The following is a 143,479-nucleotide window of genomic DNA, read 5'->3' as shown; positions in this document are numbered from 1 at the left end:
ATAACAAACTATTTTCAAAACATTCTCACACATATTCAATAAATGTCAGCTGTAAAACGAAGAGGCACTGTGCTATGCATTTGTAGCCAGGATGGAAGTGAAGTAAAATCTAATTACTATTACCCCAGAGAGGGCAGTCACACTTACATACTCTCTTTGACTTACCAAGAGGACTGGAAAATGGAAAGATCACAGAGGAGTGCTCAGGAAACCCTCCGGATACAGTGCAGTTGAAACATGTTCTTTTGGCATAGCATTTCAACTGATATTTAATCTATTTTTTATTTACTTATTTATTTTTAAACTGTGAGCAATAAAATGTACAGCTGGGCTCAAAACCAAGGATTAGGAAGAACCTTGGAACAATAATGTGATGATAAATATGGTAGAAATGGCAAACGAATCAGAATGGATTACCAGCAAGAATAATGTTTGGGACCTAGCAATTATCTAATTATGTAAAGTCATTTGCTGTGAAGATATTGCCTTCCGCAGTATTTCTAATTATTGAGTAAGTGGTGAGCTCTGTTGATTCAAGATACGTCTATAATGTCAGGAACTAAAAAAAAAAATAAAAATATGTTTCCATGCTTTGGGAATGTAAATTCGGTTAATGCATTACTAGCAAACATCACTGTGGAATATGGGACAAAGCAGCAAGAACCTTGACAAATGCCAGGGTCAGGGTTACTACAACACTGCTGCATTGTACAATGATGCTGACGAATATGTGGACCCCCTTGTAATTTATTTCCTGTTGTTGCCATATGTTTAGTCTTAGGCTTACTATATTCTTTAGCTGAATGTTTTTCACTTGTTCTCATTCAGGTAGAAATTTTAGAGTGGGATCTCTGCACTCCTATATTTGTTTAACGTTAATGTGTGCTAAACAGATGAGTGTATTCTTGTAAGAAGTTGCAATTAAGCAGTTATTTGTCAAAAGGAAAAAGGATTGGAATGAATTCAAAGCATGATTTACTCTTAACCATGAAAAATATTACAAGTTACATGGTTGTGTGAGAGTATTCACTAGGAGCTCTCAGCGAAGTAAAGCATTAACTTTGTCTTCTTGCTCATTTTACTGTTCTGTGGTCTACTTTAGGCATTGTGGGCATTCAGAAATATTATGCATTTTCAAGGAGTTATGGCAATAGTGTGAAAAGTATTTTCAGAATTTGCCTTCGGTAATAAAAATTACTGTGGAAACCCACATAGCAAGATACAGAAGCAAAGTCCACATATCTGAGTTGAGCTTCTAGTGCAATGCTGACTGACTCACAGACTGTCAAAAAGAAAGAAAGAAAGAAAGAAAGAAAGAAAGAAAGAAAGAAAGAAAGAAAGAAAGAAAGAAAGAAAGAAAGAAAGAAAGGAAGGAAGGAAGGAAGGAAGGAAGGAAGGAAGGAAGGAAGGAAGGAAGGAAGGAAGGAAGGAAGGAAGGAAGGAAGGAAGGAAGGAAGGAAGGAAGGAAGGAAGGAAGGAAGGAAGGAAGGAAGGAAGGAAGGAAGGAAGGAAGGAAGGAAGGAAGGAAGGAAAATATTTGATGCACTCACCTGGCTTGCTGTTCTTCCTTTCACTACTGTAGCGATTGGAAACCTGTATGAGGAGAATTCGCAGGCATTCTGCTAGATGCAGCAAGACTTGCCTGAAGTCTGGGTCTGCCATTGAGACGGCTATCACTATTATGGCTCTGGTAGGGGTGTAGGGAAATACTATAACTGAAAAACGTAATGAGGCTAGGAACTTTGAAATTTTGGAGGTTATTTTGGACAAAAATAGTACTTTTTTGGTGCAACTCATTTTGTTTGGAGAACTGGTAGCAGCTATGCTAACAAGATAGCTCTTTGATTAATACCTTGCTTACAAGAAGGGGCACTTGCCTAGTCTAGACAAAGTAACAGTATTAGCTCAGCAAGCTTTTTTACAAGCAGAAGACAAAGAGAGGCCTAAAATACATGAGGCATGGAGGATCGCCTTGGAGCTGGGCCTGTGAGGTAGGACTGCAGACAATTTACCTTGATTCTCTTCAAAATTAACCACAACAGCTGAATTCACCCATCATTGGGCTTCCTCTCCTTTTGTCCCAGCTCTTTGGCAACCAAGGCACAGTGGTATCAGGCCAGCCTGGGATCCTGCTGAAGAAGAATATTTCTAGCAAAAATCAGCAGCTTGAAGCTGCTTGGCATTTGTCATTAATACCAGGTCATTGCACTGTAACCTGGTCCAGCGCCCACTTTGCAGGCTTCAGGGAAAGACCGAAGCTGAGGCTGGGGAACTTTATGGTGATGACAGGGATGAGCTGCAAGGTTCATGGTAAAGGGACTGTCAAGCAAAGAAGCAGGCTGTAAAGCTTGGGTGTCCTCACCCTTTACGAAGCAGGTACACTGGTGGACACATACCGTGCCCTGACATAGGAGCTAGGCACCTAGAGGGATGTTACTGGGGTTTTATGTGGGCCCTCAAAGGCATGAATTTGACCCATCCAGAATGCATGGGATCCATACTCTTGTTTTGATCCATATAGCAGAAGACACTCTGGATGTACATTTCAGTTGCTGGTACCAGAAATCAGCAGCTGGGAAGGGCTGAAGGAGAAAGCAAATTGGTAAGGCTTTCTAATAAAAATGTTATTGTACCCATCTGTTGCAGCACTTCGAGCGCTTGAAAAGTCCAAGCCATTAAAAAATTGCACAAACAAACAGAAGATAAAACCCACACTGGGAAATGAAGTTAAATCACTGTGCCAAGGCAAAAGCCTCTGCAAATACGGACTTCTGAGAGGATTTATTCAGCTTCAGAAAGCTGGAAGTGGTAGGGAGGTTCTCATGGAAAATACAGCTCAAATTCAACTGCAGCTCTCTTGTTGCTTGGAAGCCCTGGGGCCTAGCGAGTCAACCTTTAAACTACATCCCACATCAAAACTGCTCATTTTAAAACCCGAGTGCGCTGTGGCTTAGCAAGGTATGGACTGCAACTTACCTCTGCGTTAACCTCTGCCTCTGATTTCTGCAGGGAACCCACTGCTCTGTATAGGATGGCTTCTAAAGGATTCTCTTCCCACAGCTTTGAAATGGAGCACAGGGAGATGGGAAGGGGAAAGCAGAGAGAAACATGATAGAAGCGTGCTCGACTGTACTTGCAGAGCTAGAAGCTAACAGAGCCGCTGGCAACAGAGCATTGCGAAGCTGCAGCTGCGTTGAGATATTGCCTATGGGGTGAAACCACGTACAGCCAAGTTCCTGAGAAAGCTGGCCAGCAGGCACTGAGTAAGACTACGTCACTGTTAATGCCTGCAGTTGGCTGTATAGCTGGAGCTCTTCAGAGCTTGGGCACCAAAGAGAACAGGTAAAACATCTCAACTGTAGACCAGATCTATGCACGGGCAAAGGAAACGGATTGAAGTTAGTCCTAAAGATACTGTGGACTTACACAAGGATAATGAAAATTATCTTGCCAGTATAGTTGAGTAGGGAAACTGGAAACACTAATGAAATAGCACTTTTGATAATTTAAGCGGCATCTTCACTAATTTTTCCCAGAGAAACTAAGGATTGTTGTTCACAAAGGTCTTACATTGTGGTTTTAGAAAAAAAATGCCTGAGGACAGGACATTGTTAAGAAGAAAAATAGTTGGAGTTGAGATGCTGCTGATGGAAGAGAGAAATAAATCAGGCAAGCAAGAGGAGCTAGAAAGGAGCAGATTTCTCATGCGCTCTTTTAGCAACCTCTTCCGAGACGAGCAGACTCCTACTTGAGAAGGAATTTGTGCTCACTCTGAGACTTGTGGTGTTTGATCCTCCATCAGACTTCAGTGCAGCACTTCCCAAGCCTCTCAGGCGTGCTCTGTTGTGTCAGCTTTGATAGAATAAATGGGCCACAGAGCTGAAGCTGGAAACATGATCTTGCTGTGGTTGGAAGTATTTATTAGGGATTTGGACTGGAGATTGGGATTTGGGTGAGAGCCCGCTTATTCCTAGGGTGAGGACCATCTTTATAAAATCTCTAATCTGTTATTCAAAATCCTGTAAACAAAGAAAAGGTAGTTAGAATAGGTAATTTGTATCATTTTTAGCAATATCATTTTAACAAAACATCATATAATTTCTTTCAGGGTTAAAAGAATATTAAAAGACACTTTGGAAGGGCCTATGGGATGGTTAGTGATGGAAAGGAGCATTCTTTTGGGTTAATAAAGAGGAAAAGAGCAAACAAACATCTAGGGCTTCACTGCTGTAGCTAGGGTGCAATTCTGTTTCCAGAAGAGAAAAAACAAAACAAAACAAAACAAAACAAAACAAAAAAAAAAAAAAAAGACCAAAAAGGACAAGCACAGCTGTATGCTCAAGTGCCTTTGAACCCAAGTTCGTTACCAGATGTGCCATCATCTTTTTAGCACCTCTTTGCAGGGAGAGGCAGGAACCTAGCCCCAGGGAATAGTCTGGATGCCAAAGCTGCTTTTCCTTCCAGTCTTGAAAATCCTGCAATAAATATGATTACTTTTTACAAAATGTAGGGGTGTTACTGTCAGGTTGGAAGGATTGGCAGGTTTAGGGTGAAAGGAGGTGCAAACAGGACACTGGAAGGATACCCACTGCCTTCCAGTGCGCACACTCCTCCTCATGGCACCTTCCCCTCCAATTCCTTCATGCATTTGGACTTGCTGCCATTCCCCAGCCCCTCTCTTCACCCCCTTGCCCCACTCTGCAGCTGGGCAGTGCTGGGGGTCCCTGTGCTGCTGGTGCTGGGACGTGCCCCGTGTTGGGAGGAGAGTTTTATGGCCGGGTATGGAAATCTGACATTGTGCTGGTTTGCATGGGAAGGGATGGTTAATTAGCTCACTAAATACTTTCTTATCTCTGGCAGGCAAAATTAGGGAGTCACCTTTACTGGAAGTATTTCAAAGGAAAATAATCTTGGTTCTGTTTTCTCCTTATTTTCCTTTCATGTGAAGGCCAGCATTTTAAAGCACTGATTGTTTGGAGCTGTAAAGCAGCTCGTGTTACTTTTGGTCTATCTTGTGGTTGATCATACCAGTTCTGCCTCAGCATCTTGGAACAAAAATGATTTCCTTCTTTACTCCTCTGCTACTGCATATGCAATCAGGAGTGCATAATCATCATTTTGGTTCCTTTTGGCTATTTTACAAAACAAAAGGTCTTACCCGTGCAATGCAACCAATTCAGTTTGAACAATTAAAACAAAACCAAACCAAACCTTAAATGAAACCACTGCTATAATTTTAAGACTTTTATTCCAAGTAACCTTTTCTGGGAAAATGATGCTGACTGAAGCCAGAAATGATTGGGTATCTTTTCCCCAAAAGGGCAGAAAGCTGCTGAGACAGTAGTGGGCAGGACTGAGCCAAAACTGCTAAAAAGACTTCCCAAAAAAAAGTATGATTAAAAAACTCAGAATATTGTCACCTATAGTGAATTTTTATTGCTTTTGGACATCGTTCAGCACTTAGGGATACATATCATGGGCTCCATAGCACACATTTAAGTGGTTTGTATGTTTTCCTTCATTATTTCATGAACTTGTTTCCTGGTTTTGTTAGTTTAATTAAATCATAGAATCATAGAATCATAGAATCATAGAATATCCTGAGTTGGAAGGGACCCTTAAGGATCATCAAGTCCAACTCTTGACACCGCACAGGTCTACCCAAAAGTTCAGACCATGTGACTAAGTTCACAGTCCAATCTCTTCTTAAATTCAGACAGGCTCGGTGCAGTGACCACTTCCCTGGGGAGCCTGTTCCAGTGTGCGACCACCCTCTCTGTGAAGAACCCCCTCCTGACGTCCAGCCTAAATTTCCCCTGCCTCAGCTTAACCCCGTTCCCGCGGGTCCTGTCACTAGTGTTAATGGAGAAAAGGTCTCCTGCCTCTTGACACCCCCTTACGAGGAAGTTGTAGACTGTGATGAGGTCTCCCCTCAGCCTCCTCTTCTCCAGGCTGAACAGGCCCAGTGACCTCAGCCGTTCCTTGTACGTCTTCCCCTCCAGGCCTTTCACCATCTTCGTAGCCCTCCTCTGGACACTTTCCAACAGTTTCATGTCCTTTTTATACTGTGGTGCCCAGAACTGCACACAGTACTCGAGGTGAGGCCGCACCAGCGCAGAGTAGAGCGGGACAATCACCTCCCTTGACCTACTAGCGATGCCGTGCTTGATGCACCCCAGGATACGATTGGCCCTCCTGGCTGCCAGGGCACACTGCTGGCTCATATTCAACTTGCTGTCTACCACGACCCCCAGATCCCTCTCTTCTAGGCTGCTCTCCAGCGTCTCATCGCCCAGTCTGTACGTGCAGCCAGGGTTTCCCCGTCCCAGGTGCAGGACCCGGCACTTGCTCTTATTGAACTTCATGCGGTTGGTGATCGCCCAGCTCTCCAACCTATCCAGATCCCTCTGCAAGGCCTTTACGCCCTCATTTGAGTCCACAACTCCTCCAAGTTTGGTGTCATCAGCAAACTTGCTCAAAATACCCTCTATTCCTACATCCAGATCGTTTATAAAAATATTGAAAAGTACCAGCCCTAAAATGGAGCCTTGAGGGACCCCACTGGTGACCGCCCGCCAGCCTGACGCAGCTCCATTTACCATAACCCTTTGGGCCCTGCCCGTTAGCCAATTGCTCACCCAAATCACTTTGTTGGAAAAATTTAAAATAATTTCCAAACAGAATTAGTAGAGTTTTAAGTTCAAATACACTGGATGTTTAAGTTCAAATACTATGGATGAACCCCCAAACCGGTCAGTTTTGCTCCTGAAGATCAGTCCATATATCTTGATGTATAAAAGGAGATACCAGGTCTTTATCTGACAATGGATTATTATTATTATTTTTTTAACTCTAGTGGCTGGGACTTCACATTTTCAGGCCTTCTCAAATGTGAATTTTCTCTAAAATCTTACTGAAAAGCAAAAGTTTAAATTCCTCAAAACCAAATAATTCTTGGAAGCTGAGCTTTAAAGAAAACATTGGACGTTGGAACACATTCTGCAGAATTCAAAAAACACAAAACAAATATCATTGGCTTGAAAGAGTTACTTAGAGCAAAAACCATCTTTATCTACATCTGATCTTTGGGAAAACAATACGGTCCTGGAACTATACCAGACTTCTCAGACAACGCTAACGTTCTTCTAATGCAGTTATTGATCTGGGGGTGTTTCAAAGTCTGGGGGTTGAGAGGTGGCCTTCATCAGATTCTTTGAAGCTGCTCCCCTGCTGTGTTTTGGCTATAAATTGTGATTTATGACTGTGGTATTGCTAACCTCAAAATAGTCATTATCCTCTGTTCTGTTATTTTGGTATCTTATACATAAGCTTCATCGCCAAATTAGACTGAAAAAAGCAGTCCCTTAAATAAAAATAGACTTCTGAGGAGCTCTGTAGGTTTTTATTTGCTCGCTTGTTTGTTTGCTTCAGGGGCAGTCTTCAGCTGGAGCTGCCAAACCCTCTTCTGTTGTAATTAAACGGTACATTTGGAGCAAAAGGAAAATATGTAGTGGTTTGTTTATTCAGGAGGAAATGTTTGATTTAATTTAACAGATTATATTCTTGAAAAAGAACGGGAGCAAAAATAGATCCTGCGCCAAGTTCTGCCTTTTGCTGTATCTGGGAATCTCAAGTGCCTGCAGAGGCTCTGAAACTGGAAGGGGAGTTACAGACCATCGTCGGGCAGCTGGAAAAGCTGCCGTGGGTCTGCACACCCTGCAGCTCCAACCAGCAAGGGACTGGGTCTGGGGTAACGGAGACAGTGGCTGAAACAACTGGTCTGGTAAAATGCACAGTGGATTTTGCTGCCTGAGCTAAGCATGGGAAGGTCAAGCATCCCTTTCCTCAGCGCTGGTTTGAATGCTTAAGGCCTAGCGCTGCTGTTGGAGATACCAGTGTGAACGATGGCCTGAAGTAACAGGATACCTGTTGTCTTGAAATGTAGCCTGTGAGCTCTTGGGTTCTGATTTGGTACAGTAAGGGCCCGTTCTTGCTGGGGTCGGGATGCCTCTGCAGTGCAGACAAGACACCCGAGCTCGCCCTGCAGCCAGGAGCGTGCTGGCAGCTCGCAGGGAGCGCGGCGCTGCTCCACAAAACAAACACGGACAAGCCTTGGAAAGGGCATAAGGTTCATGAAGAGTAATAAAATTTTAAAGACTTGCAGTTAGAGCGATTCTTTTTAAAGAGACAGGCAAAATATCCTGCAAGTGTTGCAAGTGTTACAACATCCTGGCCCTACTTACCTTAGCTCTCAACGCCGGGGCTCAGTGAAGCCAGGGAGGGGTGGGGATGGGGTGTGAGCCGACCACGGGGGTGGACCTTGTTCTCTCTTCCAAGAAACCCAAACCACAATTAAGGAATTTAAACTACAGGGAGTCATAGCTTCATATTTCAGGGATTAGGAAATTTCAGTCAGTCAGGAAATAAAAAAAGGGAAGGAAAATCAAAGAATTCCTAGTGTTTGTAACCTACCGTGTCACCATGCTTCATCTTTTCCCATTTTGGGTGGAATGACATAAGAGGACAGCATTTATTTTTATTCAGACTGGCATCCAACAAGAGAAGCTGATAACACTGGCCAGTACACTGGCAGGTAGCTGCAAAAACTCTCTGGATGCTGTCGGGGAGCAATGGCTGTTGTTGAGGATGCTCATGTTTGTGGTCTGCACTTCTAACATTTTAAAGGTGTCATTTTTTAACCCCCATCTCCATCCCTTCTTTCAGAAAAGTAAACGTGCTTACCAAACAATAGCAGGTACCTTAGATAGAAGGGATGATTTGTACAGAACAGTATTTGATATCTCTTTATACCTTTTTCCTCCAATAACTCCTCTAATCACGCACAGGATGCTCCACAGCTAATGCTGTCTTGTGCTAAGAAGCATTTTCCATGCTGTTATCTGTTGTTAACAGAACAACTGTTCTGCTGTTGTTAAATGTTTTGTTTCATGCCTCTTCATTTTGGTGTTGTACGAGGAGGCTGTTGCCTGTTTTTCTTTGCTACATCAACCGTGATCCTATCAACCTCTGCCATAAGTCCCCTGCACTTTTTTTGTTTGTTTGTTTGTTTGTTTGTTTTGTTTGTGAGGGACATGAACTGAAAGACAGAAAGGTACCAAATCCTTCCAGGTGTGTTTAACAAGACACGGAGTCACAAAGTGTCTTACTCATAAAAGCAAAAGCCAGCGGCTTATTCTGCACCAGAATTTTCTCTATTGAAGGAATGCCTTTGTGCAGGGTAACACGCATATCCGAGCCCTGAAAGCCAGACCTTGACCTTCTGCCAGCCAAGCTGAACCAGCTCTGCAAGCAATGTAAAGCTGGGGCTGGCTCAGAGGCTTTGACCCACCACACACAGCTCTGAACGGCAAGGAGGAGCAAAGCCTTGCTGCTACATTCCTGTGACTCCTCCGGTGGTGGTTTTGAACTTCGGAGAATTAAAATGTTACTTTCAAGGCTTTTACATAAAGAATCTAATTCAGGAAAGTGTTTTTAATACTTGCAGCTGCTGTTTCTCTTCACTGACTCTTCTTTCTTTAGTAGCAATTGTACCGTGTTCCCCACCAAAGCGCAGCTGCCCTCTAGTTTCAGAGGGCTGCGTTCTGCAGCTGTATTTGTTGTGTGCAGGAATGTGAAGGTGTTAGGAGCTTCTGATGCTACCGTGCAATGGCCCCAGTGCTCCACCTGCAGGCCTGGGGCTTATCTTTCCCTGCACTTTGCACCGGGCCAAAGACTTTTTGCATTTTAGAGGAGGAGGCAGGTTCAAACAGTGTGCATGTCTTCACATCTGTGGGACTGAACACCTGGCAAAGGGCTTTTATTGCTGCTCTGTTTGGGAATAATTTTCCATCGGAGAAGGTGAAAACAATTATCCGGCACCCATAAACCACAGTATTCCCTTTGAGTGCGAGTGCTTTCAGGTGTGCTGCCAGCCAAAGCCAGCGCCAGCCGCCCTGGAGAGGGACTTTGGTGTGAGGCAGCAGAGAGGAATCACACTTTATCGCAGACATAGCTGGGAAACTCAAGGACAGAGAGGAGGATGGGGCCAGCTGGGAAACGCTGAACGGATCAGCCTGAACGCCCACACCTCATTCTGCTCAAATGGCCTTGAAACGTGTTTACAGACAGAAGAAGTGTGAGTTGTGCTGGCTGACGGGGCTGGGAGCTGCTGCAGGAAGTCAGCGGAGGAAGTCAGGGTTCATGTGCCATCCTCACGAATCTCAGGAATTTATTTTGCTTTCTGCTGAAAACATATCATGCTAAAAAACAGTCTCAGGTTGCTCCGGGAGGGGTTTAGAAAGGACGTTGGGATGAATTTCTTCACAGAGAGAGTGCTCGAGCATCGGACCAGGCAGCCCAGGGAGGTGGTGGAGGCCCCACGCGGGGATGGATGCGGCACTGAGGGGCATGGGTTAGTGGTGGGACTCACCAGGTCAGGCTGATGGCTGGATTTTATGAAGGTCTTTTCCAAACTAGCTGATTCTACGAAAAAGCTTTTGATAGCAAAGCCTTTCCTATGTTGCATTAAGTTCACTGTGGGCCTTGTTTTGGTAGCAGGTGAAGTACAAGCGAGGAGCACGTCGCAGAGCACAGACACCACAAACCCCTCTGGCTCTGGAGCTCCTTGCAGGATGGGAACCTGATGTTAGCCACAAGGGAGGAGAGGTGGTGTTTCAGATTCAGAGAGGGCTCTGGCAATGTGCAGGCAGGAGGCAGCACCCCACCTCAGAAGTGCCTGCTCCTGGTGGCTGTCGATAAGCACACTTGTCTGTTTGTTACCTGGTTCAGAATATGGTGCCTAATGGGCCAGAAAGCGCTCAGAGCATCAACTTTTAACATCTGCTGGCCTGTCTTCATGAGTAGCTCTCACCCAGAGGATCTCCTAGACCTCCCTGCCTTACCCTGCTAATTACAAAGTCCCATTTGCTCCAGAACTACCACAGCTGCAGCCAGGAAGAACGGCAAGGCAACGCAGCAGGCAGCTCGTGCACGGCCCAGCTTGCACCAGATGCTTGTGCCAGGGCACTTCATGTATCAGTGTACCAAGAAACCTGAGAGAAATATCTGAGCAGGGCTCCCAGCCTCCAGGGCCTTGCAAATCTGTGCAGTGGCCTTGGGACATGGTTTTGCAGAGTGGGATGTGACATGAGTTTTATCATCGTTACCACGGAAACTAAGCAACCTGGAATGAGGCAGCTGTCCTTATCTCCAGACCTCTGCTGCTACAGCCACAAGATCCCTGCACAGTCCCAAAGAGAAAAAGCTGCCCTCAGCAGCTCTGAGACCTCTCCCAAGCATCCATCATCATGGTATAAATCACTTCTGTCCAGTAATTGAAACCTCTCTGTTTCCACAGCTGCGTGTGTCACCAGTGCTTGCACACTTAGTGCTGTCTGCTCTTTTAGGAGGTGAGTTTCAGTGGTACTGAAGTTGCATTTGTTTGTGAACATATTTGTTTGTGAACAATTTGGGCTTCCCATGCAGGATCCACAAAGCTTTTGGAGAGCAGCCCTAGTATGCATGAGCCAGGGGATATATGCATCCTGTATCATGTGTCCCATGTGGATAGTTTTTCACAAGGGGCATCAAAACGTCTGAAAAGCCACTGAGCCTTGATGTCCCTGCTGTGGCAAAGCCCTCTTCTGTGCTTTTCCAGGTGCCGTGCAGAATGCAGCGCACAAATGTGAGGTGAAGCAGGCTTTGCTCTGCTGCCTGCATCTTCCTGTTAACAGCTACCAGGTGCTGCTCGTTTTCCCAGCAACTCTCAGGCTCGGCTTCGGAGAGGACAGGCAAACAAGTTTTGCTCTGTGATGCAGTAGGAGGTGGCACTGTTTGCTGTGGGTGAGGAGAGGGTGCTCAGGGTAAGAGCACGAGGGCTTATTCTTCTCACCTGCATCAGCAGCAGAAGAGGTTATGGGGCTTCGGGCTCCCAGACAAGCAGGGGGATGTGTCAGAGGTTTGCATGGCCCTGTGGCAATGTCGGTACCTCTGGCTGCTGCGTGCTGTTGGTTTTCACTTCCCCCACTGGAGAAAACACCTGACACGTCCTGTGACACAGCCAAAGTCATTTACTGCCCTAGCAGGGTCACAGCATGGGGGCCTGCCTTGTCCACAGCTGCCTGCTGGGGGGAGTGAAAATGTCCCAGAGCAAGATGAAGGAAATAATTTTGAAAGCTGATAGGAATCTGAATAGCATATCTGCCCTCGGTGTCTCCCTGCAGATGTCTTCGTGTCTGACCACTTCGTGGTACTTTGGGGGAGGCACACATGGCAAGAAGGATGGTGAGGTACAATTTCTCTCTCTGGCATTTTGGGCAAGCACAGCTCCGCATGAAAGCTGCAAGATTTCTGCCTTGATGCCCTCTTAGAAAAGGAGAAGGGAAGAGCAAGCGAGGCAGCCCTTGCTGCGGGTTCCCCTCTACCTCAGCTAATGTTTGCACGGGAGCACAAACTTGTTAACAGGGTTTGGAGAACCATTAACCACCAGGTTTTGTGGCCTCGAGGTCACGGAGCAGCAGTGCAAGGCAGTGAGGCTGGCGGTGCTGGGGGACCACGGCAACTTGCTGGGGAAGGACAGAGCTCTGCCTGCAGCCAGGCGCCTGTGGAGCTGCAGCCAGGACTGACTCTTCCTCTCTGATGCTGGAACAGCACAAAGATGTGAACTTTGGGCTTCCTAAAAGCTGTTTCTTTCCCCTGCCTTTTTTTATTTTATTTTATTTTATTTTATTTTATTTTATTTTATTTTATTTTATTTTATTTTATTTTATTTTATTTTATTTTTCTTTTGTTTTCTTTTTTTTTTTTTTTTCTTTCTTTTTCTTTTTTCTTTTTATTTTCTTTTCTTTCCTTTTCCTTCCTAGCTTTGCCACAATTCCAGGGGTAAAAAAATCGACCCTAGATATCTGACTGTGGTTACCATCTGCTAAATTTCAAACATCCTGGTCTAATTGCCTCGTCTTCCTGTTTTCCTGGCTGCCCAGGAAATCTTCCAGTGCAATCCTCAGCGTTCAAGTCTCGCTCTCACCCACTTCTCTCCGCTGGGAAGATGCTGCCCTCGCGCAGATCGTGTAATTAACAGGCTGGCCGCTGGATGCTACTATTGCTCCAAACATCTGCGAGGCAGGCAGGGGGACGCCTGGCAGTGCCACCTTTGCCTTTCTCAGCCCAGCTGAGTCGCAGCTGGAAGCTGTTGTTGGGACATGAGGCGATGCCTGCAACCAGCAGCACGCAAGGGGATTAGTAAATTAACAGCACCAGACTGAGATTTTGAATGAAGCCATTGATTTCTAAACCATTCTGCTAGGGAAGTCTAGCATATTGCTCAGGACAGTCAAACCGTTGTGTAGGTAGCACACTAGCAGTGCACAAAGCCCAGAAACTACATTTTTCGGGTACCTTTGACCATTTATGCTGCAGTCTACTCATTATATTGTAGCCTACTTACCCACCTCCCCCAGAACGATTAGCTAGACTTAGGTGTAAGCATTCTTTATATTCTTATCGTCATCACCAGCATCACCACCATCACCAGATGCAAACATTGATCCTTTTTTCTTTCAAAAGCAATGATTATCACCACAGCCCGACACTAAACAAGCATTGCATCCCGTCACACACCAGCAAAAGCTCTATGAGCCAACTGCATCTATCCTTTAGGAATGGACCAGAGCAATCCCAAACTTAGGTTGTTTTCTCTTATTTTTCTTCTACCAGCAGCCTCCCCTTATTCCTGTGAGAGCCATTCCAGGGGATGCCCCATATCATGCCTGCTTCCCTGTATTTTAATTTTTACTTAGTCCCTGTTATTCTCAGATTTTGTCTCCCTTTTGGAGTACCTCCCAGCTCCATAACCACTGTTGCTCTCTGCTTATCTCCCCCAGCCTCCTTTCTGTACGGACCCCATACACTTTGTGCACGCAGCTTTCACTGATGTACCCTGAAGCAGAATCTTCCTACCAGAGGAGCACGGTTGGTATGACTGAGACATGCCCAGAGCAATTCATCATTTATTGATGGGCACCTCTGCAGAGTATTTCCTTTGTGCATACTGGGTTACAGGAGCTCCCTTTTTCATCTTCCCCAAACAAGGCGGAGAGCCTTGTAGATTTGCAGGGTGATTTCCCCATGGGAAGACAAAATATCTGCTACAAAGCTAACAAATTCAGGAAATTTCTGCTCACCAGTTGTCCACAAAGATGGTTTTGCCAGTTTGAGCTTTTCCTTTGGATTCTTCACACACTGGAGGAAGCGTCCAGGAACTGTTTCCCCAGCAAGGCAGCATTTTGTGATAGCAGCCTCCTGTCTGCAGACCCAGTAACTTATTCACGCACTGCCTCTCCATTCCATGGTTTCAGTAGCTCCAAGCAGCCACATCAAAGAACAATTTTAGCAGTTTTCTGAGACCTCCAAGTGATTTCTGAGCCTGTTTGTCCTGTCTGAAGATCCACCTGGCTTGAAACAAGAGGCAAAGTTCTTGCTTGAGACGTGAGAAGTATGGAGGCTCATAGATATCGCTCTGTCAAACAGGGAGCTGCTCACAGGGAATTCACACAACTGTTTCAGCTGCTTAACATAAATGATTAATGCTTTAATTGTCTCATTTGGCTTTAGACCTAGTTTTGGTCATAAATTAGACCATCAGGCTCTTTGTCAGCGAGAAGAGGCACCGCCATGAGGGAGTGCCAGCAGATCTATGGCAGAAACCTAACTCAGGAGGATTCACAGCTCAGGATGGAGATGCCAGATTCTGCAAATTTGTGTGGAATAGCAAAGGAAAAGCTTCATCACTAGGCTACTGATACAGCATGGAACTGTTCAAATAAAAAGTGAAAAAAGCTTTCTCTTTTTGACCTGATGTTTTTGGTTAAAAAGTGGCCATCCAAATCCTTTCTTTTAATTCTGAACTACTCTTTTAAAATCTCATCCTGAGAAATTTTTGGAGATATGATACTGAACATACATTTCGTTTCAAAACAGTTCATTTATCAAAATTTCCCTCTCTCTGTTTTGCATACAGGACTTTCTGCCTTGTTGCTTAAGGAGTGCTGTTGGGCTGGTGGGACATTTTAACGTAGAAAACGTGGGAGTGTTTTAAACTGATGTGTAAGGGTTTCTTCATATTTAAACCTCTTATTGTAGCTCTGTTTGCTTGCCAGGGCAGAGCAGTCTACACCTTTTGCTATGTGCTTGCCTGCTGTCATGATTTACATGCAGGATTAAAGCGGGGGCAATAAATTAACCAAGTGTAGCTCCATACTGCATAACTCTTGGCACTTTAAATGAAAAGCAGTGTGCTGTGGGCAGAGGAGTGCTTGGTGCAGAGCTTTGCCCTGCAGGCACATTTTTCACCGTCCCCTCTGTGGCCCCAGATGCTAGTGGTAGAAATGCCCATTTTACTCGTTTTTCTTTTAGGGGATCATCCTTTTCCCTTTATTTTATTATTATTATTGTTTTTTTACATTATCTTTCTTGAGACAGTTACCAACTGCACATGAAGTCAAGCATTCAACCCAAGGCACAGAAGCGGAATGCATGCTACAAGCTGGAGCAGCATAAAATATTCAAAGAATGAACACGCACTTATTTAGGTCAAGGAAAATGAGGGATCCCTGCAGTTGCTTCTTTTCTGTGCCCTGAGCACACTGTTACTTGCTGGTATTTATGTGCCCACGATGTCTTCTTTCAGCTCCCTTCAGCCGACGAGCTGGTGGCCTGGCACTGGGTCCCTGGAGCCTTTTCCATGCGATCTGCCTCCATCCCAGCTCAGTCCCCTTTCCACCAGCAGCATCTACAATGGCTTTGCCTATGATAGCTTTGCTTTCCTTCTCCTTTTTGCCTCTCTTCATGACTATTATCTCCTGCCATGGGCTGGAATAGCAGCTGCTCTGGGAAAAGAAAGAAACACAGGACACATATTTTGCTAATTATTTCTCTTTTATTAAACCTCGATCTTCCATTCTGGCATATGCAGGGCCAGCACAGTCTCTGTGAAGAGTATGTGAACGTGCAAAATTTCCTCCACAGACATTTTTGCCTGTTGTCCCTTCACATACTCTCAATGTGAGATTTCATTCATCAAGGTCTTTTTGCCACAAACCAAACTTGCTCAGTGACCAGTATATGGGAATTGAGACGAGAAAAGCTCAAACCGCTCCTTTCCCACAGCAATTTGCCCAGACATGGAATGAAAGCTGTTAGATCAATAAATAGATGTAAGCATTTTCTTTCTTTATATATATTTTTTAAAGTCTGCCCCCAGAAATGCAGGTCTAACTCACTGAATGCCTGAAAGCTGAATGGCTGGCACTCTCCTTGACCATTTCCTGTAACTTTTCAGACATATACTTCTGAAACATGTTGAAGCTGTATTAATTCACAGCTAAAACTTTGCTGTTCCCTCCTACCTCATGTAAAAATCCACTATGGGCCAAATACCCACCCGGACTCTCCCAGCTGTGGGGTGCCTGGGGGATGTGAAGGAGCTGGCCATGGGCGCCCCTTGTCAGGTCTCAGGAATGTGTGGAATGAGAGTAGGAAAAAGCATCCCCCGTTCTCCTTATCTCCAGCATGAGCCATGTCCATCACTACGTGGCTCAGAGAGAGCTCATTTGACCCTTTCAGGTTCAATGCTCTGACAGTGGTTGCCAGAACCTCTCCCGTGGGCAGGCTGCCCCACACACCCCATGGCCCTGCCTGCTGTTCCCTGTAGAAGCCCCCAAATCCCTCCAGGCCACCACAGCTGAGAGTCTGCTCACTACAGGGTCCAGGTCCCCGTAAGTGTCCCTCAGATAAGGGACAGCAGATGCCTTCTGGCTCAGGACGGAGCAGCCGGCCTCCACATCTGGGTGGGCTGCTCCCACTTCTTCCCTGGAAGGAAGCAGGAGGTGGCCCCTCTGCAGCGAGGAGCCCTGCGAAGCATCAGCCCTAACCCCCGGGTCAGCATTTTCCTGGCTGGTTCTGCACACTCCGTAATTTTTCTCCAGAACTAACAGGCTCCATCTCATTTGCAGCACATAACCTCTTCCCTCTGAGTTGCCAGTATTTCAATAATAAGATAAGCACTGGAAAATTAGCATGGTTAGTGCTCTAATTGGGCCATCTGTCCCCTCTCTGGCTCTCCGTGTGTTTGTTGCCTTTTTGATTGCTGTTTCTTATCCCCACCAGAATCCAGCTTTGAAAAACAGGTTTTGGGGCCAGAGAGCATCTTCTTCCCCACCACACACATTTATGCCAGCACACAGCATAAAATGAACAAAATGAAAGCAAGTGTATCAGTTGGAGGTTTTCTACCATTTGTGCAGACAAACAGGGAAGGAGATCCTGCTCCATGTGCATTTCCATCATGACACAATCCAGGCCTGCTCAGGCTGCCCAGAGAAGCTGTGGATGTCCGATCCCTGGAGGTGTCCAAAGCCAGGCTGGATGGGGCTTTGGGCAACCTGCTCTGGTGGGCGGTGTCCCTGTCCATGACAGGGGGTTGGAACCAGGTGGGCTTTATGGTCCCTTCCAACCCAAACCTTTCTGTGATTCTGTGATTTTACAATCCAACCCCAGCATCATTGTGCTCAGCCATTTTTCAACCCCTCCACACAGTCCAGGTAAGGTGACACTGAGTTTAGTAATGGGAGCAATGGAAGCATTAACATTTATTTTTGTGATTTCATTTTTTTTTTTTTTTCCAAGCAGAGACCAGCTTCTCTAAATGGATTTCTTCAATCCATAAGAATAACCCCCTGGGTTTTCACACTCCCTGTAAGGAAGAATGAGCAGTATGTTAAAAAGTTCTTCCTGCTGGTTTATTTCAATCTGTCTTCTCCTAATCCCTCTGTTTTAGTCTGGAAATTAAAATACACTTTCTTTCTCCTTTTATTGCAAACTCACCCAGCAATTAGACTGCTGAAGATTTGGAGAAATTCTAGTTGTACTAATGAGATACAGTTCTCTTTGGAGTAATATCTATCCAATGAGATTAGGAGAAGGTGGCAAAAATAATGTTTCATTTTGGGGGTGGAAAAATGGAGCCGAGGCCAGTTCCCTTGTTAGGAAGCACTGCTGGGAAGCTCACAGCATGCTGGCCCTCACGTGGCCCCCAGCACAGCCCCTCAGCCTTCCCCATCACTCATATGAGCCCAGCCCAAGGCAATGCCTGACCCAGTCGCTGCCGTGGGCCTGATCCTGAGGCTGGCTGCTCAGCATCCTGGCAGTCTCTGCCCTCCATGCAAAGCCTCAGTGAGATGGCATTAGCCTCGTGCAGTCATGGGATGAATCTGGTTCTCCCCGGCTCGTTACTTCCAATGAGTAACAGCAGATTTGCCAATATTTATGCTGCACCCACAGGAAAAGACAGCTTGTTTAAGCTGACGTCAATATAAACCGTGCTATTGACTCTGGCTGAAAAGCTGTCCACGTTTTCTAAACCGTTCAGTCAAGGTAAAAACCTCTGCATCTTTATAACCGTCTTCATATGCATTCATGCTCTGTATTAATATTCCCCATTACAGAGGTCAGAGAGCAGCGAAATGGCGTTGGCACTTTCCTTCAGCACCTCTGACAGCCTTTGACAGCTTCCCGACAGCACCGGGCGTGCTGTGAACAGCAGGGTCAGCAGGCTGAAGACAGGGTTATATTTTTATTAGAAGTACTTTTCAGCTGTGGCACAATGTCACATCCTCAGGAGCGTCTAGTGCACGTATACAAATGTTCTCTGCCTACATGACTGCCTTTGTGGGGCCCTAAGGGTGCAAGGCCAGCAGTGGGGTGAGAACGGGGACCCTGCATTTCAAACCCACCCCTCCACTTCATGGGGATCCATGAGGCACAGAATTTAGGAATTCCCAGTCTGTGTGAGAGTAGTGTTACCCTCCAGGTGGGAATAGCAAGTGCTAAACAAATATTTAGAGCCACCATTTTCACTCCATTTCTCATGTGAAGAAATGCTCTCAGTTTGATCTGCTTTATTGAACCCAGTTCTGCCTGGACTCGGTTGTGTTATTACATGGACATTACCAGGACATGGATGGCAGTGTGCACCTCACAGAAGACAAAGAATGTTCTCTTTTCTGTGAGAGAGCACACGATGCTGGAACCCCTGCCCAAACCCCGCCTCATGTCGGCATACGCAGACTGGTTGAGGGGCTGACGATGTGAAGCTGGGAAGCAGGGGGCTCATGCTGGGCTCCATAATTGTGCTGCCATATCCTGGCCTGACATGGGGCAAGAGGAGCAGCAGCAGAGACATAGAAACACAGAATGGTTTGGGTTGGAAGGGCCCTTAAAGATCACCTGGTTCCAACTCCCTGCCATCCCATGGGATGCCACCCACTGGCACGGATGCCAAGGCCCCATCCAGCCTGGCCTTGAACACCTCCAGGGACAGGGAATCCATAACTAAGAAAAAACTTCTTTTTTTATATATATTTTTTTTCCTTTTTTTTTTTTTTTATTCTTTTTTTCTTTTTCTTTATGGGTTAGAGTCAAACAATTCTGGCTGCAACGTGGATATGATCTAGATGAGGACAGCACAGCGTCATTAAAACTAGCCAGGAGGCAGAGATGGGTCTGAGGACAAGACCAGAGTGTTCCCTTGAGCTTCCTGATCTGAAAATGAAGTGAAAAGAATCAAAATTACATCAAACACCCTTTTTAAATTATTTGCACAATATTGGAGATTTTATCCTGTCTTCAGCAGTGACAACAAGAAGGAGGCTATTTAGGGAGAGCACATGAGGCTGGCCTCTCTGTGCTGTTCTCTTCTCCAGCACATGCAGTTATATTAAGGCTGCAGAAGGGCACATTCTTCCCAATTCCCTTTAGTATTTATAGTTCTGAAGAAGGAAATACAAGATAAGTGTCTTATGAGAAGCCTTGAAAGGGAGGAAGCCTGCTGGAGCTTTGTGGCCTCTGTTTTCTCCCCACCAGAGCCACCTAAGCATGCCCTCCTGGCTGCTGGCCTCAGGACTGCTGACTGCTCTGCTGTCCTCTCCCCCTGCTCTGCTCCACGTCTGGCTCCACGCAGCCTCCAGGGGCACTGGGGGGGGGTGTATTGGGTTTACAGGGAAAGGTTTTGGTAGTGGGGGGCTGCAGGGGTGGCCTCAGTGAGAAGAGTCTAGAAGCTGCCCCATGTTAGATAAGGGCCAGTTTATGCCAGATAAGGGCATCAGAAAAGCCAAGCAATTAGGTGAGTAAAAGCCAAGGGAATCATTCACCTGTAATCACACCTCATAAGCGTGCACACCTCCTGTAGGCAGATGGAGAGTGTAAATAGGTGGAGTATTTATTATTATTATGAGGCAGTTTAAGATTTTTTTTTGGGGGGGGGGGGAGGAGGGAGGGTTGGAAGAAGAGTGGGGTGTGGAGAGAAGTGTGCATGCTGTTTAAATATGAAATAAAAGACCACTTAAGGACAGAGGAAGCTTTGCTAAAAGGTCTGTCTTCCCCTGGCCTTATTTATTATTTAGGTCTTCAGCTGACATATTTAATACTGCCAGGCACTCAGAGACTGCCGTATGAAAGAAACGTGCTGCACAAAACCAAGCTTCCTCACAGGAACAGGGAACACATCTTCCAAAGTTAATTGCTCTTTCACAATTAAATAAACCTCTTTATTGCTGCTCTGTTTGGTACAGAGAACAACTGTGCAGCATGCCTTCAATTTCTGCAAGGCACATGTTATATGGGCAGCTTGATCCTCCTCCCTTTTCTGTTTTGATAGCAGTGAAAGCTTCACACCAGTCAGTTGACTCTGACTTTATCTTGGCATAGACAAGAGGAGAATTATTTGTGTTATCTGTGATATTTTTTCTTAATGCTGAAATTGGCTAGAGACACAGAGACACACACTGATTTATTTCATAAACGCTGGAGGATAAAGCATAGAAGAGCTGAAAAGAAAACATGGACTTTGTCCCAGGCTGTTTTAAGCCGACAGCAGCAGATAATATATTAAGTGGAAAGCACACTAGAGACACCAGTGTGTGCTGTTACAACAAGGGAAATAAACCCACAGATATCAGAGAGAACAGCTGCAAATATCAGCTCTTCACCATGGTAGGAAGGCAGAGGCCACCACCTGAGCAACAGAGCCGTTCAGATGCTTCTCTCCTCCAGAGCAAACAGAAATATGGTTCATAAAGCTGCTGCAAAGACCTCCCTCGATTAAGTAACCAACGATCCTATGACTAAACCTGACAACCAAAGCTGTCGGGGCTCTGCACAACAGGTGAACATTGCCCCCTGGCAGCAGTCCCTTACCGAGGTGCAAAATGGGCGGCAGGAGGTGCACCGTGGGCCCAGGGCACGATGCAACCACCTGGCAGGGCTCGGCCCAGGGCCTGGTTTCACAGGCAAGCTGTGAAATGTGGCCTAGGTGAATTGGCAGTGGGGTGGGTTAATAACTTCATTAAACTGGATTAAAAAATGGCAGAGCTCTGGGCATTGTGCTCAGTGGTTGAGTCTAGTTGGAGGCCTGTGGCTAGCGGTGTCCCCCAGGGGTCAGTGCTGGGTCCAGTCTTATTTAACTTAATCAGTGATGATGAAACAGAGCAGCCTCGGCCAGTCTGCTGATGACACAAAGCTGGGAGGAGTGGCTGGGACCCCAGCGGGCTGTGCTGCCATTCAGAGGGACCTCGACAGGCTGAGGGTTGGGCTGAGAGGAACCTCTTGAAGTTCAACAAAGGTAAGTGCAGGGTCCCGCACCTAGGGGGGAATAACCCCAAGCACCAGCACAGGCTGGGGGGTGGCCTGCTGGAGAGCAGCTCTGCAGAGAGGGACCTGGGGGTCCTGGTGGACAGCAGGCTGACCACGAGCCAGCAATGTGCCCTGGTGGCCAAGAAGGCTGGGGTGTGTAGGAAGAGTGTTGCCAGCAGGTCAAGGGAGGTGATCCTCCTCTGCTCAGCCCTGGTAAGGCCACAGAGAGGTTGTGGAGTCTCCTTCTCTGGAGATATTCAAAACCCACCTGGATGATCTTCACAGGTCCCTTCCAACCTCGGCCATTCTGTGATTCTGTGGTTTGGGGTGCTGGGTCCTGCCCCTGCACACCTGACCCAGAGATGCTGTCTTTGAGGATGAGGGAAATAAGAAGAACTGTGGGTTGGAGTGATCAAGTATGCTTGTGGCTGCATGGAGGAGAAATTGAAAGGCTGGGACTTGATGCATGTGCAAAAGGGAGGGCAAACGAGAGTTCAGACAGGGCCAAATGCATATGTGAACGGCTGCATTACAGAGGGAAACACATCTTTCAGCACTTCCAATGAGCATCCTGTAGTGTGGGTACACCAGCACGCTGCAATGACTTTCATGCAAACCTGCATAAGTTACCTTACAGACAGTTAACTTCTGCAGCCATGAAAGGAACAGGATCTTTAGTGACATTAAATCTATTAGTTGGATTCATATCAGAGACTTAGATTGTATATTTACTGAAGTAATGGAAACGACAAACAGGTAACACAAAAATACTCTTCCAGGAGAGTAGGGGCATGTTTCAGGCTCTGAGGTTTCTCAGCTATTCCCCCAGTTTGCATTTATTTGTGGAGAGCTGCTGCTGTGGTGAGGACTGATTTTGTAGGGCTCTCAAAGCATGCAGCAAGCTTCACTACTTGCAAGCAGCCTCAGCAATTGCATGGGCAAATAAGAACACCCTCATGTTTGCATTTAACACATGCACTGATGTATAGCTCGGGCGCAAAGTACACAGTCTCTTCAAACACAGCAACTGCAGAGATTTTCTCTTTGATGGGAGAAAAAAAAAGAAAAAAAAGAAAGCCATTCAGGCAGGGGATGCCAGATGGCTCACTTTGCACAACCACACCTGCACCTCGTTTGCTTCTGAACGGGGAGGTGGCTGACCCAGTTCCTGAGGCCTTCTGGTGGAAGTTTGGGTTCACTGAGAAATCAGGTGATCTCCATGCTGGTTTTGAACACACAGATAAATGGTGGGAAAGGAAGGAAGGGAGGAGGTTTGGTTGATCTGCTTTGTTCTTTCTGAAATCAGAAATACAGTCTGTCTACTTTGGGGGAAGTTTCAAGAGTGAAGTTTCAAAATGAGCTTTGTGAGATCAGGTAGGAGCTAGATGGTACTAGTGGGAGATGTAGCATAGTTGCCTTCACTGCAGTCTGAAGGAGAAACTAGCACACGCAAATCACAGCTTTTGTGCATCTTGTGTTGGAAGTGTATTTCTAAGTGAGACTATGGTGGAAGCACCTCCTGACTGGGTGGTGGTGGCAGGAAGTAGACAACACTGCTGGTGAAACATTCGTGAGATGAATGAATCTTTAATTGTGGTGTTTATGGTCTGATTTGTTGCTCATCTTTTCACTTCATGTTGGCTGGCTCAGCGAAGTGTTTTATCAGTGAGAACAGCCATATGCTAAGAATCTCAAAAAATGCCTCTCTTAAAAAGATTGGATGCTATGCTATTGGGGAACTGTAAGGGATGACTTTATTTGCAAAGTAAGGAAGGAAAAAATGTTTAGTGAATGAATGTAAAGGCTGAAGTTCTGTGGCTTACATTATGAAAGTGAGCAGGCTTTTCAAACAGTCTTTTTCTTGTTATAAAAACCTATAAAAAGGAAAAAAAAAACCAAAAAAACCCCCACCACTTCTAGCAGTTCTAGTTAATTAGGTCATCACTCCTTTTTTCCTTCCTTGTAAGCTTTTAACGGTATTCCAGTGTTTGGAACCAAATCTTTTGGTTCTGTTTTCTTGTCTGTTTCTAGCAAATTATAAAGAAGCCTCTGTGTTTTGGTTTTTTGGTTTGCCAGTAATGAAGTGGACCTAGTTATCTCACAGGAGTATGCTGGAAGTTAACTACAGTTTGAAAAGCAACCAGGTCCCCCACTTCTTAATTACCACGTGGTAACTGTACAGCACTGCAGCCTTAAAAATTGCTTAATAATGAGTTACTGAAGATGTGACCTCATTTTATCCCTAGTTTCAATTTTTTGAAGGTGAAAATGTTCCAGTTAGCCCCTGTTCTGCAATGGAATATTTATGACTAATTAGCAGTGGTTAGTTGACACAGATATAATTTAACTGAAGCTTTGGCTACAGTGTATTTAATGCACTAATAAAGATGCTAGTTGCAGATAACAACGTGTGTGGCAAAAAAAAATAGCGTGTTTCCCTGATCAATATACTTGTTGTAACTGGAGATAGCTTGGAGGCTTGAGGACTCAGAATTCCTGGAGCTGCGATTGAACCAACACTACCAGAGGAAGCTGTGCTACCAAAGAAGTGACAAGTTAGAAATGCTTTCCCCTCTTTTCAGGAGGAATTCAAGACTGGGGGTGGGAAGGTTATCCCTAGATGGGATATTCCTAGACAGGCGTGAGGTTTAGTAACTTTGGCAAAGGAAATTAAAAAGTTACGTTAACATCAAACTAATAGTTACAGATCATTCTTTGATGAGGTAAAGCCTGTACCATTCATGTATCTGTGTGTACATCTATGCCGAGTCTTTTGTGTTCAAAATAAGCCTTGTTAGGAGTTTTGGGGTCTTCATTAAGAGAAGCACGCAGGTACCATCCCCTCACCAGGAAATTGCGAAATAACCAGTGGGCAAACTCCGCACCCGCGGGGTGCTCCAACGCTCCCTCTAGCGACTCTGCACCACGGGTACCACAAACTGATTTTAATGTTAATTTTTAATTAGTTTATTTATTTTTTATGAACTCTCCTAATGTCTATTTATCACATGCTTGCTGGCAGCTGTGCAGGGTGGGTGTCACATCCTACTGTGGAGGAGAGGTATGAGTTCTCAGCTAACATCTTGTTGCATGCACCAAGCAGGTTTGGTTAGAAGAAATGAGTTTCATGCGGGTGGGTGTCATGGAGCCTGGTCCTCTGGAAGATTTAGTTCCCAAAAGTGTTTCAGGTTTTGTTCCAGGACAAATAATTGTGCTACACCTAAATGGCCATGCTGCAATGGTGAGGGTGCAATGTAAAGCTTCACTACGGTGGACTTTTGGAGCTCATTGGAGATACCTCCTAACTTTGAGGTCTTCAGCTAAGAGCCCTGTACAAATTGTATCAACACCTGAATGATTAGGACTGCAGGAAAAGTCTCTTATCAAGCATCTGAGCAATTCAGAGTTTAACTCTGAGTTGCAAAAGTGACCTTGGACTTTGAGACACCCAGGTGCTTAGAGGTAAAAGTCACCTGCAGATATTTTCAGCACTCTACAGCTCTTCTGGTGAGATGGGAGCCTATGGCATTACTGAATTCCACTAGGAGCCTGCTTATCTACGCCAATACGTACATAGATGTAATCTTTAAGTTGATCTGTAGACACTGAAAGGTGTGAAAGGTTCATTTTCTCCTGAAGGGTTTCAACAGGACAAGTCAAAAGTACAGATTCTCTTACTTGGTTAGCCAGCTGCTACCTGACTCTGAAAAGGCACTCACATGTAAAATGTCCATTTTTTGACAGCAAATCTAATTGGGAAGGTGGAATTGTGCTTTTGAGGATTTCTAACACTGCCTCAGGTGGGACATACTGCACAGGATTTCTGACCCAATGTATGGCCCTTGTTGGCTGCCAGGGCTTTGATGTAGTAAGTGCTTTCAGGGTATTTCTGATAAACCAGGCCAAAAAAAAAAAAAAAGCCTCTTGCTTGTCTGTTTTTCCTACCCTTCATAACAGGGGATAACCACCTAGAAAGTACAGGTTCATTGAGTATCTAGCTTTGATTTTCCTGTGATCCTGATGGTTCAGTATGCGCTTGTCTCCCCTTCTCAGTTAGGTTAACAAAATCCTGTGGTTTAGGTCATTAAATCCTTCTAGGCATTGCCTTAAAAAGGAGCCAAGCTGACTGTGCTCTTCTGCTGCGTTTGGAAATAAAAACATTGGACGTGTTCCTTAAGACAGATTGCTTCTGGCATATGACTCAAGGCTCTGAATGAACGGAGGGCTCTTCTGGTGCCAAGTGAAGTACATAGCCTTGGAAATAAGAGGCATTCAGGACAGCTCTCTAGCACTTTCTATTGCTTAGGCTAGGTGTCCTGTGTGCTTTTGTGGTTCCCATTTACTGGCACCGAACCCTCAATCTGGCAACCAAAGGTGTCATGTGAACTCTGCAAGCTGCAGCAGATGACTTGCTGTGCTGTGTTGCCCAACTATGTCCACAGGCATAGGTCTAAAATGTGTTAGCCCTCTCAGTAGCCACGGCCAGCTCAGCACTTGGTTGCACAACCATGTCTGTTTATGGCCATACATGAGCACAGCAGCCACCCTCAACGAGTACAGCTCACCACTGGACTCAGCTCTTTGCACGCAGGACGATGGGTTCTTTGGAGGTAATTGCATCTGTGACTACAGCAGAGGAGACAAAGTGCAGAGTGAGTCTGAAAAATAATTGCTTAAGCCTGGGTTCTTCGTGGAAGCATTAATTCTCCAAAACCTTTACCTTTACTTGTGGCTGCTTTGCCTGTTACTTGTACTGTAGCCCCAGTTCTGTGGCAGTGCAATGAAACCCTGACACAGGAACTGCCTCTGGTGCTCTACTTGCGTTCCCATACAAGCAACACTTGCATGGGATGGGCGCCATCCTACCAAGGACAAAATATTCTGAAGTCCTGTATTTACATGGATAGTTCCAGGCCTGCCTTCTATATGTGTGTGTGTTTGGTACTTTTATAACCACCTGGAGGAAGAGAGAAGTCACTGCACAAAGCACAGTAGCTCAGTGCGCTGTTGGTTCCATTGCCTTTCTGTCTTACCCTTTTTCATAAAGACAATGAAGCCTTTAGTGCAGGCCCAGTCGTCTTTTCTGAGTTTGTTTATAATCTGTGATTGTACCTAAGCCTTTAGGCAATAGTCATACTGATTTTTTTTTAAATAGGCACTACTTACAGATGCTTGTTACAACGATTCAGCTTCCTCACTGTGTAAAAAGGAATTTGTCATTGTGTTTGGAGATGGCCTATGGCTTCTGAGTGTCTTTCTTGCAACTAAAACCCTTCTGGAAAAGACAGGAATTTGATTTGGCCAATATGCTAGAGGTAGCTCTATCTTCACTTTGAGTGGCCTGCAGCTGCTAAGGAAGCCAAATTGCAGGGTGAGCTGGAAAGCAGGGATTTGTGAACTTGTAGTTCCTCAAAACTGGTGCAGGACTTCATACATTAGGGCTACACCTAAGCTGCAGATGGTTTTCTTCAGTGTGACAGCCATGGGTGAGACACTGGTGTAGTGCCAGTGACTCCTGCGAGCTGTGCCAAGGGGCACAGAGTCATCTCTCGGGATAGTACTGCTGTCCTCGCTACTAGCTTTTGCACTTTAGGATGTGTTGGCTAAATATTCCTGGCTGCTAAAGCAGCAGAGAAACGCTGACAGCTTCCCTGCTCTGCAGGTTGGCTCCTGGCAGATGCTTCAGTGCTGCCAGAGTAAAGCAGCTGCAAAGTAAAGGGATGCGAATTGTAGTGCTGTTGGTGGTCTTTCACTGGGACTACAGCTCAGGAGGAAACAGCAGCTGATCAGTGGGGAAGCTCGGGGCTTCACGTGGAGTACCATGGAAAAAAATACATATATTTAGGGGAAAAGAATGTTTTCAAGTAACTTTTGTTTGAAATAGTCTTAACTGAGATGCGCAGGATGAGCTTGTTCTGGTGAGAATCATGTGTCTAAATTGCTGTGCTATGAGATAAGGAAACATTCCTGTGTTTTCATTTTGTTTTATCTACTTGCTTGCTTTTATGGCAGCACTGTAAATGCCTCATGCTTCAGCTGTGCATATCCCAGAATTTAAGCCAGTGCTCCTTTACCCAGCAAAAGCTCGTGTCCTCAGAAGCTTTGTAGGCTGAAAAATACCTGGATTTGATGCTGTTGTTTGTTATCCGAAGCAAGGGCACCCCTGAATTGGCACCTCCTGACTCTCTATTGTGCTCTGCCTCGCCATGTGACTGTGCATGCTGCGTGTCAGGGACAAGCTGGCTATTCACAAAGCCACGCCGTGCGTGCCTTGCCGCTCACTTGCTGCACACATCGATCTTTTTGAACAAACACATCCATCGATGGCAAGGCCAGGGGCTTGAAAAGGGTGCAGCGAGAGATGTGTTAGGTAGCTTAATGCTCTTGATGGTCTCTTAAAGCGGTTTGCTTGTGGGACTACATAATGAAAACTCTGTGCTTAATGTTTTATGTTAGGAGGAAGAGCTCAGATTGTAGGCAGGACAGTTGGTGGTCTGTTTTCTCCTCAGCTGTTAAATTCTCTGTAATGTAGCCACGAGGCACTGGCTTGCCTGTTCTTAAGTGCTAGCAAGTCTCATGGGGGAATCTCTGAAGCTAAAACCAAATCACAGCTTAATTTCAGTAACGTGGCGTTATCTGTGAGCGTGCCTGTGCTTTGCTGGCAAATATATAACAAATAGGAGGTGGAAGCACCGAGGACGGCAGCTTCCACAGCAGCGCGAGGCGGTGTGTTCGGTTATCATACCATGAAGCCTGTTCATGCTAATGGTGTTAGAGCAAGTTTTTCTTGCCCTGTTACCCCGTGTGAAGTTATGTCGAGGAACAGAAGTCCTGGTGTTGCATTACACGCATACCAGACAAGGTGTACAGACAGCGAGACACCACACTGGGGAGAAAAATGCTTTATAAGGACTTGGGTGAAGGGAAAAGGGTTGCGGCTGGAGGAACTGGGGCTGGGTTGGACAAGCCAGTAACCCCAGCCTGTGGGCTTCTAATGCTGGATTAAAACTAAGGGATGTGCAGAACTGCCCCTGTGTGTGTTCGCTCTGCAGATCTGAGCCTCCCTGAGGCGTGGCTGAGGTCTTTGAAGCCTTTTTTCAGCTGAAGCCATCGCTCCGCGCGGCTGGGAGCCGGGGGCAGCGGCGGGGCCACAAAATGGCGCCCCCAGCCCCCAGCGGCGGCCCCGGGGCGCGTCCCTCCGGGCACCCCCAGCGCTGGGAGCGGCTCCCGTGCCCCCGACACCTCCGTGCGGCCGCTGCCCGGCCTCGAAACCCCGGGGCCGGGCGCTGATGGCGGCTCCTTCCCCCTCGGGGGCCGCCCTCACCTGCGCGGGGCCGGCCCTGACGCGTCCCGCCCCGCCTGGCAGCGCGGGCGGCGCCTCCGCGGCACCGGCAGCGGGGAGCGGCGGAGCCGGGCCGCCATGGAGCCCCGCCGGGAGCAAGGTAGGGCCGGGCAGGGCAGGGCGCTGCCCTTTGCTCGGTGAAACCCCACCGGGGCAGGGGGGGTGCTTATTTATACGGGGGGGCTGCTGGCCAGACCAGGAACCCGGGGTGGGGTGTGTGGGGGGGGGAGGCGGCTGCCACGTCCCGCTGGCGCCGGCACCCCCCGGGGGCTGCAGGGGGAAGGGGACCGCGGAGCACGGCTGGTGCCTGGCCCCGTGGGTCCATAAATCCTTCCTAATGGTTTTTTCTTTTTTTTTAAAAAAAAAAAAAAAAAAAAAAGCGAGCACCGGCCTCGATGGGTCCGGGCCTGTTGTGATGTTTTCGGGCCGCTGCTGTGGTGCCTGAAGCTTTCTCAGGTTTAGTTGTTGTGCTTACAGAGACTTGGGCAGCTTCTAGTGGGAAAAGCGAGCTATTGAGCTTTCCTCGAGAGCTTTAGAGACAGTGCTGACACTTCCTATGGGCTCGTCCTGTTACTGAACTCATTGTGGCTTGAAATCCAGCCCTGGGTAGGAGGGTGCTGCACCCCAGGCTGTGTAACGAAGCGGTGTATCTGGTGTGACAAACCTGCCATGAAGCATCCATGGTAAAACACCCTCTGCTGCCTCATTTTAGGGGATGAATATGCTATTTCCTCTTTCAGGCGAGGTGAAGACCTGCAGGTACAAGGAGAAAAACCTAAGGAAGGCACCACGCTTGTGCCTGTTCACTTAGTGGCTGGTCGTGCTCTGCTGGCCAGCCCTCAGAGGCTTTATTTCTGGCAAGCTGGAGTGCTTGTGCTGGAAATCCCATCTGGTGATGCAGTGTTACTCACCAATGACATGCATTTTGCTAAGCCCCAGGCTGTCAAGTCCTGGCCCTGGGGTTGGTGTGAACATCCTGGGTTGCTTCTGTTAACCAGAGAAGAGTTAAAAACTGCCTGTGTTTCCCTCCTCCACCCACCATCTGCACGTGTCAAGAAGCAGTCTCTGCTTAGCTTGTGCACTGAGCCCTTATGCTGGAGAAGAGTGGAAAGGAAGGTACTAGCCTGTGACCAGCAGCAGCAGAATCATTGAATGATTTCTTTCTCAGTTGGAGAGGCTTCATTTTCAGCAGAGGGATGTCTGGCATTCCTTTAAACGATGCTCAGTGCACACTCCTTTGCCAATCACTCCAGATAGCTGGGGCTTTGAGTGCTTGGAGTCTCTTGCTGTGTGATTGCAGGCACCAAAGCAGTGCTGCCAGTTCAGGCTGAAGGGACGTAGTGCTCCGAGCCTTCTATTGCTTTCTGTCAAGGTGCCATGAACAAAAATCCTGTTGTTGCGTGGGCTGAGTAGCTGAATGGGCTAACGACTGAAGTTGCATGGTTTCTAATTTCTTTTTTTTAATAAAAAAAATAAATAATGTACCTGGTTTTGCTGCAAAAGAGTATCTGTGTGCCTTGCCTCTGATACTGTTAGCGCAGGTCCCATGCACTACTGGAAAACAAGGATGGAGCAGCCCCCGCAGTACAGAAGCAGCACCTTGCGGTGCTCTGACTGAGGAGACTGCTTCTGAGCAGTCTGGTGACCACACACAGCACAAACCATGGTCTGGTGATACAGAAACTCTGACTTGGTGATAAAAGGTGGCTGTATATTCAGCAGCTTTTCGTTTACGTGAACTGGGGACTTTCAAAATGTACTGTTCTTGGGGGACTTTCAGGACGAGTCCCAAAACACTGCATGGGATCTCTTAAGAGAGCACGTAAGCCCTTCTTTTCCTAGAGCCTTGACTTGCATTTCTGGGGCTGATAAAGTGGACTTTAACGTTCCTTATATGCCGAGGGAACTGGTTGCTGGCAGTGGGACAAAGCTTACCTCATTGTCCGACCGAACAAAGGAGCACCTCTTTCGTCTGCTGTGTTTGCTTTCTCTATCACTGAGTACTTGCAGTACTGGAGGTAAGGTTTTTCTTAACTTGCTGTTGTAAAAGTCAAAGGCTTTGTAAGTAAATAAGACAGCTGGTGTCAGAACCGCGAAGGAGGAATTAGCTCACTGAGCTGAGCATCTCTAGCTGTGTCCTCAGGACGGAGGAGGGAAAAACAGAAGACCTGTTACATCAGCGGGTCCCTTGAACAGGAGCAGAGCTGCCTGAAATCTCTGGGAGGGGAAAGTCTTGTTCTGAGGGTCCTGGGTGTTGTTATGTGGGTTATTTAATGATGTTTCTGTCCTATTTTTCTCCTCAGCGGGTGCCTGGATGAGGTGCTGAGCTGCTGGGGATCAGTGCACGGTGTTGGAGGGGCCCTTCAGCAGCTGACATGTGCAGCTGCCTGTGTTTTGGCACAGCATGGGTGGCTGGAGCAGCGTCAGCTGTTCTTGCTGGGTCAGAGATTTGGGAATCGGAGGGTAACGGGAAGCTGTCACTTGTAATCACCCCCTTTTCAGGAGGAGGAGCAGGTGGGGTGGTGATGAGGCTGGCCCTGCCAGTTCAAAGCAAACTGGGACCATAGGGCTGTGAATGAGGTGAGTGCCTTGCTCTGCTGGATCCGTGTGCCTGGTGGCAGAGTGGTACAGCTGACTGAGGCTGTCGGATGCTCTGTAAGGCCCATAGGGGACAGAGGAAAAAAGCCTTAGTCATGGCTGTCTTCCTTCCTTCCTCCTCTCTTTGCTGCCCTCGCCGTGAGTGCAATCATCAGATGACCTTGCCTCAAGCCTCTGCCAGGTTCCTCTTTTGGCCAGAGCAGTGGTGCGGGGCTGAACTGGGCTCCTTCCTCCTCACCAGCAGGTCTCGGGGCTGTGTCCTCTTCCTCTCACCCCTTGCTCTTTTAACAGGAAGGGGCCCAGGTGATTTTCGTGGGGAAGGAGCCCCCCAGGCAGCACAGAGGAGCCTTGCGTGAAGTCAAGGGATGAGATTCACCACGTAGCATCAGTGAGAGAGTGCTGGACATCCGTGCAGGTGAGGGAGGATGTCAGCTGTACCAAAGAAGTGATGTTTCCATGGCAGCAGGAACAGGGAGTTGTCTTGAAAGCCAAGATCTTGATGACCAGCTTTCAAAAGGAGGGTGAAAAAAAACCCACAACCCCTCCAGTCACTGGTAGGTAGACTGGTGACTACTCCACTCTTAGCTCTGCTGCAGTCCTGGTAACGTGGGCGCTGTGTGTGGAGGCTCTCCCACCAGAGGAGGGGAGGTGTTCACCCTTGTCCTTTTGATGTCCTGCAGTGAGTAAGCAGAAAAATGTCAAACAAAGGATGACCGAAAGGGAAAGCAGCAAGCATTAAGTGAGATTAAGCACTACGTTGAAATGCTGCTGTACAGCCAAAAATGTTCCTCTGTCAGCTTCAATTTACGGCTGCAGAGGGACCACTTATGTTCCTCTTAAAGGCAGCGAGTGTCTTTAGAGTCACTCCTGTCTGGGTTTGGATTAGCAGCAGCCAGGGAGGCTGGGGCCTTTGATCAAAAACCCTGAGGTGCTGCAGGAACCTCTGCCCAGCCGAGCTCCTCTGTGGGAAGGAAGATGCAGAGCTGCAGCCAGCAGCGGGCTCCGAGCTGTCCCCCTGCTTTGAGCCACGTGTGCTGTGCCTAAAACCTCCGTGGGCAAAGAGGAGGCACACTTCAATTGCAGTGACGATTCCTGACGCTCCCATGAAGCTTTAGCTGAAGAATAATTATTAATTAGGATCTAGTTACTGCAGAAAGATTACTTATACACACAGGGTCTTGTTAATAATAAGATAGTGAAAGTTCTTATCTGTACACACAGTTTCTGCACCTTCTGGTGTTGTTCTCACCCTTCGACCGGCTTCTGAGGCTGGTAACGTCACCTTGGCGGTGGCAGGGGTGTTGAGAGCAAGCTGGCAGTGTTGTGACCCCTTTGGTGGCTTCTTCATCGCTTTAGGATCTTTAGGATCCTCTTCATGTGTCTGCTAACATGCCTTTTACCCCTTTGCCTTTTCTCTCATTGGTCTGCAAGCTCCATGTTACACTCAAATTCACTCTATTTAACACCTTTATCTGTCTTAGTTCCGATTTCTGTGCCCTGTTACCTCTGAAATCCAGTTTGCTCCCACTGTAGGTCTCTGACGTCCCCGTAGCTGTGGGGTCTCTAGCTTGGGGCAGTGGCAATACCCCACTGCGGGAATATCCCACAGAGGCCGGGGAGCAGCTTGCAGCTTGCTGTGGGCGGTGGGAGCGGCTGGAGGAGGCAGCCAGGCAGACTTCTTCTCCTGTTTTGCTTTCCCTTCCGTAGCAGCTAGAGGGAGCGGAGCGTTGTCAGAGCCTGCCAAGCTGAGCCACGCACAAAGGGATGTGACCGGGGCTGGGTTCGGTGCCTTGGTCAGATGCTTCTCGGGGATCAGAGCCCACGCTCATCTCACTGCGTGAGGAAAAACCTTGAGGGAGAAACTTCGTAAGTAATGCTCTTGAGGATCACCTGGGACAACCCTGGGAGCCTTGAGCAAGGTGGGGAGAGTTCAGGGCTGGGACTGAGGGGCTCTGAGCTCTGTCACAGCCTGGGGTGCTGCCCCTGCGACACAGCCAGCCCCAACACGGTGACCTGGAGTGAGTTCCTGTCTTCTCTTCGTCCAGGATAGCTTCAGTGCCTGCCTGGCAGGTACCTGTCTGTTCTTGTTCTTCAGGGGTTTGTCCTCTGGCTTATGGCAGCCGACAGTCCTGGCTGGTTCTTCAGGTGCCCCAGGTACTCGTGTCACAGTGTGCCTGTGCAGGCTGACAGCTGGGAGCAGGCCCCTGGAGGGCTGCAGGGAAGGGATGTCATCCAGGGGGACCTGGGCAGGCTCCAGAGGTGGGGCTGTGCGAACCTCACGGAGTGCAACAAGGCCAAGGGCAAGGTCCTGCATCTGCAAAGTCCCAAGCACAAATACAGGCTGGGTGAGAATGGACTGAGAGCAGCCCTGAGGAGAAGGACTTGGGGGTGCTGGTGGATGAGAAGCTCAACATGAGCCAGCAATGTGTGCCTGCAGCCCAGAAAGCCAACCGCATCCTGGGCTGCATCAAAAGCAGCGTGGCCAGCAGGGCGAGGGAGGTGATTGTCCCCCTCTGCTCTGCTCCTGTGAGACCTCACCTGGAGCCCTGAGTTCAGCTCTGGGGCCCCAGCACAAGGACACAAGTATTAGAGTGAGTCCAGAGGAGGGCCACAAGGATGATCAAGGGGCTGGAGCACCTCTCCTATGCAGACAGGCTGAGGGAGCTGGGGGTGTTCAGCCTGGAGAAGAGAAGGCTCTGGGGAGGCCTTACAGCAGCCTGCCAGTGCCTACAGGGGGCCTGCAGGAAAGCTGGGGAGGGACTTTGTGTCAGGGGGTGGAGTGATAGGACGGGGGAATGGCTTTAAACTAAAAGAGGGGAGGCTTAGATTAGATATCAGGGGGAAATTTAAGGAGTTGCGTTATTAACAGTTAGATCTGGAGCACCTTCTGTGCCCATGGCAGAGCTACCAAACCTGGTGTAACACTGATGTGCAGGGTATTTTTAGCTAGACCACTCCTTAAACACAGGTTGAAAGGTTTACCAGACTAATCCATTAAATGACAACTCATTATGTGGACTGGAGCATGACGGTATTTTGGGGGGGGTTAGAATTGATGTGTTTTATGTTTACAGTTGTGAAATGGGGCATGTGATGGGTGAGCTTGTGCAATAGGAAGTGATGATGCTAAATGCAGACCTCCCTGCAAACCCTGAGAGTAAAGCTGTTCACTGCTCCTTGACGCTGAGATCCTGCTCAAATACTGTGAGGCCCCCGTATTTCAGTAAAATAAAGGGTTTAACTTGCTCTACCTACTTCTCTTTTAGAAATGTAAGTAAGGATACTGGAGATCAGCTTAACCAAGTATGTTGGTGTTTAGGAGAACTTGCCTTTAAATGGAGTAGACTGGGACAGAATTATGTCATTCATGAATACATGAATGCAGCTTGGAAATCTTGGCTTGAGATCAATGCTCTTCTTATCTGAAGGAGTTTCCCATTTAGGTTGTGAAAAAGCGAAGATAAATTGCCTGCAATGTCACCCCGAGCCAGAAAGCGGTGTCCTGCCCAAAGCCAGATCTGATGGAGGCGGCGGATGCTCGAGTTCCTCCAGGATCTAGAAATCCTTGAAAGCTTTTCCCCCTTGGCAGGAAATCATCTCTGGACAAGGTTTCTCGACCCTTTTCTTCACCTTCTCCTGCTGCTGGAGTGCTTAGTGCTTTATGGCTGGCCGGTGATTCATGTGACAGCGATATCTGCGGGCCAACCATTGCATTTAATTTACTGGCCTGCTCTGACTTGGAGGAAGAGCAAACGTCTCTTAACAGGATTTACTCAGCTCAGGCAGCATTAAAAGTCATTCAAGGACGTATCAATCAGATCAAGTCTCAGCGTACTTATTAATATAATGGGAACCTCGGTGGTGGTATTACTCTAAAGGTAGGTGCACGAGCTGCATTATGTTTAACACAACCCCCTGCACTGGCTGCCTGTTGTTAGCAAATCGCTCCTGGCTTGTTGCACACACAGCTGCAGGGCTCTGTCTCGGCTCTTCAATGAGATGAAGAGCAGTGCAAAAACATTTGAGCCCACGACTTACTCTGTGCTCTCAGAGAGGTGCCCAGGACCGGGGAGCTGCTGTGCGAAAGCATGGAGGTGGTGCTGGCACGTGGTGCTGGTGCGCCTGGGCGAGCGCCTATTTCCTCAAGTTTGTGTGGGCTCACCAAAACTCTGCACTGGGTGAGAGAGGTAGGTGAATAATGAGCTTGTAGACATCAAACTGGAAGTGTCGTGCAATAATAGCAACCAGATTTCACTCGTTTGACAACATGAAATCTTAAGTTTGGTTAGTCAAGGCCTGGGAAGAGGAAATAGGGAAGTGTATCAGCTTGGTATTTGCTATCGCATTGGCTGGCTTGGCAAAACCTTTATCTTTGTAGTGGATAACTGAGTAAGGAGACAGTGCAGCAGGAGAGCAGCTTAACCATACAACCAGTAACTTCTGTGGGAAAGTTCTGGCAAAAAATGTACATTTGTACAGCTTTGTGGTCTTCAAGAGCATGGTGTGACTGAAAGGAGCCGTAGGACTTGAGAAATCAGAAAGGTTTGTGCTTCTCAAGAGGAACCACTTGAAAATAACTGATGTCCTAGGAATGTGAGCATATCTTTGGTTTGAGTACAGCAAGGCTTAGATTTGGCTGTAAGCTCTAAAATTCACTTCCACATCTTAATACTTATTTATTAGAGGCATGCTGGGGGCTGAAGCTTGGGCTCTGGGAAGAAAGGATAAGAGAAGCCTGGCTTCTTGTTCACTTCTGTAGCTTCTGGAGGTTCTGGGTTACCCTGGAACATGCACGTGTGGTGTCTTGTTTCTTTGATGTCCTCACAGGAGGCTCTTTAGCCAAGTGTGAAGTCATGGTCTGGCAGAAATGTCCTGTTAGAAGTACCTTCAGTTGAATTCTGTGGCACTGACAGGTAACTTGTCTTCCAGCTTTTCTGTGTTAAAACAGTACATTCTTCCTGCCCAAGAGGTGGACGCTCACTTGTCTTCTGCAGAAAGGGGCTCAGGGAGAAGTGAGTGGCTTTCCAACACGTTTGGCAGGAGCTACTTCTGAGTTAAAGGTCTGAAGTCAGGTATCGTGCCCAACGAGCTGCCTGCTTGTTCATTTTGTGAACAAAATGTAGGCAGTCCTTTTGGTGTAAATACGGAGTATTTGGCGGAGTGCTTCTGAGCCCTGTTTGCGTGCTGCTTGGTTGCAGAGGTGCTTCTGGTACTGCTGCCTGCTGTGCTTCTGTCCCTCGTAGCGCATCTACACCCTTTGCTGTGCCAAATCAGGTGCAAACCCAGTAACTGTTTTTGTGGGGGCCAGTCCATACCTCAAGCACTCGGTGTTTGCTGGCATTGCTGAGCAGCCTTGCTAAATCTACAAATAGTGCTTTTTTTCGGTGCTTTGCCTTTTAAATTTCCTTTCTAAATCTCATAACACATGATTCATGAATCAGTAACTCAGCCTGCTTTGTTTCTATCGCTCCCAGCAGCGTTTTGTGGCGGGACCTGATGCTGTGAGGTTAGCGCTGTGGGTTCCCAGAGCTGCTTTCCAGAGCCAGAAGCGCCGATGTGCAGCTGGAAGAGGCAGGAGGCTGCAGAGCACAGATCAGAGCTGCCTTCTGGGGGAAGCTGCGAGTCGTTCCAATCAAACGCCCTCTAGTAAAGCTTTTAATTAGATTGCAAACTTACATGCTCAAACTTTCAAACAACGCTGTTCCACGCCACAGCCTTCTTTCTCTCTAATCTCTTCCAAGTGCCATCTAGCTGCAGCTCAGCAATATTTTTCTGACATTTTCCCCATTTGTCTCTGAACGCGGGATCAGAGTCTCTAGAGAATGGCAGCGGAGCTGGGATAAGCAGCTGAAATCAAAGAACAAAATACAAATTCCTCTAAAACCTACCTGGCAGGGTTTTGACTCGGTTAATCTTGTTTGGAAGTGTTCCTCTGTGTTCTCGTTTTGGCCTGGCTTTTCCAAAGGTCATGCAGTGCCTACCTGATGGCTCACTCAGCGTCCTTTGGCCTGGGCTCTTGGTGTGGGCTGGAAATGTTTTTCACCCATTACTGCTGGAATCGACAAATGGGATTGTTCTGGCCACTGAGGCACAGCACTTTGCAATGAGGCAGGGAGTTCTCCCTAAGAAAAACCTTAAATGCTAGAGGAGATGGCTTCAAAAGGTAGTGGAGAAGCTGTGTGACTTTTATCTGAGATACACAGGCTGCGAATCTTATGGTATCATCTTGTCTGGCTGCAGAATATGCTGCAGCACGGATCTAATGGGTTTAATCCTTTGCAGCATCTCAGGAAATCAGCCTGTTTGTAATTGGACCGGGAGGAGGAGGGATGAGAACTGCTGCCCATGCTGAGATCTGCCTCAGCAGGCTGAAATGCTGCAGGCTGAGACTGTGGCCTTAAAAAAGGAGCAGCACCAGTAACCTGGAAGTCATGAACCCCAAAGCATCCACATTACAGGACTAACCATCTCACCTGGTCATTCTAACAGATCTGTTCTTTAATGTGGGTGAATGAGGACAGTTCAGTGCTGAGAAAGTGTTGGGGGAGCTGTCTCTGTACAGAGAGCCCTCCTGGGCAGTGCTGTCGTGTGCAGGTTTGGTCCAGAGGAGGTCCTTGGGGGGAGGCTGAAGTGTTGGAGTGAGGATGGTGGTGGTGAATTGGGTGCTGCCAGGAGACAGCAGACACCTAAACCTCCACCTGCAGGTCTGCTGGCTGTCCCTAACAGGGCTGTAGGAGCCCCAATTGTTACTGTTCATCTGTTGCTGTATCTCCACAGCTCCACTATTAACAAATCTTGGGAGCTGAAAGAGCTTCTGTTTTTTAAAGGAAGGGGGAGAGAGCACAGCATGGAAACTAGAGCATAAATGCACCAATTTAAGGCTTGCTGAGTGTCTGGCTTTCTGTCTTATTGCCTCATGGCATCTTTTCCTCTTAGAGCAGTCTTAAGGCCTTGGATCAGGCACCGAAAGGCTTTACATGTCCGTAAGGTGGTGAGGCTTTGAAGATCAACCTGATGCTACAGAGCCTACGCTGGTTTAAGCTGCTTAAGTGGCTCTTTAGCTCTTGTGAACAGCGCTGCTTGATGTAAATTGGTGCTGGCCAGCAGCAGGCTGGGGTGGCAGCTAGAGAGCTGGGGAGCAGAGGGGACCTGAAGAAAGAGCAGCGCCTGGCAGTAAGCAGGCAAATGTCTGGTTAGTGGTGTTTGCTCAACCTTTCTGGCTTTGCTAGCTGTGCTTCTTCCCATATAATTCCCGAGCACAATCTGTGCTACCTGGGAATGCTAAATAGCTACCTGGGAAAGCTTCAAGCACTCAGACCCTAACAGAACTGATGATGGGGTGATTAGTGGTGGGAGATGTGGTAATGCCTTGCTGAGCGCTCTGTGATACTCGCTTGAACTTGTCAGTAATTGGTTCAAGCATCCTTGACAGAAGTAATTTACCTTCGCGTCAGTCTTCTAACATGGTGCAGGTGCCTGAAGGGCCAACCTATTTGTCCTTAGCCAGTCAGGATAACAAAGCAGTACAAGTTCTGGAGCAGCAGAAGCATCCACAGCGAAATCTTCAGTTTAAATCTCAGGGGTCGTGAGCAGAACCCCACTGCTACCTGTCTGTGGAGCAAGTAAGTGCTTTTAGACTTCCCTATCTATTGAGGAGGACAAGGCACATCTAACAGGGCATGGCTTTGCAGCCTCAGCTCAGATTGAGCCAGCTGTGTGGGCCCCAAATTCCTCTGGAGAGTGGGGAGGGAGGCAGGGTGTGCCGTGGTGTGTTTTGGTCATGGGCTGGCCCTTACCAAAGAAGAGAGCTGTTCCCATAGCTTAGGGGAATCCCGATCCCTGCAGCGTTGGGGCTGTGGAGGGCTGGAGGTGACCTGGCTGAGGTGACCGAGGAGGAGCCTCGCTCGGGGGGACGTCATCTCTCAGGCTGCAGTGAGGACGTGTGGCACACGCTTGTGTCTGTGCTGCAGTGGGTGGCCGGGGCGGTAACCTCAGACCAGCAAGCCAGGTGCCAGACGGGATGTGAGAGTGTGAGAGTGCCTTTTGCATAGCAGAGATACAGGAAGAGTCCCAGGTCGAGTTTTGCCACATGCCATCTATTGAAAAAACAGCACGGGGCGTTTCCTGTGAGCGAGGGGGACATCAATGTTGACTCTCATTCATGCCCTAGCCCAGGAAATGGTACTCCTGGTGGCATGAATGGATCACCAGGGATGTTTTTAGCTCTAACAGCACGTCAGGACAGTTGCAAGTAGCTCGCATCGATTCGCTCCCAGTGAGTGATTCTCTGGGGCTGTCAACTTGCCGGTGGTAAACCCCCCTTCGTGCTTTTGTTTCAGGGAGGTGGTGGTGGAAAACATTCAGCTTTCCAGTACGCCTCGTGCTCCGAGCTGCTGCACAGGGCACAGGCTGCCTCTGAGCTGCACGAGGAGAGGCTGCAGGGCACTGCCACCAAAGCTTTGAACTTTTTGGGGTGAACTTGACGATATTTCTGGCCGCTGCTGCAGTCACGTGTCAGAAATGCAGAGGGATGTTGTATTGTCATCTTCTGAGTGGTTTCAGGCAATAGCAGAGCTGTGTTTCGGGCTTGCGTGCGCTCATTGTTAGGAGCCTGCAGGCAGCCTGCGCCAGAAACCAAAGTAGGTCTGCAGCCCAAAGGAGCTGCTCTTTAATTAGCCCAAAGGCCTGCTCCTGCGGTGGAAGTGAGAAGCTAAAAATTTAAGTGGTGCGCTTTCTTCTGGTAGCCCTGGGGAGTTCATGGAGGTGGCTGTGCTGCAGGGCTCCTCCGCTGCTGTGGCTCTGAGCAGAGTGGCCTCCTGTCTCTGCTCCCGTGGCGGAGGAAAAGGAGAACTGCCTTTTGGCTAATTCTGCATGCAGCTCGGAGCCCAGGTGAGGGCGTGGGGTTGGGAGGGCTCCGTTCAGGAAATCACTGCTGATTTCTTCATAGTACACGTGGCAAAACACCAGGATGAGGGCCGTGCCTTACAGCGTTACCAGTTCCTGCCGTAAGGCTGCCTGACGCACCAAGGGCACGGGCAGTGCACCTCAACAGGGGTTTTTTTAAAGAAAAGGGAAGGAAAAAAGCCCCAAACACAGCTTCATATGTAGATACGAAGCCGTCAAATACCGCAGTGCACATCTTCACCTCCGTGGAGCTGGGTGGTGTCTCCAGCACAGCCCTTGAGACGAGGGCTGCTCTGTCACCTCCTGAGCTCGCAGAGCCGGGTTTCTGGCACTCACAGCTGGAGAGACAAGAGTTACACAGGCAGAATTTTCCATTAATCAGAGGAAAAAGTCCTCCCCAGATGGTATATAGGGTAGATTACGGCTACTAATCCTTTTGTGTCCTAGAAGATTAAGGATATCCTGGTGTGGCTGCTGTCAGCTGACCCTTTTTTATTTAAATGATTGAAAATTCTTGGTGCCGTTCTTGCAGTAAGGGCGAAGGTTTCTCCGTTCAGTGCAAGGCTCCCGGGCTTCTGTTTGGCAAAGGCACGGTCTGTTTAAGTCCAGCCCCGGTTATAAATTTACAGGAACTCAATTTAGTGCCATGTAAACAGCAGAAGCTACGGCGTGGTTAAGAAATTTCTCACTGGACGGCTCTATCAAACACGGGAGAGGTGTCGGCTGACTTTTAGGAGGAGTTTTTGTACGGTGAGTGCCAGGTGAGGAAACGAGAGCTGAAGGAAGCCCTGTGGCTGCCGAAAGCCAGGATGCCTCCTTCGGCAGCAGCAGAGGGCGGCTACGTGCTCTGAGCTTTCTGACATGGATCTGGCCGAGGATTACAAGTCGCCCTTCGATTTCAACTCGGGAGTGGACAGAAACTACCTGTACCTCTCACCCGGCATAAACCTTTCTCCGCCTGGGTCGCCGACGCTGACGAAGCCTGGTAACGTCCTGCTCTCTCTTTGTCACAGAGTGGTGTGGGAAGCTTAGTGGCTAGTATCTGTAGAAAGGATCTGCTCGTGTGAGGGATCTGTGGCTGGGCTGAAAGGCCAGCGTAAGTGAAGTACTGCTGTTATCTGTGTGGTCTGCGGGCTCTGGGATCTCATGGAGGTAATATCTCGTGTGCATCTACCACCTTTATCTTACTCATCAACTCTGTAGGAAGGCAGTTTGTGGGGAAACAAAGCAAAAAATTAGGAACAAAAGGGCAACATCTGCAAGATTAATGTAGCCAGGCTAGATTGATTAGATTACTTTGTTTTTTTTTTTGGGGGGGGGGAAAGCGTAGGAATTATATGCTTAGACTGGAGCTCTGAAATTACACTACCTGCTGCTGCCTGAGTGTGTGTGTGTGTGTGTGTGTATATGTGTATATGTGTGTATATATATATATATATATATATTAAAAAAAAAAATCTTAGCTGCTTGACAAAAATGTCCTGTAAATCCTCAGCTCTCCTCACTTAGCATGCTCTGGAGGAAGCAGCTGTTAGGTGCTGTGCTGCAGCAGCAGGTGCCCTGTGCTGGTGCCTAGTGCCTACCCTGAGCAGCTCCCAGCTGGTGACCTCTGTTCCTTGCTGCTGGACAGGATTTTTCAGTGCCCCATTCTCTGGAGTAATGAAAAACAGAAGGCTTAGCCCTCCTTCCAGCGTGACAAAGCAAAGCTAAGTTAGATGTGATGGCTTTTTTTTTTTTTTCTTTGTGGGCTTGTTCTTTAAAGTCTTGCAACCTCTGGGGGTGTGAATGAAACCAAACCTCTGCATGACCCAGATGAGCTGCAGGGCGCTGAGGAGCAGCGGTCAGCTCTAGCTCTGCACCTTGTCCTCCTCTGAAAGGGGAAGCAGCAGCCCTCAGTACTTAGTGGCGATGCATCACAGCATGTGCCAACCTTCTGCTGTTTTCTTCTTCATTCACTTTGAATGGTTTTATGACTGGCCTTTGGGAGAGGCCAAAAGATTCCCTTCCTGAGGCTGAAAAAACGGGACTGGCTTTTTCACTGAAAGGGGAAGCACTTCATATTCAATCTTTCTTATATATTGTGAAATAAATCCCCTCTTTTAGCCACATCATATTATAAATTTAAGATCATTCTGGCAGCTTGTTCTTCTGGGCTCTAACAAGTACCTTTAGCTTTTTCTTTAGCTTTGCCAACTGCATAGTGATCATCAGACACTTGCAATGAGTGTTTTGGCACAGAAGGTCTGTCTAAAGGTAAGGTTTTGTAAAGGCGAACCCTTCCCCACCCAAAAGGTTGCTCATCTGAAGTGACCAGTGCTTCCTGAAATGGCTGGTTTGTGTTGCTAATCTTGCCTTCGAGCCAGGAAGTGGTAGGAACTTCAGGTCAAGATGGGTAACAAACTCGGGTTGAAAACAGCAAAGCACAGACCAAAACCTGAGTGAGAACCGAATGCTTCATCTGCCCCGTAAGAGGAACGTGGGCTTTAAGTCTTATTTCTTTGACTGCTTGTGATCTGCAGAGACCTGACAAACTGAGTTCTTAATGTCTTTATTTGGTTCATTTAACTAGATCTAATCAACTGTTGGGATAATTTCTCAGTCTTAGAAAAGCAGACACCTAAAAACTGACCTTAAAACTAGGTAAGTTTTCCCAATACAGGCTAACTACTTCCAGCTACTGGATTCTCTCTGCAGAATTTCCCCTCTGCTGAAGAGATTTGAAATGCTCACACTAAACTTGGTTACAGCAGGTTATCCAATGACTGAGTTTTAAGTGCTTTGCAACTCTAAAGAGAAGTAAGGCACTGAAATAAGAACAGAGGCCAAGCACTGCCTTGCAGGTGCACCGTGTCCTGCAAGTAGTGACGTGAGAGTGGGAATAATGCCAGGGCAGAGGTGAACAGTAGTGGGGTGAGAGCGCGGGTGTCAGGTGTCTGCATGCTTCAGATGGGACTGAAAGAGGAGTATCATGTGGGAGGGGGACAGAAAGCAAGAAGGGAAGGTGTGACGAGATGAGCTAGGTGAGGTGTGGAGGCATTTGATTAGCAGTGACTTCCTATCTTCCCAAACCATCTGTAAATGGGGAGGCGAGGTGAGATCTTTCCCATGCTGCTTAGTGTTGAACCTCAAGTTCAGCGTTGTGCTGCAAGAAGCAGCAGAAACTGCCTTGAAACACCACTTTTCCAAAGGCAAAGGATATTCCCCAAATGCAAGTTTATGATGTGGGAGGCAATCCAGCCTGTTTTTCTGCCCCTGAGTTCATTTGATCTATTTTTGGTGAGATAATCCAGATGACCCTTCCTAACCAGATTGAGCAGCCTCTCAGCAGGATGTGCTAATGCTCTGTAGGCAGTGTGCTCTTTGGTGCTTGAAAAGCATCTCAAATTTGGGTTTGAAGTGGTGAGGTCTGTAGCCCTTAAAGGGATTGCTAACCTAACTTGAAACCTGCTGTCAGGAAGAGGACAGTTTGCTGAGGATGACAGTGCATCAGGGAAAAGTGCAGTTTGATTTTCTTCCTTCTTTTGGGCATATATAATAGCATAAGTAGCAATTAGACAAAGTTAAGGCATTCCTAATGGCTTGGTGTTACAACAAGGAAATGTGTTGGTGTATAAATAAGTGATCTGGCTGTGGGACATGAGCTGTAATCCTTCCGTATTTTGGGTTGAAGTGCTATGTTTTGTTTGGGCATTAGACTTGAACCCTCTGTGTCCCCCTTTAGATTTCTGCCAGAAAGTAATTGGGAAACCTGTAGGCTCTCTTATGTTTAAGACAGATGTAATTCTCTGGGGAAAATGTGGTGCTGATTTCATAAATGCAGGATTCAGTGTGCTTCCTGATTGCTGTGCTCCACGGCTGACTCGCCACTTACATTCTGGCCATACATTGGTGTGCTTCTACTGTTCTGGGCACAAATAGAGGTGGAAAACATACCGTTAGGGAGAGGATTTGTGGAAATTGAGCTTTGTTTTAGTTTAATAACTTTATCAAGAAGTCATCATCTCTTCTTATAGATTTGACAGCTGCTGGGAGCATATTTTATAGAATTACAGCTTTGCAGAATCTTTTTTTTTTTCCCCAGGCTTTTTCGGTGTGTTGTGATGTAGCTGTTTGATACCAAGCCTCACAAGGAAATTAATAGTGATGTAACATTGCTCGTTAATGAGTTGGTGGATTCTCAAGCCAAACGCTATCACGTAATGCCATCAACAGCTGCTGAAACCAGGGTGGGATTGATCTGGTTAATCACTGTGGTGCCTAGCAAGGGAACGCTAATGTGTCCTCAACTTGTCTGAACGGATGCATGCTTCCAGCCCTGTGAAAGGATAGAGGAGGCAATTGTTCTCCTGGTACCCCTGAAACGCCTCAGTGCCAGGCTGTTGTTAACAGAACAGCTGGCTAATAGCTGGAGAAGATCCACCCATAACTCTGCTTTTCCTGAGTTACTGGGTTTGTCACCCTCCACTATCATTTAAAAAAAAATCTCTATGGTTTAATTTGTTAGGCTCTTCATTTTACTGTATTTTACTATATATACAGCTATTTTACCTTTTGGTGAGTGTTAGTTCTGGGATCCTGTAACCATTCCAGCATACAATCTCTCTGCAAATTGGTTTCTTTGCAAATTAGTACAGGATTCCCTCGTTTTGGTGAACTGTGTTTACATATCAGCTAAAAAGATAGAAAATGGGGAATCTTTTGCTGTTTGTTGCATTACTTGGTTTGCTCAGCCCTGAGCAGAGCAGGCTGAGGGGAGGCCTCATGGCGGCCTGCAGCTCCCTCACGAGGGGAGCGGACGGGCAGGCGCTGAGCTCTGCTCTCTGGGGACAGCGACAGGACCCGAGGGAACGGCATGGAGCTGGGACAGGGGAGGGTCAGGCTGGGGGTTAGGGAAAGGTTCTGCACCCAGAGGGTGGTCGGGCACTGGGACAGGCTGCCCAGGGAGGTGGTCGCAGCACCAAGCCTGCTGGAGTTCAAAATGGAGTTCTTAAAACTGAGCACATCGTGGTGATACAAAGAATGTTGTTCTCCCTCCTCTTCATGAAGGTGTGAAGACAAAGGCTGGGAGGGGTCATAGGGGTGTTTGAGATTCATACAGAGGGGTTCAGCACAGTTCTGGTTTCTGGATTTGGAAGGGGAGGAGTGGAAGAGCTGACTGGCATCCTCCTCAGTCCCTTCTCAGCACTCCACCACCTTGTCTGCAGTGAAGGCCTTTTGGTCTTAAACTTTCTCTGGGCTTCTCATCTGTCTTAAGCTGTTCTTTTGTGGCTGGATTTTACTTCTAGTTCCAGGCTCTCTGTGACTTCCTAGCCATGGCAGTTCCAGTTATGAGGGGCAGAAAGGTCAAGCACTGCATATGGGGAGGAGTTCTCCACTTGTGGTGCTGAACTTGCTTGTGGCCATGACAGTTCCCAGTTTGCTGAGAACAGACATTTTTCTCTGATCCAGAGAGCAGGGAGGGAGGGAGCGAGCCTTCTTTGCTGGTTCCAAACACCTCTAATGTCTCCAGAGTTGGTGCTGCAGGGGCAATTCAGAGCAGTAATCATATGAAGTCCTGGGCGGAGCATGTGTGTGAACTGCTCTGTGGTTGAGATGTGCTCTGAGCCTTGGTTTTCATCAGAGTAGTGGGCAAGGTCGTTCTCAACAAGTTTCCAGTCTCCTCCTACAGCAGAAGTTGAAATTATATTGAGTTTTATTGCAACTTGATAGAATGAAACAGTAAAATGTCTTCTGGTCTCCTGTATGCCGTAGTACTTGGACTGTGTCTCTTGTATCCTGTCATCGGTCTTATTTATACACTGGCATGAAAGGGCTGTATGTCAGCATGTAGTTGTCTGGCAAACGCACAATGATTTGACTCTTAATGGTTTGTTCACCTCTAGGGCTGCTGAGAACTGACTCTATACCTGAGGTTGGAGAGGATGCTGCTGCTACAGTGGGTATGGCAGAAACACTCTCAGAAGAACAGGATGAGCTAAGAAGAGAGCTTGCTAAGGTAAATCTCTTAAATAGTTCTTAAGTTGGTTTTGAGAATTAAAATCCATGTCTCTGAACACACAACTAATGCTATGTGTATTCGTTCTGAGTGAAGCTGGGTACTGCACTCTTCTGTGTTGTGGGGTGTGAGGAGAAAGGGAACATGTCAGGAAGAAACTCCAATTATAAATACGGGGAATTAAGCTAAAAGTGCGTAGTAAACAGAGCTTAAAACAGAATTTATAGATGTCTAACTCTTGTCCACCCCTTTCTCACCTAAGGGTGGGAAAAAAAAGCTGTCAGAGAACATGGTTAGAAGCCAGTACCAAGTGATATCTCTATTGCTATGGTGTGGTTAAAGCTGTTCTCATGAAGGATGCTTTGTAGTAAACTATGTGTACACTACTTTGCTAATTGCTAACTGTGTAACTATTCTTGTCTATTCTTGTCTATACTTGACAGTAGCAGAAGTTTTAAGAGCAACTAAAGTAGCACTTGTTGAGGGACAGTAAAATATTCAAGCCTGGTAAATGCATTTCATAAGTCATCAAAGTCAAGTTTCATTGAGTGGACTTCTTTCCTTTGTAGCTCCCTGTGACTTTATTCCCTTTAGGGTCCTAAAAGAAATTAGTTTAATCTTAAAAGTTAGGCATACCAAGGTTAGCTGTGAAATAAACACACAGCTTTTCAGTCAGGCTTTGTTTTTAGTAGTCCTGAGTATTGTTCCATGTTGAAATGGTCAGTTGAAGGTGGCAGGGGAATCTGGTCTTGCTGAGCTGTCATGCTGATCTTCATACAGGTATCCAAACCCAAGGTGCATTAAGGGTATTGGTATTCCCTCAAAGGGGATTAAATGAGTAGGCAGCCTGATATCCTGAAGTAGGGTGGTCCAGTCTGGATGAAGAAAGTAGGCTTGGATGCCTACCTTTGTACGTGTTGCCTTAGTGCCTCTGTCAAACAGTTCTACAGTGCTATTCTGTAGGCTGTAAGCCTCTGACTATGACCTGGTCCATGTTTCTGAGGGACTTAATTGACTATATGTGTAAATAAGAAAGTACACAGACATTGTAGTTTCTTCTAGTTGTGGAACAGGTTATATTTTTTTTAAACCACTCAGTCTGCCACTATTCCCACCCCTCCAACTCCTTCCCAGCACGCGCTGGGAAGGACACTCCTGTGGCTGAATTCAGCTACAGAAGAATTTTTATGGCCAAGAAAGGAGACAAAACTCATGTGTGGAACAGACATGCTCTGAGCTTCCTCATACTGTCTGTAAGCTAGCATCTCTTCTGATGTGGAAAGAGCATGCAGACTTGGTGGTCCCAGGTTTGACTAATATTCAAGCTCAATGTAGGCCCATGGAGTCTAAAGGTAGTAATATCTAACTATACAGTCTTTCAGAGCTACCCAGTTGCTTATGACTATTATACTAAGAGAGCTAGCTGCAAGTAGGCTTATTTCTGACTAACTGGTTGTTGTTGTAGACTGTTTGATTTCCCCTTCAGTAATTAGAAACAACTGTGAGGCGATGCTAAAAGAAAAAAAAGCTGTTATCCCTTCCATTACTGGTGTCTAGTAGATGTTTTTTCCTATATACGTAGTTAAATGGCTGTGTAGATCACTTGTTGACTTGATTCTCTCATCTCTGCTGCAATAGGTGGAAGAAGAAATCCAGACACTCTCACAAGTGCTAGCTGCCAAAGAGAAGCACCTAGCAGAAATCAAGAGAAAGCTGGGAATTAACTCCTTACAGGAACTAAAGCAGAACATTACCAAAAGTTGGCAAGATGTTACATCAACTGCAGCGTATGTACCTCTTCATGATGGTAGTCTGAGATGAAAACTAAGAAGTTCTTATGTCTAAATCATCTATTTCTGTGAAATACGATGTGTTGATAACACAAAGTTAGGTTGCACTAAGATTTGTGTAAATAATTCATAGACTTATCTCATTGAGGCCACTGCTAGTCATACCACCTCATGCAAAATAAGAATGAACCATAACATGGGAGATTCTAATACATTTGACTAACAGAACTGAGATACCATTACCAAGATATCAAGGTGTACCAAGTCAGAGTATCTTTTTCTACTGTGGAAAACTTTGTAAACTGAGCTCATGCAGGAGGAGTACAAAGTCACAGTTAATATTCTAGCCAAACAAAAACTTCTACTTTAAGGCATAGAGTCAACTTCATTTTCTGCAGTCACTGACTTTCTAGAATGTATGAGGATGTACCTCTTAATACAGAATCTTGTGCTATGAAGTTTATTTACAAAACCATTATGGATAAGACTTCAGACGCTTGGTACCAAAAATAGCATTATTTCTTAATGTGTATTTGTGCTGTTTTCTCTTTTTGAAGCCCTACAGTAGCAGATAGCATCTGTTCTGGGGCTGGAGTAGTAGATATCTGTTGGTGAATCTGATCTGAAATCTGAGGTGGCAGAGATGCTGTAGCCAGAAGAGACAGCAATGATTCAAAATAGTCTCTTAAGTAGCTTATCCATTCTTCCCAAAAGTTGAAGTATGCTTCTGGGTTTGATAAAACTTAACATACATACACTAAAAGTTTCTCATGTGTTCTGTTAAAATAACTGCAGACTTAATTTTATTTGAACACAGATACAAGAAAACATCAGAAACCCTGTCTCAGGCTGGTCAGAAGGCTTCGGCTGCTTTTTCAACTGTTGGTTCAGTCATAACCAAGAAGTTAGAAGATGTCAAGTAGGTTTCTTTAGTTTTTAACAAAAAGTTGCGTTTTTCTATTTAAGCAGATCACTGAAACAAATTTATGCTGTTAACGTACTTGGCACTTCTATAAGTTAATCTACCAAGAACCCTTGGCATGCCTTAGGAGTGCTGAGTGACTTGCTGCAAAATGTGCCTGTATGTCCTCCCTATGTGGAAGAGTTCTGTGGGGTGTGTTTTATATATGCAAGAGACACAACATATGCTATTACCTCTGCTGCCACTCCGATTTTTCTGGTAGGATTGCAGATAGCAGCATCCCTGTCTGCCTCTGTGTGCCCAATGCGAGTAGCATCATCACTTCTGTTCCCTGACTTTCTCAGCTTGTGGAATGCCACACTTGAAAGACAGTTAAAGACTTCTTGTATTTTGTGTGTGTGAATTCCTTTTATGGTGCCTTACTTGTTTGTAAGCTGTTCTACCTCACAGCAGTGGCTTGATTTTATTACCTTTTAGCAGACTATTTTAATTCCTAAACATTGGTATGTAACAGCGTATTTTGACTGTGTGAAGTGACACAGCCCTTTCATACAAATTAGGTAAGTTTGATGGTAACTTCTATCATTACATGTACTGTTAACTGTGTGCAAACTAAGCTCTTCCTGGGTGCAATCTAATCATATGCTTAGAATTCTTTGATTATATCATTTTTACTGCTGGAACATATAAAACTTATCTCCACTTGTAACTTGTTATGAATAGTGGATCAAACTTATTTTTCAATTATTGGACAAGTAAAACACATTCGAACAGAATATTGCTGCATTGGAGAGCAACGTAATAAAATCAACCATTGATTTTTGAAGTGCTGCCATTAACCTCTTTCTTGCTTGTTGAAGTCTAGTGAAAAAAAAACTTTGAGGTGCAGCTTCAGTTACTTATTTTGCTTCAGATTTATCAGAACTTCCTTTCTCTCTTTAATGCTTACTCTGGCATTGTGCAGACTACAGGCATTTTCACATTCCTTTAGGTAAGGTGGGCACAAGAACTGTTTCTGAAACTAAGCATGTAGTCAGACTGTCTCCATTAAAAGCTTTAAATGAGTTGTGTCTGTAAAAGGTAATTTTTTTTTCTCTGCTGTCAGTTGATGTAAAGCTGCAGTTCTTCTAATGTCAGAAGACATTTCGTCAAGTTCATCTGCTAACTGTCCCAGGACATGAAATCTTGATAATATGTAATAGTTTCCCTTTTTTGTGTAAGAAAGGAATCTGTTAAAGTGACTCTGGATTTCTTTTTTAAAGAAGCGGAATATGGTTTTGAGGTCAATGGCATGCGGAACTCCTCCTTTGTCTGTACAGTGTTTGTGCCTTGAGAGAGTAAATTTTTTCCCTTTCTGGTGTCTATTACAGTAGTTGTTCAGCATTGTGACTAATCAAATCACTACAGGTGCAGTGTGAGGTAGTTTGTGCATTCACATGTTCGTGGAAACAGTCCTTATCTTTGACCTGATTACTTCAGCATCTCTGGACGTGGAGTATTTTAATTACCTTTGCTGCACTGCCTTTTATCTGCTTACTCTAAGCAAATATTCACTGTGAAGTTTTCAGTAGATCACTTTCCTGTGTAGCAGCTTCTGTCTATTGCCTCATCCTCTTGTGTGCACCTCTGTCTGGCTTCATCTTCTTTGTGCTCTCTCATTATGTACCCATTTAGATGGTAATAGGATCTCTAGAGATGTAGGGATCTGGCTGCTAGAACACGAGCTAGGAGCTCTAGCCCCTTCTGCTGTGCCTGCAGAGGAGGCAGACAGTGAGCCCAGTTTGCTCAAGGATAAGAGCATCTGCAATATATCTCATCTCTAGCCATCAGCAAGACAGAGGGAGACTGGAAATGCCTTTGGGATGCAGGACTCAGCTGCTTGCTTAACTAACGGGGTTCACCTTCCTTCCATCAGGCTGTGGTGTTCTCATCCTGCTGTTGGAGTGCTCTGTTTGACAGGGATGAGCAGACTCCTAGCTCTCTTCTGGCCTTAAAAACTTAATACCTCAATATCCAACCCAACAAGAGCGTCCTAATCGCTCAAGGTAGAGAGTATTCAACAGCAACCTGGCCATGATCAGAAATGAGGCCGCTGGGAGCAAGAGTGACAGGGCCTGGGGAGTCACACTGTCTGTGTGCTGCTCTGGGGAAATCATGGCAATGGAAATCCGAGGTATGGATATAAACTCAGGAGCAGATGGATTTAAAAGAAAAAAAGGGGGGGGGGGGGAGGGGAATTAGTGCTGTACTAGATCTTAATTGCACTTAGGAGATTAGAAACACTTAATTTTTTGCTTTCATGAGGATCATGTTCAACTGGGATTTCAACTGGGATTCAACCAGTGAATTCAGGTCCTGTGGTTATGTAACCCCTAAAACGGTGTCTACTTTTAAGATGGCACAAGTCTGAATTTCAGGAAGCGTTAGATGTCAAAGTCTTTTCCTAGAACTGCGAATTTATGGGTCTGATACTTGAACAAGTACTGAATATTGGGGTGCATTTTTCTTCAAAGTGGTTTCTTCATTGTGGCTTCCTCTTGTGCTGTCTTAGCTTAGGGATTTTTTAGCTGTAGTGACATGATTGGATTATTTCCATGCCACAAACGTATGCAGGTGTTCATTGTTGCGATGGGACTGGAGACAGTTGTAAAAAGGAATAAGGCAGCTAGCTAATGGAGCTGTGAACTTGAGAAGTATTGAAACAGGGAGGACTGGTATTGCAAAGTCAGGCAGCTGTTGCTTTCTTTATGTGTTTCTTCTGCTTTTTGTTGTGCTGTAAACAAATTCTGTCCCTTCTGAGTTTTTTCTTAATACCTTTATTCTCCTTTATACGAATGTTTTGATTAGCTAGACATCCTCATGTGGGCAACATGAGTACTACGTGCCAAATAGCAGTAGTACCACGATGCAGCTCTCACCAAACTTCCTGAGCTATCATAACTCTGCACTTAGCTCCTCTTGCACTGCGTCCATACCGTGGAGCAGAAATCCTTATCTTTCCTCTATTTTGAGGTTGTAGAATAACTTTTGCTTGCTTTGGAAACGTGATGTGATCATGGACTTCAAAATGTCATCATTTGTCAGCATATCAATTGAAAACCTGACTATTAACAAAAGGCATTAGTGCTTATGAGCTCTTAAGCATATTTTCAGGACAGGGACTCTGTCATGGCTCTGTATTCTCAAAATGTGAGGCAATGTAGTAATTATAAAAATAATAATTTCTAATAGACCAGAAGCCTTTTAATGTAATACAAACTATATGGAAGATTAGGGAGGAACTTACTGTGTTGGTTTTGCTTTCATAGGTAAGCTAGTGTCTTAACTTCTGGGTGTTTTAAAAAAGGGCTTCTCATCTTCAAGCTGCCCTGCTTCTAGGTCTAGCTGAGTGAGTGCTTTGTGGCATTCTGTCAGTTGGGAAAAGAAAAATTGACTCATCTTTGTAAAGCTTCTCAAGACTTCATCTTGCTTCTTAGAACGCACTCGTTGAACAAATGATGTGATGTTTAAGATTACCCAGTGCTCCTGCAAACCAAACCATTCTGTGCCAAACCTATACATTACGGTGACACTTCACAAAACATTCTGAATATGTGCAAGTGGATCACATGAGAAGTAAACTCAAGAATGCAAATGGTTCTTCTATTAAGTGATCTGAGATTAAAGCTCTCTAGGCACCTGTTAGAAGATCTGCAATATACCATACTTGTTGCTTTTCCGTGCAAGCAGGTTTGCAGATTGTAAACATGGGGAAAAACAAAGAAGGTAACTTTCACCCTTTTTAGCTTTAAACTTCCTCAGCTACTGAGGCACTTCTTGCAGGCTAAGGGGAAGTGGCTCAGCGTGACTCTACAAAGAGTTATGTAGCACCAGCCTAGTTCTGTGCTGAAACTTGGCGCAGAGCAGTGAAACCAGAATTACTAGAAATCCACAGCAGAGAAAGGAATATGAAGATGCTTCTGAAGATAGTCATCTTCTGTGTGCTCTGAAAAACTTTGTGGAAGCCAGACCATCAGTGAAGATGAAAAACAGCAGAAAGAGGTTTAGGGTAAAGGAGCAAAGCATGGCCACACGTTACTGACGTGTAGCAGGACAGCAGCTGGCCTTAATGAATCTGACTCCCAGTGCACTGTACCTACAAAATCTTGAGTTCTACATCTGCTTTAAGGGATTCCAACCTTAAGGCAAGTTTTCTTACATGTGTGTTTTTCTTCCTATCGTTGTGTTTGGCCATCGAGCCTCTGAGAACTTCCTATGCAATGACCACTTTTGCTTTTGTGAACGTATATTCTATTGTGCTGAGGTACTAATTTGAGCTTTGGAGGTGCATCAAATGTGAGGGTTTTTTGTTATTCCTCCCCACACCAGCAAGCGTGGAAAGGATTCTCTTGAAAGACATCATCAAACCCTATCAAAAAAACAATATTCCAAACAATTATGAAAAATCGTCACTTTTTTCTAATTTACTGTTGTGGTAGCTGACAAGAAACATTTAACACTAAGGCTAATTTGTATCAAGAGTAAATAAGGATGTCCCAGAGTATGAAACTGATGGTTTTGAAGTTATTTGGGAGCCCCTTAACCTACCTCCAGCCATCTTCTAGGAGTAGGTGTGTTCTCACCAATCAGTACCAGTGTGGCAACGCTGGTAGGTTACAGAAATCCTCCATGAATTTCAGAAGTGTTGAAACGAGGACTTTTTCCCTGCCCCCACCATAAGTCTGAAGTTGGATATAGGTTGATGTAACTGCTCTCTCTAGATAGGATTTATACACTTATCAATATAAATTATACTGAATTGAAGTGGGAGCCCTCTGACCTTTGGACTCCTTCTTTGAGTAGGAAGGTCTGTTGGTTGATAACTCCAGATTGTTTGCTTTCTACTTGATATTGTCAAAACCGTAAATGCAGCATGTCTCACTTGAAAAAACTTACCAGCAGACAGACTTCAGCTAAAAATATGTACTTACTAATGAGCATGGCACTTGGATATTTTTAAAAAGGAAAAAATTGTTGCAGCTTTTGCTCTGTTGTATGTGTATGCGTGCATGGCTAAGCAATTAAAAAAAAAAAAAAAGCAAAACGAAGCAGTTCTTATTTAAGACTGTATAAGACTGGCTGTTTACCCAAGATGGTGTCTGGAAATCAGCTTTCTAAGCCAATTTCTGCTGTCTATCATTTCGACTAACTTCTTGCTTTCTCTTTTCTTAATGCTGGCAACTTAGTATACGCTCCATACAACATTCAATTAGCATGCCTATTATGAGGTAACGTATGCATAATCCAGCTGTTGGGTATATGTATTGTCATGTGTGGGATCAAGTAAAACTGAATTTAACTAACAGATTAAAAAAAAACAAAACAAAACAAAACAAACCCAAGAAAGAACAAGACTTTATATTGGTGCAGGAAATTGACTATGTAGGATATTTTTTTTTTTTATTTCTACTTAATCTACTTAACAGTGATGTTTATCAGACATCTGGAATGAGACTAAGTGCACTTTCCTGATGTTTGGAGAACTGTAACACTTTACCTTCCTGTTAGAAATGTAATTGACAAGTTTGAAAGACAGTAGTTCACCATCTGATTTAGGACTGTCTTTTGGAACTGAATAGAAAACGTGGTTTCCTAAAAAGTCTTTTTGTTGACTTGTAGTGCTTGCTTGCTTTTCTCTTTGCATTCTTTTTTTGGCACTGTGTCCCTCCATCTCCTGAGGGAATCTGGTTTCAAATATAGATGTCACTGTGTGTTTTCCTAAATGAAAGAGTGCTGCTAGGTGTGGATGACTGACACAAACACCAAGCAAAGGGAGGGAAGGAAGCTTAACCTGTTGACAAAAACTTCTTCAATTTTTATGTAACTTATATTTTGTCTGCTATGAATCCTTTAGCCTTGGTCCATGGAGGGCAAGCATTTTCCATTCTGCATAAAGGCAGAAAAGGTGTAAAAGCTACTGCACAAGTTTGCAAGTGTCAGTGACAGGCACTCTTTTGACCCTAGTATTAAAAATACAGTGGCCCTCAGCACTGAACACTGTGAGCTGTCCCGCTCTGCATATGCAGAACGCGCTGTTTGTAATCACAGCTGTCTCCAGCACTTAAAAAAACAAGGGGGAGTCTCTCAAACTTACGTTAGCAGAAAATGTCACTGTGAACTATTTTGTTATCTAAACGCAGCCTGTTAAATTAAAGTTGTTTTTCTCCAACAAGCGAAAAAAAATCTGACAAGCTTTATTCAGCGGTAATACAGTAGGCTATCCAAAAGGGATGACAAAGCTTTTCTGAACAAACCCTTTAAGCCAGAAACCTGTTTGAAATCACTGTGTGTGGAGGGGTGGGGGAGTGTGGGGAAATGGCTAGTGCTCTCTTCCATCTTCTAATGAAGGATCCTATAGCTGAGACTGGCAATGGCTAATTGACGTGAATAAGTTGCAGCTTGAGTGTTCTTCAGTTTTATAAATAGAGATCCAGATGTAAACTCTTTTAAGCTGCAATTAAAAACAAAGGAAAAGCCCCAAATAAACAAAATGCATGTTGACATTGGAAAAAGCAACTGCTTGCTTGTTTTCTGATATTTATATGCTAACTAGATACATTTTTAATTCTGTGGTTCCTTTTTGTCCCTAGAAATTCTCCTACATTCAAATCTTTTGAGGAAAAAGTTGAGAACTTAAAGGTAAGCATTACTAAGAAGTCCTGGTGACTGTGGAGCTGTGTATATGGAGAAGACTTAAGTGGGCTCTGGGTAACCTGTGTGTTTTTTTTTTTTTTGTTGCTGGTAAGTTGTTGAAGGTGCTTAGATGACGTCTTTAGAAATACTGTGTAAATGGTTTCTCTGCCTAATGATTTCAGAATAAAAACAGGAGGATGCTCATAACTAGATGGATCAACAGCTATCTTACCTGTACAAGTGGATAGTATGACACACCTAGTATTATATCAAAAACAGTCTAGGCTTTTACTTCTGTGCCTTCCTAAGGACAAGTATCATATGTAGGAGTACAGATTGGGTTGCTTCTTTTTAAACTATGTAAGGTCTTTGTACTTTAGTTCTGCAGAAAGTATTTGTAAAAATAAATTTACTCATAAAAGCCTTAATACTATTAGTAGGTTCTTTCCTACTCCTCCCCCCTAAAAATACAAAACCAAACAAAAACACCTAAAACAACACCAACTTCAAAAATAACTAAAACATGTAACTAGATCCAGACTCCAATGTTCTCAGGGGCACACTGGGCTTGATGAGAAGCATACAAGCATTAGACAATCATTAGATTTCTGCAAGCTCATTGTCACTAATGGCCACGCCATACCACAAAATAACTTCTGTAGAGAGAAGTGAAAAGGTGAACAGACTGCCTGGAGAAAGTAGCATAGCTGCAAGGCTCCATGAAAGAACTCAAGATCTGCTCGTGAGACTGAAAGCCATTCAAGGCTCCTAACTGAACAACACAGCAGCTAGTTTTAACTCTGAATCTTTCAAAGCCTAACTGGCTTAAAAGGCGGCATACCTGTACTGTTCGTAACTGAGGGTGTGTGTGTGTGTCAGCCTTCACACTCCCCAGAATTAGGTCTGCTTCATTCTTTTTCATTCTTTGTGTCTCGAAGTCACAGGGAAGCTGGTGTGTCCGTGATATTTAAATATTTTCTAAGTAATATAAAGTGTCGTGGGGGTAGCTCAGTCCTGGAAAAGCTGCTCTGCTGAGAAGAGTTGTTAAGCTTCTTTGTGCAGAGGTACTGGTTTTATGTAGATACCTTTATGTTGAGGCTCTCTTTATGTTCTAGTTTAAAGTTGGAGGAAACAAACCTGCTGGGGGAGACTTTGGAGAAGTTTTGAACTCTGCTGCCAATGCCAGTGCCACAGAAACAATTGCAGAACAGACACAGGAGGAGACCCACTGAGATTCCTGCCTCTGTCCTGCTACCCACTGCCAGATGCTGCAAGCAAGACCTAAGCACACTTCTAACATTCTTTGCGCTCTTTCCACCAGATGTGCTTTTATTTAGCACGTAGCTATTTTACCAGGTTAACTGATACCAAGCTTGTTTGTGGGTTCAAATTATTTTTGAAACTAAAATGCATTGTTTGGGGTTTTGTGTGGGAAGGGGAATTTTTATGCCTTTCAAACATTTAAAGGACTTATCTCTAATTTGAAGGCAACCTTTAAAATACAGCAATGAAAACTCTTCTGAGAAGTTAATTATACTGTACATACACTGTGGATACATAATTGCTTCTGAATCTGTAACTACTGTTCAACTCGATCATTTTGAATCTACTTTTGCTGCCAAACTTTACTCCCTTGTGATTATTTCAGTTAAGTGTTGCCTGCATGGGAACCAGACTAGGAGGATCACTCCCAGCTAAAGAAAGGACTTGTACTTCAACAGACTTTAAACAAGTTACTTGTAGCACAGTTACAGATGTGGTGGAATGTACTGTATTAAGAGCTTGGTTTTTGTACAAAAGATACTGGTAGTATAACACATGACATCTAAAACTTACTGATTTGTCTTTGGCTTATCTAACTAGGAGGACTCTGGAAGCAAGATGCCTATTAATGCTGGTTTAGTTCAGTTACAATAACGTGATCAATATCGCGTTTTGTTCTGAACTTTTGATCAGTTGCGAATCTTAATTCGGATGCAGAGGTGTCAGACACTAACAGAGCAGGGATGGTAAGAATAGGCCTGAGCATGAAAGTGGTTCTTCTATTGGGCAGTGGGAGAGAGCTGCTGTCAAATGCTAATGTTCATTCCCCTGTAGACTGACTGGAAAAGATCTACTACATACTACAATAGCTGTTTTTTTCTGTAGGTCTTGAGGGCCTGAACCCCTTAAGATGTACCACTACTCCCATTTACTCTGCTGCGCAGAGTGTTACATTGCAGCACGGCACTCTGGCAAGGTCTGTTCCTCTACCTGTTGCTTTATCGGATTGTTGTCTTCAAATTGCTTGTCTTTTCTATGTTTCTGGCACCTGGTGTGGGCAAGATTAGAGCTTTGGGCATGTGTTTATCACCACGGTTAGAACTGGAAGCAGATTTGAAACAAGTGCGTGAAGTCTGAAACTTCCCCCTGCTGTGGAGGGGTGTGGAAGAAAAATAAAAGAGTTCCTGACAACTTTATTAGCATGCCAGCTGTCATGTATATATGCTCAGTTCCTTGTGAGAAGCTTAATAAAAAAATAAATTAAAAACCAGAAGTGTGAGGAATGTATTGTTAATATAGAGGATTACACTTAAAAATAAGAGAATAAATTTACTTCCATGTGAAAATAGCGGGGCTCTGTGCTGCTGAGGGACCCAGGCCCCCCTCAGCCCGCCATGGGGCGGTGCCGGGCGCCCCGCAGCGGCCGCTCCCCGCCCTGAGATGGCGGCCTCACCGCCCCCCGCGCGCAGGCGCAGCGCCCCGCCCTGCACGCGGCCCAAGATGGCGGCGCCGGGCTGGCGGCAATGGCGGGCGGCGCGGCGCTGGCTGCTGACGGCGGCCGGGCGGGGAGGCGGCGGCGGCGGCCTCAGGCAGGACGGGCCCCGGCAGGACCCCCCCGGGCAGGGAGCAGCCCCTCGGCAGGAGGCGGGGAGGCGGCCGGGAGGCGCCGTGGCGGCGGCAGGGCGGCAGGTGAGGGCGGGGAGGGGCCGCCCCTGGGCGGCGGGGCGGGACCGGGGCTGCTGGCGGGGGGCGGGTAGAGCCCGGGCGCCTCAGGGGTGGTGGGGTGGGGGTGTGGGGGGTGGGAATGGCCTCAAGTTGTGCCAGGGGAGGTTCAGGTTGGAAATGAGGAGACATTTCTGCTCGAAAAGAGCAGTCAGGCACTGGGACGGGTTGCCCAGGGAGGTGGTGGAGTCACCGTCCCTGGGGGTGTTCAAGGAGAGGTTGAACCTGGTGCTTGGGGACATGGCTTAGTGGTGACATTGGTAGGGGATGGTTGGACCAGATGATCTTGGAGAGCTTCTCCAACCCTAATGAATCTTTGATCTACCTGTTCGCATTTGCCTATCTCACCTCTCATCCCTTCACTTTCTGTAGTGAATATCCTCCAGAAAAGTTGACAGTTCTCGTGCTTTTCGTTAACATACTCCCACAAAAATGTGTCCTGTTTCTGTAGGAAACACATGGGTTTAACATAGGAGGTGCAGGTCTGCAGCAAAGCCACGTGCAGGGTTTTATTAGCTGGCAGAAAGAAGGTGAAAAGTGTGATGAAACGTCAGTGGGTGGGATCAAAGACGTTTGAGGATGGTACTCTAGTGGCTTACAGCAGAAATATTAGGGCAGGATTTAGAGAAATAAGTGGAAAGCACTTACGTGAAAGTACTCGCATGTGAAAGCAGCAGAAGTTGCAATATGGGGGTTAAACAGGTAGTTATGAGGGAGGACAGCCACCGTTCCCTGGGTGCTGGTTCCCTGGTATTGTCACAGTGGTGGCAGGGGGCGGTGATGTTCTAGGCAAGGCCCAGCAGCACAGAGGTTGGATGGAGAGCAGACCCCACGTCCCAACAACAGGAGGGCGATCAGCTGGCATCCCCTTACCCGCCTGGTGTTCTCCTCTTACCCCACCACGAAGCAGAGGTGCTTTAGACAGGCATGGCGAGATCCACGGTGAGCAGCAGCTAAGTCACCCTCTGTGGTTGTTGCAGTGAATTTTGTCACGCTGATTTTCCCCCAGTATCAGCTGTGATAGTGGCCAGTAACAGGCACCTAGTTACAGGAAGAAGCAGTAGATGTGTATTAACATATCACAGAATATCTCCTGCAGGCTGAAAAATCCCAATATCTTTGATTTTTCCTTACGTGGAAGATATTCCGTACTGCTGGTCACCCTCATTGCGCTTCGCTTTGTAATTTTTCCAGTTCTGTGTGGCTGGGATAATGTTAGAGTGTGCCCAATAGGATATGGAGGCTAATGCTGTTTGTTAACATTGCAGGACTGACACAGTACAGGGAATGCAGAAATGCCAGTTACTGGATCCAGGAGCTGATAGCCCAAATTATGTTGTGACATTCTGCTTTCCATTGAATATCCCTAGTAATGAGGCTGGCTGTGCTAGGATGAAGCTGTGAGCTGGCTCAGGTACAGTCCAAGGGAGAAGTCTGCAAAAGATTTTAAGAGTGGATCCAGCTGACCTGGCTGTAGAATATAGCAAACTTTGCTTCAGGGGTTAGATTTTTTTTTTGCCCTGTTAAAGTAACAAGTTAGGAACATAGTTTTTTTTTTTTTTCTGTTTGTATATATTTATAGAAAGTCTTTAAAACGTCTTTACAGAAAGTCTTTCAAGTTTGTGTAGGTATACTGAACTAACTGAAATGTTATGTGGTATTCACAGTGTCATTTCTATGTGTAATCGTGTAGAAATATAAACACCTAATTCAATCTGGACTTCAGCATAGGAATGCAAAATGAAGAGCTGGACCACGGCTCCGGATTTTTCTACGCTGTACTGGATTACCCTGACGTGAGGAAGAGGAAGGGCAGTGCCGTGCTGTGTGATGTCACAGGGATGTTAAGAGCGTGACAAGGAGCTGAAGTGAGACTGCCACAAGCCTGCTTCTGTGCTGTTCAGAGCCCAGTTAGCAAAACGCTCAGAGAGCCCCAGTGTGGCCGCTTGTTGTTCACGGCTCTTCTCTTTTAAGAGGATGCAGAAGAAGGAGCATGCTTGATGAGAGTGAGCGAGTATGCAAGGTGGGATACTGGAACAGGAGGAGAACACAAGGGGTCCAACACCCAGTGTTATTTGTTGGCTCTTTCCAGGTTTCTTAGCTCTCTGTCTCACTAACTGTAACCTATTTTGATTGCTAGGAAGTGTGTTTTTGGATAAATAAACTTCCTACAGGTATGAGCAACCTTGATGGTAATACAGCATAAAGTTCTGTGATACTTATGGGAGATACTCAAAGCATTTGAAGTCTTTTTAGGAAAATCCTTTCAAGGGGAGCAACATGCTCCTCTCCTGAGGAAAGCGTGCAGTGGCTCCAGCTGCAGTCCCTTTCCGGGGTGCTGTGCATCCACGGGATCTGCTCTTGCAAGACACAGCAGCTGTAACAGCACAGGGATGTAATTTGGGTCCTCGGTGATTCTGCTTCAATAGAGGAAGAAATACACAGATTCAATGGCATTTCTGCACTGGTTTCATGTATAGGGTTTTTTTCTTCTCACTTTTGAAGCTGCACAGGTGCCACGGTGTTTGGGATGCTGTGGTGTTTTGCAGGCAAAGGTTTATTTTATATGGATGGCAGAAAACTTGGCAAATGGACATGCTGATTTGCAGTTGTTTTAGGTAACTAAAAAAGCATGATGGTATTTTCCCTGGGTAGCTTCTTAACTTTTCAGGGCACAGCAGCAAATGCGTGATGCCGACCTTGCTTCCTAGCTGCCCGCTGTTGTTCCCTGCTGGCTGGTAATGTATCAGAGTAACATGTTTTATTTTTCAGGTAGGGATATCTATGGAGCAGGTGCTTAGATGTTGCTTTAAGTCGTTAAAAGTTAGCAGCACGGTAAGCAAAATATTCTGGGAACCCTGCGTGCCGGTTAACCTTGCCTACAGCGGGCGGCTTACCTCTCACTGCTTTCTCCTTCTGCATTTTCGTGATGATGTAGTGCCGAGCCTAGAACACCAAACCAAAAGACAAGCCTGGAGCTCTCCTCCTCTGCGTGGAGCCCCGTAAGGAAATCTGTCAGAAGTGGGGGAGATGCTTTGGGTGCTACCCGCGCATCCAGGTAGGGAGCCCCTTTTTTGGGAAGGACGGAGGGGCGCTGAGAGGGTCTGGGCCCCCTGCCCCTGCCTCTCCTGCGGCGGCCGGCAGGGGGGGGTCGCGTCGCGCACAGGCAGCTCCAGGGGAGGCGCAGGGTCAGAGCAAACCTCGCTCTTTTTTATGGCTATTTTTTTAAAGTTGGCCTTACGGGGACAGGCTCCGTGCAGAAGCTGGCCTGCGTCTGAACTGGGCGGCGCTGAGAGTGTCACCTTGCAGCGTTCAGGCTTTATTTCCATATTTTCACCTTGGCAGAGGCGTACAGATTTCATGTTGCTTCTCCTCGGTGCCACAGCTCTCACACACAAAGTTTAGCATGTGCATCGTGCCTTCTCTGTCTGTTTGAATTCTTACACGTTATGCGTATGGAAATGCTGAAGAGAGCCAATTGTATCCTTGTGGATGTGTTTCAATTTAAATTTCACTTATGGGATCACAGTCCTCATTTTGCAACCTTAGGCAATAGTGTATACTAACGTGTATGCCTAAACACAAGGATCACTGAGAGAAAAGTAATTAGTTTAATCTGCAGGCTGCAGATTGAACTCTGTAGCAGTTTTTGATCTCTGCAAAAGAAAAGCATCAGAAATCTACAAAACGGTGACTTTTCAGGGCATTGGTATCAGTACATAATCATAACTCATTTCTGAAATAGATTAGGAATTATTCCATCAAAAATGTTTGTATTTTTTTTTTTTTGGTCCAGTCAGATGTTCTTTTCCAAAAAGATTTGGGAATTTGAGGGCATCCACATGTTTAAATTTCTGGTTGCTATTTTCAAAAGTAAGATATCCATGGTCATAAAGAGAAGACAAGTGTTGTAACAGATGATATAAAGAGCTGTCTTAGCTATTTATATTTAAGGCGAGAGACTAAAAACTGAGACACAAAAGCAATAGTTTTAAATGAATGTACTGCCCTGTTATAAATGGTAGGTGGATGTTCTTTACAAAGGACACGTACCTGCCCTACTTATGCAGTGTCTTCTCAACCTCAGTTTGGAATAATGCCTAACACGGGACGTTTTGGAAAAAAAATAACAGAATTACTTATAGTGCAATTGCTGGTGGGAAATAGTTTTCTTAATCTATCTTTTCACCTAGGATATTGTCTAGAAGATGGTTTTACTGAAGTTGCAGTTATTTGAGAACAAAAATAGTTACTCTGGGCATTTTTCACTTTAGCATAATGTTTCTTAGTGCCCCTATAAACTGTGGGTGGAGTGCACTTTCAGTCTTAACAAAAAACTTAAAAACGTTTTTGTTTTGATTGCAAATGTAATAGCACTGTACAGAAAATACAGAGGTGACTCTTTCAGGCAGATTACCTTCTGGCCAGCGTTCAAGTACTCGACGCTGCTGACTAGCAGAGAGCAGAACTTGCCCCTCATGGAATTTATGGGACCTGGAACGAGTTTGCTTTACCTGTGAGTTTCTCCTGGCTTGTGCTGGCTGTGTGTGCGTTTGAGAGCCTTGGGTTATGCCTGCTCCTGCTGCACGGTGAACGCTTCCTGAGGCTGAATGCAGGACAAGGGCTACAGCACAAACTTCTCAGCATCCTCTCAGCTGTGTCTGCTCTAAAGGCTGATTTGCATTACAGTCCTTGGCAGAACACAGAGGTGTGGTGCTTGCTGCCCCTTTGTGCAGGGACTCGGGAGCACAGACTTGTGTGGCAAGGCCCTTAACACCGTGCAGAGCTCCCTCCTCAGCAAGAAGACCACAGCACTTAGGGAACGGGTTGCAGTTTTCTTCTGGAACTTCTTTAGATAGCTCTGAGACTGCTATCTAAGTGGTGACTGAAGCAGCCTAGCTGCACGTGCTGGGCTCAGGCACCACAAGTTTCTCTTAGCACTGCGCGTGCTGCTCTGGTACGACTCTTTGTGATGTGACCCATGGAGCGGGCTCACCCTGGCTTAGACATTTCCCTTCTTCGGAGATGAGAATTTCAGTTCTTTTCAGAAGTGAACTGAAGAGTTGGATGTTTTGGGTGCGCTCAGCATGTGCGCAGGGAGGAATGTTGCTCTTGAGAGTGGATCCTAGCTCATGTAGGAGCGGGTGCAGGCACGAGGGAGGAGTATATGTGAGCTGGGGGAGAGCTGGGAGGAATGTGAAGAGCTGTGGACACGCATGGTCAGGGCCTTATAGGAATCACCTCCTAGTTCTTACGTTTTCTTCCCATCTCTTCCCATATATAACAAAATGCAGTAAAAATATTTAGATAACTATAAGTGGTTTGAGTTGGCTTCTTTTCCTATTACTGGTGAAGATACTGCATTGAGACTCATCTCTCCTTTTGCAGAACATCAGTGAACTTTCATCTCTGCTATGATCTTCACCTCTTTTGACCTATTTGTTTGTTCTCCGAGGGCTTCATATTTTAACCTTATATTGACACAATCACAATGTTATAAAATTGCTATAAAATAATCCTTGAAGAAAAATATAGATATACTTTGTTTAAATTGCATACAGATATTATTTACATCCAAAAAAACCAGGCAGGTTTATTGCAAACAAATTATATATAATTTTATGTTATCAAATACATTCTTCACTCAGCACTCCTAGTACGTGATCCTTCCAGCTACTAACCAGTATATTTTTAAGCTGCATTTGAAACCCTTTATGGAAGTCTTGTGTTCCAGTTTCTGCACTGTGTACCTAATGAAAATGTGAAGATAACTGGAGAACCTTCTTCTTACAACACAGTTGCTGTGGAGTCAGCCAGTGCAGCAGATTTATATGTACATTTATAAGATTTGGGGAGTAAACCTTGGAGGTTTCGGTAGCGTTACAGTGTGTTAGCAATGTGTCTTTGCTGCTTTCTGGTATTATAAATGGGCAGTTGTTTTGCCTCACAAGAAGTTTCAAAAAAGGGACTAAAAGCAGCTGTAGATGCTTAATTTCCTTGTGAAATAGAGCTGTGATGGCTTTCCTCTCACCAAATGTACTCTGTTGTTTTATGCTGTTCCTCCTCAACACAGTTGCTTAAAGTCACAGAAAACAAGTATAAATACAATTCTTAGTCATGTACATCTCTGTATACTAAAAAAATCCAGATTTAAGCAAAACAGACCATACCATCGGCACTTTTGGAAAGGGGCAGGTGTAGCCATAATGGAGTCAGAAGGCTCCAGTTTTTTTACTCACTGTGCTAGTGCATGCAGCATTTCTTACAAGACTTACAAGGGTAGTTTGAATTAGAACATTTAAATTTCTTTTATGAACAGAGCTACTACATTTGATTTAGCAGCACAGAGTAAGACATCAGTAATGAGTCATTTCACAAAAGAAATAATTAGTGTGTTTCGTGAGTTTACAGAACTGTTCTCATGCTACATCTAGATGATAAGTCTAAGAAATACCCATCGTCAGACAGATAAAAGCTTCAGAAAGCAATGTAAAGAGCTTACCAGACAACAGAGAAGTTTTGATTTTTAAAGTCCAGCTCAGGAAAACCTCTTGCATATTATGCACAGTGTACAAATCATATTCCTGTGATCTTTTTTTTTTTTTGATGTCTGCATGATCCTACTTGAAAAGTGTAATTATGAGAGACAGAAGGGTAGTGTTCACCATGGTATTTTCCTGGTTAAGTGCTACATGTATTTGGTTAATTGTTATTTGCATCTCTTTTAAAAATTTGCTTAGTTCACAATATTACATTGTTCGTTATTACGAGGACAATATATATACAAATATATTTTGACATACAAATGTAATGCCTCTTCTCTGCGCAGTTGAAAAGCTTTTAATTAGAAGTTATTCTGTATGCAAAAATAAGATTATATTTTTCAGTCAGCGTTGCAGTGAGTACCAAAATGCGGAGCTTGATGGAAAGATAAGCAGAAGGTAAAGACTGAACATTAAACACCAACATCAACTGCTTTCAAATAGTGTGTGCTGAATCTTTCATTATTTTAAAAATACAAGTGTAGTCCTTTCCCAATCGCCAATCAAAATGCAATTTTAAAACATTTTTTTTCCCAAATGTAATTTCAGTATGTGGGATTTGGCTTAAAATTGTGTGTGCAGTGAATTGCAAAGCAAAACCTAGAGAGCTTTGCCAAGTATGACAGCAAATAACTTGTAACTTCCTATGACCGTGTTTGGTCCCTTTTGGATAACGCTACAAAATGTGACTGTACTATTAGTATAATTGATGCTTGATGCTTTTGGTATTCTTTTTTCTTTTGGGGTTGAAAAAGGTTGGCAAGTAGAAACTGTAACGTGCACAAAGTGAAGGTATTCTTCAGTGGAAATCAGTCATTTCCTCATAGCATGCATTTCAAATTAGCTTTGTGCATGTTTTTGTGTATTAGCCTGTCACAACTCTTAGAGGTGGGAGTCAGTGAAGCAGCTGCAGCTCTTGCAGATCTTATTTGGGGCTATACACCACGAGATCTTGCTGCTTGCATGAGAGATTGGAAAAATGGTACCTGCATTGTTGAAAGTATATTCAGTTTAATCTTAACTGACGATTAAACAAATTTTTTTTTTAGGCTAGAAAAGATCACTGTGAGCATCTAGTCTAACTCTGACATAGAGCACTGGAGTTTCAGCCAGACACTCTTGGACTTTTATATATATAAAAAAAAAAAAAAGTCTCAGCCATAATACTTGCACGTAAGAACACAACCTCAGTTTGTTCCAGTATTTCTTGCAGTTTTTTGTGCCTTATGAAGGCAGCTTGGATATCCACATAAAGTAGTCTTCCAAATGGCATTACCTAGAGGCTTTTTTCTCAGTATTGTTACGGTTTACTTAAGACTAGATTGAGAAATAAAATAAGGCATACTTCATTTCCAGGACTTACAGCTCAGCCAGTTTCAAGTGGATAGGTGAGAGCAGTTCTGAGTTCTCCAGCTTACAGCTGAGCTGTAAAATATTGCCAGAATGTTTTGCCCATGCTGCTCACAAACCTTACCAAGCAGGTGATGCTTTCTCAGTAGTTCCTTGGGGGCTTGAGGGTCTTCTCAGAGATTTCAGCTCGTGTGTGCTCCCAGCGCACACAGGGGGCTCTGAGACTCTTCCTTGCACGTGGTGTGCGGCAAGATCACTGCCAGGTTTTACTGTCAGGTTAGTGGTGAATATGGAGATACCCCGGCTTCCATAGCTGTGTTGCCTAAAGCCTCATCCTGCAGTATTAAAAATAATAAAAACAAAAAAGTTAGGGTTTTAATGAAGAGTTCCTTACAAAATAGTATTAGACTTGCACACTGTATTAGTTGCCAAATATCCTAGTATATTCAGCAAAATTTAAATGACTCTTTGCCAAAACACTTAGTCACCACTTCTCACCAAGGGATGCTTAAATGTCTAATTTCAGCTTTTTACTTCCAGGCTTCTTGGCTGAAGAGGTTTGTTTGTTTTGCTTTCTGAAATAAAACCACATTTTTTTTTCTTTACTGAGGAAAATGTATGGATATTCCTCTTTTGGTTGGAACAACTGAAGGTTTGCTCTTTGGTGGTTCCTTAGGGATGCTTGTAGCTTCAAGTTTGTGATGGGAAGTACCTCTGGACAATTAAAGCCCTAAATATGTGAGTTTTTGAAAGTTAATAAAGATTTAATAAAGATAAGAATGAAAACATAGCAGTCAATTTCCTTTATCCTGTTCTAGGCAAAAAAAAAACACAAAAACAAACAAACAAAAAAAAACAACCTGTTTTCCTTTGCCCTTTTTGGTTTTTGGTCATAAAATCTGAGATGTATTTCCTCTGAATTGTAAAGTTTTGGAGGAAAAGCCTTCAGCAGTCACTGCTCTCGTCTTGAATACCAGTTTTGTAGTTCCATATTTTATTGAAAAATGATTGTGTTTTCTTCTCTCTCCTGTTTTCTTCAACCAACTTGCCTTTAAAAAACGGGCACAGACACTCTGTGTGTTTATTCTAAAACTAATCGGGGTTTTGCTACTATTGAGGGTGAACTCAAGTCATCGCGCAGGCATGGACAGAGCGTGGTGGATGTGGTGTCTGCAGGAATTGCTCGGCTTTCTGAACTGCTGCTGTTCCCTTATCTGCAAGTCCCCGTGTCTCCAGAGCGTATTTCCATGTTCAGAAGAACAAAGGAGACTTTTAAGCTGGAATGAAGAATGTTTGGCATCTAATCTGTTGTGATCCCAGATAGAGCTTTTTAGTTACACTGATATGTCTTGAGCTTGCCTGCAGATTTGAAATGATGAACACTGGAATATATTAAAATCCTTACAGCTAAAACACTTCCCCTAAAGAACTCAGGTTGTCATAGCATAAGCTGATGGGCAAGTATTTTTGTAAATTGGACATTGAAACAGTCTTTGCAACACAAGCGAATCATGTGAAGCTTTTTATTAGGATCTTTTTGCTTTCAAGCAAAGAAGTTTCCAGTTTTCTCCTCGATTGCTTTCAGAGCTGTCCTTTGTGACTTCGCAGTCATTAATCTTGGATTTTTACCTGAATCACTGCTTTTATTTCTGCTTTGAATCATGGGCCCTTCTTTTCTGCTTGGCACTGTTTGCCTTCAGCGGCTTTATTAAATAACACAAATCTTGCTTTTGTTTGTTTTCTACAGTTGTTGCTAATAAAGGGGTTTGAGAATCAAGAGCTATGTGCTAGCTGCTCGCCGTTATCTCTTTTCACAGAATAAAATGGAAAAATCTATTGTTTTGAGGAAACTGAAGAGATCTTCCACGTCTTCGCGGTTGCCCAGTTTGGGTTGTGAGTCGAATCTGTTGGCAAACAGCATGAACTTAAGTTGTTCTGTTTGTGTGATTGTTTTAAACAGGACAAAACCTCTGACCACGAACAGGAGAGGACATCCAGATATGTTACAATGGGGAAAAAATGCAAAACAGACGGTGGAGCTTAAAAGAGCAACCTCTTGAATTTGTGCTGGCTTTGGTAATGCTGTCAGGGAGACTTCGAGCTTTGAGTCCCGCTCAACTGCTCGTAAACTTTACCAGGTGAATTTTGCTGGCAGTTGTGTTTAATTACTTGCATATTAGCTAAAACTTGTGACCTAGTTTGCTGTATGAAGAATAATCGTACTGTTTTTTTTTGTGTGTGTGTAGTTTCATGGTTTAGCAGGTGAGGTTGGTAGTAGGGTGATGGACCAGATGATCTGGAGGTCTTTTCCAGCCTTAATGATGCTGTAAATCTATGCCTGCCGTATCCATGACGTGTTTTGTTAATAATAGCTGATATTTTAATACTTATCTTGTTGAATGTTGCAGAATTAAACATCAGGTTTCAAAACAGGCTATAAACAGTAGTCAGATGTGTTGGTGGAGCATCAGGCTGATGGGTATGGTGTGTGTTCTCCGTGCGTGAGTACTGCAGAGTAGCTGGCAGTATGCAAAACGTCTTCCTTAATACTACTTGAAACTAATGCTGTTTGGAGCAAGAGGATAGCAACTAACTTGGTATTTTTTTTTTTCAAATGGCATACTGGAGATGGCAAAGATGCATGTTACGCTGGGGGATAATTCCTGACTTTGCATTGCTGTTCACGAAAAAGCTGGAGTGATGCTCTGGAGTCAGGTTTGTGATTTCTTCCAGTGACGCAAAATAGGAGCGAGTCATCTACTGCATACAACAAGCATAAGTATTTTTAAGATTTTGCTCCTACTTTCTGATAATGTAGGTGCTGATAATAAGCCTGTGAACCCCTGGTATGCAGGGCTATAGCTCGTGCCATGTAAAAAAGGGAAAGTAGGCACCAGTCTCCCTTGAGGGAGTGGGATGTGTAATAATTCAGGGACTGCTCTATATTGAGGCGATTACTGGTGGTGTTTTCTGTACCTCAAGAGGTGTTTTGCCAAGTGCTGAGCTACTTCGGAGCAGGAGACAAAAAGGCTGGGGAGGGAGGAGGCTGGGAGGACCCTGCAGGCTGCGTGGGGGTGCTGTCAGGGTGGCAGATAGCTCTGCGGTGGCATCAGCCTGGAAGTGCAAGACCGAGTTGGTGTTTAAGAAATCTACATTGGGCACTTACTTATTTTAAAGGAAAGAGACAGTAAGTATTAGTGACAGCTTCGACTCTTAAAATATGTTTTATCTAAGCTTTTCTTTCTGCTAATGCAAGTAGCGGAGCTTTTGCTTTAGAAAGCTCTAAAATCACCGCCTACTGCTGGGCACAATGTGGCGAACATGCTCGGGGTCGGAGGTATAGAAGGTACTTGAACTATTTGGTTGAGAGGAGACGGAGCTGCACGCCTTTGTTTTGACATGAGTGAAAGGCATGGGGCCAAAAGCCTGGAGGATTATATTCTGGGGCCAGAATAAAAAGCATTGAGCTTCTCAGTAATGAACCGTAAGCATTCGGCCCAAATAGTTTAATGTATAAAAAGAAGGCGACAGCCAGAGAAATGGGCTGTACAACTTTGAGCTGCGATTGCTTGTGTGTTGAGCGTTCAGTCGCTGTCACCATACGGCAGCCCTCGCAGTGCTCCTCTCGAGGCTTTACCCTCATTTCTCAGAAAAGCTTCAGCGTGTAGGGAAAAAGTGGTGGTGAAAACAAAGCGTGTTCTTTGATGGGTTCAGGAGAACTCTTGAGTTTTGCTTGTTAATGCTACTTATCTATTTCTGGGTGGAAGGCCATTAGCTGCTTGATGTAAGCGTTGGCAGCATGGTGTCGGTGTGAGTTAGTCCTGGTGGCTTCGGGGTGATATTTTTGTGCAAAATGAAGTTTTGACTTAGTGTCCAAGCCAGAAGTCTTGTGTGACTGTAGGCTGCAATTACTGCTCGTATTGTCTGAATACTTTAACAACTGCAGACTGGTGATTTTTGAATGAATATCTCGTTGTGCCTTGTTTACTGGGCAAAGTGGATTTCAAAGGGATGACACTTTGGCAAAAAATAGAAATAGTTATTCATTTGATTTAAAAAATAGTAAAAAAAACACTGGAGAGGAATTCAGTAAATTAACTGTGAAGCACTGTGATCTGTTGCCCCAGTAATCCCTTCAAAAACTGTTAAACAATTCCTGGGATTTAGGCTTATGGCTAATTAAGGCAGCACACTCGTAGCAGTTACTGTGTAGGGAAAAGCAAAGTTTGCTGGGCTAGTAGATAGCAGTGGGTTTGTTTAGGTTGCTGGTTGAAATACGTGCCTTGTCAATAGATACCTGATCAGAGGGAAGCTTAATACATTTTAATATTCTTTATAACAGGATCTCAGTCTGGTTCTTGAATAAAATAATGTGTGTTGAAAGAGATCTCAGGAGGCTGTCTGTTCAGACCCCTAGCTCCAAGCAGCACAGACTTGGGGCAGATGACTCAGGGCCTTTCCCAGTCAAGTTTGGGTATCTCCAAGCTGTTGTGCCTTTAGCTATTGTGGCATCACGCTAGCTCCCTGTTCCAAATTATTATTTCCATTTTCTTGTTTTGTGTAACTAACATTGGGCAGAAAAACCTTGCAGGCTGTGGGTGACAGTGCTGCGGGGACAACCTTGATGGTTGTGGAGGGTTGCATTCCTTGCATGCTGCTGGATGCTCGTCTGTCATTCACCCTCTAATTGTAGCCCTCTGATTACCAATCTCCCATCTCCCTCCTTCATGTCGCATCCGTATCTCTCACATTCCAACATGTGTGCTACTTGTCTTTGCAAGCAAACTTAAAACATACAGCGAGGGTTTTAAAGATGTCTTGCTCAGTGGGTGGGACAGGACCACCCTGCTTGTATGGTTCATAGGCTTTCCTCCATTGGAGTTGCTTCTTTCAGTTGGATCTTATTGGGGCTTAAATCCATGATGGCTTTTCCAACTTGCAGAATATTCTGTTATTTAAAGAGCTACATTTTTCTATTATTATTATTTCCCTATGTCCAGAGAGAGTGGAAGGCATCCAGATATTTGCGAATAACTTTCGACCCTAGAAAATTAGAAGGAAAATCAAACAGGCTGGGCATTTAAGAAAAAAAAAAAAGAAGTCTTTGCACTTGAGGTATTTGAGAAGAATGTTCCCTTTGTGCTTCTGGACTTTTTTAGTGGCCTCCAACTTCTGCTACTAGGTGAGTGATCAATGCATTGCATGTATCACAGCTGTACGGCCAGCACTCATCGAGAATCAAAAACGTACAGAGGGTTTCATAAAGTATGTTGCCCTGTTATCTTAACTGTCCTACTATTTTTCTGCAGGGGCACTGTGAGGAATGCAGTGAGGGAGATTTGGAAATGGTGGAGGAAAGTACTCATTAAATCTCTTTAAAAATCTAGATAAGTTACTTTCATAAGAGAGCTCCTGTGGGTTATGCAAAGGAAAAGATGCTGTGCTTTAGCTCACTCTCTGTTTCTTGGCTGTCCTCAGTCATGTTCTTGATGGCAGTAACCAGTGGAGTCTTTTGAAGATTCCTGTGTACTTGAATTAGATGTTCATGATATTCTTGAGAGGTTTCTCTGCAGGAAGCTGAATGGAAAAAACCTGCAGACTTGCAGACCAGTGATATAATTCAAATAAAATCGTGGTGGCTGCTTGGAAAACTGTCCACAGTGAAGGATGGCCAAGGGGTTCCTGGTACATTAGCATTCGGAGCTCACTGACTTCAATCTCCGTTGCAGTAAGAATTGAGTACATCTGTCGGTGTGGAAAGATAGTGCTCGGGCGTTGTGTACAGAGATTTCTTCCCAAGCAGGCTTTCAGATGGGAGAACTCTGTCTAATTTTTTTCCTGCCAGAAAGATAAAGGAGAGGGATGTTATTAACTAAAATGGGCCATTTGTAGGGGATAAAAACAGGAAATCCGTACAATGTTCATGCACCCGTCTTCACAACGCAGAGATTAAAATGTCACAAGCGACAGCTCTCGGGTAGCTTTAGCTGCTGCCTGTGTCATGGCATGAAAGCAGCAAGAATGAGGTGAATGTGATTGATCAGTGGCACAAAGCAGGGTCAGTGCTGGGTCCAGTCCTGTTAAACTCCTCCATCCGTGACCTCCACGAAGGACCAGAGGGATCCTTCAGCAAGTGTGCAGGTGACACAAAACTGAGGGGAGCGGCAGATACATCAAAGTTGGTGCTGCCATCCAGAGGGGCCTGGACAGGCTGGAGAAATGGGCTGACAGGAACCTCATGGAGCTCAACAAGTGCAAAGTCCTGCATGTGGGCAGGCACCATCCCATTGGAAAAGACCTGATGGGAACCAGTCTTCTGGAAAAAAAAAAAAAACAAAAAACAAAAAACACTTTTGTGGGCACTTTCCCAGACAGGAATTTTGTCTGGGAGGGAGTGGAGAGTGGAGGCAGGGTGACACATGGCAGTGCCACCTTGGTTTAAACCAATTGGTTAACCAATTTATGGAGTGGTATCCTAAATTAATAAGACTGAAAGGAATTTTTGGAGGACCCTAGAGAGATTTTTGTCAGATGTTTGTTCTCAGAGCAGGTGAAGTATTTGGAATGGAAGGATGATCTCCGAAACACCGTGTTCTGAAAAGCCAGCATCTCTGCCACTTCATGGTCCTGCATTTTTCTCTCTGTCTTGAACATCATTTAGTCTGGAGAAGAGGAGGCTCAGGGGAGACCTTATTGCTCTCTACAACTACCTGAGAGGAAGGTGTGGGGAGTTGGGGGTCGGCCTTTTCACAGGTAACTAATGATAGGACTAGAGGGAATGGCCACAAGTTGCACCAGGGGAGGTTCGGGTTGGAAAGGAGGAGATGTTTCTTCTCAGAAAGAGCAGTCATCACTGGGACAGGTTGCCCAGGGAGGCGGTGGAGTCACCGTCCCTGGGGGTGTTCAAGGAAAGGTTGGACGTGGTGCTTGGGGACATGGTTTAGTGGGTGACATTGGTGGTAGGGTGGTGGTTGGACCAGATGATCTTGGAGGGCTTTTCCAACCGTAATGATTCCATGATCCCATTTAAATATTCCTCTTACTGCTTCCAGTGTTTTGCATTTGGTCTTGCAGCACTTAGAAATGCATTCTGTGCAATTAATTTTTGTGTATTTGAATTTAGAGTGCATTATGAATTCCCGTGCTTGAAGCTTTATCTGATATTAGTTCTCCTGTATGAAATCCCACTGCTCTGTTTGTGGTTCTCCATCACCAGCAGCTTTACTTTTGTGAAGCATGCGTGCACGTGCATATGTGTGTGTTAGAAGGCATTTTATTCGGTCCTTGTCCTTGGGATGCTACGTTTAAACTTCCCCAGTTCTGAGGCATCAAATTGACCAGGTGTCAGATCTCTAGCTTTTAATTCCTGAGGTTATGTCATGTCAGAACAACCCATGCTGTTTGTGCATTCCAGCGAATCTGGAATTCAAAACTGTTCCTTGTTTTGACTTCCCTGAGAGTAAAAGTTTCCAAGTGTGCGAAGGGAAAATGATGGCATTATTCCCTGCTGGTACGAAATGCAGACGGCCTTCCAGCATCTGCTTGCAGTAGTCAATGGGGACATGTTTCCCCCCGGTTCTGTCATGTTTGGTAAATAGTTGGTTGGCAGAAATGAGACATCTTTCTTCTGCGGTCTAGGAAAGCATGGTTTTGATACTTTGATTTAAACCATTTGAAATTATGTTATTTAAATCAGGAAGAAAAAAAATATCTTGGTGCTATTTCCACAGTCCTGGTGCAAAATCCACGATGTGATTGCTTCCCACAGTTCTGTTCATCAGTGTCATGGAAAACCAGGGAGGAACAGTCAATGCTAGCCTCTGTTCTGAGGACATGGTAACTATAAAAGGAATCTATCATGTATTATTTACAAAGTTTAGATTCTGGTTGCTTTCTTACAGTTGAGGGCAGTATAGTTTAGTTAAACTTCATGCTGTGAATTCAGCCCCAAGTTCCTGTGTGCCTAGCAGAGCCTTGCAAGGTCACAAACTTGCAAGGTCACAAAATATATAAAATCCAGATATATCCAGATAAAATCTGGATATAAAATCCAGAGTGCCCGTGTATCCTTACCACAATCACATACTGTGCTGAACATCCTTAGTCACTGGATTATTGTAATAGAATAGCAATTCACCGTGAGAATCCTTAGCAATATTACTTCTCTCTTCTTCCAGGCTTTATGGTAAAGTGGAGTGAATTTTCAGAAGAGCTTTTTACTTTGAAGCCAATGTATCTCTAAATCATTAATTACTTCATTGTGTTGTTCTGTTTAGTTCTTATGTCGGCGTGAAAATAGTCTGAAATCTCGCATGAAGTAATTGTTCTCTCCAGTTAATTACCACTAAAGGTGAGGGAAAAATTAATAGGCTCTCATTTTGTGTGTTTGTGCTCTCTTTTTTTGTGAATTTGTTTATCCAGCCATCCAATAAAACACTTGGTTTCACTTTTGGATTTCAGGTACGTATTGCTTCCAAAACGTGTGTCCCCTTTAAAAGGTGACAGTCTTAAAAAGTGGTCAAATTTAGTGTATCAGAGGAAGCACATGAGAATGAGTCTCACTTTGATGTAACTGGGTATGTTTGTCTGAGTTAATGAAACCTTTGCTTTCAGTGTGTAAAATGTTTTGGCTTGGAGAATAGAACAAATGACTCCATAGAAGTACTACTAAAAATGTGTGAAATACATAAACTCTTTACTTGCAATAATCCTTTCTGTATGTTACAGGTTTAATATATTTCCTTCTCCGAATTGTATATTTTGTGAAATGAGTACCTTTATTTATCTTTAGGTTCCTTCAGACAAGTCGGAATCCTTTGCATCCATGCTGAGGCGTTCACCTTTGATTCAGATGGGGCCTGCCAAAGATAAAATTGCCATTGGTCAAATATTCCACATTGTAGAAGACGACCTTTACATAGATTTTGGTGGCAAGTTTCACTGTGTGTGCAAAAGACCAGAAGTAGATGGAAAGTAAGTAATAAAGGTATGGTAAGCAAATAAATAGGGGAATGATGAACTGAAGAGCCTAAGCAATTTGATTTTTTTCAGGGCTGAACTTTCATAGTTTGTGTGAATTGTGTGGTTTAAACTAGGGAAGTTAATATGTTCATTCTGCACAGCATTTTATCACAGACAGATCTGTCTAGCTCAGAAATCATTCTTTTGTATGCAAATTCCTTTGTAAACTTGCTTTATTGATATCTACATTATTCATGAAGACCAAAGGAAGTTACTTTTCTTTGAGATGTAGGTTGTTCACAGAACGCCAGTTACAGTTCTGAAGTAACTTGCTGGCATTTTCTGTTCTGTGTTCATTTGAATATACAAGTTAACAGCATTTTTCTTCTGCTGAAGTGCATGTTGGCAGCAAATTGATAATGGACTGCATAGTTTTGTGATAGGATGACGTTATGTGTGTCTATGATTTCACTTTTGTGTGTTTGATTCAACAAAGCTAACAGGTTCTTCAGTTTGTTCTGTGCAAGTAACTAGATTGTTAGAATTTCAGTTAAAGAAACTTAGTTATAATATTGCTTCAATTACAGATAAGGAGATCTGAGTTTAAGAGGTTATTACTGTAAGAGAAGCATCAGCTTTTCATAGTAAAGGTAGTAAACCTTATCCATCTACCTCTGTAAAATGAGCTTAGTATTTATTCCATGGGAGAAACCTCTGTTCTTTGTGAGAGAGCATAGGATGTGTGAATGGAAAGCAGACTGATCGAGTCTTGCTTTCTTCAGTTCTCAGTTGCTTTGCGGCAGCTGCAGGTGAGAAGGAGCTTGCTTTTTTTTTTTTTTTTTAATTTCCGTAAAGGGAAGCCCTGTCTCTTGTCTCATTTCCACTTGTGCAGTAGGTTTCACCTTCTGACCGGTGGGGCTTTTGTCACTAGGAAAAGGGAAATTGTTATTACCTGAGTTGGTAAAACAAGCATTATTTCTTGAAATACTTGGAAGCTTTGTGAATGTGGAACTTTAGTCCTGTACAGACAGTAAGCCTTCTTGTGCAGGAACTATCTATTCTAAATATACGAACGTGAGGTGACATACTGGGGAGTTTGCACGTTATTTGGCTGATCAGACAGTCCATGGCAGATACCCACCATGGCTCTGTCTTGGTCTTCTCTCTGATTCTCACCTGTAACTCTCAGCTGTCTCTGCCTGTGGGATAGCACAGCTGCATGTGTTCCTGCTGCTCCTTGCTTAGGGTGCAGCTCCCATTATCTTGTCCCAGGTTTGGGGAACAGGCAACTTCTCGTATTGTCTTTAAGTCCCTAGCACAATTTATTTACCTGGTGAGTGCTAAGCCCACCATTCCCTGCTTCCTCCTGTGTGTCTCGCTTTGTCCTGGTGTTCTGTAATAGCGGGGTAATGAGATGAAGTGTGGGAAAGAAAGGTATTTCAATGAAATGTGTCTTGCTGAAAAACCTCACAAGTAGACAGGTGTTTTGGTCTGTCCATGGTTTTCTTTTAACTCCTCTCTTTTTGCTCCTAATGCTGTGTTTCTGCTCTGTCAGCACAGGCTGTGGTGCTGGTGTAGGAAGTGAAGCCCAAGGAAATGTGTAGGAGTGGGTGCTTCAGAGTTCTCTGTTGAACGCTGGGAGCATAAACCTGGCCCTGAGAGCATCTAGGCCAATAAAACTTTTTGGCTGTGTGTCGTAATGATAAAAACAAGTCGATCCCCATAAGGCTTGGTCATGCCTGTCCCCTGCCTTTGAGTGGCAGTAGAGAGAGGGACATAAAGAGTCTGGGCATTTTTAATGAGATAAGATTTGGAGCTAAAGTTGGTAGGTACTTCACCTGATGGCACAGGCAATATCCACAACACCGAGAACGTTGTGGCAGTGTTGGTACTGATGGACCCATGGACCCCCCAGCATTCATTGAGATGTAGGAGATTGATTCAAATCCTGTTTCTCATCAGTTCAGTCTTGGAACCTGAACTTGTTGATGGTCTCTTAAATGTTTAAATGCCATACAGACCTAATCCTCTAAATAAAAATATTTTTATTAGGAAATAAATAATTGAAATAAATCTCACCCTTTTTCCAATTCATTATGTCTCTGTAATTGAAATTCCTAAAATTTATCTGGATTTTTCAAGGAACACAGTTGTGGGCAATCTTTTGTTCTGTTGTTTGTTGTTAGCTTGTCATAAGGTGCTGAGTCATGTAACATATTTGTTCCAGTCCATTTCTAAGGGGATTTATAATGTGAAACTTGCAGATTACTTGTGGAATCAAAAATAAACCCAGCAAACTTCTATCTTAGCTGCATATATCATCGATAGTACTGAGGTGCTGCTGAGTTTGGATCTCATGACTTATTAAAATGTAGTGGGAAGAATATGCAAGCAAATGTCGTTGCTTGTACAATTGCTTTGATCTGTGTACTTAGTAAAGACAGAAGCTCATTGATTCCCTGAGTAAAGTTTGCCTTACAAAAACAAATATAATCTTTTCATATACTGGCTTCTCAGTAAGTGTGAAGGCTTAATGTCTTGTGCATTGCTTGTTAAAGCACCTTGAAATGAGATGTTACTCCCTTTGGAAGGGTATAGCTGTTTTAGATCACCAGAAAAAGGGGCAAAACAGTGCTGCAGTACCTTCTTCCAAAACTTGAAAAGAATTCAGTAGAATTTGCAATGTGTGTTTAGGTCTGTACTTACTTTGGTGACTGCCATAAGACTTTGATACTGTTATTTCTGTGAATTCCCTTGCTGACAGAAGTGACATTATCTCTGTGTCTTACTGGCATGTTATCAGTAGGACTGTTTACTGTTTTGTTCACAAAATATTTATTGTTTGTGCCAAGGAGAAAGAAGTGCACATTAATCTACAGAAAACAGATGATTTCTAGAAGGCCATCAATTCAGGACCAAAGAATCAGATTTAATCTTCAAATATGGAAATACTTCATACAAGTTTTATGCAGTCTGCCTTGTGAGCATGGCTATTCTAGTATCTGTATTCTAACGCTGATCCTTGCTTTTTCTATATTGTCTCTTCAGGCATTCAGTAACTTACCCAAAATGTTAGTTTAGAATTGCTGCGGGGGAAAACCCTTTCTCTTGCCATTTCTGTAAGGAGGCATCTTCATGAGAACATGTGCTGTTGGTACTTTCTTAGTTCTTACGCTTTTTGAGTTCTCACCAGAACTCGACTATTTGCTTTGATACTATAATTTAGTTTGCTTTTTCTTATGTAATGTTCTTTGATCTTTGAAAGTGCTGGAAGTTACTTGAAAAAAACAAAATCCTGCTTGAGGTTCTTCTCCGAAAACCTGGTTCTCTTAACCTGCTAAGTCCTGATCCTGACCGCTGTGATTTTTTGGGACATGCAAATGAAAGACCCTGCAGTTCTACTGCCTCATGGCAATCAGGATTTCATCCTTAACACTGTCTTTGCTGAAGGCGTAACTATAGAAACAGATGTCCTTAGCTTGGCAAAGTTGAAGCAGCTACCTGAATATATTTTTGTGTCAGCTCTTCTAAAGTAATTTTTCAACCTTAAAAACAAAAAAGGTAAGCTAGTAAGTAAAAGAAATCTTAAAACAGTAGTGGTATGGAATTTAAACTGAATGAACATTTGAATTACTTTTTTGCTGCTTGTTTTCTTTCTTCCCACTGTCTCTGCAAAAGCTGTTTCATAGGTTTGCAAAAAGCATATTTTATCAGTATTGATTGTTTTGAGATTGTAAGCATAAATCAGCTTAGAAACCAAAGGTATTGTTGGAGAAACGTCACAGGCATCAGGCAGGGATGTATTTGGTTATAAATATCAACAGCAGGTTGCTGTCTGGGATTTACTTCATGTGACAAAAGTACTTATTACCGTTATGATCTCAGGGTCTTACTTAATATGTGCTGTACTTTTAAAACATAGACTAATTAATAAATACACGTTTCTTGTTATGCTTTGGTTTAAATGCTGTATTAATTTTGAGTTATGACAACATTATACAGAACTCTGTGAAGCATGCAGAGATCGTACGAATGGCAGAAAGGGTCTCTAGGAAAGCCAGGGTAAAGTAACTTTTCAGCTCTAGGAAGAATATGATGTTTTTTCCCCTTTCTTTTAACATGCAGAGGAAATGAAGTGTCATTCTTCGATCTCCAAATGAGCAACACTTTAATCCATGGTGAAAAGTTGCTGTTATAACCTGCTGCTGCCATTATCAGATGGAATTCTTAAGAACCAGAAAATGTGGGAAGGGGTTGTGCTGACACTGCCTGATACATGGTCTGCACCTGTACTGTTAATGACCAATTCCCATTCAAAGCACAAAGGCTTTCAGCAATTTTCTGAAATGCAGGATTGTAGGACCAGCTTCCAGAGAGGATTAAGCTGCACCTTTCCATGCCAGGGTAATGAAGCTTTATTTTCAAAGCCTGCTTTAAAACCCTCCAGCAACTCCAGTATTATCAGGCTATAGGATCAGAAAGACACTTCCTTTAGGTTTGGGTGTGCAGCTGGTGCAGGGATTTCCAGTATGTCCTCTGGCAATTTTACTTGACACCTTTTATACTGTGCATATTTGCCAAACTTAAATAGTAGAGAAGGGAAGAAATCATTTGATGCCGGCTGCGATTTAGATCATGACAGCTTAATGAGCATCCTAAAACATTACCTAATGTTGTTTTGGTAAACTGTATCAAAATGTTCATGCCGTTTGAATGGTTGCCAGAGTGAATTTTATTTGGGAAACATTTTAAATTCTTCTCTTTTTGTTCTATTTTTACAATATTTTACAGATAAGGGCAGAGTGGAATCCGATTAAAAATCCTGTATCTTTTGAGTCTGGGTAAGGAGAGTAAGTCTGGGTGTTTTATAGCAAATTCATTTATTAAGGCTGTCTTAACTTAGACAAAACTTTAACAGCTCTTAAAAATGATTAAAAAAAAAAAGTTCTTCACAAAAAGGTGCACAGAGGAATCTGCGTGGGGGAGGATTTCAATAAGACAACGTTTGGTTTAGTTCCAGTTTGTGTGTTCAGCTTAAGTTACTGTGCATTAAGCTAGGCATGAGTTTGGAGTTAGCTACTCCACTGCCATTCCATGTGAATATGCTTCTTGAGCAATTACTGCCCCTTTCAGCCAGAACCTGACATAAAGCACAGTACAGAGCAATCTGCCTTGCCCCCAGTGTGCACTCACAGAAGGAAAGGTGCCACTGTATAGGAAATTCACCCTTTGCCTGCTGAGCATTTGTTTCCCTGACTGTTGTGTGCAAGATTACTGTGGGAAGGTTCAGAGAGGCAGTGGTAAAGACATCATCTTTCCAACTCTTTTCTTTCAAATTAAATAAAGACCAGACAACTGGCAGGAGTTAGCATTTTCATAGCTGAGTTCTGTTAATGTTTGTAGATACTCCCGTTGACATAATTTCATTAATCTATTTAATACTTTGTGGCTTTTCCTTCATTAGGGGCTTTTTAAAAATTAAAACATTTGCTTTCCTTCTGATCGATGCTAGCTGCTTGAGTCATCGGTTCCCTTATAAAAAAACAGTGTGCATTTAGGCCAAAAAATGAAGAGATTTTTATGAAAGTAAAGATTTGTTTCAGATGTCTGGAGTGCTGCTTTAAACACTGTAAATAAAGCATGGCGATGCTGTCTGTCCTTTTTCAGTGCACCTTTCTTTTGCTCTAAGTGTTCATTTTAACCCTTACAGTACTCGAGAGTAGGCCTTAAGGTGAAAACCTTGGCACAAAAGAGGTGTTGAACACCTGAGCCTTTTCCATGCACCTTGTTTCAAGGTTCCCTGTCTCACTGAGCATGGGTGATGATGTCTTCTCTTCTGCTTCAAAACAGTGATGTTAGACTTCCCTCTTTTTCTGTCTGGAAGGTAAGAATGGTATGGAGAGAGGAAAGGAGAGGGTTCGTACCCCAGGCCTTTGTAAGGGGTGAAGAGAGAGGATGAGATAGGCTTCAACATGAGAAAAGGGGGGCACTTGTTGGAAATCATAAGTGCACGATCACAAAGGTGCTCTATGAACATGTGGATAGGGGAGAGAGAAGCTAGAAACATCCTGGCCGTTGGGAAAAATGAATGGAGAAGAAGAAAAGTAAGGCTGGGGAATCTCCAGTGAAACCTTTGCATAGCTAGCTATGAAGGTGATGCACAGAGGCATGCTCCAGAGGAAAAGGAGGGCAGAGTCAGGTCAGCATCATTTAAAGAGACGCAGGAAATTCATGACCTTCTGGCAGCTTGGCAAATCGTACAGCTTTCACGTCAAACTTGTAATGTTGATGGTACTACTGCTTAAAAAAAAAAAAAAAAAAAAAAAAGAGTAATGTGATGTATAAAGGAAGCAAGTCTTGCTGCAGCAATGCTGATTTTAGTTTTACATGTTTGTTTTTACAGTGGTCTATTTCCTTTTTACTATCTGTCGCCAGCTAAATGCCATCTATGTGTGGTGTGTAATTCTCGAGGGGAAAGAAGGAAATTGCTAACAAGCAGTATGAAGGCTACAATAAGAGTGATGCTTTTGCAAGTACAATTTTCAAATTCCTGCAGATGCAGAAAAAAACAAGTCATTTGAAGGGGACTGAAAACCCATAGAAACGTAGTACTGTTTTTTTCAATCTTAATATATATTGAAGGTACTGAAAAAACGCACGCCTTACTGAATCAATGTGCAAAATTACTTTTTATTTCCATGGTGTAACGTTGGCATAGAAAAGGCTCTAGGACTGCTGAGGAAAATTTTAAACTCCCACCAGTGTTAAGTGAGGAAAATGACAACAGCAACTATGCTAGCAGCATTTTCTCATTCTATTTATGTATTCGATTTATTGCTGATCGGTGTTCATTGGTGTTCATTGGTACCTTCCTCCTTTGCTGCTTCCCTCCTTCAGTTATAGTTTTTTTTCCCAACAGATCGGCCTTTTCCTCACAAGCCTTTTCTAGTAGTAAGCACACTGTAGGAAAATTATAATGAGATGAAGTAAATGTGCAGCCATTCTCTTACATGAACTGAATTATCTTCCGTCCTTCCTTAATTTTTTGATGGCATTTCCTCGTTCATGTGGTCTGATACTGCTATTTGTATTGGTACGTTAAGCTCCTTGCAGTCTTGTTTTCTGTATTCTTTTTTCCAATGCTGATTTCTAATGCATATTATAAATATACAATTCGGTTCATTTATCATTAATTGCAGTTTTATATTATTATATTCAGTATTGTATGTTAATAAGCTTTTTTTTGGTTCACAGATTATTGCTCACCTCTTTACCAGTGAGTTTTCCAAATGAACTGTTAGAATTTGCAGTTTTATTTTGTGCTTTTAAGCAGTTACCATGTTTTAGGGGTGGCTGTATTGTAGCAGTACATGTATTCCTTCCAATGATGCTTCTGTAAAAATTAATAAATCATTTTTGCTCTTTTATATATAATGAAAGCAGAAATTGCATGATTTACTAAAATACGTATTAACATTGCATGTAATCAGCAAGAACTTACCATTCACACAAATTGCTCTATTATTTTGTCATCAGATCAGATTTTTTAAAAACATTTCTTGCCTATTGAAAACAGCGTCAACAAAACCAATAAACCCATAGTGGCGTAAGTAAACAGCCAAGGAGGATTTGGTAAGATTGGATAACTGTGATTTCTTTTGCAACTATAACTTCAAATGGTTTAAGTCCATAAGCCCATCGGTGCCATGTTGCTAGTAAATTTGTAACACCAAGTAACTCCCCAAAGTCAAAAAGTCTTTGTACTTGCCTACTCCACCCTCACCTTCTTCAGCCTCAAAGCTGCGCTACCCATTGAGTAAGCACTTATTTATTGCAGGGACAAATTCCTCTGTACTTTGAAGGGTCTTAGAACATCTTATTTTTGACTTATTGAATAATTGCGACCAGGTCAAACTTGCTGAAGTACAAAATGAAGTTCACACACGCTTTCCTGAATCTTTTCCAAGTTGTATCTTTTATGGAAAACATCATCAGACAGCCAGACTCCACGCTGTGAAAACCAGTCTCTAGCTGTGATTAAAAGTACCAGAATGTCATGTTGAAATTCTCTTAGGACCAAGGTGGTTGGCACCAGTCATCAGCAAACTTGGCTTTTGGCACTCCAGCCAGCCTTCGGTCACAAACTTTGCCCGAATTCCAGGGAGAAATGGTAAGCAGGACTGATCTTGTCGTCCTGTTCCCACATACCACTTCTGCGACTTGAAAAGGAAGCCTTATTGTTTATGTTTAAGACAGCTAAACTCAAGGAGGTGGCACGAACTCCCTTTTCTACAAAGCTTCCATATAGTGCAATTCGCTGTTGCTCCTAGCCCAAACAATGCATGCGGTGCCACTGTGTCTGCTGCTGAACAATTTCAGCTTTCTTTTCAAAAGCATGCTCACAGAGTAGCCATGTGATTGCAAACTCAGGCTGTGTACTTCGGCAAATAACCTCTAACTTATTTATAGCAGTGTGCATTGCTGAAATTATAGCATTTTTATCCCCTATGGACATAGCTTATTATTTGCTTGGTTACTTTACAATTGTGCCTGTTTTTGCCACCCACTGTAGATCGTTCTTCAGTGGTTATTCTCAACCACAAATTGAGGTGTTGGCTTCTTGTGGTTCTGTAATACACAAAGACTCTGCTTCCAGAGTTCCTGGAGCCCAAAGCGTGTAAACATTTTTTGGACTGTAAATTTTTCATCACAGATAGATACTCCGGGGTTTGGTTAATGTAGTAATAGCATGGGACAGGTGTTGGTTATCACACGTACAATTCATCAGCATAGACCCAGGATTACTGCCACAGCAGTGCATGCTGTCCTGCAAATCCCTTTTTTTGTCTCTGTTTTTCATTTCTGTCATCAGTTTGGAGTAGCAGAGGGTTATGAGATTTGATGGCCTTTGGAGGAAACAAACAAACAAGCAAAAAAAAAAAAACACAACACAAAGCAAACCTCAAAAAACTAGCAGCATTTACTGGTGAAAACTTTGTGCCAGCCCTGCCTTCCCAGGGCATCATGATAAATGGAGATGGAATATGCTGTATAAAACATCTTGGGAGAACAAAGCAGTCTATAGGTGGCCTGGGGCTCTTTTGGCAGTGTCAAGGCCTGTAAATACTCGTTAAGCCACACATTTTCTCATATGTGGACGTGCACACACACACGATAGAAAACAAAGCTTGGGAAACTTACTACTGCATTGGAAGGCTTGAGTGCTGTCTGTAGGAGACGAGGTAGGTTAACTCTCTCTTTTGCCCTAATTCAGATACTGGATGTCAAGAACTGTAGAAACTAGAATTATACACTCATTATTAAGGTTGTTTCTAGTATTTTGTTCTGAAACCCATGAGAGTAGGTGACTTAAATCTTTATATGCAATCTGTTTGGAAACTATTTTTTCCACACTACGATAAAGCCTTGCTGTTGGCACGTGGGGAGGCGCTGCCTGACTGAAATACCTGTAGTAATGTCAATTACCTCAACAGCCAGATAAGGCTCTAGGAATGTCAGCCATCCCAGGTGCAGAAGATTGCGATTCCTGGTGCAAGCCCTGGCCCTCCCCATCCCGTTGGACTGAGGGTCTCAGGCTGGCAGCTGGCGAGGTAGCAGCGCGCCAGGTACGTAGCTGTCGTGTACTCCTCGGGGGTGCAGGGAGCTGGGCTGTGCTCCACCACGCAGCAGAGCAAGGTCCAGATGTTCGTGGCTTAATTTCTGCCCACACTGATGCATTCCCGTAGCACAGGCGAGGGCAAACCAGCCCAGGTTGCTGAAGCAGTGTAACTGGTCAGGTGTAACTGAGGCCTCGACCCTCTCCTTAGCATAATGAATTCATCTGCAGTGCTGCCCGGCTGCAGCCTTTGGTTTCAGTTCGGTAGCCAGCTGCGCCTCAACTAGCTCGTGGCGCAGTCCGGTGAGAGGTGCAGACTTGCCCAAATACAGAAGCTGTTGAGTTGCTAGGTTGAGAAATTGAATTAATTACTGTTAGGGCCAAATGTGAATTGCAAGGCTTCGTATAGTATGGATCCCACTCTGCAAAATTAATGCTATCGTATATCTCTAAACCAAAGAGTGGTAATTATTCATCCCTTCGGAACAGAGAGTCTGAGAAGGGGATTAGCACAGCTAGAGGAATGCTCTGCAGCTGATATATGAACCTCAGGGTGTTCAGACAGCATTAGTTAAGCCTTCCACAAATCATGAAATTAAAGTTGGGCTTCTTGTTTTTTTCTCCCAGTTTCTTTTTGGGTTTGTATCACTTTTTTTTTTTCCTTAAACACTGTAGACTAGGAATTTCTAATTAAACCAACATTTTTAAAAAGGCAATAGAGCATCTTTTACCTTTCCTATGCAGACAGGCTGAGGGAGTTGGGGTCATTCAACCTGGAGAAGAGAAGGCTCTGGGGAGACCTTACAGCAGCATGACAGTACCTAAAGGGAGCCTGAAACGGGATCACAGGAAGATCTGTCTGAGCATCAGGAAGCCCTTCTGTGCTGTGAGGATGATGGAGCACTGGCACAGGTTGCCTAGGAGGCTGCTGAGCCTCCTCTGGAGATGTTATAAAGCTGCCTGGATGTGGTGCTAGGCAAGCAGCTGTAGGTGTCCCTGCTTGAGTGGGGGTTGGACCAGAGGTGTCTTCCAACCTAAGCTGTTCTGCAGCTCTAAGATAATAACTTGATAGAAAATCTGCCTGCCAGACCAAAAGCAGGCAGGCCATAGATGCTTTGGTCATACATTTGTATTTGTTGTCAACTGCAATAAGGGGGATGTTTCATCAAAGCGAGCAGTGGGTGTTGACTGCCATTAGGAATAAGCTGAAAAGTCTGATAAAATTAACTTTGTCAGCTACTCCTACGCATGGAATCCCTGAAAGATGCTCGTCATCCACTGACGCATCATGTAGCTCCTTCACAGCCTATTTAGTTGCCATTATCCAGCCTAGACACAAAAGCAGATAAATTCCTAGTGGGACAGGTAAATCTTCTAAGGTTGGGTGTTTTGAAACTGTGTATGGGATTCAGCTTCTTTGCTAATATTAAATAGTTCTGGAAGTCTAAATAGAAAGAGAAAAAAATGTATTTAGAGGCAAAAATAATACATCTGTGTGGGACTAGAATGGGAATGGACTGTAATTTTTTTATCAGATGTTTTCGTAGAAGAAGCAGAGGTAGCAGAAGTACTGAAGCAACACTCAACTTGATGCAATTACCGGGTAAAGAGCTTCTGACAGAGCATTGCTACCACTGCTTTTGCCTACCTGATTTTCCTAAATATTCAAGATGAAATTTAAAGTCTTAGGCAGGTATTGCTGCTGTGCTGGAAGATAAGCAGTGTAAGACTCATTTATTAAAAAGAAAAAAAGTATCTCTAGTCTGTGAGTACTCCATAGCTGTTAAAATCTGTCTTAATACATTTTGGAGTCTGTGTGTGGTCACTGCTGCCGTGGTGCTGTCGGCAGCCTGGGAACGGCAGCAGCCGAGAGGAGTTGTTGCTTTGTGGACTTGCTGAACATGCCTGTGATTTGTGGACACTGAAGTATGATAGTCATGGAACTTTTTTTCCTAACAGAAATGAAGCTTTTTCCCTTGTGATAGTTGTCAAGATGGAATTTATGGAATTTTCCCATTTTCCTTGCTTAGCATTTCACAAGTATTCATTTTTATCAAAAGGACTGAACATCCAGCCTCCCAGCCTGGGTAAGAAATAGTAACTAGTCCCCTACCCCCCAAGCACATACCATGTCCTCTAAGTCCTGAAGGAATTGTTCTGAAAAATCCTGGAGATGTTGTTTAAATGAACTGCGTTGAGACTTGGCAGCCTCTGATACCATGGAGAAGTGCACGTGATTTGGTCACAGTGCGTGGTCATATACCCACTTAACCAAGAAATCGAGATGTGTCTCTGAAGGTGGAGAAAGAACCACTGGATGAAATGAAAAATTGCCTCTCACTTATTAAAGTTTGGTGACTTCTTGTTAGTAGTGTATGTGGAAAAGAGCTTAGGCAATTTTTCCTTTATTAATGATATTACAAGGAGGAGTGAAGGAGGAATGAAGGATTGCTTGTTTGTTCTTTATGAAACCTCTTGCTCTAGTCTTTATTGTCACAGTAATTAGTGGGCTCTTCCAAAGATAATGAGATCTTATTAACCAGTTTCACAGTTGGTATAAATCTATGCAGAGGCTGTCTTTACTGAAATGCATAGTGTACGTGTTTGACACTTCTGAAATCTTCCAGGACTAATGGAGTATCAGTTTTAAAAATTAAAATACTTACATCGTAACCCTCTACAACATTAAGTCCCAATCAGACTATTTAGGTCTTTTCCATACATTGTAAGGAAATATGTGTAGCTATATGAATTTAATAGCATATGAATTTATTTTATTTGTAATTTGTACTCATTAACTTAAAATATTTATGTAGAGATCTTAATCTGAAGGGTAATTATAAGTTGATTGCTGATCTGACCTCCACCTACAGAGTTCATGGCCTTTTTTTCCTATGACTTTATATATTTGAAATTACCTAAAAACGTTTGAACTTTTCAGATAGGGTAGAGCCTGCTCCCTCTCACTCCTCTTCAGGCGCCCAGCACCAGTCTGGTCTATTCAGCGACTAACTACGAGAGTTTTCTCCCCCTGAAGCCTTTCGAGGCTGTTCTTGGCAGCTGTCTTTGAAAGGGTTCCTGTAGATGAGAATGAAATGCTCTCTGCTTCCTCCAGACAGAGCTCCGTAAACAAATGGTGAGCCTCTGCTTGGCAGGGCATTGCCTGGCCACGGCTGCCAGCGCTGTGGGGGACACAAAGCCGCAGTGATGCACGGCAGAAAACAATATTCCTTTTGGGGTCTTTCCTTCGCTTGAGTTACACATTGCTGTAAGGCAGAGGTTCTTGAAATATTGGTCTGCTTCCGCACGATGTATTAACAGTACGCTAAGCTTTGGCCTGGTGTGCATGCCAATTTTCACTGATGGGTTTAGCTAAGTCTGTGGATTATAGGAAGCCAGTGGGAAGGACTACTGCATAGCTGGGGTGGTTAGGCTAGGTCTAACTTGCTCAGCAGTGATTTCAGCTAAAGGCAAAAAAAAAAAAAAAAAAAGAGTTTTGCAGCAAATCAGAATTACTCTGTTGGAAAAAAAAAAAAAAAAAGATGGAGCAGTTTATTTCTCCATTTTTTTCTTCTCTCATCATAGGGCAAACTTGGATATGAAGGTTTGTCTTCATTACAAAAATTGTGCTCTATGTTCCTGCTTCATTTACCAGCCTGTGGATCTGTGAGCACTTCCGTGCTAGGGTATGCAGTAGCGCTAACAGTAGTTGAAAGGTGAGGATTTTCCTCCTTTGAAGCGAACTAAAAATTGTCCATTCGGGATTGTGATTGATCAGGTTCTTGGTAGGCTCGCAGGCATACTTTGGCACTCGCACAAACGTTTGCCTACTTTATGTACTCAGTGCCAGCCTGCTCAAATGCAGTCACATGTCTTATATCTAGTGTTCAAAGCAGGCGTGTCTACTTTAAATAAAGCCACATGTAAATATAAAACGTAAAAATTCTTGGGCTATTTTAAAATAATGGTGATTGTCTTCACATATCTTTCAGGTTACTCGTTCACAACTCATTTGCCAAGAGCAAAAGTCATGGCTTCAGATTTGAAAAAATCTTGAGCTCACACATAATGAAACTTTCAATTTGTAGGATTTAATTATTTTCTGGTATTAACAACACTATTTTTTAATATTTTGTGTCTTTCTTCTATAACTGTTTATTTTTTTCTTATTGGGTAATAACGAGAGTCCAGCATTTTGAGCTTAAAAAATAAAATTGAAAAAGCAGTAGAAAAAGTACTTGTACTATCTTCTTGGTTATTAATGCTAAAATGAACCAAGTTCTTGGTATTCCATTCATGGAAGTCCATGGATTTGTTTAATTTAAAATGCTTTTTTTAAAAAATAATATTGTTTTCAAACCAATTCAAAGTCTTAAAACATGCTGAACATTTCTTTCACTCTGACTGTATCATGAATGACTTTACCGATACCGTGGTCTGCACGAGGTAGAGCCTTTGCTCATACCCTTATTAAATCTGAATCTTGGTGCTAATCATTCCAAAGTGGAAACACTTTTTGCAAGCAATGACTTCAGTCCTGCTTATTTGGTTTTATACTGGGATATATGAAGCAGATGAATCTTAACAGCTTTGCCTGCAGTACTGTGCTCAGCTCTGGGGCCTGCAGCATAAGAAGGACATGGACCGGTTCGAGGGGGTCCAGAGGAGGTCCACATGGATGATCAGAGGCCTGGAGTACCTCTCCTGTGAAGTCAGGCTGAGGGAGCTGGGGTTGTTCAGCCTGGAGAAGAGAAGGCTCTGGGGTGACTTTACAGCAGCCTGCCAGTGCCTAAAGGGGGCCTGGAAGAAAGCCAGGGAAGGGACTCTGTGTCAGGGGGTGTAGTGATAGGACAAGGGGGAAGGGCTTTAAACTAAAAGAGGGGAGATTTAGATTAGGTATTATGAAGAAATTCTATACTGTGAGGGTGGTGGGGCACTGGCACAGGCTGCCCAGAGAAGCTGTGGCTGCCCCATCCCTGGAGGTGCTCAAGGCCAGGCTGGATGGGGCTTTGGGCAACCTGGGCTGGTGGGAGTTGTCCCTTCCCATGGCGGGGGGGGGAACTGGGTGATTCTTATGGGTCCCCTCCAACCCAAGCCATTCTGTGATTCCATGACATTGTGCCACAGGGCTCTTCTTAAACACGCTTGTAAGGAAGGCTGACAGGGCACCGTGGCAGACACTTACCCCACATAGGCTGGCAGAAGCCCCGTCTCCGTTGCTGGTGTGCTTCTGCTGCCTTCCTTCTACGTCTCTGTGCAGTTTCGTGTCAGGAGTCTGCAAAATACTTCAGTAGTCTGTTTTCCAAGAGTGCCTCTGCTGAACAGCTCTGCAAACACCAACCACGGTAACGAATTGATTTCTTCTTACCAGGATGCTCACAATGGCTGTGGCCTTTAGAGGCCAGGTTGCCAGGATTTCCAGATAACAAGCCTTTATTATCACTAGCCAACATTTCAAAACCTAGCAGTAAAGCATACAAAGGTAATAAAATGTTGCTGGCCATATTTTAGGGCAACTGCTTTCTTTTAATGCGCTTTGGAGCGGATGCGTAGTAGTATTTGCATGTAAATTGGTCTGACACATCCTCTCCTCCCCTCCGCCCCCCTTCTGCTGGGAGGGAAGAGCTCCCTACATAACACACCAGAAAAATTACGGGAGAGGGATATTCCTCCGTGGCATGTCAAAGCTGAGCACTGCCTGCAGGAAGGACTGATTCACTGCTTCTCTTTGCATTTGCACCCTACTGCAGGTCCTTAGCAGGCGATGGCTCAGAAACGCTGTTGCAATGTGGAATGTGATGCGCAGGGAGGGCAGGTGCTGCAGATGTCTATTATAGTCCTGCATCGGTGTGGGAGGGCTGTAATTACTCAGAGTGTGAAACTCGCTCCTGCAAGGGCATGTCTGCTGGTCCTGAGCAGCGGGCTGGTTATTCATTCACATGGCAGACAAGAAGCAATGGTGGAAAAGCCAAAAGCAGAAATCATTTAAATGTATCCAGAAATGAGTCGGCGTTAGCATCTTAGAAAAAGGAAAGAGACAGTCCATATACTACCAAAAGACAGTTAAATTATGCTTGAGTCTGCAAAATTATGTTACTCTGTGGCTGTTCAGTACTCATTGTGGTAGAAAGGAATAAGCCGCCCCTTGGGACTTTTCTAGGATATACCCAGGCTATATACATTCTTTTTTTTTTTCAAGCACCTTAAGATCAATTTTTCCAAATATGCTGAAAATGTTATGTTTGCATTCTCCAGTAGATTTATAACTTTATAAAAAATACTAGAGTCTTAGAAGGTTAGCTGTCTCCTAAACCATTCACCCATTTCTTTACTTAAATAAAATACTTAGTGCATTTCCTCTTCATCATCCACTGGTTTTCTGTACTGTGAGGAAAGACCAGAGAATGTTTATCTAAAGGACGCAGTCTGTGTAAAAAAGGGTTCTCCTCAGCAGTCTTATCTGTAGAGTCCATAAATGAGACTGAAGATTAATCCTATAGAAATCTGTAAATGCTGTACACTCTTTAAAATACTTTATGACTAAAAAAATGTTTTACTCCAGATATGAAATGTCAAGACCTTGAGATGAGAATTCCCAGCAGAGAATGAAAGCTTCCTGGTTAATTTTGTTTGTTTGTTTTTCTTGTTCCCCCTTCCTAGTAAGCAAAACTTGAGCAAAGTTTTAACTCAAGTACTCAAATTTGGATGCCCTGTACATCCAAACTTCTCACATACGCTCTGCAGACTGATTGCCTGGTTGAGGATCAGAAGATAGCTGGTCACCTGGTTGCATGCAATATGCTCATTTAACATCGTGGCCGCTTTTCTCAGAGAACAACCTCCACATGGGTTTTAGGTTTTCCCAAAATGAAGAATCCTTCTTGACTTAATTGGTCAAATTCATTTTCTTGGAGAAGCAGTAGCTTACAGAATTAAAAACAGAAATAGGCGTAAAGAATTTCAGTTGAAATGAGTAATGATTGTTTTCTTTTTTCTTTGAGGTGGTAATTCTTGGAATACTTAATGTTAAAAGGGAAAGAAGATGTCTCTGATCAACCCTTGGCAGATTTTCCTTTATCTTTCATGGTAGCAGCATGTATCAAATGAAAAGCTGATAACAGCGTATTACATCTTTTACAAAAATTCTGCTTGATTTTTTCAAGACGGTTGTTTATATAATGGATTAGTTAATGATGAAATTTTTTTATGTCTCTGCTTCTATTTTAGTTTAACACAAGTTAGGCTATCTGAAACTTCATTCACAATGCAACATTGCTGTCTATTGGTATCTCTCATTTTGCGTTGGAATGGAAATAAATAATACTCTTTCTGAAACTGGTATACTTTCTGGTAAAGTCAGCCCTAAATATGATGCATGTATATGCAATTTGTATATGGCACGTATCTAGCCAGAATCTAAATGGACATAATTTGTGTACCTTCCTCACAAGGAGAATGAAGTGTGAACCAAAGCAGGAAAATAAGGAAAATAAAGGTTTCTAACATAAATTATTTGGCTTGCTTCAACAAAGGGCCCCGGGATATCGTAACCTATGTGTAAAAACAATAGTAAACTTGGCACATGTTGCCTCTGTAAGTTCAAAAGAACTTTATGGAAACTGAAATAACCATTCTAAAAATACATTCGAGGGCATACCTTTTGAGTTCTAATAGTACCATGTGGGACAGCCCTTTTTTGATAAATAGCTCCTGTGGGTTACAGTGATAAAAGTACGGTAGTGAAGTGAAGAATGGAAAATACCGATAGACTAAGGCTAATTTGTCACCACTGCTCTTTTTAGGATTTGTCTTTGTACAGCCTATAGAAAATGATTCGTGGTTCTGTGAACTTGCAATAAAGCTGAATGTTAACTGGTTTTCTTATATACATTTTTTTTTGTCAGGTTCAAAAGTGTGATTATCCCAGTGGAAAACTAGAATAGGACAAAATATTTGAAATTATTTTTTCTAACTTAAAAAACAAACAAACAAAAAAAACACTAGGTTGCTTATTTATTTTCAGTTTAATAATGAATGTATTATCTAATACTGAGACAAAGCTATGAGCGTGTTGATGTAAAGTGTTGTTTTCTGGATGTGTTAAAATGAAGAGTTCAGATATTGATTTACAGAAACACAGAAATGGGGAGGATCAGATAATCAGATATTGCAGTTGTTAACATACTGTCTGGAGAAGAGAACTTCAAAGAAAGAAGAATTCTGTGCAACTAAGCTCAGATGAGTAGGAGCTTTGGAGTATGGTTCGCTTTCTCCTAACGTGGGAGCTAACGTGTAGTAAGAGCAGAGGAGTGGGGTTGGCTCACAAATTACCTCATTTAGACGGTGTGAAATCCAGTTTCATTGCCCTGTAGTAATTAAATCCAGCCAGCCTTATGGATGTCTTGTAATATTCTACGAGCTGCTTGTAGTCAGTCAGTTAACTAACTTTTCTATGTTTCTGTAGCTTTAAAAACATCCAAACAGTTGGCTTGTCGGTATTGGTTTTGTTGCAAGCAGAAACATCTCACATTCAAGTGAAGCTATTTTTCCCCCCCAGTTATTAGAATGAGGTGAGCTTATTCCAGCTCTCAGTCACATTGTGACTTGCATTGCTTTTCATTAGGGAAGATTTCCGCATATAGGCAGGATGCAGTGATTAAACAGACTTTTGGAACACGAAAATACAGATTGCAATCGGTACCAGTCAGCCTCAACACGAGCTTCCTTTTACCCCCTCTGACTATTGTCACGGCTTCCCCCCATTCAGCGTGGGGGCTGTTCATTGCGTGCGACCAATAGATAGTATTGATGGATCAGCAAACGTTGTTCACATTTCGTCTCTCGTAATACAGAAATGCAGTTCTGGTTCCTCAGTTCCCTAATGAAAAAATTGCTGCTGTACAGCCTTCAAGAATGCAACAAAATACTGCTCAGAAAGTAAAGAATTTCCGACAGACGATTCCTCCTTTATTCTGTTAAAGAAATTACTACTTCTTGAAAATTTGATACCCTTCCTTTTTAATTTGGAGGAGACTAAACAGAGCACCAAATCCGTGCAGGATGAACTCTTAGACATACTCAATTTAAGAAGTACTGATAAAAATAATAGTGCCACTATCTGGTTAATTCATCTTAATTTATAGAATCATTGATGTAAAAATGTGGAGGGCTTGGATCCCTCACAATACTGGTGATGTGAAATTTCCTCAGCTATTTCTAGGCGGATGCTTACGCTTCGGTTTCTCCTAGAGAAGAGGTAGGTGCAGCAGAGGGTTAACACTCTGACAAGCTGAAGTGTCTTAATTAAAGCTTGGCAAAGAGCCACAGGCAGCAGAAAATACGCTGCGCCTGAGACAGCAGCAGTCACTGGTGGTTGGAGCCTCTGGCAAGGTCTCATGCATTCAGCAGCGGTCTGTGCTTGTGCCTACCTGTTGTGGGAAAGCAAGATGCTGTCCAGACCTGAAACAAAGCGGCTGAGCATTTTCCCATCCAGCTTCGCCATTATATCCTTAAAAAGAAAGGATGCGGGGAGTGGGGGAGATACCTGTCAATGAAAGTAGCTTTCTCAGCGACTTGCTGCACATAGCAGCCTGCAGTTAAAGGAGGGGTTAGTTAAAACTTCAGAGCAACTCTGTTGCATACTGTCAAGAATGAGCTGAATATTTGCCTTAAAATGGGGAAATGGGAGAATTTGAAGTTTGAGGCTGAGACGAATTTTAAAACAGTGATGATTTGTGGTGATGCTTTTTCAATTGGGAGTTACCACATTTTTTAAAATAATATTGATGATTTATTTGTAGGAATTATTAATTTACACTGTTTTCCCAAGATTGCGGCTTACTTATAGTCCAACAATAATATTTGGAGGGAAAAATACATGTATAGTATAAACTGGCCCAGTTAAGCATATATTGTCACAGCATGGACAAGTGAATCGTACAGGTTAAATTAACACCAAACTTATTATTTTTAAAACCAAACAGTAAAAATATTTATAGTGTCAGGACTTGGTTGTTGGATCTTACAATGAGAAATAAAGAGAGAGGCTTGTGATAAAATTGACCCGATAACACAGTGTGTATATAGACATATATTCAGAGAGACAGCAGGGGAAGTACTACTCCTCAAGCTGGTTATGTTTCTAAAGTGTGTAGAAAAGCACATATATAACCAATTTTTTTTTTTAATGCGTAGAACAGAAATTGTAAGTCTTCTTCTTGGGGTCTGTGTGAATGTCAGCATGCCTCGTACCTGTATTTGAAATGAGGAAAAATGTACTGTAAGTCTGAAGGAGTTTACAGAGGTGTAAAAGGTAGTTAGGCTCTTCCATATCTCCCTGAATGTTGGTGGAAATTCAGTGCCAAAATCCATTCTGGGGAGGTCTGAAGGTCATTTCCTTCTGAGGTGTGATTGCATCTATACAACCTTAGTAGGAAAAATAGTCCTTACTAGCCTTAATATTTAATAATAAGGAACAAGATTGCATCAAAAACATGCTTATACGTCTCTAAAAGTCCAGGTGGACCCTAGTCACCTTGGTGGGACTCTGTAGCACTCAGTAAATCATATCAGAGTTGCTGCTGCAGGTCGCAGCAGGGTGGAAGCCCTTCTAATTAGTTAGGTACTGAATAGTCATTTAATCCCAGCGGGTTTTGTGCCTAACAGAAACCTGGTGCTCCAGCATTGCTCAGGTTTGTAGCTCTGCAGTTCCCCGTTGAGTGGCTGCGGAGTGCCGGTGCTGGTGTTGGCCCTGGCATGTCTCCCAGGTGCCCTTACAAGCCATAGATCTTGGTTGTATGAAGAGAAGTCTAAAAGTTAGGTATGATTAATCTGTAGGGTGAACCAGTAAAAACTTGTTGGAATAAGATGACGATGACCCTAGGAAGGTTATTTCCTGTTTTATGCTACCTCCTCACAAGTGTGCCTTTTCACTTGGGATCATGCATCATTTCAGAGGAACTTGCTGGAAGCTTCCAGCAGAGAAAGTCCACCTCACAGAGCAGAAAAAGGGCATGTTTCCACAGCAATCCTTCAATGTGCAGGCTGCTTCAGAGCACAGGGACCTTCTCTGTGTAGGAGAACGCCACCAGCTTAGGTCTTACTGCTTGAAGAAGGTGATCACGTTCAGTTTATGGTGGACACAGATAGTGAAGAATATTGGGTCTTGTGAAAAAACAGGCAGTGAAGACTCACCCACTCAGGGTACATGACTGGAATACAGGGAGTGACCCACCTGCATTGTGTCTCTGAGACATAAGCACAGTTCTTGGGTGTTTCAGTAGGAACATACACCCATGGGTAGTGGAAGCCTCTCTTCCCTGCCCATGGAGGCGAAAGCGGGTTATTCCTTCCTAAGAAAGTACACAGGAAAACGGATGGTGTCCTTCAGCATGAAAATGTTTTCTTCTGACCAGGCTGGTCCTGAATGCATCCAGCTCCAGCCAAGCTAATTATACTCTGCCCTGCGAGTGTTTACATTTTCTGCATTTGTTTTGTAGGAGAAATATTTGGATAGTCAATGATCTGCTCTGCTTTTCCAAATGTTTGTGCTATTATTTTAGATCTAAATAGAGGAGCAAAGTCAACACTCAGATGTATTATTGTAGATAGTTTGCATGCATGCCTGTTTATTCTAAGGAATGTAGCAGGTCTGTGTAAATCTGTATTTATTTACACGCTTGTAAAAATAGCAGTTTGACCCAGTTATCTGAGAGCAGTTGGTTTATGAAAGGACTGTTGAGGATCAATTAAGATAGACAGTTGGAATATATTTGTTAGAATGCTTGATGAATATTTACAACGAAAAGTTCCACGTCTAAATTACTTGAAATTAGGTATATAGCACATGCATATCACTGATATTTTAAATGGTTAATGTCATTCTTTTTAATAATACTCTTTTGTTTGTGATTCTCATGAGCCAGAAAGAAAGGTTCATATTTGAGCCTTAGCTTGTGAAGTATGGTAATGAATGAGGTTGAATTAAAAAATGTCTTGAAGAGAAAAGTGTTTGGAAAAATATTTGCTTTTGAGATGTACATGTCTGGGAACTAGATTTACCCATTTTATTATATGCATTGTAGGGAAACCATTTGCATGAGTATTATTAGATTTACAATTATTGCGTCTGAAAATTATACGCATGCATTTGTACATTTATATGTAAATTTATTCAATTCAGATATTATTTCTTGGATTATGTGTTTTATTTCCAGTTCAACTGAACAGGGGATGGTGGCAGCTGAATTGCTGATGAGCACAAATCAGCTAGACTATTAAATTGCAGTGGTCATCAGGCTTGTTTCTTGTTTTGTGGAACTGTAGTTATGTGGGTTTGTAAAAGTTAACGGTGAGTGAGAAACCCATCTTTCTGCCATCTCCACGTACCTTTGACATGCTAAAACGGGGCACAAGAATTTGCAAGAATGAAGTAGAAATTGAGATCCTGCAGGTAGTGTGGGCATTTAGCATCAGCAAGCATCTCTGGGGAAAGAGCTGGTGTACTTTCTGCAGTATGCTTTGTGGTTTTGTATTTTATGACCAAATGTGGTGGTCCCTCTGTGCATTGTGTTGCGTTATATGCAGCTCAAAGACTAAATGAATAAATTTGTCTAGTGGTGTAAATGTGCATGGTATCGTTCTAGACCAAACTCAAGTACTTCAAACACAGATGGACACTCTTTGTATTACAATTTAAAACTTTAGCACCGTTTTAGCTTCAATGAGGCTTCACAGCTTAGAAAGCTGGGCAGATTTGGCCCTCACACAGAGCTGTGCTTTGTGTAGTAGCTGTACATTGTAATTGGGTGACTTCAGTTAATGTTAAGGGGAAGTGAGTTCAGAGGTGGAAAATTCAACACTTGATCTTCAGCATTGTTGTGTAATTGCACAGTATTTTATATAGCACTTGGCCTGCAGGCCCCTGTCCACAAAGAAAATTAATTCTTTCCTGTCCAGGGCATTTTCTGATTTTAAAATCTGATAGCTGGAGCAAGGAAAGCAAAATTACAAAGGCTGGAGTTTGAAAAGTTAGGTAAATCCAGCTATATTTAATTAATTAATTTATTTTTTTTAATAAAATAGAAACTCATTCAGCTAGTCATTGGTGTCAGTAAACTTCTAGAGGTATAATGTCACTGACTGTGTGATAGCTGTTTTGTTTTAGGAAATAAAATCATTTCCTTTATCCCATTATATCTTGCAAAAACATGGAAAAAGATGAGTAACAGTCCCTATGAATTTGTTTTTTTTTTTTTTTTTTAAGTGAATTTAATTTTCTTTAAAAATTTAAAATAAAAGGGGGATGTTTGACAGTTGTTTTGGACCGAAGAGAAACCATGCACGTCGTAATCTTGACATCAGCGTTTTTGTCAACCTAGGAAGGCAGGAGTTACACAATAAATGCCAAACTGGTTGTAGAACCATACTGTATCAGTAACAGTGCGTGGTTCATTGCCTAAATGAAAGGATACGTAGAATTTGCTTCCCTAGGTGGATGGAGCTGGCCCCCCAGGTGGATGCAGGATGGACAGTGTGACATCTCAAGCTCCCTGCTGTTCTGCATCTACTACATCTACTTTTAACCTGATAACTCAAAAATGAAAATATTTTGAGGGTCAACGTTGATTTTTTTTTCCACCCTTTACACACTGGTGATTTATGGAGCTCCCTTCTTTCCATCATTCCTGTCCTCCTTCAGTCTCCCTAGAAACCCCGGAGCCCGTCCTTTTGTTCAGAGCATTTCGTAGGCCTGGTGATGAGACAAACCGTCCTACAGCTATTCACTGACAGAAAAGGCACATTTTTATTGTGGGATCTGTTGGTTTTGATTAAATTATGTTAAAACAAGGGCTGGCCCAGTTGCATGCCTTTTAATACGTATAAATACGTGAAAGCAATGACAGTTTGTTGAGCACGTGATTTTCAGTCACTGCTTAGGTTTTTATTACCTCACGTGAAAGAGGCTGTGCGAGCAAAAAAGAGCTTCATTAAAATTAAAGTAAGATAACATTCCTGGAAAGAAAAAGAAGAACTCTTTTCTGAATTACCTTCAGTTTAGATCCAGACTTACTTTCTTGCATCAGCTTTTTTAAACCAATGATTTTTTAAAAACTTTTCATATTTGTTTGTACAACAGAGAGTGGCCAGTGCATCTGTGTTTTCCTTTACAGTGAGTTATGCTCTCAGGTAAGCAATGAGATATGTGGTCTTCACGTACTGCAGTTTAAATGTAAGGATAGCTTTTAAAAACTTTGCTTCCCTCAAATCATAACAATTTGACTCATATCTGGAGGTATTTGAAAATAATTGAGGTATTAAAGCTGTTTTTAAATGGCTTCAGGGCATGGAACTGAGGCTAAAGCGAGGGATTTTGGGCTGAGGACTCCAGTTCCCATTGAATCCCTCTCCCTCCAGCCTCCGTGGAGGCTGAGCTGGGATCCCAGAGGCTCTCCGTGTGGTTGCCGAAGCCTTCTGGTGGCAGAAACCAGAATGTAAAAACACGTATTTTGGGTAAGACAGAAATACCTCGTGTAGTGCCCAGTTGCCAGCAGTGGGCAGTGCTTTAAGGACGAGGCAGTGATGCAGCAGTGCTTTCCCAAATCACCTTTCAGGGTCCAGCAGCTTGTGACTGCAGGGGCTCCCTGAGCTCAAGGCAGCACCCTCAAGTTCAGCAGCCCTCTGCTGATTTCCATGCCCCAGCAAAACACTCTTTGAACTTCTGCCAACTTACCTAGCCTCCAGAGTAACTTACAACAGAGTGTCATAGCCTTTGTGATAAAGGGGGTTACTTTTTCTTAGCTTGTCATGCCAGTTTTCTTTAATGCCCACTTATTCCTGTGCTAGAAGAAGCAGCGAATAGTTTTATCCACTTGGTGCTTCCCATGACCTGAGACCCAGGTGGCTGCTGAAGATCTCCAAGGAGGAGACCCCACAACCTCTCCGGGCAGCCTGTGCCAGGGCTCCGTCATCCTCACAATGAAGTTCTCCTGGTGTTCAGAGGGAGCCTCCTGTGTTCCAGTTTGTGCCCATTGCCTCTTGTCCTGTCAGTTGAAGAGGCTGTAATAGTTTGCAGTGTACCAAGGAGATGCGTTTTGTTCCAGTGTCCAAATGAAGTGTGTATCACAGGACAGTCCCTGGCAAAAATCTCTTGTTCGTGTCAGGGAGAGAAAGATGCGAGTCTACAGTTCACACTGAATGTCCCCACGGATGTCTTTAATACCAAAGATATGAAATATTACCAGCAGCCAACTTGACTTGCATTTTTCTTCCAGAACTTTGCCTTCAAGCCCACAGTGCCCAGCAACAGGCAACAGCATGAGTCTTTAAAACTGGCAAGTGGACAGGACCTGCCGCTTTTAATTCTTCTTTAACCTTTCCCAAGCTGCTGTTCTTTAAATTGCTACTACAGCTACTTAATTCCCCTCCCCAGCATTATCAGTTGAATATTATTATTACTATTATTATTTAATTATATGACTATTTCTTCTTGCCTGAATGGTGGAAGGTGACAGCCGTGTCTCAGTGCTACAGCAGCCCTGGTGATGTGGTGGCCGTGTCACAGTGGGCAGAACATTGGTAGTGGCCCATGTCACAACGGGATGGGTGGCATGGCTGGCCTAGGAGGGTTGTCTCCTGGCCACAGGGTCACATGAAACAGACAGACCCGGAGGGTGGACGTGACCAGACCAGGACCTCCATCGCTCAACCAGAGAGGTGCAGCTTTCTACAAGGACATCGCTGGGCTGCACTTGTCCCATTTGTGTTATTCCGTGAGCTGCTCACACACCTTTTTGCAGCTAGCTTTACTTTTTACTAATGTAAACAGTCTTGTGAGCAAATGTTACAATCTCTTTATTCATTTTGAGGGGAGACTGTATACGAATAGCAGTATTAATATTGGTGGTGTTAGGTTAATGGTTGGACTTGATGGTCTTAGAGGTTTTTTCCAACCTAAATGATTCAATGGTAAGATTCCTGTGGGATTTCAATGATGATTTCCTTTATTGAGAAAATTAACCATGTTTTTCTTCATTTCCTGTCTTCCACCTTATATTGGTCTAGGCGATGATATCCTTCTTACACCATGACAACTTAATGTAGTGTTCTTTGCAGGAGTGGCTTCTTTTATGGTCTCCAGGTCAGGGACCTTCAGAAAACTGGAAATTCAAGAAAACTGTATTGGAGTGATACAGGATTGTAGTTTTGCTCCTTTTAGCCTTGCAACAAACCATCCGATCCCAGTTGTATCATCTCTTAGGTCTCCCACTGACAACTGAGGCAGGAGGTTAAGGGCTGCCTCTTACTCCCCACAGAAACTGGAGGTGTTGTGGGTGTGCCATCCAGAAAAGGTCGTGTCTCTTTCCTAATACACCCTGTACTTATCCTCATGGGCAAAGGGAAAGGAAACCAGGACTTTAGGTAAATCCAGCGAGTGGGAAATGAGATGTGTGAAGACTTAAGAGGATGTTAATAATCATTATTAATGTTCTTTAAAAGCAACCGTTTCCTTTGCAACTGGGTCATTCTCGTGCAGAGTTTGAGCGATGTTGTGTGGTACAGGGCTGGTTGAGGAAGATGAAGAAACCGTTTCTTTGGACTGGTCCCATTGGAAATTTAATCATACTGCACCTTACAGATCACTGACAAGTGAAATGACCTAATTTTACTGCTCTTACAGGCACGGGACATTTACTTACAAAGGTGAAAAATACATATACAACTTTAGATTTGGGGTTTGTTTTTAAAAAGAATTTAGGCTCCCAGTGCTGATTATTAGAAACTGCTTAGATACCCACTCTTGGGGGGGGCTGTGTAGGGGATTAATTTGAAGTTAAAGCTTGGGTCAAGTAGAAAGACTGCAGGGTATGACACAATGTAAGCTATGAGATCAGTAATGTGATATCAATTATATAAATCAGTGGTGATCAAAAGAACGATGTAATAAATAAAAATAAATAGCATTGCTAACAGATTGCCAGCCTAAAGTAAATTCACTCAGAAGTGAGTATGATTAAAGCAGCAAATTCTTTGCCGTCGTAAAGCCCAGGTCATCACCTGCATATTTTCTGTCTGATTAGTTTTGGGATTATTTCTGGTTCTGTTATGTCTGCTTTCATTTCATTACAGACACAACTTCATCAAATATTAATAGTAAGGAGTGTGGGATAAAACCTTTGCATCTGTTTCCTTGCTCTTTCTTGCCGCTTTATCAGCACTGTGAGTAATGTGGAAATCCTGGTCAACTGCTGCTGTGGTGCCAGCAGATGGAGAACAAGAACACTACTCTGTTTCTGTGTGGCTATGAAATAAGAAGTTGCTATTGTTTGACGAGGAAAGGAGATAAAAATATAATTACCTAGTCAATAAAAGTGAGGTTTCAGAAGATTAAACTTTGTAAAGAAAAACCCTCAGATACTTTCCCCTAGCCTCCTCACAGAAATCCTCAGTTATTTTCCCCCTTGAAATATCAAATCTACTCAAAACTTTCTGACTGGTCAAACTGACAATTAATGCTGGTGACATGCAATCTAGCAGTGTGGCTAGCACCTACCTGAATAGTTTATTTTAGCTTTTTGCATTCTGCAGCTGACAGAACAATTTCTGTTAAGAAGCAACTAAGAATGCTTTTGTTTTAACGGGGCTTGAAATAGGCACCTGTCAGCTATAAATTGACAAATGATTATATTTATGTGAACAGTGGTGTGGCCTCTTTGTGAAGACAAACACCTGGGCCAGCTGGCAGTATAGCAGATATGTCATTTTATCAATCAATCATTTCCTTCACAGAGTATCTCGGATTCTGGTATTCTTTCTTCCTTGATTTGAAGGTACAAATTTTAATTTCACTGAAGTTTATCTTCTAGCTGACTTTAATCACGATAAAGTATTAATTATATATAATGAATTATATATCGTGAACTATGTGGCAAGTGCTGGCAAAAGTATAAAATTTTTCTCCAATATTCATATCAGTAAATCAGGCAACTTCTAAGTTTAAGAAAAAAAAGTCAAAATTTTGATACATAAGAAAGGCAGCTTGTAATTTAGTTAATAATGGGGCTGTTAAAAATGCTTAGTTGGAAACAAATAGTCTGCATACTTACTCAGGATTTTCATTTATGGCAAGAGCATTTCTTTATTTAACAGAGGTCACCTGTGCTCACTTTTGCTCCCAAGTCTAGAACTTTTTACACAGAGCTATAGTAAGTATTTTATGGACCATTGATAGCAGTGTGCCCCATGTTTCATCAACATTCAGGGGCTCAGCCACTCACAGTACACAAACCTATCCCAGTAAGGTTTCCGTAGTTTTGAATATTGGATAAGTAATATGGCCTAACGATCCCAACTGCACTCTGAGTATTAAAAGCAAAGTTTTGCCCACATCCTTCTGTATTTCAAGGACAGTGGGATTTTTTCCTGGGTAGGTCCCATCTCCTGCACCCGTCGCTGCACACTCATGCACATTCCAGCAATGCAGTAAGAGGCGTGACTAGCATCTGTCACATGCAATCCACCCTTTGTTTCTGTTTCCTGTTCCCAGGGGTAATATTTCATATGGAATTCTGTTTTTGCAGATTTCAATTCATATTTCGGTGCAGTTTGCTTCACAGAGGGAGCCCCAGCTGAAGTAATGCAGTTTGTGTTTGAAACAAAAGGGTGTGCCTGGGGTGATTCTTGCTTGAGGAGGCACTCTTGTCATGTGTCTGGAGAGGCCTCAGGAGACAGTCTGTGCCTCAGAGACCTAAATTTGCATTTGGAAGTAAATAACTCCATGTGTTTCCTCTGCAAAAATACCTTAAATAACAGAAATTTGCCCACTAGATGATCTTTAGTATATCCAAGCCCAGAATCTTGAAACACCTCTTAAGTCCAAGAGTCAAAGATTTTGGGGTGCAGTGCTGTGCTTTATAAGTTAGTGTGCTGTTCGAATGATGGGTTTCACGTCCTCATGGTAACTTGTTTTATTGAGGAACTTGTGAATGTTGTTTCCCCCCAAATAACTTGATGGCCAGAGAAGCTATGATGATGCTGTCTAAGAGCCTGATAGCTCTCTCCTGTAACCCTGAAAGATGGTAAATTGAGTCTTTGGCTGGTTTGAAATTGGGAGTCCCAGAAATTACAAGGAAAAGGCTGCTCATGGGAGAGGGAGGAGAAGGTGGAATTCAAAGTATTATCCTCAATTCCCACATTTTAGAGGATATCTAACCTTTTTGTCATCAAAGCAGTGGCACCTTTGAGAAACAGTAAGAAATCTGTGTGTCTAAAAATTACTTCAGAAAAAGTCAGCAAGAAAAAGTCATAAAAATATGTTTATGTATCAGTCATGACATGACTTTTTTTTCCCCTATATCCAGTTATGGCTATCAATATATATTCTTTTACATTTTATGAGAGAGCTTAGTGCAGGTGTGACTTTTGTAACTGTGACAGAGACGTTTTTCTTCACTGACATAAATACCGATTTTTCCAACTGGGAAATGTCCTACTGGTACAGAATCAGGGAAACACACAGGTCAAATCGGCAAAGTTGGACTGAAATCCCTTTAGGGTTGTTCACTATTCCCTTATATATGCAAGGATTGATCTGAGGGAAACTTGACAAGTTGTTTAATTGGTGATGCAAGATGGGATCATGATAGCAAAGTCAATTTTTGGATACTTTTGGTGAGGTTAGGTCTCTGCAGTGCATGGTACTAGGTCCTGCAGCGAACTGTAAGTAAGACTGATAAAGCTGTTTAGTATGCTGAGCAATTTTGTAAATTGTGTTCTAGTAACTCAAACCAAAGAAACACACAGCGTTTTCCAGCCTCCTGGTTTCAGAATTAGCTTTCTGGGAGCAGTGATCACATTTGGATTCCTGTTTATTCCTCTCTTAGAAAATCAGGCTGCTCTGAGGAGCTCACCAGGGATCAGAGAATCAGCTTGGTGGCCAGCGTATGATAGCAATAGACCACAGCCATTGCTGGTCTGCAAACAGACATAGCTGTCCTCCAGTAAATTTAGGAATTTGAGCCTCCATGGACAGGCCATGCCTACTTGAAATTGCTGAGGTTGGTTGGTCTGAAGGAATGCCGAATTCAAAGGCATTTTACAGGACTTCCTGCTGTGTTGGCTCACTTTTGCTGTGAGTTACTATTATACTTAAGTATGCCTTGCATCTCAGTTAGAATAAAAAAATAAATAAATAAAAATTTTTGCTTTCTCTCTCCACTCCACTTTGTACTTAAAAATAAAATTCACACTCTCCAATTAAAGATGGCTTAGATACTCTGCCACATAGTTATGTTTTAGTGACTCCTTTAGCACAATTAAACTAGCTTTTTTCCTGTTTTCTTTCACTATTCATGTACTTTTCTAATTCATTTTCTTTATTTTCCCATGAAAAAAAAAAAAAAGCTTAATGCTTTTGTTAATTAAATAAAAGGATAAAGATTGTCAAATACCTACAAGTAATTGGATTTAGAAACACCTTTAAATACATGAGGCCTGTGAAGCACAGAAGGTGAGGTGGATGCAAGTGTTCTGCCTGTGTATTTTGATTAGGGTCCTTGGCTTTCACCTACATCTGGGCTTGAGCAGCTTTTGAGCTCATGGAGAGCTGAGCTTGGCAGTTCCTGCTCAACAGGAGCGAGGATGTGCACGTGTGAGCGTCGTGCTACGTGTATGCCGAGTGACAGTTTAAAACAAAACAAAAAAAAAGGCAAAAAAAGGCCCCCAGAAAACCCGTCTGCAGCCTGCTGAGCACACGCAGCTGCTGCTCGCTGTCTTGTGCTGTGAGAGCACCTTTCTGACAGGTTCTCAGGCTCGGCGCAGAGGTCAGGGCAGGATTAGGATGGGAACCCGCGCTGCCTCTCCTGACAGCTGCAGTGGTTAGTCACCGCGCTCTGACTTCAGCTCTGTGGCTTCTGAAGAATGTTTAATTAGTTCGCCCGCTATCAGAAATTATCTCAGGCAGAGACACAGACATATGTTGGAACTGGAGAAGATGCATTAGGGGGGCTGCTGAAGGGTGGCATCCAAAATATGAATAATTTCTTACATAGGTTTATACGCTTTGATTCTGATCTCGTGATTGTGTATTTCAGTACTTTTTTTTTTTTTTTTTTATAATTCAACTAATTTGAGATTAAAGTCTGCAGCAAACTTGTGCCATTTTAATGGATGTAGATTTAATTTTGATGATTTGAATTGTGCTCCAACTGCTGTATCTGGTGTTATCATATTCTGTACGGTTTTGGCATGTGGAAGGGTAATTTAAATTTTTCATAGGTAGTAATCCCAAACTAAAGAGATGCTTTTGTTTCATATAATCATTTCTGAGACGGCCTCCGAAATCAAAATTTCTTCTTTAATGAAAAAGTATGCTTAAGTGAACAAATAGGCTGTTGTTCTCTGCCACCGACTGGGAGCTGATAGGAACTTGAGGAGCCTGGGGAAGACACAAGTACCGTTGTGTGAGGAAAGCTCGCCTGCCTCCCTGGTCTCGCTGCTAGCAGAAGCCGAGTCTGGCGAGTTCGTTATAGATAAAAGCATTAGCTCCCTCCTCTCCTCCTCTGGGACCGGCGGCGGCTCACTGTAAATCGTGACTCCGCCGCACCCTGAAATATTTCCTGAAAACCCAATTACTTTCTGAATGGCTTTTAAAACCGCACCAAACGTATAGACGTCCCCTCCTTTGTTTGTGGGCTTTCTGGAAGAAAACACACTGCATTTGAAGCGTAAAAACCTTTTCACTTGCTCAAAGGCAAGGCCTGTGGTGGGAGCAGGGCAGGCCGGGCGAGATGTGAGACGTGGTGACTCTCGTCCCATTGCACAGCCATGCAGGAGACTTACCTGCAGCCACCAGTTCCTCACCAACAAACCCCCAGAGACTGGTGCTCCTTGCCAAAGGCATTTCCCCATGGGGAGATTAGAAAAGGAGGCTCAGGAGAGCCAGCTGGTCTACCATGAGGCCTGCTGGGTGCCTAGGCCGCATCAGCCCACCCAGAAGTACCTGATGTTGGATGCACGGTTATAGGAACCTCAAGGAAACGTGCCAGCTACCATGGCTGCAAAAAAAATTGTTTAGTTTTCTGTATCCTTGTCTCTTTGACCTTTTTTTTTCTATCTGTCTTATTTTGGCTGTTTTTCATAGTAATGTTTTTTTTTGTTGTTGTTCTTTTGTTTTTTTTTTTTACCATTTGGATCACAACCTCCTCATGATATGGATAATCCATACAACGAATCTTGCACTGTATTTATTTTGTTTAAAATAGTTCCAAATTATCAAGATCTGTATTTTTTAACATTTCTCCTAAGTAACGTGATGCCTGTTTCTCATCTTCACTTATCCTTCCATCCTTCTGTTTTAAGCTTGATTACTCTTTTATTAAAAAATAAAATTATAGGCTTCTCAGAGCAGGAATTGCACCATCTTGCCTGTTTTTTTGCATCACTGTTAAATACAATGCCTCTTCTTACTTGAGATTGTAGGTTCACATGGAGAACTGATAACATTATTGGGGAAACGGTCTGTTACACATACATATCCTAGTTTGTATGAATAACCATCAATAAGATGTATTTCTATCGTACTCTAAATGTATTTCAAGTTGTGATATCGAATTGCTAATTTCTGTAGCCATCTTGGGATTCCTCAAGAGCAATGTTGTAGATATTAATGAAATATGTTTCTCACCATCCTGCTGCTTTAATAAACTATGTTTCCTGTTCTATGAAAGAAAAAAATAAAGCCTGGAAACTGTAAGGTACCCATGACTAGAGTCTCTCTTGGCAGGAGCTAGAATAACTGAATTTATTATTTTTGTGTTTTAACCAGGAGAAGGTATTTTTCCTGGCTAAAATTTGGTGATTCACATTATAATTAAAAAGAACACTTGATAAATGGCACAAGTGTTGCTATGGCTTCTCAGGGCCTGTTTTTGGCAGTCACATGGAAGAGGGAATTGTAGCTAGTGCAGCATCCCCCTCTCTGCTTGTTTGGCTTTGCAGAGCTGTGCTGCAACGGACAGTGTAGGCAGGATTCTTCTCCTCTGCTTGATCATGAGAAGAAGACCTTAACACTGATGTTTTCATTAGTATTTAAATTTGTGTTTGGCTTGCTTGAGATCTGTAAGAACAAATTCTGATAAGTTCATATAATGTTTTGATATTGAGTGCTGCATAAAAGTGGGTGATTACCTTGTCATGCCTCAGTCACATGCTAGAGTGATACGCTCACTGGTGTTTTGCATAAGCAACAAGCGTTGCTGGATGCTAAGGTAGCAATTCTGCATATGGTCCACAGTCCCCAGGAAAACAAAATGGAGAAAGTCGAAACTGTTCTCCCAGGCTGTGTACATGGTAAAACCTTAAAGTTTTAGGACTGCATATTCTGCTGGTAGTCATTGTTTCAGAGATGAGCGGCAGATTTTTGTTCTTATTTCTTCCATATCCTGTGTGTCCTCCAGTTCCCTATCAGCCACTCCTCCTGTTGTGCCTCAGATATTGTAGATGTGACAGTCCAGTACCTGCCTGGCAGGAATCGTATGGAGAGTCTTCAACACTTTCTGTAGGAAAGCAGAGAGTACTTCACTTGGCAGCCTGACAGACTAGCTTTTTTTTTTTTTTTTGTCTAAGCCTAACTAAAGTGAAGAGTGAAGAAAGCCCTTAATTACACTTAGAGTCTCCAGATCCTTCATGGTGATTTTGGGCAAATGATGGACCCTTCCATAGTGCTGGTGCATGTTGGCTGTCATAATAAGAGCCTGGTGTTCAGCTCAGAGAAGACACCACTGATGTTCTCTTTTAGTCTGTGTAGCTTACCATACCTTTTCTAATCTACATTTTTTTGGTGTTTCATGGGGAGGTCATATTTTGATTTTTTTTTCTTCATTTCCTCTACTATTTCAGTATACATTGGTTTTAAACACAACCAACGTATTCCAGAAAGAAGGAAATGCCTTCGTTATTTGGAGAAGAAATTACAAGAATTTCTTTACTTAGTAGAGTCTTAGAGAGGAGGCAAGAAAGTTATTGACTAATAGAACAGTGGAAGATAACATTATAAGTAGGGAATTAATTTTACCCTTGTGTATAGGGTATTGATAAAAACGCACCATGGCAAACACTGATGTACTCCCATTTGTTAGCAGTGTTGTGTGAATGACAGCAAATTGAGTAGGCTGCACCAATTACCAGCCGGAGTTTTGTGTATAATTGGGCCCATAATGAGAAGGGTGAGTGTTTCGTTTACTGTGTGTTTCAGTTCAGTACAGGAGAATGCTGCCAGCAGCACAGTGAAGAGCTATCCTGATACGTGCAGCCAATTTGATACCAGTGTTAAAATGTATTTGGTATTAAAACAGCGCACTGCAGGCTGGCATACGTAATGGCACCAGTTGTTTATACGTACATTTTGTGCAATGTATCAAATTATATCAGTTAGGGGATGAGGGGCAGAGAGGGCAAAAGATGAGACTGCAGGATATTGAAACAACAAAAGCCCACATGAGCTTCTTTGGGTATGCCATGTGCTGGTTTTCTCTGGCCTCTGTTCCTTGAGAGGTTTTGATGGGGAGTGCTTCTTGGTGGAATTGACCACACAGTATTTATACAGCGGCTACACGTGAGCATGGTTATCTGCTTGCTAGCATCCCATATGCAGCTGTTAGCGTTTATATTATCAGTGCCAGTTTATCTGCAGTAATATTATTCCTGAGTGGGATGTAGGCAAGGGAATGTTTTGTATGAAATACGGCGTTGCTCAGTGATAGCACATCCCCAAGTGCTGTGGTGTCAGCACTGGAGAGAAACCCATCACCTCGTATGGGACTTGACCTGAAGAGACTGCTGTCAACAGATAACAAGAGGAGCCAAAGCAGCTTACGTGATGCATCACCAAGCTGTCACGAGTTGTTTGTAGCTGCAGCCTACAGAGCGGGCGTGCTCATAATCACCGTGTAGCAAAATTGAGGAATAATGTTTAAAAGATAGCCAAGGCTGGGACACAAAGTGTCTGCCAAGTAGTTTTGGTCACTTTCTTATTATACTGCTTTCAATATTTGATCTTTAAACTTTACCAAAAACCTATAGAAATTGTAAAGCAAATGTAATGATTTGCCTCCAGTTCTGATGCTTGTCCTGTGGTTTGTCCCTTCCTTGTGCCCTGTACACTGAATGAAGTTAACTCCAGCGTATCCTGGGGTTCTGGGACACCTCCATCTCTTTTTCATTTCCACATACCTCGTCATGCTTTTTCCCCAGGAGTCTTGTCAGTTCTGCTAACCCTGTAGGTGCCCTTTCAACAAGGAAGGGGATGTGAAAGTCCCTGGAGATAGGAATTTAATGCAATTTCTCTACTAGTTTAGGAGAATATGGCTTGTTCGGTGTTTGTCATCAGTTGCAGAGTATCACTGGAGATGCCTTTTTTCCAAATGCAGCACGACAAACTGCCTACAGTATTTATGTTGTGAATTATAGACTATTCCATATGTCCTCTGAGTCAGAACAGGGAAACCAAGGCACGTTTCCCTGGTACGTATGTGTTGTGTATTCATGCACTCCTTTCTCATGAACAAATGTGTACTTGAAAAACAACCAAAAGGGGAAGATCCTCGTAACTGTTTACAGAATCTGTCTAGCACTCACAAGTAGAAGAATGCTTAGGTTGCCTATCCATGGTTTATTTTCATCTTACATTTATTTAAGTCTCTAATGCTGTTTAGTGCGTAGAATGAATGTTATTTATGTAACGAACAGCTATGCTGTAACAAGTGTCCTGCTTATTGCTCATTATGCTTTCCTGTGCTTGGAATAGTTTGCAAGGATAGAATCCCCTATTTCTTCCTGGCATCAGCATGATATCACTATCCTGATATGCTTCACAGTCACAAATGAATTCATTTTTTCAGGATCTGGTGAGCAGAGAGTCATATTTATCCCTGATTCACAAATGGGCAGCTAGGGATCAGAGATTAAGGATGCAAGTATCTATTATAAATTCTGGGAATTATGATTACACAGCTCCAGCCATTCCATCTTCCATTTCTCCCCTCACTTTGATACCTAGCACTCTTCCTGCAGCTGTACGAGCCCAGCAGCTGCCTTTGCAATCAGTGCCAGTATTAGATACTGGCCTGCGCCTCCAGCACTTTTTCTTCAGCTGCATGGGCAGGCAGGCAGCTGCTTTTATGTATGAATATGTAGAGTTGGCATTGGTTATTAAGGCAGCTGCTCGACTGTCCCTACAGCTGGAGGAAGGGTGTTTCCTACCAGCAGCAGCTAATAAGGGCAGGGAGACTTCAAAACAAGGAGGGTATGGCCTGCTTTTTCATCTCTAAGCTATATTGCTCAGGGCTGCGAAACTGTTTGATTTCATTAGGAAGTATAAACAATTAATGGAAGTAATTGAGTACATTGAAGTTCCCTACCATTTTTCCTTCTGCATTAAACAGGTTTACGCTGGTGACAAAGTCACTGAGTGACTTGTTTTTTTTTTTTTTTTTCTTTCTAGGCAGAAATGTTTTTATTGCTTAATTTTAGCCAATTGCATTGAAGTTTTGTAGTAAATTTAGAATCTTGTAACACCATCTTTTAATTTTACAGTTAGTGTTAGGGTTTATTCACAAAAAAAAAATATGTTTCTTGCCATTCTCATACACATAGAGGTGAAATGGAAAGTAGCTCCTTGCCACCCTTGCTTGTAACATGTGGCTCTTTGTTAAATGCACATCTGCGGGGTGTGAAGGCCCAAATGGATTTGAACCTGGAGCTTTCACTTCTGCCCTTACTTACAGAAGAAGAATGAAAGCTTGCAGTGCAGTATGTGCAGCCTGTGACAAGTGAAAGCTCCATTCTGCTGTGTTTGATCTGGTCATCAGCAGCAGACCGGTTTTGGAAGGCCTTGTCTGTATGAAACTTCCTCCTGTCAAATTCTCAAGGGCTTAGAAGAAAAGAAGAGGGATTAGTGAAAGGCCTGGAAGTGCTGTGTGTGACCAAACTGTGCCATCGTTGGTAAATGACAAAGCCCACCACCAAGCTACCTCATTTTGTGGCCGGCACTGAGTGAAGTAGCAAAACTCTGCAGAGAAACACCAGCGTTGTTCTTGAAAGAGGAAAGCAGCAGAGAGAAAGTGAGCAAGAAGGTATTTAATATTTTTTGTGAGAGGGCAAATCGGACTTCAGTGGCACAGCAGCGTGCACTTCTTGAGTCTATTGCTAGCTTCAACATAAGTCTAGTGGAATAAAGGTGTTTGAAGGGTGAATAGGAAAGCCTGAGAGCATCTTGGTGCTGATGGAAGTGTATTCCTCCTTGTGCCCCAGAGGCCTACGCACCGTGAGCTGCTCTAGGAGCATAAACAAACACCTCTTGGAGAAACGTGGCATGCTTTCCTTTGATGTTGCTGCGAGGTTTTGGAGTACGTGTAAGAAGTAGTCTTCCTCTTTTTCACGCCCTCGCACGGTACAGTTGAAAATAGTTTCCCTTCTTTCCAACGATATTTGTAATATGCAGAGCGAAAGTGTTCTTTCATTTCTTCGGCTACAGTGAAGATTTCTCCTTTCAAAAGTCTTCAGGCCAAAAATTAAGTTTGTCCAATGTTGTTTTCTAGGTGGCAATACAAAGAGACGTTATTTGGCATTATGATTGAGCATAATTTCTACTTTGATGTACAAATGAGGTTCTTTTGATGTGGGGCAGTTGTTCCCATAGCAAAGCAATTCTTCAGTGCAGTTCAATATTAGCAAGCAATTGCTAAATGAATACATCTGTTTATACTACGTAGGCAAAACCGATGGTGATGCTACCTAAGTGCCACATACGCTTTATTTTGTTATCCCTGTTTCTGGTTGCTCAAAATTGTCAGATTTTGAATGCTTGGAATTGAATTATCCATCATCATTTTTCCTCGAGTCTGCTATTTATTTTACATTCTGTATTATAGAAATGTTTCAAACTTTTCCAGAAATACGTTGCTTTGTGGGTTTTTTTTGCCACGTTGTTATCCTGCCCTGCTTCAGCAAGGTGCCCGGTGCTACTTGCTTGATACGACCGGGCTCAGATGCTAAGTGTTTGGACACGCACAGAGATTTGAGAGGTGCTTCTGGTGAGGATCTTTGAATGCATCAGGTTCTCTGAGCCATCGTCATCCCCAGAGAGCACTCAGTATTTTCAGTACCCTTTAGCCCCTGCTGCCTGTTCTCCCAGACCTGAGCTGTGACAGCAGAAACTCATTTCCTTCAGCCCAGGGAAGAAGGATGGATGGATAGTAAGTCAGGAAAAAATGGTGATTTCTAGACTTCTTTTTGGTTTATTTCTTCTGGATAAGAATGAATAAGAATGTTTTGCATTTCACAGTCCTTTTATTAATGTGCCAGTCAGCAGTTCTGTGCTGAGGGAATCAAATACATTTTTGTGTTGGATAACAGAGTTTGCACAGGGTGATTTCTGCTGGAGCCAGGACTAACAGCTAGTAATATTGCCAATTTTCTCAAGGGAGGAAGGGAATTAGAAAACTGAGCTGGGATTTAGAAAAGTTAGCTTCTATTTTCTGCTCTATGGTATGCTTCCTATAGCAGTAGAACCACTGATCTTGAACCAAACTTTAATGTATATTGAAGGGATGGAAGTGGTAATATTGGAGAACCGTAGATTTAATCTTCAGCTTTTGAAAGTTTGTCTTCCCCACGTTAACTTCCTTACAGCTTTCCTTCCTGTCAAAAATACCAAAATTAGCAAAGTATTAAAGGAACTGTTAATATCTAAATACCTAAGGTATTTGTATTTAATTCTTTTTTTATTAATATTTCTGTATGAAAATATTCCGTGCATGTATTTGAAACATTTCCAGTATATGAAATGATTGTCATATCTGTTGATCTTTGCTGGAGGAAGAAGAAAAAAAAGTTGGCTTGGTTTAGACAATTAGCTTAGACGCTTATCTTAGATATTAGGTAAACAAATTCAGCTGTTAGGGTGGTGAAACTCGGAGAGGGCTTACCTAGGGCTGTTTAAAAAAAACCTTTCCTTCACAGAAGTTTCTTAAAAACAGGTTAGGTAAATATTTGTCAGGGTTGACCTCCTTTAGTGCAAAAGGTAGGACTGGAGGTCTCCTCCAAGCTTTGGTTCTTCTGATTTGGTCAAACATTTAAAAAGTGGCTGGTCAATAAAGAAGGCTTGATTCTGAGACACTTCAAGGAAAGTAGAAAATCCAGCTTTCCAATGCGATAGGTGCCAGTAATCACTACAAAATTCCTGAAATAAATAATTATGCGTACAGCAAATAAAATGCTTTTTTTTCCAATAATTTATTAAGTGACCTGGATGGATGAGAAATACTCAATAACTCAATCTCAAAATAATCTGCTCATTTTCTTTTGTATATGACCATGAAATAATTAGGAGCAAGACGGGGGAAGCATTTGGGCGAAATATTGATAAAGCAAGCACCTCGAAACTTGTTCTACTCCCTCATTTTCATTTTGCGCGTTTTCGTAGCTCTCATTCCTTTGCATTTGCCAGGTAACTGTTGGAAGAAGCTGAGGCAGTCAATCACACCACCTTATCTCCAAAACAATTTAGTAGCAGGTTTTGCTAAAGTGTAACTTGAGTAAATCAGCATTTTCTGCCTCACCATTCTCTTGCACTATTCAACAACAAATAACCTCGTGATTTGTCTTCTGAGCTTCTCTCCCCTAATTTCCTGCTTCTCTCTTACATGCTCTGAGGAAAAGTGTTTCTTCACTGAAGAGTGAATATGCTACTTACAGCTTTTTTTTTTTTTTTCGTTTTTTTTTTTTTTTTCCCTCCTTTTCTGTTTAAGCTAGAAAATGTTAGAAAAAAAAAAAAAAAAACATGAATGTGTGAACATTCAGTATTACCACTGTACAGCAGTATCTGGTGCAAGCCTACACACACATTATAATTTAATTTTAATCTGTTGTTTCTCTCCTGGTTGCCGGCTTGCATGTGCACACATGCACAAAACAGATTACTCCTGAAAGGGAACCTCTGTAGGAAAGTATTTTATTATCGCTGAATGTATCAATTAGTCATTTCATAAAAGTATTTAAAGTCAGGTAATACATTGAAATTGCAGAAAAAATATTTACTTAGAGGCAACTTTTTTCTGTCACTTATTGCGATAGACTCCAGCCACTGGAATTGGAGCAGCTTCACATGCTTGTGTTGGAGGATGGCATCTTTAAGACTGTTGCACTGCTACACAGAGAAAACTGATTATTTTAGTGCTGTTGGGGATGCAATTTGCTTACTTGTATTTGAAATAATACTACTTACCTGCAGGTTACTGCTCAACCTGCACAATTACTGCACAGAACAGCTTGGTGTAAAACATTGCTTTTGCAGCATCCCAGGCACAAGGTGATGGAAAGAAAATAAGAATTTGACTAGTAAATTATTTAACGAACATAAATTAATTTTTACACTTTTCCACTAAAATATTAGTGTTATATACCATTTTCAGATGAGTGTTACTTCAGAAGCTGTTTTATTTGAATATAAAACAAAATGAAGGTTGTAGTCAGAGTGTTTATATTGCAGGATGAAATGATGCAAATGTTACGAATTGTTCTGTTTGCATCAAGAAGCTGGTTGGTTCTCAGAAGGGTTGGAGGAGCAGGACTTTGACTTGCCAGCTGTGACAACATTCCCAGAACATGCAGTGAGTGCTGCCCTGGTCCATTCTCCTGCAAAGCAAATCGGGTTTCCTAAGTAAGGGCGAAACACCGGTGTTATGCCTTAAAAAGCTGGAAGAAAAACACCAAAATAATTATTTGGAGCGTAATCTGTTCTCTGTATTATTATTACATGACAGGAACACGGGGAACCAAGTGTTCACGTAGCAAAGGGCAGCCCCTTAGCTGTCCCATTTGCAGCGTAAGGTTATGGTTGCTGCTGCCCCAGCTGTGCAGAGGTGAGCCTGGCTGCTGATCCCCAGCATACAGTCAGAAATCCTGCTGCTGCTTCTCTTCTTTGCAGAAACTGCTCTCGGGGCACTGCTAGCCCAGTGCACACACAGACCTAAGTCCCCTGCCAAGGACTTTCCAAACCCTATCTAACAGTAATTGCAGTGCTAGCTGAACTGTAAAACTACAGCGGTTTCTTTCTGATTTTTACTGCAGTTGATGAATCAACGACATCATTCTTTGCGTTTGTTTGCTGTGTTAGTGAGTGGTAGGTGTGGTATGTTGCTAAAATCCTGTAAGTTTAATAAATAGCTTGACTTTTCATGTATTAAACTGATTCCTGAGCAAAAAGTTATATTTTAAGGTTTTCATCCAAATGAACTTTTTGCATGTCAGTCGTACACATCCAGCAGTACTGGGGTTAAATAACTTCCCCTCCAGCAGCATGCTTTCTTCTGTGCTTCTTCTAGTTATTCACCTAGCTTCATAAGCACGCAGAGTTCAGCTGAAGGTGTATGGTGGCAGTGGAGCAGAGCTGATCATCAGTCTGTGTGGAAGGAGGCAGGCTGTGTGTGGGTCCTGCTCTCAGGTTCAGGTGACAGACTGCCAAGCAGGTACTGGAGATCAGTCCTGTAACAACATCAACCTGTTCCTGCTTCGTGGTGCTGAATCGCGCTCTGGGCTGTGTGGGTGTTTTATCACCCAGGTAATCGGAGTTTATTCCCAGGTATAAGCGAAACTTAATTTGACCTCTTTGATTGCGTCTGCCTAACTGAATGCCTATTTTTCTCCTTTTTCATCATTCCTTCTTGTTGTAACACCATCAGCTTGTTAAGCATTTTACTGTGGGCACGATCGTTTAACATGCAGACATAAATTCTTTTTTTCAGAGTTAATAAAATATTGTAATGGGATTAACATCTTAATAGAAAAAATCGCTAAGGGGTAGTTTTTTTTCTTTTTCTCAGTGTGAGAAAATTTCTAGAACGATTCTTTCCACCCCAAGAGTATTGCAGATTGCTGGTACTGTCAATACTTCCCTTAAATCTTTTGTTGAGCACAATAAGCCTCCCTGTCTTTTTTTTTATGGAGAGAGTGGTAGAATTTCACCCCCCATTTAAAATGTAGATAATACATTGTTTGGAGAAGGTTGTTTGAAAAAGTGGTTTAGGTTGGAATGAATTGTCACCTAGGCACTCTGTGTGTGTTGGCTTGTGTCGGGAACTCGATACTGTGGGAAAGCTGCAAGGCACCTTCTGAGATGATGGAAAAGAAATACTGTGCTACAATTAGCTTTACTCACAAATGAGAATAGCATTTTGTTATCGTGATTAATTGTGTTTTACCGTACTCCGGGAGAATGTAAGCAATAGTAGGAGCTGAAATTCTTGAACGAGAGGGAGAAAGGAAAGATTAAGAAGTAAAAGGTGCAGAAGCAATCTTGGGACCTCTCCTGCTCTTGCTAACGAATATAAGCACAAGCTCTGAATTCAGAGATAGATGGAAGTGATAAGTAGCTCCCTTTCCAATGACTGAGCTTATTTGAACATTGATTGAGACAAAACAATTCTTGTTTTGTTAATATTACTGAAGCTTGAGCAAAAAGTTGGCATTTAAACCAAAGGCTACCTTACTGCGAGACTAGTTCCTAACATTTCAGGTATCCTTTTTATTCTGGGCTTTTAAATTGTGAATTCTCCATTGGTTTTGATTTGCTTTAAAGAAAATCCTCTGATACGATAGACCTGCAAAGCCCGTTGTCCTTTGCCTTATTTTCCAGCTGATTCCTCTTGATCTCATTCCACAGTGGACAGAGGGAGAGATGGGTCTAAAACATTTTTATGTCATTGTCTTCTGCTGTGCACAGAAGCAGGTAGGATCCATGTTGGCATTATCCTCAGCTGCTTGCACTGCCACCTCCCTTGTGCATGCTGCCTTTGGGGCTCTGTCAGAGAGCTGATACAGAAGAAAACTGACTTTTTTTTTCTTTTTGTGCTTTGATAAGTTTTCAGACTGATCCAGTTCCCTGACCTGGTTGGCAGCCAGAGAGCGTGTGCTGTCACAAGGAGCAGGTTGGGTAAAGGGAGAAGGGTTGGATTTAGCAGCTTGGATTTATGCTGGGTTAGTGCACCCAGGAGGTCCTAGCCTCTCAGACTTCAAGATCCCTGCTATTTACAAGGCAGGACAAAAGTAAGGATTGCAAATGAATGCAGCCTTCTCCTTCAGTGTGGTTGCAGTAATGCACCGCTACAGAGCCACGGCGTGCACAGCCTCCGCGGCAGCTCTCTGGAGAGCAGCTCCTAGGAGTGTGAGGGTGATAAGTTAAGCAGGTTTTCAGGGTAGCTTGGGAAAAGAAAGACTGAAAGATTAGAAATGGAAAACAAGGGGGTGCGTGACCTAGGGAAGTGTATGGAAGCGTGATGGGTGAATGTGCTTAAGATTCTTTGCAAATATTTTCAAAAACGTTCTGTTTTGCTGCGTGCCACCTCTCTGAGGCTGCAGTAATTCACTGGCAGGATGTATCTAGCTTCCTATTCCTGAAAAACGTCAAAACCTATTGAAATACAAAACTCGTTCTTATTTGTCATAAACTAAAAGTGAGCATGCTAATCTACACATTCCATTTCAGTTTGCTGCAGAATTTTTCCTGGTTTTGTAGAAAATCATACAGTGTATTTGTAGGTTAAATCTTTGGAGTCTTGAAATATCTTTTTGATGTTTTTAAGGACATAAGAGTAAATGTTTGGTAGGAAATCTTACAGAGAGAAGAAAAACAGTGGAGGGGGCTTTAAGTCTGTTCCCATGATTTCACAGATAATCTTTCAGAGCTGCGGTGAAAATAAATTTCTGATGGATCCAGCGCAGACCCTTGCAGAACTACTGCACACAAAGGAGGTGTGGACTTTGTGAAGTAGGAAGCAGTTTGGCAGAAGGTCAGGACCTAGAGGGACCACAGAGGCACTGCAGTGATGAATTAAGGAGGTTGTGACATGCTTTGCATATTACCAAGGACTGGTTGTAAAATGTACAGCAGTGAGATATGACATCCTTATTTTGTTCTATCTGCTCTTAGTTTAAAAATAAAAAGGTTTTAGCACCAACTCAGCAATCACTCATGCATGCATATAGCACAACTGTTTGTGCAGTCCCACAGAATCATAGAATCATTCAGGTTGGAAAAGACCTCTAAGATATGCTTGAGCACCTCGATGTCCTTCTTGTAGTGAGGGGCCCAAAACTGAACACAGTACTCGAGGTGCGGCCTCACCAGAGCCGAGTACAGGGGGACAATCACTTCCCTAGACCTGCTGGCCACACTGCTTCTTATGCAAGCCAGGATGCCGTTGGCCTTCTTGGCCACCTGAGCACACTGCTGGCTCATGTTCAGCCAGTTATTGACAAATACCCCCAAGTCCCTTTGCACCAGGCAGCTTTCCAGCCACTCTTCGCCCAGCCTGGAGCATTGCCTGGGGTTGTTGTGCCCCAGGTGCAGGACCTGGCACTTGGCCTTGTTGAACTTCATTCATTTGGCTTCGGCCCATCGGTCCAGCCTACACAGATCCATGTGCAGAGCTTTCCTACCGTCGAGCAGATCAAAACTTGCACCCAACTTGGTGTCATCTGCAAGCATACCGAGGGTGGATTCAATCTCCTTGTCCAGATCACTGATAAAGAGATTGAAGAGAACTGGCCTCAGGACTGAGACCTGGAGGACACCACTACTGTTCGGCCTTTCTCCAACCGGGTTTAACTCCATTCACCACAACTCTTTGGGCCCAGTCACCCAGCCAGTTTTAACCCAACACAGTGTACACCCATCCAAGCCTTCAGCAGCCAGTTTCTTCAGGAGAATGTTGTCAGAGGTGGTGGTGTCAGAAGCCTTACTGAAGCCTAGGTAGACCACATCCACAACTTGGCTTTGCACATCAGTAATCAGTAAGCTTATGCGCATCAGTGATGTGGACCAAAACTTCTGGGGACTCTGCGCACTGATTTGCAAATATTTTAGGATTTTGTGTTTCTGCCTGTTTGCTCAAAGTGCAGCTCCGTCACACTGTCAAAATGGGTTGAGGATTTTGTAATACCAATGAGAAAAATGGGAAAAATCTCTAAAACATGTATGTATATCTTTCTTACATCAGACTGACTTGAACTACCTTTACCTTGTTTTCATAACCATTCAAATGAATTAGTTTCACTCAGAAGTGTAAAATGGGATTTAAAATCCTTTGTTTGTATATGCACAGAGATTATACTAAATTATTTTTTAATTTTCCCTGGTAATATGTATTCATGCGTAGAAGAAGTGAAACTATTTTTTTTCAGTACTAAGCTGAAGTAAATGCTCTAACTTTATTCACTTATTTAGTTGTGTTTTATCTAAATGAGTCCTAGTTTTGACTGAAACCTTTCTTGGCACTTGCCATGCCCCTCAGAGCTCCTAATATTGAGAGTCAACTACTTGGCACCACAGAGAAGTGGTTTAGATCTGCATGGTTTAGTAATCAGGATCTGCACAATAAAGGTGCTGGGACAGCTTCCACAGCGTGGGAGCCCCACTAGACCTCAGTCTGTGTGGCCAAGTTCAGCGCTCCTTGTACTGATTCTCCTAAAGCAGAGGTGCTGGAGCTGGTGCCCAAACCCAGAGCAAAATGCCATGGAAGCCTCTCCCAGCTCACGGAGCTGGTCTCTCTGCTTGCCCACAGACAGGAGTTGTAGGAGCTCCTGTAACTCAATTTCATCTCTGGAAAAAGTGCACGGAGGCAACCCTGCACACCATGAGCAGCAAAAAATACATATTTTTTGTCTGATGTGCCACAGGATCTCAAAATGCCCTTGCTCTGCTTGAACACATTCCCAGCCAGGTGAGTATTTCGGAGGCAGATTGGAAGGCTGAGCACCACTCCAGATTTACATCTCCTGTGTCCATTTTCACTATAAGGAGGGTGTTGTAATTTCAGAGCCTTGGTTAAATTTAGGGAAACAGGTAAGTCACTGCTAATGGATTCCCTGGGCCATTTGCTCCCAGTTTAGGAGGCAATGCAGGCATTAAAGTTGAGGCATGGAAGAGGCAGGGTTACTGATGGACATCACATTTGGAAATTGCACCACACAGGTTGAACAGGCAGGAGGAAGAAGAGGATATGGCATTAGTAAACATAGCTCCTGAAAAACTTGTGTTTTCTTCTTATTTTAGCTTGTAACCTGGAACTTGAACGTGTCTAAGTTCAAGTCCTCAGGACCAGTAGGGGCACAACTTCTGAAGAGAAGAAGAAAACAGTGTATTTCAGCCCATCAGCAGAGATTTGTTGAATTATTTAACTAGCTGATGAAACATCTAGTTATTGAAACAAATATGCTCACCTGTAAGCAATGGTCTTTGCCCTGCATGGAGGGTCATTCTACAATGACCCAGCTTATGCCGGGCTTTCCATTGCTTTATAACTCTAATTTCATTACAGTGCAGGTTTCTGGCTCACATTCTCTCGTGCTGCTCTCCAAATGATCGCCCCCCCCCCCATTCAGAAAGGCAGTGCTATATGTACTTTCTGTTGTCTTTGATTTTTTCATCTTTCTAAATTTCACTGTTTATGGGAATGCATCTGTATACTAGAAGGCATTTTATACTATCTGTACTTTGGCATTTAATGAATGAGATCGGTATTACAGCCATAATAATTTGTGCTAAGTGGAAAAGTGAACCCGGAATCCTCAGATTATTTGGTGAAAATTAGATAATATATGCTTAGGAGTTAATGAAATCCTTTATGGGGAGAATAAGTCTAGGTTAAAAGCAGCAATGTGGGAAAAACTTAACCCTTTTCCCTGGGCTTGGAGAAGTAGTTGATAGCTGCTGTGGTTGTTTGACTCCCTTGTTCAGATTAAAAAATAAATTAAAGGAAGGAGGAAGGGAATGAAAGAGCATTTCCTTACCAGGCAGTCACACGAGCTATTGTCTGCGGGCTCCCCACCCCCGGCTCTTTCACACGGGCACACACACACACGCACACACACACACACGCATACAAAAAGCCAGTTTTGTGTAGTTCTGAGCACACAGATGTTCCTCTTGGCATCCCTACAGTATGGATAGGTTTTTTTGCAGACACAGAATGTGAGGCTTCTTTGTTGGAGACAAAGTGTTGCCTGTGGTGGGAACTGCTGCAGTGATGGGAAAGTATCGCAATGTATTGTTGGATTACTGTGTGTGTTTTTTTTTTTTTTTTCTTTTTCCAGTAGAGACAGTACATTAAAGTAGCTTTGTGGGCAGTGAATTGTTTGAGCCAAGCCTGGCTAATAACACTCTCTCCTTGGCAAGCAGTCTCACAAGGTATGGTTGGCATGGTTTGGGTGGTCACGAGGTTTGTCCCAGCCATGTACTGGTAGTCTTAGCAGCCTGATTTGATGATCCAACAAAAGCGGTCTGACTCTACAGGTAGAGCTGTAGTACTTTCAGCTCTTAATTTTAATTGTGTGAAGAGCTAAAACTATGCATACCTTCTCTTTATGTCATTTTTAGGACTTCTACTCTGGATTCTCTATGTAATGGTTCTAAGAAAATGGTTTAAAATACAAAGCTAATAGCATTAAGTGTTTGCTTGAGCTTTCATACTGAAAAGGAAATAGCCTTTTCAAATTGTTGCTTGTGCTACAGCCCATCAGAGAACTCCATCCTCCATCGGGAGCAGCTGATGCCATTGCCAACCAAAAGCTCTTCTGTTGTTGGTGGTACTGAGCAAGAGGGGCACAGACCTGTCAGCTGGGGTATAGATTAAGTTCCTTCTGTCCACGTCACGTCATTTTTTATCTCCATTCCTGGAATACGCCCAGATTTTGTCATGACTTCAACCATTCTGGTTGACAGCACTAAACCCACCCAGTAAGTACCTTTCGGTTGGAAAGGCCTGCTCACGCAGGTCCAGTTGAAAGATCACACGAATGAGGTAGATGGGGAAAAAGATGTATGGCTCCATTCCAAAATGGCCCAAGAAAGTGGGTTTGTAGATGAAAAATTCCTTGAGGAAGCTGCTTCTAGGAAGAGTTTGGAGGCACTACTATGGAGGATAAGGTTATCTGACTCTGTATGATACCCGTTAATAATTTTGCTTCTCAATGTGTTCTTCTAATGACAGAATCTCTACTTTTCCCTTTTTGCCCAGGTATTTTAAACTATCTCTAATTTCCTCACTGTAGAGAAAGATGAAATGATTTAATTTTCTGTGGATCTTTCCACAGTTATTAAAAAAAAAAACAAAAAACTATTTTGTTACTTCTTTTCCCAGCTAGAGTTCATGTTTGTATATTGCATTTAATGAGAATTCATCGGTGTTTCTCTGTTGACCAATAAGTGACAGAAGACTCGTGAGTGGTTATTAGAGAATGCCTAAGCCAAGCAAGTAGATTGGGAAGATGGTTCTCCTTATACCATCTCATGGCAGGTGTTACTGGTCCATTTCAAGGTGGTCTCCACATACTGGGTGCAGCTCTACTGCCCTGAATACACCCACTTCTTACTGTTCTTAAAGAAGATTCTGAGTGCATCACAGCATTAGGATGATCTTTGTTATTTCTAATATCTTGATCATGTCGGGTAATACCTTGTTTCCTGCTGTTCCTTACAGCTTTTTCCTCCTTTCAGTATTTCTGAAAGCTGCTTGTAGCAGTCTGTGCTCACTCCTGACATCACCATACACAGCCGGTCAGTGGCTTGCTGCCTCACCTCAGCTCCTTGCCTGGACCCACAGGATCCTTCCCAGATATTCTTTGTGTGTTTTCCTATTCACAAATGTGTGAAACACTTAAAAAAAAAAATCTGAATATACCTTTTACAAAACTGTCCATCTCCAGCTAATATCTCGAATATTTGTTACTTTTAGCAGAAAGGGAATCAAATACAGGGTTTGCACAATGACAGCTGGATGGCATTCTGCAGAGAAGCCAGCCTTGTGAGTGATTTTGCCCCATGCTTCACACTCTTCCTTGCGAGTTCTTGAAAATTGAACTGACAGTGTCAAACCATTTGTATTTTTAAGGTGCAGCTCCCCAGCAAGATTTTCATGTTGTCTCTGAATAGGCTTTTATGAACTTTGAAAGCCATTTGAATGAATAATGCAAGTGGTAGCATGCAAAGAAATGTTCCTGACGGAATCTGAAAATGTCCCTTTTGCAGGAGCACCATGACCTCTTTTTCATCAAAAAGTCTGTTCTGTGTTAGTCTGTATTGTTTATTCATAACATAGGCAGCTGAGATTGTTCTTCACACATTCAGATTAAAGGGACACTAACAAGTAATGGAAACTTTTAACAGTGTTGTCTGACGTACCTTTAAATGTGGATCCTGTTCCCTGGTATTTAAATGCAGGTATATATTCAAGATTTACACACTCAGGGATGCTCCAAGATGACCTGTGTGCCCTGAAAACAGTAAGGTTTATAATCTGTTGTTAGAGTGGTGCTTTTCCCCTGCAAGATCCCGTTTTACCTGCTTTTAACTTTGTCAGACTTTGAGCATGCTGTTGATACTGTCCGATATTCATTGCTAAAATCTTTGATTCCTTCTTCTCTGAGTACCTTGCAGTTGCCTGGGCGATCTGCATGTGCTGCATTTTACAGACCAGCTTTTGTGTTGGACTGGACCTTTGACAGAGGACAGTTGTTATGGGTAGGGGCATTATGCAGGTACCTACAGCCACAAGGAGAGCTGGGGAAAGGCATGGGACTGGGGAGGTTGAGGGGAGAGACTGGTACTTTCCAGCAATCCTTTGGCAAGGAGCAGTCCTCAGCGTGTGGCCGTAGTTGATAGATAAATGGTAACCATGTGCTAACTCCATCCAGTTCTTCCACAGCAATTGTTACCATCCCACGATTCTCCAAAATCCTCACCCAAATTCTCCAAAGCTGTATCCCTAAAACTGCACCTCCTCCAGACCCCACTCTTTCCTCCCAGTGTGTTATCTTCCCTTCCTAGAGACCCCAAAGCCATTTGTATCTGACCTTCCCCCTTCTTTAGCTCCTTACTCATCTCTCGCTTGGATTCACATGCAGCTGGAAATTCAGCTATCTCTGTCAGCTGTTCAGCAGCTCCATTTTCTGTCTGTCTGGATATGCCAGCACTCCCTGTCATTGTAACCTCCCCACCCATCTCCTGCGTCCAGCCTCTCCCAGTAAAAGAATAAATCTAGATTATGGCTATGATGGGGTTTGAAGACAAAGAAAGGACATGGAAGTACTTACTATCAGCCCAGATGGGAGCATCAGAGCAGACTTAAAAGACGTGCCTGCAAAAACCTGCTGACAATACGTGAATCATCCTGTCTTGCTGATGCTTTTCCTGCGTGACAGCTTCTCCAAGCTGTACAAGGCTCGAGGGTTGAGCACCAAGGTTCAGCAAGCTTTTAAATGCATTGTCATTGTTCCCATGCAGTAATGACACACTCAGACAGTAAGCGGGGGAAACGGTGGGGTCTGAATTTTCATAAAAGCTGTGTCTGGATTATCAAAGCCTGCTATTTTTAATCCCCTGCGAGAGACCTGTCAGGATTGCTGGTGCAAGGGGACTGGCATTGGCTGAGTGAGAGATTTGAGAAATTGCAGGGAAAAAAAAAAAAAGAGGATTGAATTTAGTTGGTAGTGGTGAAAGAAAAGGCTGTGATTGGGTAAGAAACCAAGAGGAGAGTGAGATTCGCTGGATAAATGGGCTGGGACTAGGAACGTGATGGACAGAAGAGTATCTGCTAGCGCAGGCTTCACATCAGTACTTTTTTTTTTATTCTTTCATCTTCTGAGCAGTTTGCCAGGCTTCTGGTGCCCATAAGCATGAAGGGCTATGCTTTTTGAACTGTTTTGTAGTATAACTAGGTAAATCTATTAGAAGTCGGAGTATATCATAATCTTTATTTTTTAGCATTTTGTACCTAATGAAGCAATATTTTTATCAAAGTAGTTCATTGCCTAGTTTAAACAGGAGAAAAAATAAAACAATCTGGGTTAAGGACTTGGATTTCTTTTGTTCACTTCCCTTGGAGTGACATTTGCTCTCAAGTTAAAGGATAAGTTTTACAGTGTAGACTGACAAAGTAACTGGCATAAATTACTGGTTGTGATGCCATATCCATATCTGATAGACATTCTGAGAAATGACAGGAGCCACGTTTTGCAGGTTTCATTTGTCAAAGCGTACCTCACTGTGCCATAGAGAAAAGGTTATAGCATTCATCTTTGGTGTGATATGAAGTGCATTTGAAAATAGAGATTAGTATTTGGATTCTTGCTCTAAAAATGGAATCATCCGGCCCCAAAAATTTTAGTTAATGCAAACTCATTTTTGCAGTCTGTAACAAAAAATACCAAGGAAAAAAATTGTCAGTTCTTGTAAACATTGTGTGCTTTGGTTCTTGTCTGAATCAAAGGCATGCATGTTACGTTTTGGAAGTTTGTCACCATTCTGAGTGAATATTTGGCATTTTTTACTGGTTTTGCTATTTTAAAAACATTGATGATTGGTATCATTGCAATAGCAGTTCACTGCGGTTTGCTCAGGGCTTTTCCGTGATAATCACAAAATAATTTTTGTCGGGCTTTGCATTTACCTTCTTTTAGCTGTCAGTGCTTGGAAATTTTCTTGTCCATTCACCTATGTCTGTGCCGTTTCCATTTGGTTACCAGGTGCCTCAATAGCCAGTGGAAACCCAGGGAAGGGCAACAAGGTCCCTGAACTTTGAGTCCCACAGGGTGAAGATATTCAGGGCTTGACCAACGCGCCATGGTTTTGGGCAGCTCCGTGAGCATAAATGGAGATAACACTTCACCACTAATGATAAGTGGTACCCCCAAATTCTGCTATTTTTGCCAGTCTGTTTGGTAATTATCTATACTAATTGCTAGTAATTTCAAGACCCTGCAGTGACTGTAGTGTGCTTGTGAATGTTTCTGCAAGCTCTACCTTGCAGAGGTAGAGCTGGTGGCCAGGAATACTGGCAGGTGCTCCAGAATGTTTTTCACACCTCAGGATCTAGCTATTATCCCCAAACTTTTTTTTCTGGTGTTCACTTCAAGTTTTTGCTTGGCAGTGACCAGAACAAAATGGGGTTTGCCTGTGAACTTCCTCAGGTACATAAAGCACTTGTTGATTTGACAGTGCTTGCTTCAGGCTCTACTTACATGCTGTTGTTCAAAACCACAAGGTGACAGTGACTTGTCTGAGCTGATGGTTTCATTCAGGTTTACAGTATTGTAGTAAATGTTGCCAAGAACATGAGATCCTTTTATCTAGCAGAGTGTATATGTGTATATACATCAGCATATAGCTTTTTCCCTTGTAAAAGGATGGTTTTGACACGTTTATCCTGACACATGAAGCAAAAATATTCTGGTAAAATACTAATCAGGTGTCACAAAAAAGTAAACGTTCAGTAGAAATGAGGGCATGCTTTCTCGCTTAGTTCAAGGAAAGTTGAAAACAAAGACTGGGAAAAAAAAAAACAAACACATGAAGTGGCAGTGGGCTGGTGAATCACAGGAAGAAAGGTTGTATTTTCAGACGGAATATCTGCAGCAACCTCGGAACATTTTTGTGAAATGTTTATTTGAAGAAAACAGGGATGCTTTGAAAATCCTATGTTGAGAGTCCATCCTTCTTTTGAATGACTGGCTGTTGTGATGATGAATCACATGTGAATGGAATTTAAGCCAAAGGAGACCCTCAGGTTATCTCTCTGGACTTCACTGCATCACAAGATGTTACATTTCAGCAGGTTGCCCTGAACCGATGTAAAGCATTTGTTTTGGCATCTCGTTGGCTGAAGCCATCAGGGGCTGAATAGCTTCCTTGTTTTGTGTGTTTTTTTTGCTTGTTTTTATTTTTGTTTTCCCCATGTATTTATTATTCCCCATGTATCAATATTATTGATAAAGTAGTGATTCTAGTTTGCATTTGTTTGACCTCAGTTTCCTGCAGTTATATGTATTTTTCCCAGATAGATTTAAGCATGTTTTAATACCAGTATTTTCCTTCAGTAAAGGAAATCTTCAATCTTTCTAATAACTTAACAGGTCAAGATCTCTAAGTGGTTATTTAGTTTTCTACGCATTCTTTGTCCTGTCTTTAGTAGCCCTTAAGGAAAGGTAGGCAGCAAGATACTATACATTGGTATTGTACCATCTCGTGCTCTGCTCAAGGCAGAGCTCATACTACCTCTCTACATTCACTTTCTGCAACCTTGTGCATACATATGAAGCTAATTTGGGACCTTTTTGCCCCAACAAGCCACTGTACCAAGCTGTAAATTGCTCTGTAAAACTGTGCTGCCTTTGCCTTGCAAGCAGTTTGGTAATTTTTGTTTCATTCATATTTCTGAACAAGAATTTTGTTTTGCAGTGAGGAGGGTGGTGGTCGCTTTTCTCAGGTGGCAAGTGATAGGTTGCAAGAAAATGGCCTCAAGTTGCACCAGGGAGGTTTAAATTGGATATCAGGAAAAAAAAAAAATCACAGAAAGGGTGTTTTTTGCATTGGAACATGCTGCCCGAGGGAGTGGTGGAGTGCCCATCCCTGGAGGAATTTAAGAGATGTGGCATTGAGAGACGTGGTCGTGGTTTAGTGGTGGGCTTGGTAGTGTTAGGTGGTAGTTGGACTTGATGAACTTGAAGGTCACAGAAACAAAACCTCTTGACTAATAGATCTGAAAACACATTTTGAAGTTCTGATAGTATGAAAATGAAAGATTTTAAAGCTTCTTATAGCATTCTTCGGGAGCGCTGTGGTTCAACTCTAGCTCTGTCTTGGAGTGTTTTATATTAATATATTTTGTGTAGAAGATAATTTAGAGATTCCTTTGATTTCCGTTTTGGAAAGCCATCATTAGAATGTGTTGGGAGATGTTAAAAAAAAAAAAAAAAAGATGCAAAATGCAAAAATGTAAAATAATCAAATTAAATTTCTTTTAATCATGCCCGTAGCATAGGAATGCAAAACCAGGTTTTATAGCTGCCTTCCTGTTCCCTTCAGAGGGGCAGGCTTACAAGGGGTCGGATGGATGGTGTGGAGGAACGAACGGTGGGTGAGGATGGTTGTAGCATGCCCTGGATTTATCTTTGAATTTCACCACTTACTGTTCCAAAAAAAAACCAACACAGTGAAAATGGAAAAACAGTAATGAAATAGAAGGAATATAAGCTAACATACTCCTTTTGTCTTTCAAAACTGCAGCCCTGTATTTTTATGATATGAAATAGAGGATATGTGTGAGTGAATTTTTAAAATGAGTGAGAAATACTAGGCAAGACCTGGTGAGGCTCAAAAATTTCTGCAATTTTATTCTTTTTGAAGCACTGTCCCCAAAAATGAAAGGTTTATTACTTTGAACTTTAAAATAATAACTTGTGTAGTTTTAATAGAAAAAGGACTGCTTGCTAATTTGTGATCACATGCAGCATTAAACATTGGATAGTTTGACAAAACGCTTTAATGTTTGCACCTGTAATTTAGAGTTTGAATAAAATTCTTCATGCCATTTAGTAATGAGGATGCTTCCTTGACATGTGAAATTGCACACCTGCAAAGCTAGTGTCCCATTTTCATGGTAGCAAATGGTATAATTAGGATCAAAAAACATTTTTAGTTATAGCCTCCTCATTTTTACATGCTCATTGCTTTCTAAGTTAACTCCTTTGGTAAACCTTTTGCTGGAGCCTGAAATGACTTATAATTTAAAAAATGAACATTTTCCCCCCAGCCTTCTTGAAAGTTAGCAAGAGCTGAAATATGTCATTCCATATTCTCCCTTTCCAATCTCATTATGTAAAAATGCATCGTCTTATTTCTTGTTGTTGTTGTTTATACATATGTTTTAAGGGGACATATTAAAATGGCTTACTTTGTAAAAAATACAAGTTGAAAATCTTGACTGTAGAGTTTTGTGGGTTTGGTGATGTTTCATTTAATTTATTAAGATTTTACGAGATGTAAAGCTCCAGTGCAGAAGTGAAAGGATTAGGGTAAAGACCAGATGGCAATAAAAGGGATGTAGTCAGTCAGAAGAAAGCTTCCATGTTGCTTAGGTTTGGAAGTATACACTGTATTTATTGTATGTTCAGGAGGAAAAAAAAAAAAAAAAAGCAAAGATAAAAGGCCCTACATTTAATGGAATTTTAATGGAACTTTATTTTTTTTATTTGCTTTTAAAGTTTCTTTAAGTAGTGTTCACAAAGCTGTACTGTATGTTTTCTCTGTGCTCCTACGTACTGTAATACATTGGTGATGTGTGGCTGTATAGACTTGTGGTTCAAAGAAGAAAACAGATTTTTGTTTTGCGTCTTCTCAAATTCTCCACAACAGTCCAAATGATGCAAAGAGCACTGAAACAATTATTTGGGTTGCCTCCAACTTAGCTGTAAGCCATCTTGTGGAAATGGACACTTGAGAAGAGGTGTGCCATTGTCCCCTGCAGTTTGCCCACTTGAGGACAGATGGAGAGAAGCCTGTGAGTAATTGTTCATATGACAGAAAGCTTTTTGTAGCCCATTGATCCTTGGCTTAAATTCAGTCGAAAGTTTCTGGCAGGTGCTCCAGTGGGTGCCCACATCTCTACTGACCCTGTATGGGGTCATGGCTTGGCAGCAGCAGTGCTGGGTTTCCACCTCCAAGGCTGGGTCCCTCCAACCACAACTGGCATTCCCAGAGTTAGAAATTATAGCTCTTGTTAGGAAATGATGAATTAGTGAAAAGAAAAAATTGGCTGCAAGGTCCCAGTGTCTGTTTATATTTTCAAGGATGTCTGTGCAATAAAATTGGGCTACTGCTCCTAGGTGGTTAGGATGTTGATAAAGCATAATTGATAGCAAGGGGATTCAGAGACCACCTGTGCTCTGGGATATTGCCAGTTAGGAGGAAGGAGAGAGGAGAAATGCTTTCTCACGAGGATGTGTGTTATGTGTAGAAATGTTGTAGAATATCGAGTTTGAATGAAATATCTATCCCAGGTGCCTTACCTCCATGAATTCAATTCTGCTACTCCCTTCTGCTGACTGTTTTATAAATAAGGTCTGTAGAAGTGGAGAAAGGTTTGACTCTACCTGTAAAATATTTTTAAAAGTTAAAAATATTTTTTTAAGTTTTTAGAATATTTCTACGCCTTGTCAACCAAACTATTTTTGTTTGCTTCAAAGTGAGTTTAGTGCTCTTACCTGCCAGTAGGAAGTGGTAGAAGAAATGTGTGTGCACCCTTGACAAACACCATGCTTGGGGGTTGGGGGAAGGTTAATGGTTCCTGCTGATGGTCATGAGATAGGATGATGTTGAATACCAGCATTGTTATTTAAAAATAAAGCAAGTCCTTTTGCAAAATGCAGTAGATACTTTCTTTCCTTTCCCACTAGTGTTCTGTGTCTCCTAAGACATTCTGAAAATAATAAAATGCCTGCTTTGTTTCTGGGTCCTGCTTAAAGCTCTGCTTTAAACATAGGATAATTTTGTCTGTTTTAAGGATAAATACCTTTGTGGATAGAACATGATTACTATGCGTAGAGCAACCTATCATTTCATATTGCTCTAAATGTGGTGGATAGACCACCACTGCAAGTTGTATTCGTGTTTCTACTTTTCCTACATCTTCCACTTCTCGTTTATTCTAAAGTGTTTTAGCTCTAGGGAACATCTGTCACAAAACCAAATGTTTATATTCACACAAATTGGCAGTTGTGTCAGCTCCTTAAAGTGATGTTCTTCAGGATCTCTGTAAGCAGATGTGCTGTGACTGGAAAACTTTCTTTAGTAATTGAGTTACGCATGATTAAAGTTATCTGGAATCATTTTGAGTTACTGAAGCAACATTTAAGATTGTGGTGCTTCCTACAAAAATACCATTCCTTGGATTTTGCATTACAAATATATGCTAATGTCTGGAAACTTGAGCAAAGTCCCCAGCAAACTACACAGTCCCCTGCAAACTACAAGAAAGTCTTCATAATGCTCAAATGGGGGGAGTCATGCTTGAGATCAATAATTTATTATTAAATTATTTCTAATATATAAAATTCTAAATTATATCTAATTTATTAATTGTGAGAAGAACAGGTTTTGCAGATTTCTCTCATTGGCTTCCTTCATTCTGACTAGCACTTTTAGATGTTTGATAAGAAAAAAATAGTTTCATCTATTCACATGGGCAACACTTACCCTTATAGTCAAGCAGCCAGACCCCAAAAGGAGCTGTTGTGTGATGAAAGTAATATTTTGTATTTCAGTTGCAAATAACTCAGTATCTTCCCCATTCTACATATTCACATATAGACAGGACATCTAATTCCATTTAAACCTCGTTGAGTTCAATATTGCATAGAAGAGTGTTGGACTCTGAAGAGAGATTTCACAGCAGCATTCTGCTTTACATCATTGGAGAGCTGTTTTTCCTGTAGAAGGTGGGGAGGAAGAAGGAGAGAGGCAACTGGTCTTTAATGCTTGTCACAAGCCCACTAGTTCTAGTATTAAATTTTATTAGGTTGAAAACATTTCATTTTTTCAAAATAGCACAGAACGTTGTAGGTTACGGCTCTAAATTCGGTGTTACTCAGGCATTATAGCAGTCTTTATTTTTCAATGATTTTTTTCTCTTCTGCAGCTCTCCTCTGTATACAGTTTCCTTCATTTCTGGTCTATTTTCTTACACTGTTTTCAATATTTTCTTGTCACCTGCTTTACCATTTATTCCCTCCCTCGTATTTTCCTAAGCCTCCTTTTTGTATTGTTACAAGCTGCCTGCTCCCTCTCTTTTCTGTTTCCATAGCCCATTTCTCCCTCTCAGATTTTCTTCTCTGCTTTTTCTTTTGACTTCTCTCAAAAAAAATAAAATATATATTATATATTATATATATTATATATATATATATATATATATATATATATATATATATATATATATATATATATATATATATATTAATTGGTCTTCTCTCATGCCCCATCCATTCCTTACACTCATAAATAAAGGCAGAAAAGTCTGGTAATCTATGTCAAAGACAAAGATATGTCAAAGATCATGCTAAGGCAACCCAGCTAGCCAGCAGCTGTCAAAGAAGGTAAAGTTTGGATTCACACTAGAGAATTTTCTGTATATTTCTCCCATTTGCCCAAATGGCTAAAAGTCACTAGCCAGTAGGTATCATTTAAGGTTCTTCATCATTGGCTGCTGGAAGCAGTGAGTAGCTTTCCTCTTCATTCACCTTATGTCAAAACATCCTGACTTCTTTGGGGAACTTTCTCTTTTAAGTAATACTAACAAATCCCAACACATGCCTTCCATATTTAATGTCTTGCACATTGTCTTTTAATTTTGTTTTGCCTTTGTATTATTATTCTTAAAAGTCACGTGTCAGCTTTCATGAATTATTATCATCAGTTGTGTAACCGTGCTCTTTTGAAATGCAAACACAGAAAAGGAGCAGAACCGATTGTTTCCAGCTATTGGGCTAACAACCCCCATAAGCTGTTCTCTGGTTTTAGTACCTGTGGCATACTCTTCACTGCAGCATTTTTCTTTATATTTTGGGCAATTAAATGTTTTCAATTTCATGTTTTTAAGAAAGTGTTTGGGATTTCCACTGTGTTGATTCATGAAGACCATCACAGGATTAATTGGGACTGGGTTTCAGAAACTCTCTCTCGCTCACTGAAGTATCCTGTGTAGCTACTTGCTTAGAGTTATCAAATGATCTTCCTTTGCTGTTTATAACATAACTGAGTATTTTACATAGGATTAAGCAAAATAATATAAGATAGAATAGTCAGAAAATGAAAAAAAAACACCAAAAAACATAGTCAATCTAGCATCTTGGTCCCTTGGTTTGTCCAGCCCAGAGCAGAGCAGGCTGAGGGGAGGCCTCATGGCGGCCTGCAGCTCCCTCAGGAGGGGAGTGGAGGGGCAGGCGCTGAGCTCTGCTCTCTGGGGACAGCAACAGGACCCGAGGGAACAGCATGGAGCTGGGACAGGGGAGGGTCAGGCTGGGGGTTAGGGAAAGGTTCTGCACCCAGAGGGTGGTCGGGCACTGGGACAGGCTCCCCAGGGCAGTGGTCACAGCACTGAGCCTGCTGGAGTTCAAGGAGTGTTTGGACAACGCTCTGAGACATAGAGTCTGATTTTGGGGTTGTCCTGTGTAGAGCCAGGAGTTGGACTTGATGATCCTTGTGGGTCCCTTCCAACTCAAGATATTCTATGATTCTACATGTATAACGTAAAGGGCAAAAGAAATTAAAAAAGAGTAGAACAATAAAACCCAAAGCTGTAGGAAGAATGTTTCGTTACAAGTGTTGTACAGCAATTCTGGGGTTTCTTTTTAATAATACATGGTAAAAAACTTGCAGATACTACCTCACTTTGGAGGAGGTCATAAGACAAAAAAAGTGATCTTGCCTGAGGCCCGGAGTTGGGAATATAAACCAGTCAGCCGGCGTTATGCTTCTTTGATAATAGCAGTGTCACCAGTGATCTAATAATGGCTTGTCCTTCTCTTTAATGACGTGTTGCCAAGCAGATAATCATGTGTATGATGCCAGATGATACAGTAAAACATCCTTATGGAAGACACAAACAGTTTCCTATACAATAACTACCCTTCACTGGGATCTGGTGTTATCTGCTCTTCCTTGGATGGGATTACATCAACAAAGATTGGCTCTGCAGTACTACAGAGTGTGTCCCAGCAGATTCTTGCACAGGGTTATTAACATATATCAATTCAGTTTCTCAATCTTCTGAGTGTGTAAAGCTTTTCTGTCTAGTACTTGTCTGTCTAGTACTTTCCTTTTGTTGGAAGCTGTTTCAATGGCAAGTAATGTTTGAAGAATACCATATGCATGACAGTAAATGGTTTTAAAAAGATGTAAAACTAAACACTAATGTTTTGGGGAAACTCAGAATTTAGTATGTTTTTGTATCCAAAGTTCAGTCTTTTAGTGCTGATGTGTTATATTTCAGTCTTAAGTTCCATTACAACATGTTTTTTATGGGGCTGCTACTTCAGTCTGTAGAAAGGAGAACAGCCATAGAAGATTAGAAGATGCAAGACTGTTGCTTAACAAAACTTACCTTTTTCTCCTTCTCCCCTTTTCTTCACAGCAAATACCAGAAAGGAACTCGAGTACGCCTGAAACTGCTGGACCTTGAGCTCACATCTAGGTTCTTGGGCGCAACAACTGATACAACTTTGCTGGAAGCTGATGCTGTCCTTTTAGGGCTTCTGGAAAGCAAGCAAACAAAGCAAAAGGAGTAAATTTCATATAAATAAATACATTTTGTGCTCTAGGACAAATTAAACAAATGAAATGTTCCCTCAGGAAGGAAATGAAAAGTTTTTTTTTTCTGGTTGGTTATGTAAATAGTGAGATCAATAAAAGACAATAAGCACATCATATTTGCTTCTTACCTTTTTTTTTTTTTTTTATTCACCCATCTTTCTAGCCGTTTGCCTTTGTAATTAAATGTGGAAGGTTAACTAAGCTTCTCCAGGTAATAATAGTTGAGTGTTTCCAAATTCTGGCTTAAAGAATTCCGGAGTTAGTCTTCCCATCCCCAAGGCATGTTGATCTAAGGCAGTTTACTTCCATGGAGGAAGTCCAAAGCTTTTTGTTGCAGTGTTCCTTCCAGTACAATGCTTCATGCAGAAAGGCAATAAGGGTTTCTCATTTCCAAGTTACAGTGCAGACCGTTTAATGGAGATATTGGTCTAGAATCTCTGTTCTAATACATCATGCTTTTATCTCCATCTGCATTAAGTAATAGAGATTTTTCATTCCTTTAATTTGAGCTCCTATTTCCAATGCACGTTAGTAAATTTTCTCTGGTTATTAATTTAATTAAAAAAAAAAAGGCTACGACCTGTTTCAATGTAGTAGGGCAAGTGCAGGCCTTAGACTTCTGTAAATATAATTAAGGTAAATATATTTGAATGTACAAGCAAAGAACCATGCTATGGTGTATTTGATATCTGAGAGCATTTTTAGTTTCTGGTGTATGCAAGTCTGAATTCTGCACAGTCATTTGTGATCTATATATAGTGTTTCGTAGATGTGTTGAGGGAAGGTTTGCTATTTATCCCACCGAATGACAAAAAAAAACTGTTTAACTGTAATATATTTTGCCAAAAGGTAGGAATAAAATGAGAATTATTAAGGTGGCACACCTTGTTTGACTGCAGCATAAGTCTAGTGATAATGCCTTTCTAGCTGTATCTAAGAATTTTGCAAAATGCACACTGGCTTTACCATGTATTACTCAAATCCACAGACACTTCATCTTTCTGCTGGAGCTTGCCACATGAACAGATGGAGGCACTAAAGGATGGTGTAGCTCCTTCTGTGTCTCATGGCTGGGTATGTTGGTGTTTCAGTCACATGTGGGAAGAGGGGAGAACAGGTCCCTAAACCCCTTTCCTTGTCTGGATCTGAGGGATATTTGGATGAGATGGCATCAGAAAGCAGGAACCATGAGCCATTCTGTTAAATTGTAGCTGGCTTGTGGGTCAGATTTGCCTCCCAATCTCTACAAGTATCCTTACGGTCAACAAAATTCAGGATGCAAAAGCTTTAGTCTGTTTGGAGATCTTTTCCAAAATCTTTGTCATTTCTCTTTCTATAAAGTTTGTCTTTTATTCTTTCATTTGAAAAGATACTGAAGGAAAATGGAAAGCGAAGTTTTTTTTTACATAGGACCACAGCCCCTGTCACGCAGCAGTTTGAATTTTCCTTATCCCCCTACCCGAAAAGAAAAACTTGACAAAAGAAAACCACAGAACTCCTTCCTTTGCCTGTTTGTAATACCAAGAAATAGTTGTAGCGCAGACATCTGCTGCTACAGTCTCCCAAACACATCTCATGCATGATCTGTCAAGAAGAATGTTTTAATATAAGGTATTTATTTGCCCAAAATACTAAGGAGGAATCACATGGAAAATGTGTAATCATTCTGAAGGGAATGGACATGTTTTCACAGGTTGTTTTTATAGTTTTGCAAACTGAAGTCGTATTTCTGAAATAAGTAGGGATCCAAGCAAGAGAGGAAGTAGGCAATATGAGCTGATTTTGTGGCTTTATTGCTCGTTCATCTCAGTGATCTTACTTAGGGGAGTTTGAACATGAATTTCATTAATTGGGTTTTTACCTCCAGGTAAAGAGTTACGGTGCTACTGAAGTAGGGAAAGAAGGCCTTTTAGAGGAGCCAGAAAGGATTTGAAATATCAAAGAGAAATCCTGTAAGGTGACCCACCTTATATGCTTGATCAACCCTAAACAAGAGCAATTTAGGAGGAAATAAATGTGTTTGTTTTGGGGGTGGAGGGCATGCTATGATGTTAAGATTTCTTTCACAACAGTGTGTCAGATACTGAATTTGTCAAATCTTCCTCCAGATAGTCCTTAGAGAAGTGGCTTTTAAACACTAGTGGGGTAGCCTATCCCCTTACACATCACCTCAGTTCTGTACAACTCCCAAATGAAGAATTACAATGACAGAGCTGGGAATCATGAATTATCTTTGTTGTGGACTGTTCGTATTGCTCTGTATTTGTTATACCTATATATGCCAAGAACATGTGTAGACTACGCGTCCTTAATACAACATAAGGAACCAGCAGTGTTGGTTATTACAGAACAACCACGAAGGCATAGTCGCATGTTCCTGTGTCTTGTAGAAGACTAGAAGACTATTTTCAATGTTCACTCAAATCTTTTATCAGAGTAAGAATGGATAATGCAAACAGGTATTTCTAGTGTCATTCCCACAGAAGAATGACATCAAATACAGCCCCCTTTGTGCTAGCTGCTACCTATCTCCAAGGGTTCCCTCTTTCTGCATGGTCTTTTTGCTCCTGCTCTTTGCTTTTACTGTTTCTAAATGCACTCAAGCATGTGTACAACCTATTCTTCTTCATCAATGCTCAGTCAAGTCTCTTCATCTGCATAGTTCGGATTCCTGAGTGGCCTCACATGTACCTTTGCTCGGGTACTTGCATGAATCTGAGTTTTTGTTTGGAGGTTGTTATGATTTCATGTATGAGGATCGTCATTTCTACTAGCTAAAAGGAAGGGTAACAGCCACCCCAACAGCTTCTATGGCATCGTGCCTGGCTCAGGAGTCCTGCTTTGAATACTCATCTCAAGTATACTAAATGTATTACCAATATTAACCAAATTAATGCTGCTGATTCAATGTACTGAGGCTTTAAGGTCATGTAGCTGTAGGTATAAATACATAATTCTGCTGAGAATTCTTTTTTGAGGCTGGTAAAAGCAGAGTTCATGTGACCGCCAAGATCAGGAATTTTTCTACAGACCACATTGTGTTTACATTTAGTAATTTTGACTTGCTCTGAAGGACTGATCAGATGATCAAAGATAACTACTAAACTTCTTTTTTTGGGATATGCAGCTGTGAAGACATGTGGTGTTAGCAGATCTCAGTCTTTTCTCCTTGATCTGTTTTTCAGAGCTTCTGAAAAAGAGCTTCCTATAAGAGTCTTGATTTTCAGAAGTTTTTAAGGTTTGTTTTTTTCCTCTGAAAATTCTTGGGTCAAAACACAGACCCTGCTTCATTAAAGAGATTCAATTCTCCATTCCTCTCTATCAGATACAGCTTTGTATCATGCATGCATTTCCAAAATGACACATCTGGATAACCATGGCAAATTGCAACAGTAGTAATTCACCCTTGGTGTAGTGTAAAATTGACACCCAGGGATGTGATGCGCAATGCTCAGAGAAGAGCATGAAATCCATCCTCAGCAGGGAAGGGCTGGCTGCCTTCTCAGCCTCCGCATCTCTACCCAGGCCACGGCTGCTCTGTGATTTAGCAGCAAGCAGCTGTGGGCAGGTACAGGTGTTCACTTATACATAACTCCAAATGTTTCCACACGTTTAGCTAACCAGACACTTCCTAGAGCTGTAACTGAAGTGCCCATGAGCTTCACCCTAGCCCACATCCCCTTCTTGCTCCCCCCAGATGCAACACCTGAATGCAGTGCTTTCTGTTTTCATAGATGTATGTATAAGCAAAGTTAGCTTCCATAAACACTGAATTAGAGCCAGTTAGGTTTTTAGATGAAGCATTACTTTGGCTTCTTTGTTATTTAGGTTTTGTTTTGAAGGCCTTTTTTTTTTTTTTCCAAAAGTTCTACTTTTTATTTTAGGAGTTGGACTTCAAAACATCTTATTTGTACCTGGAAAACAAAATAGCTTTACTACAATGTAGATTTGAAAGAAAAATGAAAATAGTTACATGTTCTTTTGGTGACTGATGTGGTATGACACGACCTGGTAAATCCCCCAGGCTTGTCTGCCCTTTTATATTCCAGGCCTTCAGGTGATGAGATGGGGAAAAAGGGAGATGCTGAAGAAATCAGGCCTGCCTGTCGAGAACAAATTAGTGTCTTGCCACCAAAGCTTTGGCACTGAACTCATTTCTAAAGAAAATATTAACATTTTACTTTTGTTTAAGGTCTTCTGGAAAGTTTGGGTTCCTCCTCTTTTCCTAACACTGTCACATTTATAAATGAGGCAATTTAGTGTTTAAGTTTTTCTCTGACATCATTATTCCCTTATGCTGTGAAAGCTTTTCAAGCCTTCTGTTCTGCCTAGAGAGCATTTCTGCTAGGTGCAAGCATGCACTCTACATGTGTTTTTTAGTAAATTATGCATTCTGGGGAAGTGTTTATCACATATGAAGGGTCTAGACTGCTCAAATGAGGCTATTACGTTGTCATCTGGCTGTGACCCAAAACAAATATTATCCCTCCTGTGACTGCATTAGGCTAAGAGCAGTAGGTTCTTAAATACTCCTAAGTGTTCTCGTTTCCTCCTGGGCTGTGTCCTGTTCGATCAGAAGGGAGCTGAAGCACTCTGCGCCGGGCTCTGAGGAGGAAAAGGGCCATTTGTGAGCCTGTCAGCCTGTCTGTCTGCCATGCGCTGCACCAGGCGCGCCGCCGAAATTCTCGCTGCCAGGGGATGGAGGGATCCAGGGCACACGCAGCTCTGGGTAAACTTCTGGAGCTGGCACTCTATTTAAATTACATCTTTCCTATCTTGCTGGTGGAATACAGTGATAAGGTGTTAATATAGGCCCGAAGCCACGTGAGAAACATAAAAGTTTGGCTTACCAAGCAAATTGCTTATGGCTTATTTTAAAAGAGTAAGAAAGAAATCAATTTTGCATTACACGGTTTAGCTGTATAACATTAAAAACCTCATTTGGTCCTAACTAGGCATATTTGTGCTCAGTGTCATCTTTGGAAATGTGACAGGAAAATGCTGATTTTTTTTTTTCTCTCCCATCTTTAATGAGAAATACTGGAGCTATGGAAACAATCTGCTTGGTTAGATAGCAGTTCCTTTTTAACTGCCTCTTTGTCACACAATAGCAGCTCGGGCAGTTTGTATCTTTGCTTTTCTTCTCAGCCTCAGACCTGGTTTGCATTTAAGATGTGACACACACGGGAACTTACGTGTTATTTCATGGTCTTGGTGCAGTAGCATAGAGAAGAGAATTAAGGGCTTAATACTTCTCTCACCAGGCAGAGGAGTTGTCATCTTCTCTAGAAAAATGACTGAACTGAATACAAATAAAACACAATACTAATCAAAGCTGAAGGCCAAAATCCAATGTGCCAATTAACAAAACATACAACTGGAGACATCAGAGAATAGAGTTCTGGATACGCCCTGACCTGCCTCCTGGATGAGTATATGGGCATCGTGTTGAACGTCTGTGAATGATCATGGCAACTGGAAGAACTCCCTGAGGACTGGAGGAAAGCAAATGTAACTCCTGTCTTCAAAAAGGCCCAAAGGAGGAACCTATGGACCTGCACATGCTGTGGGCCAACTGGCTGGAAAGCAGCTTTGCAGAAAAGGCCCTATGGTCCTGGTAGACACCAAATTGAACATGAGTCAGCAACTCATCTCACTGGTGTCTTTAAATACCTGAAAGGAGGGGCCAAAGAGGACAGAGCCAGGCCCTGTTCAGTGGTGCCCAGTGTCTGGACAAGAGGCAATGGGCACAAACTGGAGGACGGGAGGCTACTTCTGAACACCACGAAGCACTTTACAGTGAGGATGACAGGGCACTGGCACAGGTTGCCCAGAGAGGTTTTGAACACTTAGAGCTTCTTCTAAACACCCTGACATGGAGATGTTCTGCTCCTGAGCAAGGCAGGTACAGTCTTCCCTTTAGGATCCAGTCACTAAATGGCTGCAGGGAATTAGGGTATTCCAGAGGTGGTGAAGGTAGAAATCAGTATCTTCTGCATACCCTTGAGGCTGGGTTGGTGTTTGTTCAGCATGGCTTTCACTTGTCCTGCAGTAGAAGTGCAAGTGTGGATACTGTGTGTGGTGATATCTTCCACTTCCTACTGATATCTTCCACTACAGCTATTGTTTCTCCTGGTTTATTCCTACCGCATATGTGGGCAAGCTGGGAATAGGTTCAGCAATACTTAGATATCCTTGATTCAGACTCCCACATGATGTAGAAGGGGTGTGCATCAACTTGGTGCTTGGCTTCAGCCACAACAAGTAAAAGGACAGTTTTGTCAATGTGGCTGCTCCCAGCTCCTTGCAACTGGCATGGCTGTCCTCCAAGACTGTTGTGGTAGTGGTGGTGGCCCAAGGACTCGTGTGTTCAGATGCCCTCCCCTGCCGGTCACTGCTAACTCCTGCTTTCACCACCTCCCTCCCTGCATCTCCCCATCCACCAAAGCCCATGGATGAGCTTCCATGGCTTGGTGAAAATTAGCATGGATCCAGCTGTTAAATTGCTTTAAGTGACACAGAAAAAGACATTTAAACAGGCCTGGTGTGGTTTGCTGAGAGAAAGGCACTGGCACATGATTTCGTTGTGTGCTGCATGGATGTTTAGGTGTCACTGTCTGTGACTGAGGGGCTAGCTCACTGGTGACTTGGACTCATGTTCAGCCCCAGAAATCCCACCACTGCCTTCATCCTGGCGTTTTGGAGGCAGCCAGGAACGATGTGCCACCCCGAGGCCTGCCGTGAGGGCACCGCAAGAGCTGGGCGAGCAGCCGGGAGGCAAACACAGGAGCTGTGAAAGAGCAGCGCTGGCTTGAAAACCTCCCTCCTTGCCCTTTGCACCTCAGGCCGCGGCCCCTCTGCGCGCTGCACCCCCGGGGAGCCGGCATTTCATTCACCGGCTGAACAGCTCTGAAAAAGGTCCCTGTTCCCAATTAGCCCCACCGGTCACCCGGCAAACAGGCGGGTTAAACCGAGCTCGAGCAGCGGGTGCAGGAGGCCGGGGAGGCCGAGCGCGCGCGCCGGGGAGCCTGGGGAGCCCCTCTCTTTCAAGGGCGCTGGCCTCTTTCAAGCGAGCGGCGGCGCGCTGGGTTCTTGTGTGAAAAACAGCCGCCACAATGCCGGAGTCGTAACCTCCTCACCCCTGACGGCATGGGAAAGTGCACTCCTCAGCTGTTGGTTATAGAAAGGCTGCTGTAGTCATGAGAAATGTTCATAAAAATGCGGTTCAGGGCCTGCCCTGCTACTCTGCGCTTGTCATCTTGCCTATCAAGCTGCCTAATTGGAAAATTGGGCTGGCCTTAATTTAGAGCCCTGGAAGTTCATGCCAATAATTTCCCAGAGACTTGTTTTTTTTTTTGTTTTGTTTTTTTTTTTTTTTTTTTTTTTAAGTATTGTTATAAATGGTTTCAGCACATTGGAAATCTTTATTAAAAAAAAAAAAAAAAAAAAAAAAAAAAAAAAAAAAAAGCTCAGATCTTCCACGTCAGATAGATCCTTTGATTTCTGAATCAAAGTGAAGTTGTAGCATCATGTATCATGTGTGCGATCACTCACACACCCGTGTGAGCCCCCACTGTTTTCCTTGCACTGTTCCTCATCTGACTGCGCATGTTATCACTTACAGCACGCTGTAATCCTTTCTCAGAGCCTGGTGCCCTGCCTGCTTTCTCCCCTGCTGAGGCTGGGCCACTCTGCAAGCAGCAGCAGGGAGAAGCTGCCATGCGGTGGAAGCACTCCCACACCTGCGCCTTATGGTGGGGTAACGCTGATCCCGAGCCCTGTCAGGAGCCCAAGATGGCTCCCCAGGGAAAGGCCAGCAGGATCTGCCCGGTGGGTTGGATCCTCCTGAGCAGGGTTCAGCCTTGCAGTCAACCACTTCCATCTCGCTGCAGTCTGCATCTTTGAGGTCTCCTTTTGAAACTCT

At 43.1% G+C, this 143,479-nt stretch overlaps 2 protein-coding genes across 4 annotated transcripts; both read left to right on the top strand.

Annotated features, from left to right (window-relative positions):
* The first annotated feature begins 29,057 nt into the window (after window positions 1-29,057).
* Window positions 29,058-58,435, top strand: TPD52 (tumor protein D52). Of its 3 annotated transcripts, XM_032181943.1 has the most exons (8): window positions 29,058-29,126; window positions 46,411-46,523; window positions 48,162-48,310; window positions 49,131-49,232; window positions 50,200-50,226; window positions 54,461-54,502; window positions 55,865-55,913; window positions 57,023-58,435. In XM_032181943.1, the coding sequence occupies exons 1-8, from the start codon at window positions 29,105-29,107 to the stop codon at window positions 57,137-57,139; spliced, it is 621 nt and encodes a 206-aa protein (XP_032037834.1). In that variant the 5' UTR covers window positions 29,058-29,104; the 3' UTR covers window positions 57,140-58,435. The 3 variants fall into 3 exon arrangements, with proteins under 3 accessions (XP_032037834.1, XP_032037835.1, XP_032037836.1); XM_032181944.1 differs by lacking the exon at window positions 50,200-50,226; XM_032181945.1 differs by lacking the exons at window positions 50,200-50,226; window positions 54,461-54,502.
* Window positions 58,436-58,670: 235 nt separating this feature from the next.
* Window positions 58,671-135,552, top strand: MRPS28 (mitochondrial ribosomal protein S28). Its single transcript, XM_032181142.1, has 3 exons — window positions 58,671-58,859; window positions 75,576-75,757; window positions 135,377-135,552. The coding sequence occupies exons 1-3, from the start codon at window positions 58,671-58,673 to the stop codon at window positions 135,528-135,530; spliced, it is 525 nt and encodes a 174-aa protein (XP_032037033.1). The 3' UTR covers window positions 135,531-135,552.
* The last annotated feature ends 7,927 nt before the right edge of the window (window positions 135,553-143,479 follow it).

Source organism: Aythya fuligula, chromosome 2, assembly GCF_009819795.1.
Source record: "Aythya fuligula isolate bAytFul2 chromosome 2, bAytFul2.pri, whole genome shotgun sequence".
Lineage (NCBI taxonomy): Eukaryota > Metazoa > Chordata > Aves > Anseriformes > Anatidae > Aythya > Aythya fuligula.
The sequence above is the reverse complement of the archived record's forward strand: the minus strand, read 5'-3'. Positions and strand labels throughout refer to the sequence as shown.

What these genes read in the sequence shown, in the direction of transcription:
- MRPS28 (XM_032181142.1), top strand. Translation starts at nt 58,671, where the DNA reads ATGGCGGCGCCGGGCTGGCGGCAATGGCGGGCGGCGCGGCGCTGGCTG. An exon ending in TGGCGGCGGCAGGGCGGCAG is followed by an intron (nt 58,860 to 75,575) that starts GTGAGGGCGGGG and finishes ATTTATCTTTAG; the next exon opens with GTTCCTTCAGACAAGTCGGA. An exon ending in AGACCAGAAGTAGATGGAAA is followed by an intron (nt 75,758 to 135,376) that starts GTAAGTAATAAA and finishes TTTTCTTCACAG; the next exon opens with CAAATACCAGAAAGGAACTC.
- TPD52 (XM_032181943.1), top strand. Translation starts at nt 29,105, where the DNA reads ATGGAGCCCCGCCGGGAGCAAG. An exon ending in TAAGAAGAGAGCTTGCTAAG is followed by an intron (nt 46,524 to 48,161) that starts GTAAATCTCTTA and finishes CTGCTGCAATAG; the next exon opens with GTGGAAGAAGAAATCCAGAC. An exon ending in ATTAGCATGCCTATTATGAG is followed by an intron (nt 54,503 to 55,864) that starts GTAACGTATGCA and finishes TTTTGTCCCTAG; the next exon opens with AAATTCTCCTACATTCAAAT.